The 104,255-nt window shown below is 43.3% G+C and overlaps 1 protein-coding gene across 1 annotated transcript; it reads left to right on the forward strand.

The window, feature by feature from the left end:
• Positions 1 to 18,341: 18,341 nt before the first annotated feature.
• On the forward strand, positions 18,342 to 83,005 carry TMEM59L (transmembrane protein 59 like). The gene is made up of 8 exons (XM_068233917.1): positions 18,342 to 18,636; positions 32,950 to 33,055; positions 34,173 to 34,267; positions 43,560 to 43,709; positions 45,055 to 45,163; positions 57,176 to 57,296; positions 70,964 to 71,081; positions 76,496 to 83,005. Exons 1-8 carry the CDS (start codon positions 18,475 to 18,477, stop codon positions 76,655 to 76,657), a joined length of 1,023 nt encoding a protein of 340 aa, XP_068090018.1. The 5' UTR covers positions 18,342 to 18,474; the 3' UTR covers positions 76,658 to 83,005.
• Positions 83,006 to 104,255: the final 21,250 nt, after the last annotated feature.

Below are 104,255 nucleotides of genomic sequence, written 5' to 3' on the forward strand. Positions count from 1 at the left end.
CAATACTTTTCCTTCATGTTAACATTTGAAAATAAGAAATATATAAATTCAAAAGAGAAAAATACATATATTTACTGGTATATCGATCTTTACATCAGTCTAGACTGAGGGACAAATGAGGAAGAAAAAGGGACAGTTGGGAGCTCTAAAATATAGTGCAATATAGAGCATGGTATTTTGCATGCATAACATCTGCCTCTTGGTGCCATCCAGCTGCTCATTTCACCTTCATACAAGCCTTGACAAGAAGTTTTGAATCAGGATGTTATCATTTATTGGACAATACCAATAAATGGTTTTATCCTGATTCAAAACTTCTTGCTTTTACTGATGGCTAACCCGATACAACACTCTACACAGGCCTTGAGAAACTCAATGGAAGGCTGCGGTAACTGTTTAAAATGCATGACTTAACTTTTACAAACAGGGTGGTATGGCTGGCGAATATGTACTCTTACCAACAGTGTACAGATGTAACTACTGGTATATTTTAACACTAAATTATTTGCAAAGTTTATGGTAATGGTGAAATAGAGGGAGGCAATAAAAAATAGAAAATACAGTATTACGAGTAAGTTTTATTATCCAATCATCTGGATAGGTCCAAAAGTATATTCTAGCTGCTTACTTAACCACTTGCCGACCGCGCACTCATAATGCGCGTCGGCAAAGTGGCAGCTGCAGGACCAGCGACGCAGTTCTGCGTCGCCGGCTGCAGGCTAATTAATCAGGAAGCAGCCGCTCGCGCGAGCGGCTGCTTCCTGTCAATTCACGGCGGGGGGCTCCGTGAATAGCCTGCGGGCCGCCGATCGCAGCTCGCAGGCTAAGTGTAAACACAAGCTGAAATAATCCGCTTTGTTTACATTTGTACAACGCTGCTAACAGTAGCAGCGTTGTACCAGATCAGCGATCCCCGGCCAATCAGCGGCCGGGGATCGCTGTCACATGACAGGCAGGAGCCTGTTAGAGGCTGCACAGGACAGATCCGTTCTTGTGCAGCCTCGGATCTCCGGGGAAGGGAGGGAGGAGAGGGAGGGGGGAATTTCGCCGCGGAGGGGGGCTTTGAGGTCTCCCCCCCGCAACACCCAGGCAGGCAGGAGCGATCAGACCGCCCCAGCACATCATCCCCCTAGTGGGGAAAAAAGGGGGGCGATCTGGTCGCTCTGCCTGGTGTTTCATCTGTGCTGGGGGCTGCACAGCCCACCCAGCACAGATCAGCTAAAACAGCACTGGTCCTTAAGGGGGGTAAAGGCTGGGTCATCAAGTGGTTAAAGGGAACCTAAACTGAGATGGATATGGATTTTTCCTTTTAAAATACTACCAGTTGCCGGACTCTCCTGCTGATCCTGTGTCTTTCAGCCACAGCCCCTGAACAAGCATGCAGTTGCAGATCAGGTGCTCTGACTGAAGTCAGACTGGATTAGCTGCGTGCTTGTTTCAGGTGTGTGATTCAGCCACTGCTGCAGCCAAAGAGATCAGCAGGACTGCCAGGCAACTGGTATTATTTAAAAGGAAACCTCCCTCTCAGTTTAGGTTTCCTTGAAAAAATAGGCACAATCTCATAATGCTATTCACGACAGATCAGCAGAAAGATCCATATGGATCTTCCCGATTCTGCTGGCTGAAGAGAAATTATAACTAGTGTTATCTAGTGAATAAACATCCATAAACATGGTGTAGATTTAACTTAGTGAAGCAAAATGGTTTATCGCAATGCATAAATTATCGGTGCTCTGTAGCATTGCATACGTTGTTGGTGCTCTATAAATACATGTTGTTAATAATCATAAACCATTATGAAACGATATGTATGCTATAGTATTCATGTCACCAGTTTGACAGGATTGTTAAAGATCAAAGGAAAGCCTTCAGTTGGTTATCTTTTATTTTAATCAGTGGTTGCTGTCAGCTGCTGCAGGGTTTTATTGTAAGCAGCTTGACCGGCTGTGTATGAGATAATTCAGCATGCTGAACCACAGTCAGCTTACAGCTGTATTCAGAATGTTGATATTGGGAACAGATAAAATTGCTTTAAATGTCATTCCCTATTTTCACCACTAGATGTCATGGTCTGTCCAGCAGCATTTGTATTATACAGCAGTGATATTTTTAACATACTATGGGCCTGATTCACAAAGCGGTGCTAACAGTTAGCACCCTGGTGAAAAGCCCTTTATCACGCCTAAACTCAGTTTAGGCATGATAAGTTTAGGTGTGATAAGTTTAGGTGTGATAAGTTTAGGCATGATAAGTTTAGGTGTGATAAGTTTAGGCATGATAAGTTTCAGCACCAACTGCGTTAGCACCGCAGTGCACAGCTGATCCAAAGTTTTGCGCTAGCAAAGTCTGGTGCACTTCGCATAGAGTTTATTGGCGCTGCTTTGCGTGCGGGACTTTGCACGCTATCTACACTTATCTAAACTTATCACGCCTAAACTTATCACACCTAAACTTATCACACCTAAACTTATCACGCCTAAACTGGCTTTTCACCAGCATGGTGCAATGGTTATCACGCCTAAAGTCTCTAACTGGGTTAGCACCGCTTTGTGAATCGAGCCCTATACCTGAATTGTATGAAAGAAACTTGAGTTACCACTGAATATTTCTCTATTTAAAAATATTGGGTTTGTTGAGCTTACAGATCTTTAATTTCTTTTAAACTGTATACACCGAATAGAATGATACAATTTGCTAGATTAGAACTTTTTTTGCCTGTCCGTTGCAATTCCTGAATCGCCCAGTGGGGAGAGAGAAGGGCAAGCCTACCAGAATCCCATAAGCCATAGATGCTCGTCCAGGAGCAGGTGCAGTACGGCTGCGCTTGTGCATAAAGAGCAGCGCAGTTGCGATCTGAAAGAGGCAGCGACAGTGGTCTCAAGGAGGATGAGGTAAGCAGGGCTGTGGAGTTGGAGTCTGAGTAATTTTGGGTACCTTGAGTCAGAGTTGGAGTCGGAGTCGTAATATCCCAAAAGCACAATACGTAGGCAGAAATATATATATATACACAGGATCTTCTCAAAAAATTAGGATATTGTGATAAAGTTCATTATTTTCTGTAATGTACTGATAAACATTAGACTTTCATATATTTTAGATTCATTACACACAACTGAAGTAGTTCAAGCCTTTTATTGTTTTTCTTATTGATGATTTTGGCATACAGCTCATAAAAACCCAAAATTCCTATCTCAAAAAATTAGTATATTTCATCCGACCAATAAAAGAAAAGTGTTTTTAAAACATAAAAAGTCAACCTTCAAATAATTATATTCAGTTATGCACTCAATACTCGGTCGGGAATCCTTTTGCAGAAATTACTGCTTCAATGGGGCGTGGCATGGAGGCAATCAGCCTGTGGCACTGCTCAGGAGTTATGGAGGCCCAGGATGCTTCGATAGCGGCCTTAAGCTCATCCAGAGTGTTGGGTCTTGCGTCTCTCAACTTTCTCTTCACAATATCCCACAGATTCTCTATGGGGTTCAGGTCAGGAGAGTTGGCAGGCCAATTGAGCACAGTAATACCATGGTCAGTAAACCATTTACCAGTCGTTTTGGCACTGTGAGCAGGTGCCAGGTCATGCTGAAAAATGAAATCTTCATCGCCATAAAGCTTTTCAGCAGATGGAAGCATGAAGTGCTCCAAAATCTCCTGATAGCTAGCTGCATTGACCCTGCCCTTGATAAAACACAGTGGACCAACACCAGCAGCTGACATGGCACCCCAGACCATCACTGACTGTGGGTACTGGACACTGTACTTCAGGCATTTTGGCATTTCCCTCTCCCGAGTCTTCCTCCAGACTCTGGCACCTTGATTTCCGAGTGACATGTAAAAGTTGCTTTCATCCGAAAAAAGTACTTTGGACCACTGAGCAACAGTCCAGTGCTGCTTCTCTGTAGCCCAAGTCAGGCGCTTCTGCCGCTGTTTCTGGTTCAAAAGTGGGTTTATGCTTCCATCTGCTGAAAAGCTTTATGGAGATGATTTCATTTTTCAGCACGACCTGGCACCTGCTCACAGTGCCAAAACCACTGGTAAATGGTTTACTGACCATGGTATTACTATGCGCAATTGGCCTGCCAACTCTCCTGACCTGAACCCCATAGAGAATCTGTGGGATATTGTGAAGAAAAAGTTGAGAGACGCAAGACCCAACACTCTGGATAAGCTTAAGGCCGCTATCGAAGCATACTGGGCCTCCATAACACCTGAGCAGTGCCACATGCTGATTGACTCCATGCCACGCCGCATTGAAGCAGTCATTTCTGCAAAAGGATTCCCGACCAAGTATTGAGTGCATAACTGAACATAATTATTTGAAGGTTGACTTTTTTTGTTTTAAAAACACTTTTCTCTTATTGGTCAGATGAAATATGGTAATTTTTTGAGATAGAAAATTTGGGTTTTCATGAGCTGTATGCCAAAATCATCAATAAGAAAAACAATAAAAGGCTTGAACTACTTCAGTTGTGTGTAATGAATCTAAAATATATGAAAGTCTAATGTTTATCAGTACATTACAGAAAATAATGAACTTTATCATAATATGCTAATTTTTTTAGAAGATCCTGTATATATATATATGTATATATATATATATATATATATATATATATATATATATATATATATATATATATATATATATATATTGTATTTTGTATATTATCCTGATTGTTATTCTGTGTATGACCCAGCGTGCTCTCCACTTTGATTAGTTCTCATCTTTCTGTACTACAGTCATCTGATACTCGGTATAGACCTCGGCTAGCCTAACGAGTCTCTTCCTTGTTTGTACCTCAGCCATCTGATCTTATGTGTATGATTTCAGCCTGTTAAACGACTTAGCCTCTGTCTCAGCCCATTGTACTTCAGCCATCTGACTACCAGTGTATGAACCTATCCTGTTATTTGACCTAGCTTTGCCTCAGTCCTTTTGTACCACAGATTATCTGATCTTACGTGTATGACCATAGCTGATGATCTGACGACAATTATCTTACTCGCAGTGCGATTATCCAGCGTCACACCTTCTTAGCATTTCCCATTTTAACTGTGGCTATTTTGAAGTCAATCCTGATATCATTTTCTCCCTTACTCTCCTCTGCCTGATTTTCCCACCCTTCACTATAGAAAGTGCAAGTAAGAGTAAGGAAGTGAAACAGTCGGCACTGCTGATTGCTGTATTTAATTACAAAGGGTGGTATTACATCAAAATACATGTGAAGCAAAAATTGCACATACCATGGTGGTGGAGGCTGTGAGCTGGTGGTGGGTGCTGGGCACAGATTAGCCCTACGACCGTTTCGCGCTGTGGATGCGCTTCTACGGAGGCTGTACACTGTAGGTGGGATGGCCTGATATAAATATCCTTTCGTATGGTGCTCTTCCGGAGCTGCCCCTCACACTCCCTGTAAGCCAATCTTACGCTGGAACGCATATGCGCTCCAGCCTCGGCTTAGGGAGGAAATAGCACCTGTTAGCTACGGATGCCTGAGCAAGCCACACTACATTAGGTGGCTGCCTTTGCTATTGCAATATACGGAATCCGTATTCGTGTTGGCGCCATCTTGTGGCCATTAGCTAAACTGCTGCTCACTGTGAAAAAGTAGTGAAACAGAGAAAAAAATCCATTACGAGTGATTGAAAAATTGCTATCAATTTGGTAATGAATAATTAAGAGGCAAAGATTAAAAAACAACCTATGCTTTATAAAAAAGTGTCGTAAGGTGTCATTTCAATGTGAATTTAAAATGCACATATAAAATGGGCATGTTTAGAAGGAGGGTGATAGGGAGGATTCATACTATTGATTATTTCTGGCAGGACCGATATTAATCTATATATATAAAATCGGATGTATGTGTGTGTGTGTGTGTGTATGTATGTGTGTGTGTGTATGTATGTATGTGCCGCGATCACGCGAAAACGCCTTGACCGATTTGAACGAAACTTGGTATACAGATCGTTTACTACCTGGGATGATATGTTCTGGGGGTCTCGCGGCCCCTCTGCACACGTGGGCGGAGCTACAAACAGCCAATCAGATTTCACCGATTCAAGTCAATGGAAAAAATGTAAAAGGCTGCCATTCTCACAGTAATCAAGCCAGAGTCCCCACACTTGGCACAGTTGGTCACTTGGTGACCGAGGTTACAAATCCAGGAAAAGTGGGCGGAGCATAAAACAGCCAATCAAATTTCAGCCATTCATTTTAAATAGGAAAATGTAAACTGCAGCCATTCTTAGACTGTTAATCGCAGGGTTTTCAAACTTGCCACAGTTGGTCACTGAGTGAATCCGATTAAGATTCAAGAAGATGGGTGGAGCCTAAAACAGCCAATCAAAATTCACCTATTGATTTTCAAGGGGAATATTTAAACTGCTGCCATTCTTACACTGTTAATGGCAGAGGCTTCAAACTTGCTACAGTCTGTCTTTGGGTAACTGGGGTCCAAATTCATGAAAGGGGCGGGGCCACAAACAGCCAATCAGATTTCCTTGGTGGATAAACTGCTTCCATTCACACATTTTTGATGCCAGGAACCTGAAAGCTCACAAACTTGGTCATTGAGTGACTGTGTGTCCAGGTTACAAAAAGTGGGCAGAGCCAAAACCAAATTTGATTAGGAAAATATAAACTGTAGCCATTCTTACACCGTTAATGGCAGGGTTCTCAAACTTTGCACAGTTGGTCACTGGGTGAATGAGATTAAGAATTTGGAAGGTAGGTGGAGCCTACAACAACCAATAAAAATTCACCTTTCGATTTTCAAAGGGAATATTTAAGCTGCTATCATTCTTATACTGTTAATAGCAGATGCCTCAAAACTGGTACAGTTGGTCACTGGGTAATTAGGGTTCAAAATCAGAAAGGGGGTGGAGCCATAAACAGCCAATCAGATTTGTTTATTTTTTTAAAGGGAATATACAAAGTATTGATACCAAGGACCCCAAAGCTGATAAACTTGATAGAGTGACTGTATGTCAAGGTTAGAAAAAGTGTGCGGCGCCAACAACTTAATTTTTTACATGGCAGGGTTCCCAAACTTGACACAATTGGCCACTGGGTGACTGGGATTAATATTCAGAAATGTGGGTGGAGCCTAAAAAACAGCCAATCAAAATTTACCTATTGAATTTCAAGGGGGAACATTTACATTGCTACCATTCTTAAACTGTTAATGGCAGAGGTCTAAAACCTGATACAGTCAGTTATTGGGTGGCTGGGGTCCAAATTCACTAAAGTGGGTGGAGCCACAATTTCAGCCATTCTGTTATTGGCAGGGTTCTCAAACTTGACACAGTTGGCCACTGTGTGACTGGGACTAATATTCAGGAAAGTGGGTGGAGCCTACAGCAGCCAATCAAGATTCACTTTTTGATTTTCAAGGGGAATATTTACATTGCTGCCATTCATACACTCTTAATGGCAGAGGCCTCAAATCTGGTACAGTCAGTCACTGGGAGACTGGGGTTTAAATTCTGAAAAGGGAGTGGGCCAAAAACAGCCAATCAGATTTGATTAATTACAATGGTAAAATGCAACTTATTGATGCCAAAGACCACAAAGCTCATAAACTTATTCAGTGAGTGACTGTTTGTCAAGGTTAGAAATAGTGGGCAGAGCCAAAAACAACTTTTTACATGGGAAAATATAAATTACAGCTATTCTTACACTGTTAATGGCAGGGTTCTCAAACTTGACACAGTTGGTCACTGGGGGACTAGGATTAATATACGGAAAAGTAGGTGGAGCCTACAAGAGCCAATCAAAATTCACCTATTGATTTTCAAGGGGAATATTGAAACTGCTGTCATTCTTACACTGTTAATGGCAGAGGCCTCAAACCTGCTACAGTCGGTCATCAAGTGACTGTGGTTCAAATTCACTAAAGGGGTGGAGCCACAAACATCCAATCAGATTTTCTATTGTTGGATAAACTGCTTCCATTCACACAATTTTGATGCCAGGAACCCAAAAGCTCACAAACTTGGTCATTGAGTAGTGACTGTGTGTCAAGGTTACAAAAAGTGGGTGGAGTCAAAAACAGATTTTTCTGGGAAATTGTAAACTGCAGCCCTTCTTCACTCTTAATGGCATGGTTCTCAAACTTTGCACAATTGGTTACTGGGTGACTGGGATTAATATTCATAAAAGTGGGTGGAGCCTAAAAAGCCAATCAAAATAACCTGTTGATTTTCAAGGGGAATATTAAAATTGCTGCCATTCTTGCACTGTTGTTGTTGCCTCAAACCTGGTACAATTAGTCATTGGGGTTCAAATTCAGAAAAGGGGACAGAGCCACAAACAGTTTCATTTCTTGGGAAAATACAAATTATTGATGCCAAGGACCCCAAAGCTCACAAACTTGATCATTGAGTGACTGTATGTCCAGGTTACAAAAAGTAGGCGGAGCCAAAACCAAATTTCACTGGGAAAATGTAAACTGCAGGCCTTCTTACACTGTTAATGGCAGGGTTCCCAAACTTTGCCCAGATGGTCACTGGATGACTGAGATTAATATTCAGGGAAATGGGTGGAGAGGGGGGAAAAGGAGTTAACGAAGGGGGGGGGGGAAATATGTCTAGAATAGGGACAGGTCCAGAAGGAGGGGGAGCTCAACCAGCACTCCACCTAGAACACCAAAAGATATAATAATTAAGGATCTAAAAAACATGAAAAATCCGTGTAGTCATTAAGGCCTAATGGGCCCATCGCATCAGTTCTTAAGATGAGAAGCACTTCCTCTCTTTTAAGTTTCCTCCTCTTCTCATTGGAGGGACGTGGATAATTCCTGCAAAAGTCATTACAGTAGGATCACTGTTATGAGTCTCTCTAGCATGTTTGATCAGTCTTGGTGATCCATGTCCTGATTTTATTGAGTTAAAGTGCTCTCTGAACCGTCTGTTCATTGATCTTGTGGTTTCCCCCACATAGAATCTATTGCACGGGCACCATATTGCGTACACAACATATTCCGTCTGACATGTAAAAAATGTACTCACTTTGCGGCGTATCGGTCCCTATTGGAAACTGCTTCCGACGCTTATTTGGTTACACGAAATACAGTGAACGCATTTATGGTTTCCGTGGGGTTTATATCGTTCCCGCCAGGTACTTTTAAGTGGGGTTCTAAATTCACTACCTATTGTAGACATGTATGGTGACATGAGAAAAAGAGAGAACACCAAGAGCCCAATATAGTGTAGTATGTACTGGTAAGGTATAATTGATAGAGTAATAATATTAATTTAATACTCACAAACCAGGGTTACCAAGTAGGCAACCACTGTCAAAGCAGGTGGGGAGATTGTCCTGACCCCACTCAGGATTAAAAAGTCGCTCTCTGTAGTTGAAGAAGGAAGGGTACAACCCTCCACCAAGGGTGGACTTGATGTAGATAATAGGATAACAGAGGCGCCAATAGGATAAAAAACACTAAAAGAACTTAAAAACCCATCTTGGTAATAGAGGAGGCAGTGGTGGACTCACCCCCTCCAAGCAGAACACACGACTGTGGATTTTCAGTCAAAACAATTTTATTGGATACTCCAAATAAAGTGCAAGGCATTTCACGGGATACAAACCCGCTTCATCAGGCAATAACAGATAGGAGTAAACAGCATCTGCCAGTATCATCAACACTGAGCGCCTCTGTGTTGATGTCGTGTGTTCTGCTTGGAGGGGGTGTTCTGCTTGGAGGGGGTGAGTCCACCACTGCCTCCTCTATTACCAAGATGGGTTTTTAAGTTCTTTTAGTGTTTTTTATCCTATTGGCGCCTCTGTTATCCTATTATCTATGTATGGTGACATGTATGGTATATGCATTGCCCGCCCTTGTCCCAGTGTTCAGGTACTTCCAACCAGCTCTGCAATAGAAAGTGCATTGTCTCAGCGTGAGAAATATTGGCCAATCACAGAGGAACAGAGGTGTGGGAGGGGAAAACAGGAGGGAAAGAGGCTTCAGCCAATCAGACTGCATTAGTTAAGTCTGAGGGGAAGTAGAGAAGCAAAAAAGTACAAAGCAGCATGCCCTGCAACTTCCTTTTTGTGTACCAAATTTCGTGTGTACCAAATAAGAGCCAGGTAAACTGGGAAATGATCATTTATCATTAAGAAAATTATTAGTGATTTTAACTTTTGGATTGCCTGGTTAGCATCCTTATTACTTGTTTACCAGATAAAAATAAATAATTGAACCAATCCCTGCTATCTGATACCACAGTTATGACAACTCTGGAAAATCATATCAAGGAATACTTCACCCTTAATTCCGGCTCGAATGAGATATCTGACTATACAGCCTGGGAGGCACACAAAGCAGTCCTCCGCGGGCACCTCATAGGCATTGCCTCCAGCAAGAAAAATAAACGGAAACAGGAGCAGTGCACTCTTGAGCGGACATACGCGGATGCAGTGGATCAATATAATAAAGACCCAACCATAAAGAATAAACAAATTCTTTTTAAGGCAGAAGAAGCCCTAAATCTCTTTCTCTCCAGTGCTGCTGAAAAGCAACTCAGATGGAGCAAATACAGATTCTATATCAACTGTAATAAACCCACCACCATGTTTGCCCGCAAACTGAAGCACCTAGACCCCCAATTCAAAGCTCTTAAATTGCAAACAAGAAATAACACCTTTACCCGTAATCCTTCCAAAATTACTGAACTTTTCCAGAAAGGTTTAGCAAAAGCTAATAAAATACTAATAAACAATATATTAAACTCCCTCCCGTTGCCCCCTATCACAGACGACACGCTGCAAAGATTGGACTCTTCCATCACAGCAGAAGAGGTCATACACGCTATCAAATCTCTTAAAATCAATAAGGCCCCTGGCCCAGACGGATTCTCAGCCCTATATTATAGGAAATTCAGCAACATCCTCTCACCTCCTTTAGCTAAAGCATTCAATAGTATCTTCGAGGGTAACACACCAAGAACAGAATCCTTACTGGCCGGTATAAGCATGATACCTAAACCTGGCACAGACCCAACCGTATGGTCTAATTATAGACCGATCTCTTTATTAAACGTTGACATAAAAATCTTAGCCAAAATACTGGCAACCAGATTAAACAGCGAAATTAATAGTATGGTGGGCCTGGACCAGGTCGGTTTCATGCCACGCAGGCAGGCAGGGGATAGCATCAGAAGGATCCTACACCTAATATCTTCTGCATCCAGTGGCGGTGGTGCTCCCATGATGCTGTTATCGCTGGACATTCAGAAAGCGTTCGACACGGTATCGTGGGAGTACCTGTTCACTCTTCTACAAATCTGGGGCTTTGGACCTAAATTCCTAACTTGGCTTAAAGCTCTCTATCACTCCCCTACTGCATTCGTTCAGTACAATGGGTACAGGTCCCCCAAGTTCCCTATTCAGAGAGGCACTCGCCAGGGGTTCCCCCTCTCCCCCCTAATATTTGCTCTCGCTATGGAGCCTCTGGCGATTATGGTTAATCGCCATGAGGGGGTCGGGGGGGTTTCCCTGGCCGGGCAGTCCCATAAGCTATGTCTATATGCAGACGATGTCATCCTCACTATCACAGACTCCTCCACTTCCCTTGCTAACCTAGCAGACATACTACTTGAATTTGAGGATATTTCTGGGCTAAAACTAAACAACACCAAGTCTAAAGCCCTTAATGTATCTCTTCCCACAGCTGAGGTCACAAAACTTCAAGCCTCTTATGAATTCGCCTGGGAGCCCCTGAAATTAAAGTACCTGGGTATCTACCTAACTAACTGCTATAACGATATGTTTAAAGCCAATTATCCTAAACGTTATCAAGAAATCACCCAGCTCCTGGAATGCTGGAAGCGTTACGCCATTTCCTGGATAGGGCGCATTGCAGCAATCAAAATGGTAATCCTACCAAAACTTCTTTACGCTTTCAGAGTGCTTCCTGTGCACATTCCCCCTTCTTTCCTCAAGAAGGTTCAAGCAACGATAATGTCCTTTATATGGAAGGGCCAGGGCCCCAGAATAGCTAGAACAACACTCTACAGACTGCGAGCGGATGGTGGTCTGGGAGTACCTAATATAGCTGCATATTACAAGGCAGCCCAGATATCTCAACTCACGGCATGGTTCATTGCCTCAAAACCTCCCTTATGGTGCAATATAGAGGAAGGATTGTCCCGCCCTGTTGCTCTCCGTAACCTTCTCTGGCTGGAAGGACAACAGGGAAAAAAGATAAAAGACCCAATCATCTCTCATTCTCTAAAGGTCTGGAACCAAACTAAAAAACAGGGCAACTTAGCATCAACCCATCTACCTCTTCTCTCCTTCCTGGGCCACCCTTCCTTCCCCCCAGGTCTAGACAATGGCGCAGCATTTAAGTGGTGGCAGCAAAATAATCTCACTTTAATCTATGACTTGGTCACTGATAGTTCTATTAAAACATTCGCTTCACTAAAAGAACATAGACAACTCCCTGATACTGAACACTTCAGGTACTTACAAGTTGCCCACTTCGTAAATAAGATACTTAACCACCGTAAGTCTTTGCTGACCAGAACTTACTTCGAACACGTATGCTATACAGACCCTACCTCTCCAGGCCTCATCTCGATGATATACAGAGGCATAATTTCCCCAACTCCCCTACCTAAGCCACAGTATATTTTAAAGTGGGAGCAGGAATTGTCCACTGCCATTGAGGTAGAAGACCTGAACGATATATGGAAGCTTACCCCCAGATGCTCAATTAGCGCATCTCTGGTGGAAACACAATATAAAGTGCTTCTCAGGTGGTACCTAACGCCAGAACGGTTGGCAAAATTGAAAACCGGCACCTCGGGCCTCTGCTTCAAGGGCTGCTGCCAACCAGGGACTTACCTACATATATGGTGGCAGTGCCCAAAGGTGCGCAGATTCTGGATCAGGATCTATCAGGTAATCTACACTATATTTAAAACACAAATCCCTAAATTGCCACAGATAGCTCTGCTTGGCATGAAGCCCCAAGAACTGTCCATCTCTCAATATAAGCTTCTCCAACATGTGCTCCTTGCAGCGAAGAGGGTAATAGCGCTTTCTTGGAAATCTTCCTCCCTGATCTTTGATATATTTAAATCCAATTTGAGCTCCGCTTTATGCTTCGACAGGATGAAGGCCATTTTGGATGATACCCTCCCAAAATTTGAGGCAATCTGGAAGCCTTACTTTCTCAATTACTCCCAATGGGTACCACAACATATCACTGAAGTCTAATTTAGTGTGGATCCCCAGCGTCGGGATGGTAATAATACGCCTCCACTACCGTGCCTGGTCGACGGGCTGGCTGTACCCTTACTTCTCTTCTCTCTCTTCCCTTCCTCTATCTCCCGTCCCTCTCCTCCCTTCTCCTCCTTCCCAGTACTATCTGAATCTCACTTTCTCACTCAGATCTTCCTTTCCCTTCATGAATCTCTTCTTTACTCTCTACCCCAACCTAACTTTATTTTTATTACAGGCACCTGCAGTCCTCTAGCTAACGATTCGTCACCTCTGCAGACGGATCTTTGCAAAATATGTACTTGACAATATGCTTGGACTCTGAAGGGAGCTGGTACTTGTTGCCTTACCGCTGCCAGCTTCCACTTGACTTTTATGTGTACTCTAGTCGCTACGGCGACTACTCTCATTGCCGAACTTACCTTTACCGATGTTAACCTCAGGAGATTAACTCAGTTGTATGCAATGCATCTTCAAACAAGATATATGTACGCACTCTCCATATTGTATATCTCCAGCATTTTGCTTGTCTGTTTTAACCTTTCCTTCGAAAATGTAATAAAATCGTTTGAAAGTTAAAAATAAATAATTGATTTTTTTATTTTATGCCCAACACACTTTAACCACTTCAGGACCACAGTGGTAAACCCCCCTAAAGACCAGGCACATTTTAACTAAAATGGCAACTGCAGCTTTAAGGCCAAGCTGCAGCGCCGCACAACACAGCACACGAGTGATCCCCCCTCCCTTTTCCCCCCACCAACAGAGCTCTCTGTTGGTGGGGTCTGATTACCCCCAAGTTGTTGTTTTGTTTTTTTTAATAAATATTTATCTGTGCGTTTTTTAAACAAAATATGCTTTTTTTTTGCTTTGTTATTACCCTCCCTGCATCCAGCCAATCATGCGATCGGCTGTCATAGGCTTCTGCCTATAAAAGCCAATCGCTCTATTGTCCCCCAGGGGGACAGCCGTGTCACACGGCTGTCCCCAGTACAGCGCTACTGCTGATCGCAGTGCTGTACTATGTAAATAGACGTCGATCACGCCGTCTAAGCTCGGAGATTGAAGAGGGGGCGGAGCTCCGCCCCCCAAGCAGGAGATGCGCGAGCACCCTGCAAGCAATCTCCTGCAAATCAGAGCCCCAGGACTTGACGTCAATCGGCGTTGGGTGGTCCTGGGGCTGCCGCCGCGACCACGCCCATTGGCGTTACCCGGTCGGCAAGTAGAATCAGAATCATTTTATTCAAATATAGACATACACAACTCTACAGTCAACATTAGATATACATACAGCTCAGTATTCATCTTACGAAAACACACACTACTGAAATCTACCACTCCTATGCAGGTGGTAGGGCGCTGATAGAGGGTGGTAGTATATTAAGGGAGTTCAGGAGGCTAACGGCCATCGGGAAGAACGAGTTCTTGTGTCTGGTGGTCTTGGTGGGGATGGCTCGAAGCCTCCGACCCAGTGGAAGTGGGGTGAAAAAACAGTGGCCTGGGTGAGAGAGGTCGCTTGCAATCCTCAAAGCCCTGGCTCGCAGTCTTGTGTTATACAGGTGGTCAAGTGGAGGCAGAGGTCTCTCAATCACCCTCTCCGCTGACCCAATGATCTTCTGTAATTTGTGCCTGTCGCTGGCACCCCCATACCAGACCAAGATGGCGGAGCAGAGGATCGATTCAATGGTGGCAGTGTAAAAGCATGTTAGGATCTCCTGCGCCATGCCGAACTTCCGCAGTTGGCGGAGAAAGAAGAGTCTCTGCTGGGCTTTCCGTTGGGTTGACGTGATGTTGACCCTCCGAGATCATTGGAGATAGTGGTGCCCAGCAGGCGAGCGCAGGGCACTCTGGCCACCTCGGTGCCATCGATGTAGATGGGAGGAGGGGTAGGAGCCGACTTTCTAAAGTCAATTATAAGTTCGACGGTTTTGGCCGTGTTGAGCACCAGGCTGTTCTCCTTGCACCAGTGGCATAGTCTTTCTACCTGCTGCTGGTACTCCTGGATGTTGTCCTTGGTGACAAGGCCAACAATGGTGGTGTCATCCGCAAATTTGATGACTTTGACAGAGTCTACCGTGGATCTGCAATCATTAGTGTAGAGGGAGAAGAGCAGCGGGGACAGGACGCAGCCCTCGGGTGCCCCTGTGTTGGTTATCACTTCTCGTGAGTAGATGTCCCCCAGCCTGACAACTTGGGATCTGTTAGAGAGAAAGTCAACGATCCATAGGCGTAGGGTGGGGTGGACCCCAAGTGCAGCCAGAACATTCTGGAGGGTGTGTGGGCATATGGTGTTAAATGCAGAGCTGAAGTACTCTGGCATACGCATCCTTCCTGTCCAGATGGTTGTAGATGTATTCCAGGCAGATGTTTAGAGCATCATCAGTGGACCTGTTTGCTCTGTAGGCGAACTGGAGTGGGTCTAGTAGGGGCAAGGTGGATAGCTTGAGGGTGGATAAGACCACTCTCTCTAGGGTCTTCATGATAGTAGTTAAGTGTCCCTAAATGAAAATACCTTATATACTCGCGTATAAGCCTAATTTTTCAACACAAAAAATGTGCTGAAAAGGTACCCCCTCTGCTTATATGTGAGTCAGTGGAGCAGGTTTTGTTACTGGCAGAGGAGCATAAGGATTGTGCACTAGTGATTTTTCTCTTGTCTGCTGGCTCCCTGCTGTGTCTGTACCCCCCCCCCCCCCATTCCCTGCAACATAGTATGCTGCTCAAGACTACCTGTGTCCCCTGGCTTGTGGAACGGAGCGTGCAAGCAACATGGCAGATTCTTCCTGTGTGGCAATTGCTGTGTCTCATAATTATGATGCCATCTAGTAGTGTCTTGAAACACAGCTTCATACTTGGGGCACATCTGGCTATGGGGAGATGGGATGACTTGTACTGGGGCACATCTGGCTACTGTGTAGGGGGCTATACTGGGGAGGGTGCTTATATGAGAGTCAGTCACTTTTCCCTGGTTTCTGAGGGAAAAGTGGGTACCTCGGCTTATACATGGGTCAGCTTATATGCGAGTATATATGGTACATTAACTTTTTTACTGGATTAGATGCATGCTTGTTTCAGGTGTGTGTGCAGATACTACTGCAGCCAAAGAGATAGGCAAGATGCCATCAACTGCTATAAATATGGCAGCTTCCATATCGCTCTCAGAACTGTTATGCCTGTGTTGATCTGCTGTGTGATCTCTTCCCTATCCAATCTGTGGATTGGTGATGGGGAGGAGAGTAGCTGGAATCTGGCACCTGTATTTCTGCTGAGAACAGGATATACTGTGTGAGGAGGATCTTATCTCTGCCTTTTCCTTCTTAATGCTATGGACATGCAATATTTGACATTACATCAGTGGCGTAGCTAGAGATTATGGGGCCCCATAGCAAAACTTTCATGGGGCCATACTATGTAGGCATATTTGAGCAATGCCACATGCCTCTACCCTATAGATACGAGTTAATTGTGCAATTTAAATTCTCATGTGATCTACACTGCACATAGTCCAGGGGCACTTAGACAAAATCATAGGGTAGAGCAGTGATGGCTAACCTTGGCACTCCAGCTGTGGTGGGCTACAAGTCCCATGAGGCATTGCAATACTCTGACAGCTCTAAGCATAGGTCGGGGAGGCAGAGGCATGATGGGATTTGTAGTTTTGTCACAGCTGGAGTGCCAAGGTTAGCCATCACTGGGGTAGAGGAACACAAGAAAATTAATGATGAATACATTAAGTACCACCTGGGCCCACTCTTCTCCAGGGCCCCATAGCAGCTGCTAGGGCTATTGCTACACCTTTGCATTACATCATTTCCAGAAGAGCAGGATCATCCACCAGGCAACCTAGGTAGATACTTTGGGCCCAGTGGACAGCAAGGGCCCATCTGTCTCCTTTTCTGACCTCTCTCCAATTCAGCTTAAAAGGATACCACAACTGACAAAAAGGAAGGTACGGTGGCTAGGGAAGGAAAATTAGATACTTACCGCCTCTCGTATTCCCCACCGTCAGCCGCCGGTCTTCTCCAATGGAAGCCGATGTCGGGCCACTCTCCTGACCTCTAACCCGGACATACTGCGCCGCGCATGCGCAGTATGTCCGTTCTTCACCGCTTCTGCCGGCGCATAATTTCGGCAGACGCGAGTTTACTCCCCTGGCTCCTCCTTCCGTTAAGCGCAAGATGCTATGAAGGAGGAGCCAGGGGAGTGAACTTGCTTCTGCCGAAATTATGTGCTGGCAGAAGCAGTGAATCATGCGCGGCGTAGTATGTCCGGGTTAGAGGTCAGGAGACCGGCATCTATTGGAGAAGACCGGCAGCTGATGGCGGGGAATAAGAGAGGCGGTAGGTATCTAATTTTCCTTCCCTAGCCACCGCACCTTCCTTTTTGTCAGTTGTGGAATCCTTTAAAGGGATACTTAAGCTAGGGGGAAAAAAATAGTATTACTCACCTAGGGCTTCTACCAGCCCCCCTGCAGCAGTCCCATGCCCTTGCAGTCACTCGCGGATCCTCCCGCCCCCTGCCGCCATCAAGTTTCATTTTTGGCCGAGAGCAGGGGACAGCTACAGGGGGCTGGTAGAAGCCCCAGGGGAGTAAAACTATTTTTTTCCACTGACTTAAGTGCCTCTTTAACAAAAGGACCTCAACGGAGCCCAAGATCTACTACCTTGCCTAGGGCCCCATTAATCCAACTCTGCTTTCCAGTATAAACAAGGATAGTGCAGTAGCCTTTGAATGATGGTGATGAATGCAGGTGTGCAGGGCATTTGTAGAATGACCTCAACAGCCTATTGCAGGCGTGCTGCTGTCTCCTCAGCCCAGGGAACTGGCAACAACCCATGCTGCTCTTCAGCTGTAGCTCCCATTTACAGGGCATACTTCACAGATGCTGGACCATACCTCTCCATCCAAAGACACGCTGGATAGGATAGAAAAGAACATTTGTCAGCGGAACGATTATTTTAGCCAACCTAGCTTATGAAATCATTAAGCTGTGTTCTACAAGCTGGCAAAGTAACACTATATGGTGAGAGTAAATGACAGACTAGAGACTACTATTAGCAGACCTCGCCGTCCCTCATCATCCCACATTGTACATCCCCTCCTTCTCTCTCCCAGAGTCCCTTGCACATAGCTCCTGATGACGTCACAGCAACTCTGACATTGCACGGCAGCTGCTGCTCCCCGCATCTCTCCCAGGCAGGCTGTGCACATTCTCCAGCCAGGATCCCCATAGAAAGTGCTGCAGGATGCGAGCCTCAGAACATGGCAGCTGGCTCCTCAGCCTCCTGCTGCCTCTTGTAGTCGTATCTGCAGCCAGTGCGGGGGATCCTTTTGATGCCCAGCTGGGAGACATCATCTCTTGCAGCCAGCAGTGTCAGCTTACCTTCAAACACAAAAGCTCGAATGCAGTAAGTACCTTGCGACCCGAGCTTTGTGTGTATGTGTGTGTGGGAGTCCGTCAATAACACAGTCATAAATGGGGATAGCGAGTGATGTGTGTGACACATAGCCGCGCCCATGTCATTTTCACGCATCCATGTTTAAACATCCCTGCAGTTTGCCTTACAAGATCTTCCCGACACACTCCAACATCTGCTATCTGATCGTGGCATTGCACCTTGGCATGCCATTTTACGATTATTATTAAAATGGTGGTCACTGGCATGTGACCATTTCCATCCCAATTAGCAGGTGCACGAGAATACAAGCCAGCCTGATAACAAATGTGAATGTGCTGCTTTCTGGCGTTTTCCATGTGCTGCTGGTGCTGCTGTCATACATCTGCAATAAACGAAATAAATGTCTGCTTTTGCTTGACTCTCTCATGATAACATTCTCTGGGTGGATGTGTGATTGCACATCCCTAATGTCATAGAAATCTTCCAGTAGAGGAAAACTGCTTGTATATTTCCCTGGGGCTTTTGTCGGGGAACAATATACATTTAGCAGAACAACAACAACAAGGCGTTATGCACACAGGCAAAATATACAGTATGTTGCTTTGTGATAATTCACAGAATTACAAAGCTTGTTTCTGCAAATGCAAAATTGCACAGGACATTATCATTCGTTGCAGTCTTTTACAGGGCTGTTCATGGTAATTGTTTAGCTGTACGGAATCATAAAATGAGTTGTGTATAAGTGCCTTTAAAAAAAACACAGAAATTGTGGCTTGTACTACTAAAGTGAATTCCTGGATGATATGTACTAATATAGATCGGATTAGATTAGGGCCAGGCCAAGGAAAATGTATTTATGCAGCTATTCCTGCCACAGAGATTGCTTGCTTTGGTAGTTTAGAATAGTTTGTGTGTGTTGGTCAAGGATGAACTTCATATTTGTATTCCGCCGGCGGTTTATCAGAACGTCTTAAGAAAATTACAGCTAAATCATTTTTATTTAGTTTTGATAAGATTGGGAAAAGTTATGTCTAACAGATTGTTATTGCTGTTTTAGCCCCCATTGGAAAGATTTCTTCATGCTGAGGGGACCCCAGTCAATGTAACTGAGGACATGAAATGGTGACACAAAGAGGAATTAAAGTGCGTCTTGAGGGAAAAAAAAAAAAAAAAAAGTCTCATCCCTTCCCATCATAGTGTTTGGGATTTCAAAATAAAACTTTTAATTTTACCTGGTGCTGACATGAGTCTCCATCTTACTTGCTGGGCACTGTGTCCCAGTTGCCCTACAGCAGCTTATGGGCTGGGACATGGCCCTCAAACACACTTCAGTAAAGCCTGGAATCCACTATCGGTATGTTACTAAGGGCTGGTGCACACTACAAGAGCTTTTCTAAGCGCTTTGTGATTTTAAAAGCTGTTGCTATTGTTATCCTATGAGTGTGCCCACACTGGAGCAATGTTATTTTGTAAAAATCTCCCATAGCATTGCATTAGCAAGAACTTTTAAAATTTGCCTGCACAGTACGTTCCAGACCACGTGAAGGTGATTGACAGCGGCACAGGCACAGTAGAGGACAACCTGTAGGTAGTCCTGCGCATCGCTGTGGAACGGGGGCTAGTAGAGATGCAGCGAGAGGCATAGCGACTGACGGGCTGGAGGAAGCCCCGGATAAGTAGTACTATGGGTAGCAGGAGTTGCTTGATGACTCCTTTAAAGTGGCCACTAATGATACAATTTGCTGAACAATCGATTACGAACGATTCTTCGTATGAACTATTGTAAATTATCGTTTGGGACCACAAATGGACAAAAATGTGCGAACCGAACAGATTAATGAATTTTGTTTCGATCCTATTAATCTGATCGGATTGGTTAGGAGATTTTTGTACATTAGTGGTCCCAAATGATTATTTATGATTGTACATACAAAGAATCATTCGTAATCTATAGTTCAGCAGATTGTATCATTAGTGGCCACCTTACGGCTCAGTGAAGTGTGGGGGGGGGGGGTGTCCCTAAGGCTTAGTTCACACCGTAAAATGCAATTGCTAGCTCTTAGTGGTTGCGATATTTTCAGAGTGTTTTTTGAATGAATTTTTTTTGAACATTCATTCAAGCTGCAACCAATCAAAAATGCTACATGCACCATGTTTGCTATTTTAACCAAATCGCAACACTGCTTTGGGAACACTCTCATAGGGTGACACTGCACTAGCGCTTTACAGATCTGTAAGTGCATCGCAATCACCCCCGGTGTGAACCAGGCTTTTGTTAAAGGGAGTGCTCAGTGTGGTAGAGTAGGAGAAAAAGAAATTAAAATGTAAAGTTGGCCTACATTAAATCCAACTGTGCCATTCCTTCCTAATATTCTGAGGATTCTCTACACCACAAAATCCACCCTTGATAGTCACTATATCCCCTCATGGCTGCAGCGATAATGCCACATGTAGCTTCTGGCTGAGGTCTTGCTGTCTTCTGGAAGAGGGCTTCATTGTCATCACAGTGCCCTGACTTTTCTTAAGCCTGGTACACACTTTAAATTATTATTGGCAAATCGCTGACCAATTTTTACCGCCTCCATGTAGTATGAGGGTTTACCTACTCAATCTGCTCGTTGTATTGAATATCTATTCACCCTCACCATAGCCGGGACAAGGTCCTCCAGCACCCAAGGCTGAGATACCATAATGCACCCCCTCCATCCCCTCCCCAACCATCATACACTGATTGCTATTAGACTAAGAGGTGCCACAGGGCCCCCAACACCTCCAACACCTTAATCTCTAGTTATCTGGCTTGCAGTCACTGCCATGTATCCCCTTTTCTTATTTCTCTCTGCTTTAAACACAATAGGGGAATGATAGCTGAGTGAGTTGTGCGCCCCTCCTACACTGCGCCCTGTGGCTGGAGCCTCTCTCGCCTCTGCCTGGCCCTGACCCTCGCACTACATGGAGGTGGTAAAATTGGGCAGTAATTGGCCAATCATAATTGAAGGTGTGTATCAGGATTTAGTCAGGTCTGGGTGGAAGTTAGGCTGTTATTGCCATCAAGACACCTGAAGTGAGGAGTATGGAGGCTGCCATATTGATTTCCTTTTAAACAATGCAAGTTGCCTGACTGTCCAGCTGATCCTCTGCCTCTAATACTTTTAGCCATAGACTCTGAAGAAATGTGCAGATAGGATTTTTGAAGTTTGTCTGGATTTGCTATCTGCTTGTTTTAGGTGGGTGAATCAGACATTTCTGCAGACAAACATCAGCAGGATGCAGTGGAATGGGTATTGTATAAAAGGAAATAAATGTGATAGCTTCCATATCTCTGTGTCCATATATGTTCTTTAAAGGACATACGAGGTGACAAAATATAGCAATCTTTACTTAACTGGGGCTTTTTTCCAGCCCCTAGACGTCTTCTGGGTACTTCGCCGACGCTCTGGTGCTCCCTGGTGTCCCACTGGCTGCCAGCAAGGGTTGATGATCCACTGGCAGGTCGATGCTACTGCGTGGGCATATGTGGCCACCCGCATGCAAATGCACCCACATCACGTACTGCACCTCTGCTTTTTTGAAGCCCAGGTTTGAGCAAAACTTCAAGGCTGGGTTCACACTAGGGTGTTGCATACTCTGTAAATACAAGATGGCAACAAAGGGTAAAAGACACATCCAATGAAGCATACAGTTAATGAAAAGTATGCATCTTTGCTGCACATGTTCACGTTGTCTGGTACCATACAGCATGCTTTGCATCATAGGGAAAAATTGGCAGTGCTCCTGATCAGGCCGCATCTGAAATAACTACCAACAGAGGTGTGCAGAACCCCCCAGAGGCAAATACACCCCTTTCTTTTAAAACAGATGCAAACTATGCACTAAACCCTAAACTCAGATTAAACTGAAATGCAAATTTGAAATAACAAATGAGTGCAGCTAGCCATAAGTAAACTTACATTTCTATACAGCAGGGGGAGGTGACAGCGCTTCCCAAGACAGGCTGCATCTTATTGACTTGAATTTAGGGTTTAGTGCATGTATTTGCCTCGGGGGGCTCTGCACACCTCTGTTAGTAGTCATTTCAGATGCAGCCTGATCAAGAGCGCTGCCAATTTTTCCCTGATCTCTTAAAAAAAATGTGTAAACCCTGTGGGTCAAGGAGTCTAGTATGGAACACTTGCACGCAAACTGTTTTGAAAGCGAACATCCTCCATTTTGTTACATCTGCTTTGAATACAGCTTGTGTGACCTGCCTATAATTAGGCTCTGCACATCCATGCTGCTGGGCAATCAGTTGCAGCCTGTCTTGGGAAGCGCTGCCACCTCCCCCTACTGTATAGAAATGCTTTGCCTTATGCCAGTGGATTTTATCGCGCCACTCTGCTAACATGCCAATGTGAATTTACCATTACAATAGAATAGCATTGCATTTCAGCATGAAATCTATTATTGTTATTATTGATTTATATAGAGCTAGCATCTTCCGTGGTGCTGTACAACAGCATACAGGGTATAGCAATACAAAATAAACAATACAACAGTTCATATAAGACAAGAGTGGATAACAGCTGATGCAGTGAACGCATCAACTACATATTTTTACACAGGGGAGGGAGGTAAAGGGAAGAGAGCCCTGGCCAAAAGGCCTTACTAACTAAAGGTTTAAGGGATAGGACAATAGGTAAAGGGAAGCTGTGTGTGGGGTGGTAGAAATGGTGGTCAGTGAGCAAAGTCTTAGGCCCATATGCAATTCGTTTTTTCTCCCAGATGCTATTTTTAAACGTGTAAATAAAATGCCTTTTAAACTACCAACAAGCAAGAAAATACACAAAATAGTTTTGATAGTACTCTTACCTAATTGTTGGTACTTGTTCAATTGCAGAGTGCAGGGAAGTTAATTTAATAGAAAATGAAAAATTGTCTCCTAGGAGAAAACTCAGGTGAAAAAGTGAATTGCATAAGGGCCTTAGTGTCCTAGGTAGAAGAGTATGCTTGCCTGAAGATGTGAGTTTTCAGATTGCGCCTAAAAAGAGTAAAGCTGGCCATACACTGGCCCGATTTGCCGCCGATTCAACAGCAGATTCGATCACTGGGATCGAATCTGCTGCCAATCGTTTGCGCTAAATGCACCCGCCGATCCGATTTCCTCCCGAAATCGGATCGGTCCGTCGATCGCGCCGTGCGGGTTACTTCCGTCGATCGCCCGCGGGTAGGGAGCGCCGGCCAATCCGATACAGTTATACATTACCTGACGCTGGCTCCCGGGCATCTTCTCCGCGTCTTTTCCGCATCTTCTCCGCGCGTCTCTCTTGCTTCCATCCCAGCATACATTAACTTCCTGTGTCACTCCAGTGACCAGGAAGTTCAAATAGAGGGCGCTCTATTTGAACTTCCTGGTCACGGAGTGACACAGTATACGCTGGGATGCGGTGCGGGGTGCAGCGCGGAGAAGAGGACCTGGAGCCAGCTTCAGGTAATGTATGCAGGGGGGGTGGGGGGGACAGGCGGCAGCAGCGGCTCCACAGATTGTGATCGGTTTCAGGCTGAAATCGGTTCACAATCTGTTTGCAGTAAAGGTGGCCATACGATCCCTCTCTGATCAGATCTGTCAGCTGGTCGATCTGATGGCAAATCGACCAGTGTATGGCTACCTTTAGTGTGAATGAGTGGCGGATGTGTCGAGGGAGAGTGTTCCAGAGGAGAGGAGAGGTTTGAGAGAGGTCGTGAGAAGAGGTGACCAGGGAAGAAGAAAGGAAGATATTGTTAGTAGAGCGGAGATTGCGTGTAGGATGGTATCTGGAAATAAGTTGATCTAGATAGGAAGGAGCTAGGCTAGAGTAAAGATTTTAAATTATATCCTTTGTGTAACTGGAAGCCAGTGAAGGGACTGACAGAGGGGGATTGGGCTAGAGAAGCGGGAGGAGATGTCGATGAGTCGTGCAGCAGAGTTCATGATGGACTGTAATGGGGCTAAACAGTTGGCAGGGAGGCCGCAGTGCAGAGAGTTCCAATTGTCTAGTCGTGAAATAATCAGGACATGCACGAGAAGTTTTGTAGTGTCCTGTGTGAGAAAAGTGCGGATGCGGGAGATGTTTTTTAAAGCGGAGCTGTCAGCAATGCTAGAAAAAAAAGCACACAAGTAGATAAATACTTGCTCTACTTATTATTATTATTATTATTATTATTATTTATTATTATTATTATTATTATTATTTTTGCTTTATAAAGTGCCAACATATTCCGTGGTGCTGTACAAAGTAAGAAACAAACATGGGGTACATAATAATACAGACAATGGTGTACACCAATATACAAGATACATAATTAGTGACAAAATACAAAAAATGATACAAAATATAGAATTGGTAATGACAGTGATAAAAGTAACATGATGAATAAAATGTATAATGATTTCCAAGACACAAAAGGGGGAGAGAGCCCTGCCCTTGTGAGCTTACAATCTAAAGGGAATGGGGGGGGGGGGGGAACAAGAGGAGGGGTAGTATGCAACAAATATTTAGAAGCAGTGTGTTTTAGGATACCTAGGAGGAGTGCAATTTGGTCTTATATAGTTCTGAAGTTCTGCGCCTGCGCAGTACAGCCCGGAGGACGTCCGATGACGTCAGCGCGCACAAGTGACACGCAACTTGAAGCGCAGAAGCAGCCCGACCTGGCAGCCGGCCTGGCCAGGTCGGGCTCGCCACCGGAGACCACCAAGAGCCTGCGGAGCGGCAGCGAGGGCACCTCCTGCCTGCCACGGGCTGGAGGAAGCCCCAGGTAAGTGGATTTGGATTTCTAGTTTTTACGGCTCCTGCGTGAACCTTCCCTTTAAGTGGTTAAGTGGAGATGACAAGAGGAGGATAGTTTGTCAATGTGTGGTTTGAATAAGAGACTTGAGTCCAATAATACTCCTAGGCAGCGAGCCTGGGGTACAGGTGTTATAGAAGTGCCATCAACAGAAATAGTGAAATCTATTGAAAACCAACTGAACCACAGCGTTATGCTGCTCAGTACAGTGCTATGGGCAGTCAATCTCCAATCGGTCAAAATGTTTCCATGTGGTCTGATTATCTCGACTGATTAGGTGAATAAATTATAATCGGGATTACATTTTGGGGCATGGATTTATAGTAGAATGAATCTGAACGATCGAATCTGCCAGAAAATTGACAAGTTTTTGGCTACCTTATCGCCAAGTTCACAGTGGTGTGGTGTAACGGGCAATTTGTAAAGCAGCTTACCACACCGCAATGCACTACCTATGCGACGTTCACAGTGCGGCGGGTGCATTGCAGTATAACATGTTACGGTATGGTAATGCACTGCATGCAGTTTGTTACAGCTAAACATGCGTTACCAGTAAAAGTAAAGCATACTTTTCAATGACTCTATGCTCTGCCTGCCGTCTGCACCAACATCCTGCCTGGATTTTGACTACTCTGCCTGCCTTATTTGTACAGTTTCACAGTTTAAGTTTATTCATAAATTTAATTGATTCAACAATTGTGTTAACATCATTTATTTATATGCAGAATGTCTACCAGGCTTTTATTCTGACATATTTTGTTGTTATGACTTAAGAATTGGAGGCCTAAAATTCTTGAAAAATTCTTGAAAAAAATGTACCGTTTTTAGACCCATTAAATCCAGACAGAAATGCACCGCCAGAGAGGTTAAAGTATTCCCCCTGCTTGGTCACAGATATCCAAGTTATTTGCTGCATGTGTCAGTATTCTAAAGGTACATACACACATCAGACTATAGTCTTTGGAAAAGGCAAGATCACAGACCAATCTTACCACCCTTCATGTAGTATGAGAGCCATACTCTACACAGTCTATTATATGGAGCTGCACTCCCCATCAGATAAAATCTTTGCAAGATGCTGCACACAAAGATGCCCGTACACACTCAAAAGATCATTATCTGCAAAAGATCTGTTCCTGCAAAAGATCCATTCCTGCAAAATGCATTCATAGTCTATGAGATCTGCAGATCCTCATACACACTTGGTTTAACAGACAATCATCTGCAGATCATCTGCAGTTCAGATCCACCAGGATGGATTTTCAGATCTGCAGATGATTGCCAGATATGCAGATGAAGTCTGTTAAACCAAGTGTGTATGAGGATCTGCAGATCTCATAGACTATGAATGCATTTTGCAGGAATGGATCTTTTGCAGGAACAGATCTTTTGCAGATAATGATCTTTTGAATGTGTACGGGCATCTTTGTGTGCAGCATTTTGCAAAGATTTTATCTGACGGGGAGTGCAGCTCCATAGAATAGACTGTGCAGAGTATGGCTCTCATACTACATGGAAGGGGGTAAGATTGGTCTGTGATCTTGCCTTTTCCAAAGACTTTTATCTCAAGTGTGTATGAAGCATAACTCTGGTATCTAGGATTAGGTTGGTAAGTTTATTGTTTTTCAACTATTTTGGTATGTGCCTCTTATGAAACCGTACTCTTACCAAGTGTTTCTTTTTATAGGCAAGATTATCTCCGGTGCCCTGTGACACAAAATACATTTATTTACAGTACACCCATTGCTTAGTATAAATTTCCAGGCATTCCCAATTATAATTATCTAAACTACATAATCACATTTGTTTATATAAAATGTATCATAGTAACACCACGAAGTCAAGCTCCCCCTGGACCCATCAGAAGTACTCCCTGAAGTGCATGCACCACATGAGAAGTCAGATCAGTTGTGTTGTTTGTTTTTGGGGGAAGGGGGGGGGGAGGGCGGGCTTGACAAACCAGTGCATGGGAGGTTCCATTCAGGCACTGCATAGTTTACCTCTTACGTTTCCTACTAAAATCCATTTCAGCAGCTTAAAGAGATGACGTATTTGCTTTATGTTCCAAATAAGTTGGACAGCTGGGTTAGAGTATTAACCACTTTGCATCCAGACCTTGTTTTCCCCTTCTGGACCAGACCAGTTTTGTCATTCGAGCTATGTCCCTATTTAATCAGCAATAGCTTTATCCCTACTTTACCACCAGATGCCAGTATGGATTACTAGATGTTTCCTCTAACCCCCCCATTGTATGGAGTTGTGTCCTCTCCTTTTAGGCAGCTCCCCCCCCTGATAAATGGCCCCCCTCATTAGGCAGTCCCAACTCAGACACCCCCCCCCCTCCACCACCCCCATACATTTCAGTGTTGTAAAGCTTCTGGAATAATAATCTGGAACAAGCAGAGGTGAGGGATTTTTTTTTCCAGCAGCTTTGCAATGGGGGGAGATGAATGGTCACTGCTGTTGGCTACAGTGGTAATCCTTCACCGGGGGTGGGGTGTCACTAAATGGTTAAGGGAACATGTTTTCCCTTACACCAATTAGTGTTGCAGCTAAAAGTGCCAGGGGAGTGCATAGGGGCGCGCCTGATTGTGCATGCCTGTCCCCCAAAGTAAAGTCGTGTATCTATGTCCTTGTGGCTTTGATGAAGTCACAGAGGACGTAGATATACCGTAGCAGTGGAAGAAGTGGTTAAAATAGCTCACAAGTTCCTCAACAGGCCCACTCAGCTAAAATGCCAGCAAGCATGAACAGCATTTATTACTGAGATGGCTATTGTACATGTTCTACTCTCATCTCTGTATTTGAGTTTCTATTATAAACTAATTTAAAGATTGCTGGAACTGTTTAAACTATTTGAATAATGCAAATTAACCCTTTCATATTTTTGGATAACATTTTTTTTGAAGCTTTACCTGTAGTTTCTGTTTTCTTGCATAGCAAGTGTTAAAAACTAGAGTTACCTATGCAAATGAGGTTGTCAAATGATCTATGCAAATAAGCTTGTCCAAATCCGCTCAGTTTTCTGAAGAGTGAGTATAAGGCAAAATTGTTTTTTATCTGAAGAAATTACTGCTGATAGCATTCTAGTACTGTTTATTTTGCAGCTAAATGAAACAGATTGCACATTAGAGATGGCTCGAACCTCCGATTTTCGGTTCGCGAACCTTAAACGCGAACTTCCGCAAAAGTTCGGGTTCGCGCGGACTTCGCGAACCGCAATAGACATCAATGAGGAGGCGAACTTTGAAAACTAGAAACATTTATGCTGGCCACAAAAGTGATGGAAAAGATGTTTCAAGGGGTCTAACACCTGGAGGGGGTATGGCGGAGTGGGATACACGCCAAAAGTCCCAGGGAAAAATCCGGATTTGATGCCCAGCAGCGTTTTTTAAGAGCAGAAATCACATTTTATTGCTAAATTGGAGGCCTAAAGTGCTTTAAAACATTGCATGTGTATACATCTATCAGGTAGTGTAATTAGTGTACTGCTTCACACTGACACATCAAACTCACTGTGTAACGCACTGCAAACAACAGTTTGTGTAGTGACGGCCGTGCTGGACTGGTGCGCACCATGGCGAGAGTGCAGGTGATAGCGGTTCTCAAGCCCATATGGTCGCCGGGCTGTGGTAGCTCAATGATAAAACAGTGACTGTCCAGCTGATCGAATTTGGTCTGTCCATTTATTATCTTGGGTCAGGTGTGCCCCCCCGACACACTCATATAGCCGGCGGTCATTGCTTCATTGTGTTACGCAAGCCCCTTCACTCCGGCAAGGTAGGTTGTTGTTGCAGCTGCAGCGCAGCCAGAAAAATTAGGCAGGCATGTAGACACACCAGAAAAAATTGTTATTGGCTTTGTTAGCAGCCGCTGCTAGCAGCGGCCTTAAAAATTCAGGAATCCGCCTGGAGTCCTGGACCCTGTTGGTGGTGGCGGAGAAGGCAGTTAAGCGGCCTGCAGGCAGAGATGCTGTGTTGGGACTGGGGACCGACTTAAGTCTTGGAGCAGGCAGTCACACGGCGTGCAGGCAGAGATGCTGTGTGCGGGGACTGACTTAGTCTTCGAGTGGGCAGTAGCCCTCCGGGATCCATGCCTCATTCATTTTGCTAAAGGTGAGATATTGAACACTTTTTTTAAACCCCTCCCACAAAAAAACTCTGAGGACCCTGGTCCTGGCAGTTTCCTGTCTGTGAACCTTGTTGCATTGGGGGAAATGTTTCCGACTGCCAAAAAAGCAAGCAGCAGCTACATCACCTGCCAGCAGTAAAAATGTCACCATGTGATAAATGTCAGAATGTAAATCAGGGATTTAAAAAATTGTATAATGGGCAAACACTGACTCGATCATTTATACATAATTGTAAAAATGAAGCACTTTTTTTTTTCATTACATTAATTTCGACGAGTTCCTCTTTAACCAGTGCACTATCCAGCCGCTGCGAAACCGGATTCAAATTACTGAAATGGAGGGTAGGGTTACAATATTCGAGTCCCTAATCTTCGTAAATATTCCAGGAATTAAACGGATTTGTCGTCCCATTTCTATGAATTAAGTAGTGGGTACAGTGGGCGAGCTATCTGGTAAGTCCTCGATAGTAATGTTTGCTCAGGTCATAGTTACTGGATCTACCAAGGCATATAGAGTAGTATGAAACTAACACTTTATGTAACTTCAGAAATCTTTATCTGCTGTTAATGATATGCAGGAAATGTGCAGCGGGAGAGCTTGTGTCAGTGTGCACAGACAAGCTGCAGCAGTAAGACTTTTGAGTCTGTACCTACTCTCATCTCTATCAAAGATTCTGATAAGGGCTGTACTGCCAAGTTGAAGACTGATTACATTCTACCTCCCATTATTATGCATACATATAAAGTATTCACGTGAACTCTTACATCTTACAAACATCATAGTCATCCTCAACCACTCCCACCCAGTGCTGTCAAATACTTTCTTTACATTCAGAGACAAAATGGATGAAACTTAAAAAAAACAACAACAAAAAAAACCATTTATTGATAGCCACTCTGATTTATTTTAACAAATCAAAGGTCACAGCACCTTCCTGTGACACACCAGCAGTCACTGCACCTTGCTATAACACAGTGGATCTCAATTTAGGGTCCACAGACCCCTAGGGGTACGTTGTCACCTGTCAGGGGGTCCCCCCGGGGTCGCAGACAAAATGGTGGATCTCTCCCTCAGGTCTGTAGGTGAATCTCGAAGGCAGTCTGACAGAAGGTCTATGGGAAAATGGTGGCCGAAGCCCAGCACTGGAGTCTATTTCTGTCTCCAGGGCTGGGCTCCGGCCACCATTTTCCTGTAGCCTTGCTCTTCCTGTTGGCATAGTGTGGGAGGTGTACAGCTGGAGAAACGCTTGCGCATTATGTATATTTGTATATTTTGTGGGGAAACGCTGATTATGTGTATTTTTGGAGGGGAAATGCTGCATGCCATATAGCCTCAAATATAAGTCAACCTTGTGTATAAGCTGACCCCAATAGTTGACCCCTACTCAGAAAAGTTAATGGCTGCACTTGGGGAACAGGAGGAATTAACAGCTGCACTTGGGGACCAGGAGGGGTTAATGACTGCACTGCATACAGTATTGAAGCCATTAACCCCTCCTGTCCCTTAAAGCAGAACTGTAGATATAAAATAACACATTGTTCCACTTACCTGGGGCTTCCCCAAGCCCCCAGCAGCTGTCCTGTCCTGCGCCGAGTCTCCGTTCCCCCGCCGCCGCTCGGTCCTGTACCTCGACTTGTAAGTCGAGGCCAGCGCATTCCTGCCAAGCGTATCCTTTCTTCGCGTTCCCCTCTGCAATAGCGGGGAACGCGAAGAAAGGATACGCGTGGCCAGAGCCGCGCAGTGGCGAAACCGAAAGTAGCTGGCCGCGGGAGAACGGAGGCTCGTTGAGGAGCTGCGCAGGACGGCTGCTGGGGACTTGGGGAAGCCCCAGGTAAGTGAAACAATGTGTTTATTTTATATCTACAGTTCCGCTTTAAGTGCAGCTAATAACTCTTCCAGGCCCCCAACTGCAGCGATTATTCACACCCCTTCCTGCAGACCAGTGTTTTTCCCTCTGCCACTTTCCTTGTTAATTGTTGTGGCCAGGACTTTCAAACCTGTGTTTTCTTGGAGTTTCCTTTATCAAGTGAGTGTTGCTTACCAACTGGGTATATTGCTGCAAATAGGAATGTCACTAATAGTTTACACATTACTCAGTGTGGTTAGTGTCACTAATGTATAAGTTGACCGCTATAGTTTTTATTTAGCGAGTCAGACCTACATTTCTAGACTTATAGTCAACTACCTACTGTGACAACTACTTAGCCAAACGTAGTTTGTGTGTGTCCACATATATTTTACATTTTACCATTTTCATGATAATGGTCCTTTATTAAGTAAAATAAATCTACGGTAATGACTAAATTCATTTAATAGTACATTTATTATGGTAATAGTAATAAGAATAATACATTTTAATGCTTCTTTTAAAATAGTTTTTTTCTTTCATGATAAAATAAATACAATTTTGTACATAAGGTTGCTTTCTCCTTCATAATTCATGAAATTTTATTTTTGGTACCAAAAGAAAGCATGACCTGTGCGTCAAATTTTTTTTTTTTTTTTTTAAAGATTATCTATGTTGGGTAATCTATAAGAGCAATGATCCTGTAGTAAAGAGTTTAAAGAGAACCTGTACTGAGTAAAAATATTTAAAATAAACACATGAGGTAACTTCAAATTAACATTACATAGTCACCTTGCCATCAGTTCCTCTCAGAAGCTCACCATTTTCTTCTGACAATAATCCCTTCCAGTTCTGACAACATTTTGTCAGATCTGAAATATATCAGTTGCTGTCAGTAAAATATCAGTTGCTGTCAGTTATAGCTGAGAGGAAAACTGATGTACCAGGTAATGTCCATGTTTCTCTATGGCTCAAGTGGGCGATGTTACAGTTTAACTGTGTGCTGACCAGAAAGATGTTATGGGTAATGGCCATTTTCAAAATGGAGGACGGAAAATTCCCTTGATCACAGTAAACAAACAGGACGCGGGACAGGAGAAAGACACTGAGGAGTAGACTACATGGAAGGTAAGTATGACTTGTGTATGCTTATTTTGACTTTTAATTTTCAGTTCAGGTTTTCTTTAAGGAAAGGGGATGAATTGGAAACCTGGCCATAAAATCTTGCATGGTTAATGTCATATGATGCCACCTTTCCAGCTAATTTTGTTTGGCAAATGTCTACCCTGAGCTTGTTGTACACTCTGCACATGTTCAGAAATGCCAGTACACACCACTTCAGTGAACCCTACAATCAGTTGGCATTCAACCTGCATCTGTCTCCAGTAGGCATACTGTGATTCCTATTTAAGTTATGTTTTATGTTAACTAACATTACTTTAAAAAAGTGTTGGAACAATTACGTCTAAGCAGGCTTGAAATTGAGTAATTGGAGAATTAAATGAGAAAATGAATTGCTAATGCTGCCTATGTCCTCCCACAGGATGATGTCCTTGGTGCCTGCTACAGAGGGTGCAGACTCTTCTCCATCTGTCACTTTGTGGATGTCACTGCTGATTTCAACATTACAAGAGCTGAATGCGAGTCAGGTAATTTATGAGAAGTGGAGGCATTCTGTTCTTATTTACTCACAGTCCAAAAGAGTCTAAAATGTTAGCATGTTCTGCTTTCATTTGTTTTTTCTGTATTTGTATTCTCTATGTAGTATATACTTTCTAATATAATGTCATGAATATTTATTTATTTTTAGGGAACCTGAGGCGAGAGGGGTATGGAGGCTGACATATTTATTTCTTTTTAAACAATACCAGTTGCCTATCAGTCTTGTTGATCTTTCTGGCATCGGTAGTGTCTGAATCACACACCTGAAACAGACATGTGGCAAATCCAGTCAGACTTGAGTCAGATTCCTGATCTGCATGCTGGTTCAGGATCTATGGCTAAAAGGATTAAAGACACAGGACCAGGAGGACTTGCATTGTTTAAAAGGAAATAAATGTCAGTCTTCATATTCCTCTCACCTCCGGTTTCCTGTAACTTTCAAGAGAATTCCTAGAAGATGCAGTAAACTAAAAATACACCTTTTTACAGCGTTTGTCAGTGCAGCTACAGCTCTTTTACGTACATTTACATGCATTTTCTAAAAAATACACGATTTCTCCAATTCCATCCCCTATAGTTTTAGGCTAAACAATGCTAATATAGATAAAACCCACACATTTTATTTGCTTATTTCTCCCGGCTATAACTTTTTCCTTGGGTTTGCTTGTGTGTTCTGCATAATGTGAGTTTTGGCAGAACAATTCAAATTTTGTTTGAAAACCATTCACCAATTTTTTTTTTCAGAATTGGGCACTGTATACAGGCACAACTATTGTTGCCAGCACCTATGGGAAAGCAGTAAGGACACTTCTCTAGGCAAGCATCCCTACAGCTATGCTAGGTACACACTATGAGATTTTCTGGCTGATTTACTATCAGATCGATTATTTCCAACATGACCGATCTGCTTTCCATCTATTTCCACTCACTTCAATAGGAAATGGATCGGAAAGCAGATCGGACATGTTGGAAATAATCGATCTGACGGTAAATCAGCCAGAAAATCTGTGTGTACCTAGCATTAAACAATGTGTATAGCTATTGTTCTTACCAGTCAAGGTATTTAAAACTATTGTGCAGCTGACCTGTGTGTTTCTTTTGTAGCCTGTGTTGAGGCCTATTCCCAAATGGATGAACAGTATGGTTGTACTACAGGATGCAGAAAGCAGCTTGTTGAAGCTGAAAATCAAAAGGAAAAGGTAAAGATATTTTGAGAGCCATGTACAGGCTTGATGATTTTGGCATACAGCTCATGAAAACCCAAAATTCCTATCTCAAAAAATTAGCATATTTCATCTGACCAATAAGAGAAAAGTGTTTTTAAAACAAAAAAAAGTCAATCTTCAAATAATTATGTTCAGTTATGCACTCAATACTTGGTCGGGAATCCTTTTGCAGAAATGACTGCTTCAATGCGGGGTGGCATGGAGGCAATCAGCCTGTGGCACTGCTCGGTTGTTATGGAGGCCCAGGATGCTTCGATAGCGGCCTAAAGCTCATCCAGAGTGTTGGGTCTTGCGTCTCTCAACTTTCTATTCACAATATCCAACAGATTCTCTATGGGGTTCAGGTCAGGAGAGTTGGCAGGCAAATTGAGCACAGTAATACCATGGTCAGTAAACCATTTACCAGTGGTTTTGGCACTGTGAGCAGATGCCAGGTCGTCCTGAAAAATGAAATCTTCATCTCCATAAAGCTTTTCAGCAGATGGAAGCATGAAGTGCTCCAAAATCTCCTGATAGCTAGCTGCATTGATCTGTGGGATATTGTGAAGAGAAAGTAGAGAGACACAAGACCCAACACTCTGGATGAGCTTAAGGCCGCTATAGAAGCATCCTGGGCCTCCATAACACCTGATCAGTGCCACAGGCTGATTGCCTCCATGCCACGCCGCATTGAAGCAGTCATATCTGCAAAAGGATTCCCGACCAAGTATTGAGTGCATAACTGAACATAATTATTTGAACGTTGACTTTTTTTGTTTTAAAAACACTTTTCTTTTATTGGTCGGATGAAATATGCTAATTTCTTGAGATAGGAAATTTGGGTTTTCATGAGCTGTATGCCAAAATCATCAATATTAAAACAATAAAAGGCTTGAACTACTTCAGTTGTGTGTATTTGAATCTAAAATATATGAAAGTCTGTTTATAAGTACATTACAAAAAATAATGAACTTTATCACAATATGCTAATTTTTTTTAGAAGATCCTGTACATATGAACTGAATATATGTCAGATAAGTTACAGAACATTGTACAAAGGCTTCTTGGTAGTTTGAATGTTTTTTTGGTGTTACTTTGGTTTTATTCTGTTCTATGAATTTTTCCTGAATCCTGTAGGAATCTTGGCAGCCTCAATTAATTTTGTCATGGAAAACGGTGTTGGGCAAGGAGGTCAGGAAGAATTTTTGCCAAAGCCAAAAACAATGTTGTCTGGTATTATTAAGACCAAGCGCTCCGGGGGTTATGGCATTACCACCAGCCCACATGGGAGACAAGGGTCTAAAAAAAATTGGGGGCAAGCTGGGAAAAAAGCAGGTTAGGTGCTGAAGGAAGTAGCCCAAAAGCAATTAAAATCAGACCTGTTCACCTGAAAGCAGCATCCTAAAGCTTAAAACGATGTTTGGTGCACCAAGGAAATATGAATTTACATAAGCATCATAAGTATTAAATCTGGAATTGGATCTGCCAGTATAGTTTGTGATGCAGGGTGACCGCGTACTTGCAGAAAGAGAGTTGTTTTTTGCATTTGTAATTGCAAAAATACTTAACTGTAGTTGATATAAGAGGAGCTTCCTTTTAAAGACTTCCTTTTAACAAGAGAGCTGGTACCTTTCATTCCACAACTTCAAAGGTCAAGTTCTTCCAGCTACCAACTCATAGCTTTATGCTTCTGGGTGGAGATCTCACTACATTCAGTCAAGTTCTGTTTCTATTTTTGGAATGTAGACTTTTGAGTTGTTGCAGGGAGTGCTCTCAAAGCCTTTTTTGTTGGACTCATCCCACAATAAGCTAGTCCTTGCTACCACCAGTAGCATTGTAGACGAGCTACAAAATTAGTCCCAGAATTCACAAATGCACTCCTTATCGCCTTACCTCCAGCACACTTTGTGCTCTTTTAAGGTTGGTTGCAAGGCTTGAGATTAGCAATTAGTGTCCAAAATAGGTTGTAAAATTGTATGGCTAGCCCCTAGTGCACGGGGAAGCTCGCTTGGTGCACAATATATGTAGTTCCAAGTATGCAGCTGTTCTTCCATAGAGTGCCACAATACGGCTGGGAAACTGTAAATAAGGTAAGAAAGAAGCACTCCTTGTGTTTAAAACAGATTATGTAATTACTTTTCTTGGACCATATTTGGCTGGGCGTACTCTTTTGGTGGTAAAGCCTCTTCATAGCATATAGTCCAGAACAGTTTGTAAATTGTTGTCGGCACTGCTAGTGGACAAGTGTAGGAATAGCTGTATTCCAGAGATTTATTCCATTATTAGTTAGTTGGTTCATAGGCCTCTGTCTGTGTTTGTCCAGTTAGTTCCATCAGTCTGTTATAAACAGATACACATCTTTTTCCCACTGATTATTTGCTTGTCAACATTATTCTTTCTGCTTCCTCATCCCATACTCTTAATGTTTTGTAAAAGTAAATCAATCGCAGGCCATCGTTGTGCTATATTTTCTGGTTGAGTTTGATGGACATATGTCTTGTTTTCAAACAAACTATGTATGTAACTATGTAAACATCGATTGATGTTGGAGAAAATGTGTATAGTACCTCAGCGCAAAAAAGGGTGTGGAACTTGCCCCCGGCTATGCAAGCCCACTCGAGATGTAAGCAGATGACAGTACAGTACCTTAATAGAGGTTACATCTAGTTGCCCAAATACTTGCTGTAATCTCGATCTCTATATTTCAAGTAATCCAGATATCACAGCGGTGGGGCATAAGAGCTAGCTCGCTCTACCACTTCCTGTTTCCGGTCCGTCAAGCCCTACTGCCAGTAGGGTGCGTGCTGCACTGCAATGTAGTTCTGTGCTCCAATAAAATCGCACCGAACAGCCTAAAAAAGAGATAGGCAACATATAGTGCAGAGAGTAGCGAAATGAGTGGCCACCGCTTAGGAATCACTTACTAGAAGCAGAGCTTGTTTATTGCACGTAATAAAACACGTAGACTCATCTCCCGACTTGAGTTTCAGCTGTATGCCTTTCTCAGGGGGTCTGATTGATGTTGAACAAGTCTTTTTGCACTTTAATGTGATTAAAAAAATTATCTATTTTAATCAGCACATAGCTTATTTCCAAAACTGACAGCTCAAATTGTACAACTGTCCAGAAATTCCCACATTGTTACAGGTGTAATTAGGGCAAGAAGCTTTATTACTTTCATTCAATATCTGGACTAATCCACGGAGTAGCAGAAAACTTTGACACTCTGTGTCAGTTTCTGCTACTAGTCCCATGAAATGCTTGTGTGTACATACACATGAGAACAAAGTAAGGAAACTTAAAAATGTTAGCCAATAATCAGTGCAGTATATAGAGCCAAACTGAAAACCCTAAGGCCTGGAACCCACTGAAATCAGCAAACGCAAAACGCAACCGCTAGCGTTTTGTCTGAGCGGTTTGCAAGCGGATTCATGGGCGTTTTTGGTTGTGTTTTGCAACATTGTTTTTTTTTGCCCAGCCGGTGCGTAGCGTTTTGTGTTTTGCGTTTTTATCCTCATTGGTCCTGTGAATTATTTTTCATTTTGTTAGAGTGCTGAACCGCAAAACGCTAGCAAAACCGCTCAGTTTAGGTTTTGCTGAGTGTTTCTGCTAGCGTTTCAATACTTTACATTGAAGCGCTAACGCTCCCAAAATGCTGCAGGTCCTGCGTTTGCGTTTCTGGGAAACGCAAACGCTCCTGTGGAAGTTGCCCCATCCATTAACATTAGCCCAGCGTTTTGGCAAACTGCTAGCGTATCGCAGTGCTGCCAAAACGCTGTTAAAAGCGCTCCTGTGGGTTCCAGCCCTCAGGGTTTTTTCTCAGCAAAAGTGGAAATTTTAAGAACCTGGGCCCAAATGCAATTTACTTTTTCACCTGAGTTTTCTCCTAGGAGATATTTTTTCATCGTTGAGTTAAAATAACTTCCCAGCACTTTTCAACTAAAAACGTACAGAAAAGTAGGCGAAAAAGTGCTGTCAAAATTATTTTGAGTATTTTCTTGCTTTTTGGTGGCTTAAAAGGCATTTTGACTAGTTTAAAAATATCACTTAGGAGAAAACTCGGGAGAAAAAGGGAATTGCATATAGGCCCTGGTGAGAACAGCCCTTCCACTAGTTTCTGCCCATTTTTTTCCTTACACTACCATCTGGAAAGGAAGAGAAAGTAACAAATACTTTTTAACCTATTTTGGTTCCTGGACGTAGAAACTACGTCCAGGAACCATGCGCGCTCCCGCGGCCGATCGCGCGCGTGCACGCGCGCTCCCGGCCCGCGGTTCGTTAGCCAGGCAATCAGTGAATCGGGCTATGGTGCCCGATCACTGATTGCTCTCCCCCGCTGAAAAAGCGACAGCTTCTCTCGGAAGCTATGCTTTTTCTGGCTGTCGCCTCCCCCATGCGTCACTCTAAGCGTGTGTTACGCTTAGAGTGACGTCATGTAAACAAGCTCATGGCCGCCATCTTGTGGCCAAAAAGTAAAACTACAACTAAAATAAAAAAATAAATAAAAATCAACACACATTTACATTAAAGACCTATAGTTTCCATCCCACCCTCCCAAAAATATCTACACAAAATGTTTAATATATAAAAAAAAACATGTAAATATTTACCTAAGGGTCTAAACTTTTTAAATATCAATGTAAAGATGAAATATTTCTATATTTTTTTTATTTTTAACTTGTAAATAGTGATAGATGCAAAACGGAAAAAATGCACCTTTATTTCCAAATAAAATATTGTCGCCATACATTGTGATAGGGACATAATTTTAACGGTGTAATAACCGGGACATATGGGCAAATACAAAACGTGAGTTTTAATTATGGAGGCATGTATTATTTTAAAACTATAATGGCTGAAAACTGAGAAATAATGATTTTTTCCGTTTTTTTCTTATTCTTCCTGTTAAAATGCATTTACAGTAAAGTGGCTCTTAGCAAAATTTACCCCCCAAAGAAAGCCTAATTGGTGGCGGAAAAAACAAGATATACAGGATCTTCTCAAAAAATTTGCATATTGTGCTAAAGTTCATTATGTTTTGTAATGTACTGATAAACATTAGACTTTCATATATTTTAGATTCAAATACACACAACTGAAGTAGTTCAAGCCTTTTATTGTTTTAATATTGATGATTTTGGCATACAGCTCATGAAAACCCAAAATTCCTATCTCAAAAAATTAGCATATTTCATCCAACCAATAAAAGAAAATTGTTTTTAAAACAAAAAAAGTCAACCTTCAAATAATTATGTTTAGTTATGCACTCAATACTTGGTTGGGAATCCTTTTGCAGAAATGACTGCATCAATGCAGCGGGGCATGGATGCAATCAGCCTGTGGCGCTGCTCAGGTGTTAAGGAGGCCCAAGATGCTTCCATAGCAGCCTTAAGCTCATCCAGAGTGTTGGGTCTTGCGTCTCTCAACTTTCTCTTCACAATATACCACAAATTCTCTATGGGGTTCAGGTCAGGAGAGTTGGCAGGCCAATTGAGCACAGTAATACCATGGTCAGTAAACCATTTACCAGTGGTTTTGGTACTGTGAGCAGGTGCTAGGTCGTGCTGAAAATGAAATTTTCATCTCCATAAAGCTTTTCAGCAAATGGAAGTATGAACCCACTTTTGAACCAGAAACAGCGGCAGAAGCACCTGACCTGGGCTACAGAGAAGCAGCACTGGACTGTTGCTCAGTGGTCCAAAGTACTTTTTTCGGATGAAAGCAACTTTTACATGACATTCGGAAATCAAGATGCCAGAGTCTGGAGGAAGACTGGGGAGAGGTAAATGCCAAAATGCCTTAAGGTCCAGTGTCAAGTACCCACAGTCAGTGATGGTCTGGGGTGCTATGTCAGCTGCTGGTGTTGGTGCACTGTGTTTTATCAAGGGCAGGGTCAATGAAGCTAGCTATCAGGAGATTTTGGAGCACTTCATGCTTCCATCTGCTGAAAAGCTTTATGGAGATGAAGATTTCATTTTCAGCATGACCTGGCACCTGCTCACAGTGCCCGCTATCGAAGCATCCTGGGCCTCCATAACACCTGAGCAGTGCCACAGGCTGATTGCCTCCATGCCACGCCGCATTGAAGCAGTAATTTCTGCAAAAGGATTCCCAACCAAGTATTGAGTGCATAACTGAACATAATTATTTGAAGGTTGACTTTTTTTGTTTTAAAAACACTTTTCTTTTATTGGTCAGATGACATTTTTTGAGATAGGAAATTTGGGTTTTCATGAGCTGTATGCCAAAATCATCAATATTAAAACAATAAAAGGCTTGAACTACTTCAGTTGTGTGTATTTGCATCTAATATATATGAAAGTCTAATGTTTATCAGTACATTACAGAAAAGAATGAATCACAATATGCTAATTTTTTGAGAAGATCCTGTAGATCAGTTCATTGTGATAAGTAGTGATAAAGTTATAGGCTAATCAATGGGAGGTGAACATTGCTCAAGTGAAAACGACGGAACGCGAATGGGTTAAAGTAAACTTAGACATGTAAGGAAAAAAGAGCCCCTGGGGGTTACTTGCCTTGGGAGGGGGATGCCTCTGGATTCTAACGAGGCTTCCCCTGTCCTACTGAGTATGCCTTAATTCTCAAGCTCTGTTTCTCCAGTGGAACAGTGAGGTATAAGAATACCATAATATGCTACAGAATAGTCAATGATATGAGTAAACTGCATATGTGTAGGCTTTAAAGCTATAAGCTACATTGCAGTTCCTTTGAACTGTACATCTCCATTTCTGTCCACTATTGGAACACAGAGATAAAATCTCTCTTTTTATAGCTTTCTATTGCATAAAAAAAAAGTTGAAAAAAAGAAAAGTGAAAAAAAGACTGCATGGTTTTACAACTCTTTTCCTCCTGGCCTTTTCTGATCTCTACAAATTATTTTAAAAGGTTTATTCCTTGATGCTCTTCATCCCATCTATTGTTCCAAAGCATGAAAAGATTTTTTTAACTGTTTTGAAAAAAAAATATCACACTGTAATTTCCAGAACAAATTTCTGTACTACAAAATGACCGAATTCATACAATTAAAAATGAATAACAAGCTAGCTAGACCTGTTCATTGTAGTCTTTGTTCTATTTTTCAAAAGCATTGGAAAATGTCCTCTGGCACAGGCCAACTGGGTATACAAGACTGTCCTGCATTTTCCAAACCACACTTTTCCTTACTTATATATGGAGCTTTTTATAGGCTCAGAAACAAAATACATCAAGTTGTTAAATCCAAAGGAAACCTATATTTTTCTTTTCTTTCATCACAAAACGCTTAACTATTTAAAAAAATGTTTGTAGATAAAAATAGTATGCCAAAATTTATTTGCATTGATTTTTTTTTTAAGAAAACAATTATGCAAAATGAGGCGATTTCATTAATTATAAAAAATTACTTTTTTCAGTCAGCTTTTAAAAAACTAACTAAGTGGTTTCATAAAATTGCCATTGAGCAGAAGTAATAAGGGTTGCATCATGCTCCACAATAACTGAGAAAGAACGGGAGCAGAAATCACTCAGAACTACTCATGGAAACCTACCGGGGCAAACTTTTTTGTTACATGGAGATAATATCAAATACAGTATTATGAAGCCTTAAAGTCAGTGGGAATTGTCTTAAAAAAAAAAAAAAAAAAAAAAAAAAAAAAGCCAGACACTTACCTAAGGTCCTATAGAGACTTCCCTCTCCCTCTCGGTGCCCTTGGTGCAGTGTTCACTTCCACGTTTGAATCCCCCCGCCTCGGGGGACTTTGGAAGTCGAGTCGTCCTAAAGACAGGCGGCTCCATATTGTGCGAGAGAGGACGCTCGCGCATGCGCAGTATGGAGCACGTCCGAAGCCTTCCTTCGGCGACGGAGACAGCAGTAATTGACCAAATTGGTCGAATACTGCTACAGGGGAGCCAAGCGCTAGAACAGGGACTGTCTGGGAGAGGAGAGAGAAGGCTCTATACGACCCAGAGCCTTCCCTCTCCTTAGGTAAGTGTCTGTCTTTTTTTTTTTTTTAGACACTATTTCCATTGACTTTAAATAAGGAAAGGTTTATGTTAAAGACCTAATAAATGGGCATGGCAGTTAAGAGGTGTTATATACCACATATCCAAAAGTGTGTGCAGACAAAGGCCATGTTCATATGTGCATATTGAACATTACCCTTCCAAATTATGGGCATTATTATCAAGTAGACGCTGGCCCACCCCTCCTGCAAGGATAGCCTCACCTTCTGATAAGGCGTGTTATTTGAATAGTGGTAAGGATATGCTCCCATTCAGACAAAGTAGCATTAGTGAGGTCAGGCACTGATGTTAGGCAATAAGGTTTGAAACTGGCATTTTTGTTCATACCTTAAGGTTCAGGTCTGGATTGTGTCATTTGAATTCTTGCACACCAGACTCCATAAATTATTTAATAATAGGCCTCACTTTATGGACAGGGGCATTGTCTTGCTGAAAAGAAAAAAGCCCTCCAAAAACTGTTGGCATAAAGTTGGAAGCAAAATATAGTGGAGCTTAAGCTCTATTCTAGGCACAGCTAGTGGCTGGAAAGTGTACTGGTTAAAGGCACCACTTTTGACATGGAAGACAAGGGTTCCTCAGTACCTATTTAGTAAGAAATTCTTGGGCAAGCCTTCCTAACACTGCAGGGTGGCCCCTTGAACGTGTCCTTAGTGGCTGCAGCTTTTGAGCACTTTGAGACCAACAGGAGAAAAGCGCTGTACAAATGTTAGGATTATTATTTTTATGGTTATCCTAAAACTGTATAGGAAATAGAAAGTCTTTGATATAGTGATGTCTAGTAAATGACTTTCAAAGTATAGTACCTTGTCAGGATCCCGGCCGTTGGCCACCTCTGCCTCTACAGACTCACAAATTAGGTGACGTTAGAGATCAAATTTTACAGTTCACATTATGCATACAGGCAGATGGAGATCACCTGCAATTTAGAGAATTCAAGTTTGTCTGCCAAATGGTGAAGCATGATACCTCACAAAGAATGCAATGTGTTAGTGAGTTGCCAAAAAACAATGGGCACCGCAATTAATATAGTAATCTTGGTGCCCATCGTTCGTCAAATTGTGGTGAATTGCAGTGATCTAAAAACACAATTGCAAACATGGCAGGTGAAAAAGTGCCCAAAAGATCATAAAACTCTGCAGCTGAGATGCAGTTAAAACAGCCTACCACCTAAATCCTATCTAGATTACGTCATAATATGTTCTTTTAATGTATTTAGTAGCATGTGTCTTCTTTTTTTTTTTTTTTTTCTTCACAAATGATCTAGATGGTGGATTTCCGAATTCCCTCTCCATTTTCTATGTTTGACCTGATCTCTGGATTCTGCAGTGACCTTGTAAGCTCTGCTCAGAGTTTCATCTCTTCCACATGGACCTTCTACTTGCAATCTGACGATGGAAAAGTTGTGGTTTTCCAGGTGTGACAATACTGCTATCTTAAACTGGCTTTAAGTATGTAACATTCTCTAATCGATAAATGCCCATGAAATATGCTAGCAAGAAATCATAGTATGTGATTTCTCAGGTGAGCAAATTAGAATGTAGATGTCATGCGGCAGAACACTGATTGGTAAATGGGAAGATGTGTTCCCAAAGCCAATCAAAGTGCCTGATGAATGAATGATCACTGCTTCAGTCAGCAGCAGTGATCATTCATTGAAATGTTTGTAAACATATACAAACTTTCACTTCCTGTTAAGCATTCGAACTAGACAGCATAAAGTGTGTGGGAACGTCTACTGGATTGGTGCAATATCTCCTATCCCCATAACAAGCCAATTAACTCCTTATGCTTCCTTCCACATAGTTACCACAATAAAAAAAGGGTTAACGGGTCCCTGGGGGAGTGGGGAGGTTCTGGGAGGGTATTATGTCAGTATGTCATTTTATGTGCTTTTAGGCTAATTTCACACCAGGACGTTGCGTTAGAGGGGGCGTTAAGGTCGCATAACGTCCCCCTAACTCAACGCCTGGTGGTGCTGGATCTGGACGTCAGAGTGAGCCGCGTTGTGCAGCTCACTCTGGCGTCAGTGATGCCGTGATGTGCACTCTTGTGCGCATGCGGCATCACGTGGTCCCGCCGGCCAATCGCCGCACAGAGCGGCTGCTCCAGGAAGTAAACACTGCACGTCATAACGTGCAGTGCATATTAATTAGCCATGTGCCTGGCCGCTCTCCGCTCCTCCCCAACATTACTGAGCATGTGCAAGCAGTCTAACGCGGCTCAGCCGCGTCCAAAGTACTGCATGCAGTACGTTGTCTTGTGACGCAGCGTTACAATGTAACGCAACGTCCGCACTGTGAACAGCCCCATTGATTTTTCATTACTGTGCGGTGGGCTGCGTTACAGGCTGCTCTAACGTGCGCCTGTAACGTCCCACTGTGAAACCAGCCTTAATGTTTCCAAATAGATGAGTAATAAAGTTTTTTGCATTTTTTTCATAACTAACTTTTATTTGTGCACAATCGGGTCATACTCCTCCTATTAACTGTCTCACAAATTTGTGTTAATTAAAAAAATAAATATAAATATATATACGCTAGGTCTACAAGGGCTGACCATATTTAAAAAAATATATGTGTATATTACATTTAAAGATGGGGTCCTAAAGATCTTATGGACGGGTATGCGAAAGTGTAGAAATTAACATGTAGTGGAAAAGAGTCTTTAGGGGTGGAGGTAGAGACCTTTTGGATTAGTTGTCCTGGTGGATTCTTAGAAATTAGTGAATCTTACTTGGCGTTTCTTTTTTTACATTTCAGTCTCAGCCAGAGGTGGAATACCCAGTGCTAGAAGTCCAAGCTCCAAGATCAGAGGTCACTGATAAAAATTGGTTGTCTTCTCGATTAAATACCCTAAAGCCACACACAGGTAATAGTATAAATTTACTCTTAAATAGTGTATTTTATGAGAGGAAACTATCATTCTTTTTCATCGACTCATGTTTTGTATTTGCATTACTGTCTATATCACACTATGCTGTGAAAACCACTTGACTGTTACCACAGTCCTGAAAACAACAAAATCTGATCCTAATTTACATTTACAGTATGTTTCTCATAACAAGTTAGTCAAGATGCAAATTGTTAAAAAAAATATTGGTCGCCGTAAGTTTAGGATCTCTATCAGATGTCTGAAGAATGCCTTTTTTTGGAGGACCTCTCATTAGCCTTTATTGAAAGATAGAGAGGGCCCCCCTGTTAGGCATAAGCTAGAAATGAACTGAGGTGAAAAAAAACCAAAAAACTACTTTTGCTTTTACAGAGGTAATTACCAGTCAGTTTCTAGTAATGGAAGTCTGACACATCTCTGAATGAGACACCACAAATGTCATAATAGCAAAGCAAATTTGTTATAAAATTGCCATAAATATAGACTGCTGCTGATTAAGCCCTCGTTCAGGCTTGCGTTTTTGTATGTACCGGGTGGAATGGATCGTAATTTGCAAAGCTCCTTTTGTCATTGCACATAAAGCATTTTTCTACAATTATTATTTTTATTACCTGGCTTGCTGGATCTGCAAAGCTGTATTCCTGGTCTATGATGCCGCTTGGCTGACTGTACTATAGTCTATATTCTTCTCAAGCTCCTCACCATCTCCCATCTTTACCTATGTGAGGTAGTTGGGGAAAAGGCTTGGAACAAGGGTCGGACTGGGACACTGGGGGCACACCAGAGAAATTTCAGCATGGGGCCCACACGCCACATGATTTGCCGCACACATACCCTACTCTAGTGGTCCCCATAACAGCATCACCTAGTTGCATAGTGGTCCCCCTCCCTCCCCTATACAGTCCCTTTTACTCTGTTTAGTGCTGCAGAAGATGTCAATGCTCTATAAATACATAATCTTAATATTATGTAAGGACATTAGACTATAACTGTGGTAGGATTAGATTGTGAGCTCATCTGAGGACAGTCAGAGAAATGACTATGTACTCTTTACAGTGCTGCAGAAGATGTCAGTGCTATATAAGTATATAATAATAATATGGTAGGATATTAGACTATGACTATGGTAGGATTAGATTGTAAGCTCCTCTAAGGACAGTCGGTGACATGACTATGTACTCTGTAAAGTGCTGCAGAAGGTGTCAGTGATATATAATTAGATAATAATATGGTAGGACATTAGACAGCAGTGTTCTTCCCAGGCTCTTTTAGGCGGGTGCTCCATCCGGCTAGTTTTGGTGAGCACCCGGCTGTTATCAGCTCACCTCCCCCTATGCTGTAAGCAGAGTTGCGCACAGAAGCATCGGCTCTGCATTCTCTCATCTTGCCACACCCGGCTAATTTTTTCTGCCATCCGCCTGGAAATAATTTCTGGGGAGAACACTGGACAGGCTATGGTAGGGATTAGATTGTGAGCTCCTCTGAGGACAGTCAGAGACATGACTATGTACCCTGTAAAGTGCCGCAGGAGATGTCAGTGCTATATAAATACATAATAATAATATGGTAGGACATTAGACTGACTGTGGTAGGGATTAGATTGTGAGCTCCTCTGAGGACAGTCAGTGACCTGGTTATTTACTGTGTAAAGTGCTGCAGAAGACGTCACTGTTATAGAAGTACATAATAATATTAATAATGTGGTAAGACTTTATATTATGACTATGGTACGATCAGACTGTAAGCTCCTCTGAGGACAGCCAGTGACATGATTATATACTGTGTAATGTGCTGCAGAAGATGTCAGTGCTACATAAATACATAATAATATGGTAGGACATTAGACTATTATAGTAGGATAAGAGTGTGAGCTCCTTTGAGGACAGTCAATGTACTCTGTAAAGTGTTGCAGAAGACGTTCTGTTCAGGCAAAGCCAGAGTTCACAAAGAAACATTTAAATATCTGTTAGACTCCTCACTGAGGTTAAAAGCAGCATCTGAGCAGCTAAAAAAAATGAGCTCTACTTACCCGATGCTTCCTCCAGCCCCTGGCATCCATTATGTCGCTCGCCGCAGTTCCGGTGACCTGGGATACGCTCTGTTTCAGAAGCCGACCTCGCCAGGTCGGCCTCTACTGCGCCTGCGCAGAACAATCCAGACCATGTGAGCATGACTGACAGCAGCACTCACACAGGCGTAGTAGGGGCCAATCTGGCGGAGTTTGGCATCTGAAATGGAGCGGATCCCGAGACACTGGAATTGCGGTGAAGCACACATAGGCTGTCAGGGGCTGGAGAAAGCCTGGGGTAAGTGGAGTTCTTTTTTTTTTTTTTTTAGCTGCTTGGATGTTTCCTTTAAAGAAGTCATCAGGTAAAGTAAATGACAGCCCATTTACTTACCTGGGGCTTCCTCCAGCCCCTTGCACCTGACTGTCCCACGCTGACTGCTCCATTCTCTGCCACCGGCCCGCGGGCCCCGCACAGTGCAGAGGCCAACCAAGAGGTGGTCCTTACTGCACCTGCATGAAGTGCCGCTGTCAATCAAGCCCACGTTGTCCGCTGCGGACAATGTGGGCTTGATTCACAGTGACCCTTTACACAGCTGCAGTAAGGACCACCTCGGGGTCGTCCTCTGCACTGTGCGGGGACCCCGGGCCAGTGGCAGAAAATGGAGCTGTCAGCGTGGGAAAGACAGCTGCAAGGGGCTGGAGGAAGCCCCAGGTAAGTAAATGGGCTGTCATTTACTTTGCCTTCTGACTCCTTTAAGCATACATGTAGACCAAAACAGTTCTGGCAATACATCATACAGAACTCGCCAGCCTTCTCTTGTCTGTATACAGTGGCCTAGTTGTAATGCAAACTATCTGCATAGATGATCTCTGCTCTTTTCTCTGCATTCTCTTCCTGCTTGGTCTTCTCTGCTGTCTACAAGTTCATCTTTCCTCTGTCATTCTTTTTTCTGTCCTTCTTTATCTTTCTCCTCCTGTATACATGTGTGTAATAGCTGTCCTCTCTGCAATGCTTCAGTTCTGTACACTTTTCCCTCTTCCATTGTCACTGCCCGTTCTTATCTTATCTGCCTCTGCTCTGTCAGGGATATTCCCTCCTTCTCTCCTGGCAGATCACTGTTCTCTCCCTCACGATCTCCTTCTTCACAGCCCAGCATCAGCTCCGGCCAGCCATCTCTCTCCCATCTCTTTGAAAATCCCCGCGCTGCAGTTGAGAGCCACGCATCTGTGTGCCTGTGAGTCATGTGGCTGTCACATGACTCACTGCTTCCCTGAAGCCATCCAGGGCCCGTCTACTCATATTCCTGTGCCAGCAGCATTTTTCATGATGCGACTGCTGACCAGGCGAAGTTCCTCCTTAGCCTCCACTAAGCCGCTGCTGGCTCAGACACAAGGAGTGCAGAGAGGAGAGGGGCCCACAATGTCACGTGACAGGTGACATCATAGTGTATATAAAAGGCCTACCGATCATTACATCTGCACTTCGCTGGGTCAGTACGAGCCTGCTTGGAACTGATCATTAGCCTATTTTGCCTTGTGAGCGTAGAGCTGATCCCATCCAACTCCCACTGTTCCAGAAGAGGAAACAGAGGGATAATGAGGATGGGGTAGGGTGATCTGCTGTGTGCTGGGGAAGCAACTCCCACTCTTCTGGCAGAGCCATATTCTCTGAATTGATCCTGGGTTATATGATTGACTTTTCCAAAGAAAAAAAAATCTTTTTAATAGCTTTTTCATGACTGAAAATTTTGTGCTATTCAGTGGAAACAGGGAAATAAATGTTACCCAAAGAAATCCTTGATTGTCCCGGGGGGGGAAAAATAAATAAATATATATATATATATATATATATATATATATATATATATATATATATATATATATATATATATATATATATATATATATTTTATATTTGTGTAAAATTTGCTTTGATTGCTGCTTTGCACACTTGGCATTCTCTTGATGAGCTTCAAGAGGTAGTCACCTGAAATGGTTTTCACTTCACAGGTGCGCCCTGTGAGGTTTAATAAGTGGTATTTCTTGCCTTATAAATGGGGTTGGGACCATCAGTTGCTTTGTGGAGAAGTCAGGTGGATACACAGCTGATAGATCTACTGAATAGACTGTTAGAATTTGTATTATGGCAATAAAAAAGCAGCTAAGTAAAGAAAAACGAGTGGCCATCATTACTTTAAGATATGAAGGTCAGTCAGTCCGAAAAATTGGGAAAACTTTGAAAGTGTCCCCAAGTGCAGTCTCAAAAACCATCAGACGCTACAAAGAAACTGGCTCACATGCGGACCGCCCCAGGAAAGGAAGACCAAGAGTCACCTCTGCTGCGGAGGATAAGTTCATTCAAGTGACCAGCCTCAGAAATCGCAGGTTAACGGCAGCTCAGATTAGAGACCAGGTCAATGCCACGCAGAGTTCTAGCAGCAGACACATCTCTAGAACAACTGTTAAGAGGAGACTGTGAATCAGGTATTCATGGTAGAATATCTGCTAGGAAACCACTGCTAAGGACAGGTGACAAGCAGAAGAGACTTGTTTAAGCTAAAGAACACAAGGAATACACATTAGACCAGTGGTAATCTGTGCTTTGGTCTGATGAGTCCAAATTTAAGATCTTTGGTTCCAACTACCGTGTCTTTGTGCGACGCAGAAAAGGTGAACGGATGGACTCTACATGCCTGGTTCCCACCATGAAGCATGGAGGAGAAGGTGTGATGGTGTGGGGGTGCTTTGCTGGTGACACTGTTGGGGATTTATTCAAAATTGAAGGCATACTGAACCAGCATGGCTACCACAGCATCTTGCAGCGGCATGCTATTCCATCCGGTTTGCGTTTAGTTGGACCATCATTTATTTTTCAACAGGACAAGGACCCCAAACACACCTCCAGGCTGTGTAAGGGCTATTTGACCAGGAAGAAGAGTGATGGGGGGCTGCACCAGATGACCTGCCCTCCACAGTCACCAGACCTGAACCCAATCGAGATGGTTTGGGGTGATCTGGACCGCAGAGTGAAGGCAAAAGGGCCAACAAGTGCTAAGAATCTCTGGGAACTCCTTCAAGACTGTTGGTAGACCATTTCAGGTGACTGCCTCTTGAAGCTCATCAAGAGAATGCCAAGAGTGTACAAAGCAGTAATCAAAGCAAAAGGTGGCTACCAGTGGCGTAGCTATGGAGCTGGGCCCTGATGCAAGTTTTACAATGGGGCCCCCATGCCAAGGACAACCACAGTGTCAGAGGTGCAAGAAGGGGATGGGAAGCAGTTTGTTAATGATTACCACTAATCAAAGCATCTATATAAGTGATTATTATGAGCACAGAACCAATAGAGGGCTACTTTGAAGAACCTAGAAACACACACACACACACACACACACACACACACACACACACACACACACACACACACACACACACACACACACACACACACACACACACACACACACACACACACACACACACACACACACACACTATATTTATCACTCACTAAAATGGTAAGTAATTAAAAAGGCACTGCTGTATCAAAGTTACTTCAAGGTATGTGTCTCTCACTTCCGACTAGAGTTATACCCTCAATAACCTTAGGCAGTCTAGGCCAGGAAATTTACTAGCCCTTCCCCCTGGCCATTTTAGGAGTGATGCTAGTTCGTGGGGCATCCCCCTGGTCCTACTCAAGTTCTCTCACCCTCCTTCTCTCTCTCTCCTTCCTTTCCTCTTTCTCTTTTATTTACTGCTTTTCTTCTATCTCTTCTTTTCTGGTTTACCTTGAGCTGGTTATTAGTCTATTATGGAGATCCCCCTTTTAAATGGGATAAAAGGTTATTGCTCCCCATTGTGATAGTTCTTTTTGTGCCCTGATGTATGATCCCTAACAGACTCAGGGCTTCTCCTGTCTGATATAGCTTCTCTTATGGAGCAATGCCATTATGCAAACCCTAATAACCCTTCATAGGCAAATAATATAGTCTAATTTGTCTTGTATGGTTCTCCTACCTTTTTATATGTAACCTTTGTGCTTGTGCTTTCTCTGTGATGTGGACTGTCACACTGTTTAGTCTGAACTGGTTTGCAGCCTATTAATGCATATTTTTAAGTCTGATATGAGGCTTAACGCTGTAGCTTGTGGTTACAGCTTGATGTTTTCCCCTTTCTGTATTACCTTTGTTGTAATTATTTTGTGAAAATGAAAGAATCTTTAAAAAAAAGAAGAAAATTATCTGTGCTTTGAATAGCCTCTAGTTTCAGTAACTGGAAAATCCAAAAGCATTATGGGACTTTATTCAGATTCAGTTTTAAGAATGTTTGAAACCGTAAACTCAAATTGCACTACTTTGGAACTATGGCAACTGTATTCTATTTGCAGTACAGATTGTTCATAAACTCCCAACTTGCTACATGAGTAAGTAGTTACAGAGAGTAGGAGCCAGAGTTACTAGCGTTATTGATAACAATGATTACTAGTAGAATGATAGCCGATAGAATCACAAAGTGAGGTCCCATCTCCTGTATAGAGCTTTGTTAATATGGGACCACCTTCCCAAGGGCAAGTAAGATCTCTGTAAAAGTAGGTGATGGGATCTTGGTCCACAATCCCAGTATGGTAATTAGTAATGCTATTGACAGGAATGTGGATTATGGGAAGGAATGAATAACTAGTTGAAGTGTGAGGAGCAATGGCAACAATAAAACTGAGGTCCCTACAGGAGCCAAGAATTTCCTGCGTAGCACCTATTCAGACCTTGATTGCAACTTCCTTGCTTTATGAGAGGCATAGCTACCATAAAGTGTATAGGGAAGGAGGATATTTAGCCAAGGAATGTAACAGGATGCAGACAGTGAACAAGGCGTGTAGGCAGAGATGGGCGGAGGGCTCCCCATCAGACCCCACTGGTTCCACAGCAGTCGCCCTGCTTTCTCAAGAGAGGAGGAGCGGCCACACTAGGCACTTTATACACTTTATGGGCTGCTCCCAGGGCATATTTAAGGTTTTGTTTGCACACACTGAGAAATATATGTGTACTGTTTGATAGCAGGTATGCATTGCATCATCGTCCTTCTATCACTCTGAATTTCTTCAATCCTAAACCCAGGTTTAATCACACAGGTTCATTTTGAACCTCTGATGCTGACATGCATTGTAGTTGGGCAGTATAATTATAATGTGTTACTGTGTCGTGGCAAAAAAATTATATTGTGGTTTATTATGCATTTGTAATTGCATTATACTATCATAAGGTATTATTAATATTATTGATTTATAAAGCGCCAACATATTCCGTGGCGCTGTACAAAGTAAGAAACAAACATGGGGTACATAATGCAGACAATGGTGTACACTAATATACAAGATACATAATTAGTGACAAAATACAAAAAAAGATACAGCATACAGAGTACAAAATATAGAATTGGTAATGACATTGATAAAAGTAACATGATGAATAAAATGTATAATGATTTCCAAGACACAAAAGGGGGAGAGAGCCCTGCCCTTGCAGGCTTACAATCTAAAGGGAATTGGGGGAAACAAGAGGAGGGGTAGTATACGATAAAATATATAAAGGCAGTGTGTTTTAGGATACCTAGTAGGAGTGCAATTTGGTCTTAGGACAAAGGGAAGTGGCCTAGGGTAGCGCATATGCTTGTCGGAACAAGTGAGTTTTTAGAGAGCGTTTAAAAGTAACAAAGGTTGGCGAGTGACGAATGTGTTGTGGGAGGGTATTACAGAGAAGGAGTGAAGCGCGTGCAAAATCTTGTAAGCGGGAATGTGAGGAGGTGATTCTAGAGGAGGACAACAGAAGATCGTGTGCAGATCTGAGATTGCGATTGGGTTTGTATCTCGAAATGAGTGATGATATGTACCGGGGATGAGAGATTGTGGAGAGCTTTGTAGGTTAGGGTTAGGAGTTTGAACTGGATCCTCTGGTTAATTGGCAGCCAGTGAAGAGCTTGACAGAGAGGGTCAGCTGAGGAAGATCGAGACGAAAGATGAATGAGACGAGCAGCTGAGTTCAGGACCGACTGGAGCGGGGCCAGTTTGTTAGAAGGTAGTCCACAAAGTAGTACATTGCAGTAGTCCAGACGAGAAATTATAAGAGCATGTATTAACATTTTGGTTGTGTCTTGAGTGAGAAAGGGCCGGATGCGAGATATATTTTTGAGTTGGAGATGGCAGGAGCTGGTTATGGAGTTAAGATGAGGAATAAAAGAGAGAGAAGAGTCTAATATTACCCCCAAGCACCGTGCTTTGGGAACTGAAGTGATGGGAGTGTTATTAACATTTATAGTTACTTCAGGCAGAGAGGTGGCCAGAGACGGTGGAAAAATTTAGTTCCGTTTTACTCATATTAAGTTTTAGGAAGCGAGAGGACATGAAGGAGGATATAGCAGACAAGCAGTCAGGAACACGTTTGAGGAGGGAGTTACGGTCTGGGTCCGAGAGGTACAGTTGCGTATCGTCTGCATGCAGGTGGTATTGAAAACTGAATGAGTTGATTAAGTCACCAAGACCGTGCATGTAGATGGAAAAGAGGAGGGGACCAAGGACAGAGCCTTGAGGAACCCCGACAGACAAAGCATGAGGAGAAGATATCTGATCTGAGTAGAAGACTGTGAAGGACCTTCCAGAGAGGTAGGAAGATAACCATGTGAGAGCAAGGCCCTTTATTCCTACATTTGAAAGTATTTGTAAGAGTAAGGTGTGGTCAACCATATCAAATGCTGAGGACAGGTCAAGAAGGATGAGTATGGAGAATTGACCTTTGGATTTGGCTGTAAGGAGGTCATTGGCCACTTTGGTAAGGGCCGTTTCCGTGGAGTGGTTGAAGCGAAAGCCAGACTGGAACTGATTAAGTAGGGACTTAGCTGATAAATAATGGCTTAATTCTGCATGTATGTGGCGTTCAATTAGTTTGGATGCAAATGGGAGAAGTGAGACTGGGCGGTAGTTGGCGAGTGTGGTAGGATCTAGAGAAGGTTTTTTAAGTAGTGGTGTCACAACGGCCTTTTTGAGTGGCGACGGAAAGATGCCAGTGGAGAAGGACAGGTTAAATAGTGATGTTAGTGCAGGCATGAGAGATGAGGATAGCTGCGGAATGAAATGGGAGGGAATAGGATCCAAAGAACAAGTGGTTAGATTAGCTTTGGATATTATAGAGGAGAGAGAATGTTCAGAGAGTGGAGAGAAGGCAGTTAGAGAGCAGTCAATGAGAGGTGTGGAGGTGGGATTTGAGGGTTGTGTGGAGAATTCACTTCTGATTTTGTCAATTTTATCAGTGAAGTATGTTGCAAATTCTTCAGCTGATAAGTAAGATGAAGGAGGAGGGGGATGGAGAACAGAGTTGAAGGTGCTGAACAAGCGTTTTGGATTGTGTACTTGGGTGGATATTAAGGAGGAAAAATAGGCCTGTTTTGCCACAGAGAGTGCGTTTCTGAAGTTGTTCAAGGCTATTTCATATGCGATGAAGTCCTCATTGGTGTTACTTTTCCTCCAACGCCTTTCCGCTGCTCTAGAGCATCTTTTTAACTGTTTAGTGTCTTAGGTCATCCAGGGTTGGCGACTGACACGGTGAGAGCGGACATTGACGAGGGGGGTGAAGTCATCCTTTTGTAATGGAGCTGTTGTAGTGTATAGCAGCTGAGTCTGGGTCAGTGAAGGATTGTGTGAGGAGAGGTGCCAGGGCATCAGAGACGGATTGCATGTCTAGATTGCGATAGTTTCTGCGAATATGTGAGCGTGCTTGTGCCAGAGTGGTAGGAAGAGAGGAGGAGAGAGAGAAGCTAAGTAGGTTATGGTCAGAGAGTGGTAGTGGATCATTAGTAAAGTCAGTGACAGAGCAGAGACGAGTGAATACGAGGTCAAGCGTATGGCCATTAGTGTGGGTTGAGGTAGAGGACCACTGAGACAAGCCATAGGAGGAAGTGAGTGAAAGAAGTTTTTTGGAGACAGCGTTCTTGGTGTCAATAGGAATGTTAAAATCACCCATAATGATGGTAGGGATGTCAGAGGGCAGGAACTGGAGAAGCCAGGCAGAGAAATGATCTAAGAAAACAGAAGCAGGGCCTGGAGGGCGGTAAATAACTGCAATCTGGAGGTTTGAGGGTGAGTATAGTCGGACTGCATGGACTTCAAAGGATGGCAGGGAGAGAGAAGGAATAGGAGTGAGAGGCTTGAAGGAGCATTTGTCTGAGAGAAAAATGCCCACCCCTCCACCATGTTTATTCCCACTTCTAGGAGTGTGGCTAAAGTGGAAACCTCCATAGGAGAGGGCGGCAGGTGAGACTGTGCCAGAAGGGGTCAGCCAGGTTTCAGTGATCACAAAGAATGTGAAAGCATTGGAAATGAAAACATCATGGATGAAGGGCAGTTTGTTGCAGACTGAGCGGGCATTCCAGAGGGCAGCCGAGATATGAGGGGGAGGAGTGGGATATTAATAAGGTTACAGTAAGAGGGAGGGAAATATGATTTGTTGCAAACAGTGTTATTAGCAGGGGGGAGTGGGGGTCCAGGGTTAGGTGAAATGTCCCCAGCAGCAAGGAGGAGGAGAAGGCAGACAGAGCGGAGCAGAGGTTGCAGTATATACTTATATGTAGATGTGGTGCGACACGGAAGGTGAGGCTGTAAGTATGAGAAAATTTCATGAGAGGCGAGCTGAGGAGTGGATAGGAGAGATGGTGAAATGTACAGCATATTGCTGACAGCAGGGAGATGTAGTGTGTGGAGAGATTTGAGGATGGCTGGGGAGAGCAGGCAGATAGTAAACAATAGGTTAAACATTTTTGCAACTAACCAGAGAAGCAGAGTTTTCTGTCAGTTCCTTCTGTTCCCTTCTGGTTCAATTCTGGTCTAATTTTGGTCGTTGTATTTTCTTTACACTTAGAGTTACAGATGCTCAAAACTGACCAGTGGTCAAAATTGACCTCCTATGCTAGCTATATGCAAACAGGCTGCCAGCATCTTAATTAACAGACTGAATGCAGGTGAGATGGTGAAGTGTTTGCATGGGAGTCTCAGCCTTGTAGGCTGGAATTTAAAGGAGACTCTGTATGGGGCTGGACAGAAATTTAACTCACAGATCAAACACAGCATAGAACACTGCATAAACAGCTGGCAAGGCAATAAAGTATATGTTAATTTAAAGGGAACCAGAGAGGATTCAATATACATACCTGGGGCTTCCTCCAGCCCCATACGCACGGATCGCTCCCACGCCGCCGTCCTCCGCTGCCTGGATCCGCCGCCACCGGGTCCCGTCATTGCCGCGAGTCGGCAAGTCGGCCGGCGGACGCGGCCAATTCTCCGCATTACAGGGTGCGCTCTCTCCATACAGATACGCATGTGGCTGCTTACTGCGCTGCCGCATGCGTACATGTATGGAGGGAGCCCCTGTGATGCGGACAATTGGCCGCGTCCGCCGGAAGTGACGGGCCCGGTACCGGCGGATCCAGGAAGCTGAGGACGGCGGCGTGGGAGCGATTCAGGCTTATGGAGCTGGAAGAAGCCCCAGGTATGTATAAAATCATTTTCTTTTTTCAACCCCCCGTTCCTCTCTGGTTCCCTTTAAGGCCAAGACCTAGATAAGGCCAAAAGCTGGGAACTAGTGGAATGGAACCAAAGATCAGAGGTTGACACAAATTTAAAACCAAGAATGTCCATAGTCAGATAGCAGGGCATGGTATGTTACAAACAGACATATAATAATGCAATCAGATAGAAATCGATAGATGAAGTTGGGATCGTACCATAGACAGACAGATATTGCAATCAGATAGAAATTGATAGATGAAGTTGGGATCGAACTAACATAGATCATGTAATAAAGATCTTGTACATAATTTGTTCAAACTTTAACTGAATGGTACTGTTTTTTTGGGGGCTTTTTATTCTTCTCTGGGTGTATATATGTCTAATTGTAATATTCATATTTCTTTGCTGAATAAAGAAATGTATATCTGCTCTTAAGAATTCAAAGGTACCAGAGAGAAAGCGGAGAAGACTTCAGGAAAAGAAACCAGAGTGAAACACAAGTTGCCCCACTTGGAAACACCACAATCTGAGCATGACTTCCTAGGCTGTATGTCAAAGTAAGGAGAACTCAGATTTGTTTCTTATGATGTGGCCTAATATTAGATGGCATCTTTAATCCTATTTCTTTTTGTAGAAATGTTGATAGTTTGATTGATACAATATTGAAATAAAACTGGGCAGCTTTGCATTAGGGTCCATTAAGAACACTTTAGCACTTTGTTTTAGTAGAGTAATGACTCATACACACATAGGAGTCATGTCGCCTGGTCGGACTCGCGTTCTGTTCCCTTGGGAGCAGGGCTGAGGTTGTTGTACAGACAAATTCTGTTGATAAGGAGGGGGGGAGGTTGGCTGACAGCACGGAATTGATGTCACACTGCAGACGAGTTGGTGGGGGGGAGGGGGAACAGTCACAGCCGGTGCTTGGCTGGAGCAGTCTGCCATGCTGATCACTGGCCTGGCATCAGGGACCCTTGTACATGTGCTAAATTCTTGGCAGAGGCGGTGAATATTGGCCACCTCTGCTGAACTGTATTTAGTGTGTGTACGAGGCTTACACAACACCTTCCTGTGAGCTGCCTCACACTTTTTTAAAAGTGACAAAAAGGATTGATTGAATTCTAAACTGTATGAATTAAGAAGTTAAATCCACTCTAATTTTATGTACTGCCACCTCTTTATAACAGAGGACTCAGTCCCGATTTCCAGTCCACAGTCCCTCAGATTGAAAAAAGGATTTTTTCACCACAAGTGCTTCAGCGCATATTAATTGTCCACCACCTGGGATATCAATGTGCTAAATAACACAAGTGACCTGAGCAACAAGGTCTTACAGCTAATTGGTCTTTGTACAGCTTACGCCAGGCTTCTCCACATCATCATTGTCACCTTATTCTCCAGTACAGTAGTCCCAGTATGCAAAAGGAAGAAGGCACAGACAATGTAAGCGCAGTTTCCTCAAATTTTTCTCATAAAAGTCACAAAGGGCCTTGTCCATGTGTTAAAATAAATAAGAGATGGCTCACATTGAAGGCCTGTATCACAGGAACTCTACAAGTAAACCAGTGTTGGTGGGTAGGTAGGGGTGGTGTCTCTTCCTTACCCTACCAATTTTGCATTTGCTTTGACAGGGGTGCGAGGAGGGACCCCCACCTTACTGCCTTTTGTAAGGCTTGGTGGTGTATTCTCCACAGTCAGCATGCAACGCATGAGCTGACGTGGAGGAGGTACACACACTAGCACAAGGAAACAGGCTATCCCTAGTATAGTGGAGGGGAGGACTGACTCCAATAGGAGATTGTGGCGCACAGAGCCGGTGCAGATCTGACAGCCACAAACAATGCTTTCGTTATAATGTCTCAGCGCAAAGTAGCGCTGAGCGCATAAACCAGAACTGAGGAGATCAGGACAGGTAAACAGAATGAACGCTTGCTTAACTAGCCACTACTTAGTGACAGCAAGCGTCCACAATAACACAGACTGGAATGAGGCAGCCAATGCGTTGCGGCGATGGCGTGCCTCACAAAGACAGGACAGGATAGTCAGGAAATAGCAGGATCAAGATAGATGAACGTAACACAGACAAATATACAATAAGTATGTTTTCCTAGCGTATTACAATTACAGCTATCAATGAAACTATTTGTAACGTCTGACTAACATATGTATATATCGGCAATGAACCGATATATGACATAAGCAGGAACGCTGACTAGGACTGGAGTAATACAGGGAACAGGACTCAGAAGGATTCGCTATCTCTTCGCAGAGATGAACGCAATCCACAAACGGTAACAGAACAGGATTCAGAAGGATTCGTTATCTCTTCGCAGAGATGAACGCAATCCACAAACAGTAACAGAACAGGATTCAGAAGGATTCGTTATCTCTTCGCAGAGATGAACGCAATCCACAAACGGTAACAGGACAGGATTCAGAAGGATTCGTTATCTCCTCGCAGAGATGAACGCAATCCACGAACAGGACCAGGAGCAGGATACTAGCTCAGCACGGGTGCTCACGATACGCGCAAACTACCAAAACGTGCTGGAAAGCTGACTAACTGCACACAGGATATAAACAGTTCGTGTACGTATACATCAGCGACACTGATGTATCAACGTAACACGAATACAAGGAAAATAATAAACGTGCTGGTATGCATATATATGGGCAATGAACCAATATATGATGCAAAACCAGCAAAGTATCTTTAGAACAAGAAACACGATCGGGGGCTGAAGCGACAGCAAGACAGGCTTAAACTGAAGCTATGAAAACCCGAGGAGTCCTGCAGGAAGCAGTTCTTTATACTGAGGTCATCCAATGGGAGCAGACATGCAGATTCCCACACAGGTGAATGATAATCAGTCACAAGCTGACAGCAGGGAACGGCAGACAAAGCTATGCAGCTTGCATGGAAAGAGATCAGAACTGCCTGAGCTGCAGCACTACTACTTCCAGCAACACCTGCTGCAGCAGCGATCATTACAGTACCCCCGCCCTTAAAAGCGGATTCCAGGCGCTTTTCAAAACTGAAATTCCCAACAAAACAGTCTGACTGATAATTCATGATGACCGGGACAGCCCGGCAAGACCGAATTCCAGAATCAGTCCCCACAAGACTGGACCCATCAGAACCAGAACCTACAGAACCATGCCCATCAGTACTACAAGCCCCAGTGTGACACCCATCAGAACCATGATTTCCAGAAGAAAGCCCTCCGAAACTCCCTGAGCGATACCCACCGCCTTCCAGGAACCGTTCAAAAACGCCAAAGCCTTTGCAATGCCCACCGGGACTGTCTTTACCAACACAAAACCCACTGTTGAACCAGTCCAAGGCACCAGGACAAGTTTTCTCAGAGACCTCCCAGAACACCTTGAAGCTCCAAAGAGATCCCCATAGGTCAGAACGCCCCTTAGGCTCACATGGAGAACTATCAAGAACCCCTATGGAACCTAGGGCAATTCCCGAGTCAGGGCCACAAGGACAAACATCAAGATCAGGGCTTTCAGGGACCAGAACCATCTCTGGGCATGCAGGCAGACTGGCAACATCAGAACATGTTCCCACTAAGGAAGCATCAGAGCACGCTAACACCTTAGACACACTTGGGCATTCTGGCACACAAAGAACATCTGGGCACACTGGCACAAGAGAAACCTCTGGGCATGTCAAGGAACTGTGAGCCTCAGGGTCAGCCAAGACAGGACCAAAACCAGGACTGGCCAAAAAAAAATCATCATGACTAGACTTCGCAACTACTGGACTTTTACATGAGAATGCAGGATCATACTTAGATGTCGCTGATTCCAGCAAAGTCAGTAACAAATCAGATTCAGGGGCACTAACAAGACAGGACAAATCTTCTGATGTATGCACTGAACCAGATAGGGACTCCACAACTACCTCTGGACTGGACAGAGACTCATCTAATACACTGGATTGGAGCTCATGAGGCGCTGCAGAACAAGTCAGTATTGCAGCAGCCCCCACTGGACTAGGCAAAACTGAGGAATTCCCTGGACAGGAAGGGGACTCTGGAACCTCTGCCACAGCGGCCAGAGAACCAGAATCTTTCAGGATACAGGGCTGGGTTTCAGGAACACTCATCAGACCGGACTGAAATTCTGAGATTTCTATTATTTTGACCAGAGAATCAGAATTATCCATGTTACAGGGCAAGACTTCTGAAACATTCAGAGGACAGGGCTGGAGTTCCTCGGCTGTTACAACACTGGAGAGGGACTCAACAACATTGGTTAAATCAGACTGTGTACAGGGCAAGGTATCTAACACACTTGCTGACGAGGACAATATTTCAATGGCTTCTGCTTTGCTGGGCAGAAATTCATCAAGTTTTATTAGAGCAGACTGTAATTCCAAAACAGCTGCTAGACAAGTGAATATTACTGCAACACCAACTGAGGTAAGCAGTGCCTCAGACTCCTCTGCTAGAGGGTTTGAAGTATCCAAAGTACTGGGTGAAGCATAAGACTCTGCGACCACAGCTTCACTGGACAGGATCACTGAACAGTCCATATTGCAGGGCAAAACCATGGAAGCTCCTGCTGGACAGCATAATGATTCTGTGACCTGAGCTTCATAGTAGAGATCTACTGCACAATTCATGGTACAGGGCAAATTTACTGGAACATTTTCTGAACAAGGTAATAATTCTGCGATTTCAGGTTCACATAGCAGATGCTCTGAGCTATTCACGAAACTAGAGCGAGGTGTAGAAACAGGAAGATCAAGACACAATGTTTGCGCATCTGAATCACCATTCATTTGTAAAATTGGAAAATTCAGATGCTGGGGTTCTGAGGTTTCTAGACAGGATTGCTAGGACTCGGAAACTGATGTAGTGCATCTATTGGCATCTGCTGGATCAGACAGGAGTTGAACTTTATTAACACAGGTAATTTCTGCAGAAGTGTTTGCAGAGGCAGGCAAGATTTTTCTGGTGTCTGTTTCACTGAACAAAAAGTCATGAGTACTGGCTAGGCTGGACTCGGAAGTCAGCAGGACCTCTGGATTCTCTGCTGAGAAATTTGCGCAGGGCAAGGTTAAGAATGTATCAGTGGCTTCTGTTTTACTGGTAAGTAACACTGAGTTATCCATGGTACAGGGTGGAATTGCAGGAACTTCAATTTCACACAAAAAGAGCTCCGAATCACCTGCTGAATCAGCCAAAGGTGCTGAAGCAGGCGGGTCAGAACGCCAAATTTGCGAATTCGGAGTCACATAAAAATCATCCAAAATCAGTTCCCACACATCAATCAATGGAGCCACAAAGTCATACCCACACACACCAGTTTTTATTAGGTTATAGGCAGACTTAATGCATGCATTCAATACTAATTCACTTTTTGCACTGTAAAATTGACAAAATGAACTTGAATCATTCTTCCATTCATTGACCAGAGCTTCCATCTCTCCTTTCTCAAATGGAGGATTCCAAGCATACTTAACAGGCAGATCATGGTTTGCAGATATGATTGTAGCAGGGACATATATTGGGTTAATTAGCAGGTGATTGGCAGATTCCTTATTCCTAAGAATCTCCAATACCTGTAGCAAGTGCTGAACTGTAGTGTATGCAGACTTTCCTTGCTTCACAAATAAGTTGATTTGTTCAATACTCTGTTATATCTCCTCATAATCATACTCAGATAATTCTTTTAAACAAAAATCTTTATTTTCCCTAGCCAGGGAGGAAAGTTCATTAGTAGTTTCATAAGTCCATTTAACTCCCCTGAAAGACAATTGCATTTCATTATCTGTTAATGGCAGAATCTCATTATAGGTCTCAGTCGCTAAGGATAACGACTCTGCAGATCGGACACGTTTCTTAGAACGTTTGCGTTTTGCCCTAGACCCTGCTGTTTTTGGTGATTTATTCAAGGCTGCAGGAAAATTATCAGTAACACTTTCTGCTTGCTGAACATTTTTGCAAGCAATTGAAGGAGAAGCTGATTGGCCTGCTGCCAGGAGTTCATTAAGAGGAAAAGGCAATGGATCTATGCGCAACCAGTTATGGATCACAAACGCTAGAAATTCCAGCGGTCTCTCTTTCAAATCGGAATGATTGAGAACATCAAATGCCCACTGGAATAATTCCCCTTTAAACAAAATATAACTTAGTTGGAGTGCCCAGGTTGAAACAGGAGTCGCTTGGAGATCGGGATTGGCCAGGAACCTGGCACATTCAGAGAAAAACTCATTTTCTGTTTCAGAGTTAAGTTCTTCAAATTTATTAAAGGAACAGGAACCATAATTAACAGTGTCATACTTTCTGGGAATCCCCCCCGCAATGGGGATTGGTAAGGGGGTTTTCATAATGTAAGGCTTGGTGGTGTATTCTCCACAGTCAGCATGCAACGCATGAGCTGACGTGGAGGAGGTACACACACTAGCACAAGGAAACAGGCTATCCCTAGTATAGTGGAGGGGAGGACTGACTCCAATAGGAGATTGTGGCGCACAGAGCCGGTGCAGATCTGACAGCCACAAACAATGCTTTCGTTATAACGTCTCAGCGCAAAGTAGCGCTGAGCGCATAAACCAGAACTGAGGAGATCAGGACAGGTAAACAGAATGAACGCTTGCTTAACTAGCCACTACTTAGTGACAGCAAGCGTCCACAATAACACAGACTGGAATGAGGCAGCCAATGCGTTGCAGCGATGGCGTGCCTCACAAAGACAGGACAGGATAGTCAGGAAATAGCAGGATCAAGATAGATGAACGTAGCACAGACAAATATACAATAAGTATGTTTTCCTAGCGTATTACAATCACAGCTATCAATGAAACTATTTGTAACGTCTGACTAACATATGTATATATCGGCAATGAACCGATATATGACATAAGCAGGAACGCTGACTAGGACTGGAGTAATACAGGGAACAGGACTCAGAAGGATTCGCTATCTCTTCGCAGAGATGAACGCAATCCACAAACGGTAACAGAACAGGATTCAGAAGGATTCGTTATCTCTTCGCAGAGATGAACGCAATCCACAAACGGTAACAGGACAGGATTCAGAAGGATTCGTTATCTCCTCGCAGAGATGAACGCAATCCACAAACCGTAACAGAACAGGATTCAGAAGGATTCGTTATCTCTTCGCAGAGATGAACGCAATCCACAAACGGTAACAGGACAGGATTCAGAAGGATTCGTTATCTCCTCTCAGAGATGAACGCAATCCACGATCAGGACCAGGAGCAGGATACTAGCTCAGCACGGGTGCTCACGATACCCGCAAACTACCAAAACGTGCTGGAAAGCTGACTAACTGCACACAGGATATAAACAGTTCGTGTACGTATACATCAGCGACACTGATGTATCAACGTAACACGAATACAAGGAAAATAATAAACGTGCTGGTATGCATATATATGGGCAATGAACCAATATATGATGCAAAACCAGCAAAGTATCTTTAGAACAAGAAACACGATCGGGGGCTGAAGTGACAGCAAGACAGGCTTAAACTGAAGCTATGAAAACCCGAGGAGTCCTGCAGGAAGCAGATCTTTATACTGAGGTCATCCAATGGGAGCAGACATGCAGATTCCCACACAGGTGAATGATAATCAGTCACAAGCTGACAGCAGGGAACGGCAGACAAAGCTATGCAGCTTGCATGGAAAGAGATCAGAACTGCCTGAGCTGCAGCACTACTACTTCCAGCAACACCTGCTGCAGCAGCGATCATTACACCTTTATAATCTTACCTCAATTAAGAACCCCGTGATTTATTATCTACCAAAAATACATAAGAATCCAAGTGTTCCTCCAGGCAGATCCATTGTCAGTGGGATTGGGTCTTTAAACTCTCGCCTGGGGGAATACTTGGATTCATTTTTACAACCATTGTTACAAAAGGTGCCATCATATATTAGAGACTCAGGCCATCTGATTAATATGCTAGATGAGATATGGCTAGAAGATGAAAGCTGATGTCGACATCTCATTGGTGTACACATTAATCAGACATGAGTGGAATGGAGGGGATCAAACCTTTTCTTATTTACTCATTGAAAATTAAGGAGGACATTTTATTTTTGTTGATGTGTTTTGAATTTACACCCAAACACAATTATATTTGGTTCGACCCATCACAAAGCTAGATATGTGCCTCACTTTGAGCAGCGAGGGGGGAGTCTTGCTATATGAACAACACCTTTTAGAAACTTTTGTGGGCAGCCCCTGTGTGTATCGACCAAATTTATGAGCGGTAAGCCAGTATTAACCGATTTCTCCCAATTGTCAACTTCAGATGTTGGAGCTAACCTCCTCAGAGTAATAGCTCTACAAGCCACAAATAAGGTCTGTCTGAGGAAGATACATTTACAAAATGTTGTAAATCTATTCTCTTCTATTATCCCTAAAAGACTTAGGATGGCAGTCGTGAAGTTGGCCCAAAATTTTTTGACAAAAATGTTACCGCTTGTCCCCAGAAACTAGCTACTGGAGAGCAAGTCCAAATAAGATGCCAGAAATCTGCTTCTACAGTAGAGCATTTTGGACAGGAGGTGTCAGAACTATGCCTAATCCTGGCCAAATGCTTTGAGTTAAATATGCCTGCCGAAGAATATAAAACCTGTATGGGTTTCCTCATCTTACTACTTGGAAAGATTTTATTGATGCGGTCTTCAGCATTTGGGGTGGTGAGTCATCTCTGTGGAATTGTATTACATATATTAATACTGATGAATATAGCTTGGTATTTTCTTGTACGTATGATAGGTGCAAAGTATTCTTTCTGGATTTTAACATTTACAAAAGACCAGATAGGTCAACAAGATAGGTCCTTGTTACGGAAGATTAATGACAAACCGAGGGATGAGAAAGAAGTATCATTTTTTTACAGAACTTAATTAATCATATAAAGCTGTAGAACATTTCAAAGAGAAACATTGGCGGGGTGTTAAAGCTAGGCCCAAATATCTTAAATAGGGGGAAGGCAGTTTTTAGGAGGGTGCCCAATTTAAGGGATCGGTTGACCGCTAGCTTTCAGAATGTACTTGTGAGGGAAAGGAAAACCTTGGATGATGTAAAAGGTGTGGCAAATGCTATGCTTGTGGAAATTGACCCCAAACTCTGAGGAGGCTATTTGTTTTTAAAAATAGCAGGGGGATCAGAGTTTTAATATGACATTTTATTGCTTGCGACACCATGTGGGTAGTATATTTGCTAACCTGCCCTTGTGGAGAATTATACATTGGTCGGACCAAAAGATCACTCAAGGAACATATGTACGAACACGTGCTCAATATAGAAAAGGGTTCTTCTAAGGGGCATTCTGTTCCTGCACATTGTTTAGAAGCCCACTCTAAAGATCCTAGTGGTTAAAATTCTGTGGGATTGACAAACATGGAGGACACTAGTTGTAACAAAAAATGAGAACTCTCTAAGATGGATAAAAAAAAGTTTAACCCCAGAGAGTCTAATTATAGACCTCGATTTAAACGTTTTATTGATGATTCATGAAACATTACCTGTACAATACGAATTGATGGGGGATTATTTATTATTTAATCATCGGATGCTAGTAGCTAGGAATATACAGTATAATCTATGACACACTTTAGCTTTAACGTTAATCTATTTTTTGCATTGTTAATGTTTACATTGTTACAACTATGTGTAATAGGTAAAATAGAATACAGTGGTTTGCAAAAGTATACGGCCCCCTTGAAGTTTTCTACATTTTGTCATATTACTGCCACAAACATGAATCTATTTTATTGGAATGCCATGTGAAAGACCAATACAAAGTGGTGTACACGTGAGAAGCGGAACGAAAATCATACAGGATTCCAAACATTTAAAAAAAAAAATATTACTGCAAAGTGGGGTGTGCGTAATTATTCAGCACCCTGAGTCAATATTTTGTAGAACCACCTTTTGCTGCAATTACAGCTGCCAGTCTTTTAGGGTATGTCTCTACCAGCTTTGCACATCTAGAGACTGAAATCCTTGCCCATTCTGCTTTGCAAAACAGCTCCAGCTCCGTCAGATTAGATGCACAGCGTTTGTGAACAGCAGTTTTCAGATCTTGCCACATATTCTCGATTGGATTTAGATCTGGACTTTGACTGGACCCTTCTAACACATGGATATGTTTTGTTTTAAACCATTCCATTGTTGCCCTGGCTTTATGTTTAGGGTCGTTTTCCTGCTGGAAGGTGAACCTCTGCCCTAGTCGCAAGTCTTTGCAGACTCCAAGAGGTTTTCTTCCAAGATTGCCCTGTATTTGGCTCCATCCATCTTCCCATCAACTCTGACCAGCTTCCCTGTCCCTGCTGAAGAGAAGCCCTAGATCATGATGCTGCCACCACCATTTTTGACGGTGGGGATGGTGTGCTCAGAGTGATGTGCAGTGTTAGTTTTCCGCCATACATAGTGTTTTGCATTTTGGCCAAAAAGTTCCATTTTGGTCTCATCTGACCAGAGCACCTTCTTCCACATGTTTGCTGTGTCCCCCACATGGCTTGTGGCAAACTGCAAACGAGACTTCTTATGCTTTTCTGTTAACAATGGCATTCTTCTTGACACTCTTCCATAAAGGCCAACTTTGTGCAGTGCACGACTAATAGTTGTCCTATGGATCTACCCACCTGCAGAGGACGGCTCCCAGCATCATCCAGGACGGCTCCACATGTTGGATACTAGCGTCCACAGCCATCCCCCGGCCATCGCTCATTCGACCTGAAGCCGCTGCCATGGAGACCTGGAAGCCACCGCTATGGAGACCAGGACGCAAGGAGGGAAATCTCAGCTGTTCCCCCACCGCTCACAGCCAGCAGGCGCTGCCGGAGGATCCAGATCACTGCACAGAGGTGGGTCACAGCTGGCCCTCCGCTGCTGCTCCCAGCCTCTCACTGCACGTGGGATAGGCCATGGCAGGCCTCATCCACCAAGGCCGGAGGATCCTTTTTGTCCACATGGCAGCCCTGGATCCCCATAGGCCCTGGAGAGCTCGGTTCTCTCTTCTCCAGTCCTGGCTCTGGGGGCTTCAGCTGCCAGGAGCTGCCTGCAACCACCATCCATATGGATTTTTGGCCCATTTCTCCATCGAGGGACCCTTCACTGCCGCTGCCTCGGGAGATCCCTGCACACAAATTGGACTGATTGTCGGACCCAGGGGTGTTTTTTAATCTACAGCCCCACAAGGTCCCTGCCTCTGTCTCTCTCTTCTCTTCTTGCCTCGGTTCTTCTCTTTGTCTCTCTCAGCTATCCTTCCTGCCTCTCTCTCTCTCTCTCTCCACTCCTTTCCAGGACACACTGCGGGGCATCTGGAGCTGCTGTGGAGCGAGCGAGCGCCGTCGGTAGTTGGCAGGCTGCTCCCCTCACACAGCACTCCAGTTTTCCCCACGCGTCCTTCACTACTGTATGGGCTATATGTGTATATGTTTTACTTGTACTACTGTACCTGATTGTATGTGTTGAATTGCAAGCACGTGTTGTACCATCTCCGACCCTGTAAGAGCCAAAAATAATTCCGGGTACAACCCCCGTTTTACTTGGCGAAATAAATATGATTCTGATTCTGAGATTCCCCCACCTGAGCTGTAGATCTCTGAAACTCGTCCAGGGTCACCATGGGCATCTTGACTGCATTTCTGATCAGTGCTCTCCTTGTTCGGCCTGTGAGTTTAGGTGGACGGCCTTGTCTTGGTAGGTTTACAGTTGTGCCATACTCCTTCCATTTCTGAATGATCGCTTGAACAGTGCTCCGTGGGATGTTCAAGGCTTTGTAAATCTTTTTGTAGCCTAAGCCTGCTTTAAATTTCTCAATAGCTTTTATCCCTGACCTGTCTGGTCTTCATGATGTTGTTGCTCCAATATTCTCTTAGACAACCTCTGAGGCCGTCACAGAGCAGCTGTATTTGTACTGACATTAGATTACACACAGGTGCACTCTATTTAGTAATTAGCACTCATCAGGTAATGTCTATGGGCAACTGACTGCACTCAGACCAAAGGGGGCTGAATAATTATGCACACCCCACTTTGCAGCTATTTATTTGTAAAAAATGTTTGGAATCATGTATGATTTTCGTTCCACTTCTCACGTGTACACCACTTTGTATTGGTCTTTCACGTGGAATAAAATTGATTCATGTTTGTGGCAGTAATATGGCAAAATGTGGAAAACTTCAAGGGGGCCGAATACTTTTTCAAACCACTGTATGGCCACAAGATGGCAATAGACTGAATTATATTGTATGCTGGGATAAGTTAAAGTGTAGAATTATTTGTGAAGTGTTCTTAATTTTAAAGTGGACCTTAGTCATAACACTCACCGATCATCCGGTCTGCCGCCGTGGCCAGTTTTGTTTTCGGCAACTGGCCAGTCGGCAAGCCCTGGTTGCGCACGTTCTCGATCGTGCTCCTACTATAAGTACTACGCGTACTTATGTACGTACATAGTATGCGTACAAAGCAGAACGGCCACAGGGACAGGAGCATGATTGAGGACACGCTCTGCCACGGCCACGCAGACGCACTGGCTCGGCGACTGGCCAGTCGACGAAAACTAAACTGAGCCATGGTGGGGGTCTGGATGATCCAGTTAAGGTTCCCTTTAATATGCATGGTTATATGTAAAAAAAAAAACAAAAAACACAGCTTTATGCATGGTAGGCATTGGGGTGTGGCATGTTTGTATCGGCTTGACATGTCCCAGAGCCAGGTTATGGTGTATAGGCATTGGCCAGTATATGTATTAACTACTTCTGTGATACACAGAGTTTAAGCAATTCAAAGCAGCTGGCATAATGGTTGCCAAGAGCTTAGATGAGGATTGCCAACTTTCAGAATGGCCATAAAGCTATTTCCATTTCCATCAAAAATTTGGATAATGGTGACTAGGTAATAGGCGCTGTTGATAACAAGCTTCCTTATACTAAGATTGTGGCAGGAGGACTTCCGCTTCCTGTAAATTGAGGCACAGACCAGGAAATGAGCGGGGCCAAGCACTGATCCCTGCGATCACTGTTCGGTTCGCTTCATTGAGGTAAGATAAAAAAGGCAGCAAGGTGGGGGTCCCTCCTCGCACCCCTGATAATCAAAATGCAAAACCGGTAGGGTGGTGCCACCACTGCCTACCATGCTCTTAATGCTGATTCACTTGTAGGTCCCTGTAATACGGGCCCTCAATGTGAGTTATCTTTCATTTATATTACTACTTGCACAAGGCACTTTGTGACTATTATAAGAAAAATTAAAAAACGAGACAACATAGATTGTGTGTACTTTCGTCCTTATGCATATCGGGACTACCGTATTCGAGGATAAGGTAACAGTGATTATGTGGAGAAGCCTGGTGTAAGCTGTGAGCCCCTGTGGAAAAACCCATACGCTATCAGACCGTGCCTCGCTAAACAGATGGTTTGGTGCAAAGCATTGAGCACCAAAAACTAGTCGCCACCGTATCTATACTGCGTGGCGCGTATAATAGTAATTTGTCAGACCCTGAATTACAGGCGGAATATTATTTTACTCTGCCGGAGATTTGAACAGCAGCAGGGTGAGCCTGTGGCCAGCTCACCGGAGGCATACATATACGTATGCTTGCCTCAGGTCACTTGTGTTGTGATAAGCGCATTGATATCTCAGGTTGTGGGCACTTAATATGTGCTGAAGCACTAGTGGTGAAAACATCCTTTATTCAATCTGTGTGCTGAGAATTGGAGCAGAGTTATTATTTTTTTGTTGGGGAGCAATCACTCTCGCTACACTTTCTTTGAGAATACACTGATTGCCCAGACCTTTGAACTGTTTATTGAATTAATTTTTAACAGGAGTCAGGTTGAAAACAACCTGAGCTTTTTAATGCTTCTTTCCAGTGCTAAGTTTTTTTATATTTGCAGGATGGGGGATTCCTTGTCTGTCATTAGAGGATAGCCAATCAGCACATCACATGGTAGCATGAGCCAACACCAGCCGTCTTGTAGTAAAGTGGCCACACAATGGTTAATATTTCCTGCAGGATAAATTAACAAGAATCTGCTAGCGATGTATCCCAACTTATCTCATCAATAGACTTTTACTAATTTTTGACAGCTTATTAATTCAAGGCTTGATCAGGTGGCACAGTACATTTTCCTAAAGTCACTTTTTATCACATGCATACTTTTTTATTATTATTTTGCCTTTCTTCTTCTACACTATAATCCAAACGTATCCTTGCAGACGTTCTGGATTGCCACGGTGGATTCTGGCCGCTTGCCTATTCCTGTCTATTATGGTGATGCTATGGCTAAGCTGTGCTAGTTTGGTGACTGCACCCGATCAGCATGTCAAAGCTCAGGTATTGAATTCATTTATATATTTTTTGTGTGTGCTTGATAATTCAAATAATTAATATGTGGGTTTCACTTTGGAATAAATAAGGGTACGTTTGAAACATGACTTTGTTTTTATCTTCATTACAAGGATACAGTATTCATAAACTGGAACATCTTCCATAAATGTGGGTACAATGATATCTGCAGTTATCCATAGCACCCCTTTTCCAAGTGCAAACTAACCAATGGCCTTGTGTTTAAGGCTCAGTCCACACGATGATGTATTTGTCCCTGTGATCATCCACAAGACGAACACCTCTTCAGTGTGTCATGGATGCGTTCATTGTATCATGCCAGTGTTCACAAAGTGTGTACCTGCACGATTTTTACGTTCTGTCACTGCACTGGACAGAAGACAGAACAGACCTGTCTAACGGTCATGTCTAAACGAACCCTTTGTTTACCATTGGATTTGCTGACATGTCCAATAGTCCACTACAGTCCATTTCATGAATCGGGTCATTTTAGGCTCTAGTGTAAACCAAGCCTAACTCACAGCTATGGCTTGTCTTTTTATGCTGTTTAAAAAACAAAACTACAAGACTACATTAGTTGTAGTCTCTTTAGTTAGTAGACAGTTTGAAGAGACAGGGCGGACAAATTCACAAGAAAGACAAGCAAACAGAATGAGACAATTCAGTGTATACGAACAACCATTAACTATACCATGATATACCTGGTATCAAAGAGTTCCCTCAAAATGGGATTTAACAGAGAACATAAAAATCAAAAACCATTATTTAAATGTAGTATGCTTTTTTGCCTTAGGTAGGTATGCACTGCATGCGTTCATTAGAAGGTCAAGAAGTAAAACGTAATTGTACATTCCACTCACACTAAGGTAGATGTAACCTTGTTCTGATGTGGTTTGCGGCTCATAGGGCTGCTTCATCAAAATATAATATAGAAAACCTTATGCTGTGATAATAGATATTGTAATCATATAAACAGTGCCAAAAGGGACCATAATTAATTTAAGGGTCCCTAAACCTACACTAAATCTGTATAACTACACACACCAGTGTGTAAAGTATGTGGTCATTATACTTACCTGTCCTCTGGGTTTGGATGGGGCTGCCCTGCCCTGACCTTCATCTGTGGCTTTGACTCAACCACAAGTAGCACTTCTCAATTACACATGCCCAGAATCCGGTACAGGGAGCCCAGAGTGGACAGAGCTTGTGCTGCTCCTTCGCCCAACAGGGGCAGAGCAACACCATACAAGGGGCTCCAACCAAACCAGAGGACAGGTAAGTATAAGGATCCTATACTGAACATGATGGCGTGTGTGGGTTTAGAGTCAGTTCAGGTGCACTTTAGCGGGACAGCTAAATAGGAAAATAGGTTTACAGCCCTTAAGAAAATATTCTTGTGTGATCCAGGGATACTTAGTGCTAGAGTGATACCAGGTCATCAACCATATGCTGCTAGGTTTATTGTGGTCATTTTTATACTACGTAAAAAATAAGAACGGTACTTACCAATATGTATTGCTAGATCACACATAGGAATTGTTTGTTTATGTCTACCAATCTGCTTTCAAATTTTGCTTCAATGTGAATAAATTCTGGGTACTTTTACTTTTGGTATAATTTACTGTATTTTTTGGACTATAAGACTCACTTTTTCTCACCCAAAAGTGGGGGGGAAAGTCACTGGCCCATATGCAATTAACTTTTTCTCCTGAGTTTTCTCCTAGGTTATATTTTTAAACTTGTCAATAAAATGCCTTTTAAGCTACCAGAAACCAAGAAAATACTCAAAATAATTTTGGTAGTAGTTTTCACCTACTTTTTGATACTTTTGTTAGTTGAAAAGTGATGGAAAGTTATTTTAAATTGAAAATGAAACATTATCTCCTAGGAGAAAACTCAGGTGAAAAAGTTAATTGCATATGGCCCATTTCGTCTTATAGTCCAAATGCAGGGAGATCCTGACTTGTGAACGACTGCCAATCAGAACCTCCAATCCGCCTCAATGTCTGGCACTCCCTGTACAGTGCTCATGCAGAGGAGGACATGGGGACACAAAGGGGCTTAGAGGAGGACACAAGGGGACACAAAGGAGCATAGAGGAAGACACGAGGACAGAGGTGGACATATGGGAACACAAGGGGCACAGAGGAGGGCATGGGGAGACACAAGAGGTACTCAGTCATTTTCTACATCCATAGTTCTCTCTAGTCAATTATTGCCCTACCTGTCTCTACTCCCCCACCTTGTCGATTTTCCTAACATTTCCCTTAACGTATACTTAACAGTATTACTAAAGTTTGTCCTTTCAGACTAAAGCTGGCCATACACTGGCCCGATTTGCCGCCATTCGACAGCAGATTCGATCACTGGGATCGAATCTGCTGCCAATCGTTCGCGCTAAACACACCCGTCGATCTGATTTCCTCCCTAAATCGGATCGGTCCGTCGATCGCGCCGTGCGGGAAATTACCACTGATTGCCCGCGAGTAGGGAGCGCGTCGCTAGCGGCGACCGATCCGATACAGGTATACATTACCTGACGCTGGTTACCGGGCATTTTCTCCGCACTGCACCGCTCTGTTCCTGCTCCATCCCAGCGTACCTTAACTTCCTGTGTCACTCCAGTGACCAGGAAGTTCAAATAGAGGGCGCTCTATTTGAACTTCCTGGTCACGGTGTGACACAGTGTACGCTAGAATGCGGTGCGGGATGCTGTGCAGCGCGGAGAAGAGGACCCGGAGCCAGCTTCCGGTAATGTATACGGGGGGGGGGGGGGACACGACAGGCGGCAGGAGCAGCTCAACAGATTGTGATCGGTTTCAGGTTGAAATCGATTCACAATCTGTTTGCAGGAAGGCAGCCATACGATCCCTCTCTGATCAGATAGGGATCTGTCAGTTGGTCGATCTAATGGCAAATCGACCAGTGTATGGCTACCTTTAAGATTCTATTCTTTGTAGGACTATTAAGTAATTGCAGTAGCTTCTCAAACAGCTCCCTATAGACTTGTGGAGTTGAGCAGCGTGTGTGATCTCCTGGATTTTTAGGGTTGTGCTCGTGAGCAGGTACACTACATCAAGATGGGTTCATGTTTCATCTATTTTTTTGGCAAGATTAGAGCAAGGTGACACTGCAGCAAAAGATGCATTACCCCATCAACCTGGCACATGCGTAGTATATATTTGTCACTGTGCAGTTGTCCTGCTGCCCTGGTGTTCGCATATGCATATTCAGCCACATGTCCCCATGTTTTTTTTTTCAGTGAGTAACGGTGGGGGCATTGGATTATTAACTCATGGGGCAACCAACAGCAAATATTAAGATGTATATTGGGCCACAAATGGCAATATTATTTGTACTGGACATTACCTGCCTACTTAGTATGTTCCATAATCCGTCATTTGTCCATTGTACTAACATTACTGATTAAAAAATCTTAATAGTAATTTAAAGTGTCAGCAACTAACATTTGTGATAAGTCTTGAGGCTTCACACTGCAGATTGGTTGCACCACACAGCCAAAACAGGCCTTCAGGATTACCGCGTTAGTACGCGGTAATCCCTGTCTGGCAGCCGACCAAGCAGGAAGTGACTATCACTTCCTGTGGCCGATGCGATCACATGCATGAATGCGTATTGCAAAAAATATGTTTGGCCGCATGCGCGACATGTAGAACCTTCGGCGGGTTTTCACACTGACTCGTCGCCATAGACTTGCATGACTTCTGGTCCACCGCAAGTCAACGCAGAACCGCACGGTAACGTAGATCTGTCCAAGTGTTGCGGATGCAGCAAAAACGTTACTTCCGGAATCGCGCCATACCACGTCAGTATGTAAGTCTCCATAGACTTTCATTCCGATGCGGAGTATAGACTTTCATTACCCTGCGGTAATTACCGAACCACACCTGTGTAAAAGGGTCCCAAAGTTTCCACTTTTTTTACGCAACTGATGTTTTTTTACAAATTCTTATGTCTGGTTGTCATGTTGATCCTCCTGGCTTCAATGATTTTGAAGTCACACAAGCAGCAACAAAACATTTACCCAGTAGAGGTAGAGCACATGAATTGTATAATCATTGGTGGTTAGGGCTGGTGCACACCGAGCGGCTTTTTCAGCGTTTCTGCAGCCGCTTGCGGCTGCGGATACGCTTGGTCAATGTATCTCAATGGGGTGGTTCACACCAGAGCGGGAGGCGTTTTGCAGAAACGTATACTCCCGGGGTGAGGCATTTTTTGGCTTGCGGATGCGTTTCTGCCTCAATGTTAAGTATAGGAAAAACGCAAACCGCTCTGAAACACGCCTGTTCAGAGCGGTTTTGCCGGCGTTTTTGTTACAGAAGCTGTTCAGTAACAGCTTTACTGTAACAATATATGAAATCTACTACACCAAAACTGCTACACAAAACCGCAAAACGCTAGCTGAAACGCTACAGAAAAATAAGAAAAAGCGTTTCAAAATCTGCTAGCATTTTGCAGATCTGCTAGCGGGTTTTGGTGTGCACCAGGCCTTAGAGGACATTGGATTGAACACAAAAAGTAGAGGCAAAAAATGAATAATATATTAACCTCCCTGGTGGCATGATAATTTCCAGATTTTAGGGTCTAAAAGCTGTACAGTTTTTTTGCACGCTTTTAGACCTTAAAACCGCTAATCATGCCACCAGAAAGACTGCAGCACTTACCTCCTTGGCATCCAGCGCTGCAGTTCTCTTTCCGTACTCCAGGTGGCACTGTAATCCTATAGCGAGATCACCGGCTGTCGTCATGACACGTGGCGATCTCACAATAGGGATGCAGAGCCTCGGAGGACAGGAAGAAGAATGACACTAAAAGACACATTAAAGACACATAAAATCTCCCCTAGGCACAAATTTAGTGAATACTGACTTACTAACCCCCATATTCACAAATTGACATAATCAGCAATCCTTAATTATCAATAATGCAAAATTAAATAATTCATACAATTACTACAAACCCTTCACTATGCAAAAAATGTATATACCATTGGATTATTAATTAAGTGCTAGAATATAAGAATACATCTCTGTACATAAAAATGTCAATCTATAGGAGACCTGCTAACAGTACTGTAAAAATAATGATGGCAGTATCCGCTAATTAATGTACAATACAGAAGGTATTGGAGGCAACAGATTAGCACAGCAATCAGGCATGTAGCATTATCAATACTGAGTCAGCAGCATTTCCTGCTATTATGCCTCTAATCCCTTCAGGCTGCTTCGTCATAGTGTTTGTTGCATCACAGATGAGGTACATGGATCTGAGATTTAACATGTAATGTTACATTGTAGATATCATATAAGCATGTTTGTATCTACCAAAGTATTATATTTAGAAATTGTAATCTGTTTTACGTCTTTCTATGTCTTGAACAGCCCCTGAGTATAAATGGTGACAAAGAATACTTAGAGCACATGGAAAAGCCAGACCATTTCAATCTGTCCCCCGTGGTTGCAGTTACTGTCTGTCCTACAGAAGAGAGTGAGGAAGCTGGCCCACTACCAGTGAAAGTTGACCTAGACAAAACTATCATCTAAAATCTTCTTTCAAAAAACAAAACAAAACACTTTTACTGCTAGAGGGGATGATTTGCTTTACATTGCATGATTGCCTCCTGCAGCATTAAAGGTGATAATTGTCTCGTCCTGCTGGTGTAATAAACAGTGCTCCTTTGTCCTTTCTTTGCAAAGCAATTGAAATGGTTAATCCAGAGCTCCAGTTTTGTGGTGAATGAGAGGAGAAAAAAATTTCCTTCATAGGTTCAGAAAGATTTTCATGGATGTAATTTCTCACAATACAATAACTGTCTTCTTTGTATCTTGTAATTATATGGGACAAAGCGGAAACACATTTATTTGTGCTAAGACATATGTATAAGCTTTTTGAATGACATAATCCAATACCAACATCACATGAATAAAGCAATTAGGATGTCAATTACATTCATGAGACATGTTCAGGCTGGTCAGCTACTACTAAAGGCCATACAACTACTGAGCAAGCTCTAGTCTTTGGTTTAGTCGTTGATAACAGTAGTGCTTAAGTAAGCCAGCTTCCATATCAGTACAGCCATGTTACAATAAAAGCTTTGTGTGAAAAATTCAATGCAGCTCTAACAAAAGAACATTGTTTTAAACGGGTCATTTGGGTGTGCGCTAATTAGGAAAATGTAAATATATAAATATGTATATATTTTTCTTTATTTTTAAGACTGGCTGCATGTTTTTTGTGATTTGAATATCATACAGAGATGTGTGTTAAAGGTATGATGTAGCCCAGAACCACTCACCTTTTTTAAGGCGGTCTTCTGTTATGCCATTGTCTTTAGATAAGCTTTTTGAGACCATATAGTGGTGTTTTGGCAATCTAGGAAACCCAAAGACAGATTCTGAGAGTCTGGATTAGCTTAACCTTTTCGGGACCACGTGCATTAGATTCTACGCCGCACTTGTGGCTGTTCTAGCCTGATGCGGCGTAGAATCTACGCCGGTCCGCAATTTCCGCTCCCGACGCGAACGTGCGCACCCGGAGGGGGAGATTAAGCTGTCATATGACAGCCGACATCTCCCCCGAGTGATCAGCAGCCATCGCGTATGGCTGCTGATCACGTGATCACTACGATCGCCGTCGGATCGTAGTGATCAGTTTGACAGCTGCGGCGGCAGGGGGGGAAAAGAAGAGGATCCACTTACCTCCCTGCCGTTCTCGCGACGATCGGCACGCCCCTCCGCTCTGGCCGGCATCTCCGTTTCGTCTGACGTCAGCGTCGGGTCCTGGCTTGATGGCGTCATCAAGCCGTGACCCGGAACTGATCGTCAGACAGAACGGAGATGCCGGCCGGAGAAGAGGGTCCCGTGCGGCTCATCGCTGGAGCCTGGAAGGTAAGTGAAGGCTGCTGGCAGAAGGGGGGGCCCAGGCCACCATGGGGGGGACACAAATCCAGGCAGCCACAGACGGGTTCCGGCCGCCTGACCCCCCCCCCCAAACGCGCGCACCCCCTTCCCGCGCAAAATGCCTGGTCCTTAAGGGGGGTGGGGCGGGTAGGTGGCTGGTCCCGAAAAGGTTAAAGTAACATTTGGTACTGTTAATCTAGGCCATCAGTATCATGAAGTTCAACATGTATGGTTCTGATAGGTACTTATCGATAGTTTTGGTCGCCAAGGAGGTTATGTGACAGGGTTTTGGTCAGGTTAAGGTTAGGTCAAACTATTAGTTTAGGGTGAACAGCTCATGAAATGGGTTAGTGTTATGTACCCTTCACCCTGACATTTGTCACTCATATAAATGGGTACTCAGGTCATCAGTGCCAAACACAGACATATGCCTTCAAGCAACTCGCATTGCTTTTTTTTTTTTTTTTTTTTTCCGGTTAGAATTGAGTTCATTTGTTACATTTATTGATATAGTTTTCCATAGGAAGAAATGTTTGTTGCATTTCAATATATGTTTCAGAGCGTTACTACAAATTTGTAATCTCTACACGTGGAAACTGCATTAATATAAAGACTCTTTGTTTACATTTTTGAAACTCTACGCAGATTGTATGTGCATCAAAAGTATTTTTAAGACTGTAACTTGTAAAACAAGCATTTCATAAATGGCAAATGGTAAACAAATGAGTGTATTTCTAATGTGTGCTTTACTCAGCTACAACCTCACCTTAGTTTTGCAGTTGTTCTATTTCCCCTATTCTTCAGCTAGAAAGTGTTTGGGGTTGTTTGTGGAAACATGAGCTAGCATGGGATATTAACAGTAAGGATTCAAATGAAAAAAGCAAAGCCCAAAAGGAAGACCATATTCTGTGGTGTATTATTAAATCTGGGAACAGATGATTCTTCAACTTTTTGGTGATAAAGATCACCACTGTTGTTCATCATATTTATGAACGTGCTGAAAAACTGTAAACATTACATTTTTATTTTTCATGCGTTGTACACTAATTGAAGAATATCAAAATAATATAATAAAAATAAACAAAAAAGGACACATACCTGTTCACACAAGTTTTGATAATGGAAAACTCAGCTGTTCTGTACCTACTAATAAATTAACAGTCCACTATCACTAGTTCTTTTGGCCTAGAATTCCTGCACAAGATCATTGCCTTCTATGCTACAAATTCTAAAACTCAGTAGCAGAAGTCTCTCTTTTTTTTTTTCTTCCCTTGGTCTACTCTCTCTGTCTCCATGCATTTTATTTTTTTTTTTGTGAGTTCAAAGGCATGGATTTCAAATTATGGCAGAATTATATGGTCTACAATGAATGGACCTCTAATGCTAGCAAACCATTACATAAATGCACCATTATATAAATGTACAATTTATTAACCTTTATTTTATATGCACTATGTCTCTTTTTTCCATGCCAAATTATTTTTGGTTATGTCTCTTATACAAGATTGAGAACAGCACTAATGAGTACCTGTGAGTGCAAGAAAATCGCCACTATGCTGACAGCATTGCATAAAAAGGACTACAGTCTATGAAGTTGTGTTTTGTATGCTCACACGTTCCTAGTGTTTGAGTTACAAACAGAGGTCTTTCTGTACAGATTATTGTGACAAAGTAATATCATTAATGCAAATAAACCAATTTTTATATACAAACTTGTTTCTGGAATCGGTATTTAAAATGATCAATTCCCTAGACCTTTTAATGTATTTGTAATGCTGGAGAAAAACTTTGACAGGCTAGTCAAGTTTACTATTTAATGTTAAGATAGTATATAGCCCAAGATTTTATAATATATTCAGCATTAAAACATTGTATGCTGTATAGAGAGCAAGTATCTGTCTGTCTGTTTTTGTGAAATCTGGGCTAGTAAGCGCACTGATTCCTGTCATGTAACTGTAACCACTAATTACACTTGTTGCAGGACCTTTAAAAAGACACAAGAAATAAAATGCCATTCGCTTCCTTCCCTTCAAGCCCCTCCTTCCTTCCTTCCCTTCAAGCCCCTCCTTCCTTCCTTCCCGATTGCTCATCCATAGATCACAGAAAGTGGAATGTGGCTTATTCTACACCATTTTTTTCCAACCTTTTTTTTCGTCAACACAACAAAAATAATTTTTAAACTGTAAGGGCTTGTGTCCATTTGCAAATGGGAGCCAATGCGACTACGCATCACTTCCGCTCCCATTCGTGTCGGGAGATGCAGAAGTGTATTTTTAGGAGACGATGGGCGGATGCTCCGCAGAACTAGCACGCAATGGAAACCGTACCATTGCCGTGCATAAAGTATAAATGGTGACAAAGCATACTTAGAACACATGGAAAAGCCAGACCATTTCAATCTGTCCCCCGTATATTTTATTGAGGTCAAATGAGAATGCAACCATCCAACAATTCCAAATACCCGCTTAAAACTGAGTGCACGAAAAACAATTAAATATTCCCGGCAAGTGCCTGAAAATGTTTCTTGACCAGCACTGAGACAAGGGAAGGGAATCTTATTTTTGAGCAGATGTTAAATTGTACCAGTGCACCTACCTTGATTTATTTTGATGCTTATAAAATATGTTTGATAATAAAAAAGAAAATGCATTTTTCAATAACTATTGGTCCATGTTAATATGGGTGCAGAAGTTTACTTTGTAAAAGTAAACAATTTGGCTGGGTGGTAATTTGCAAAGTGTTGTATTTGATATTCTTTTCAATTTTTATTTTTTCGTTATATTTATGAAAGCAAATCTCTTTATAACCTATTGATATATTTTTGTCTGCAGATTAAAATCTTTCATTGTTGCCTCTTTGAAACCAGATAGTTCTCATGAAGAATACATAAATTTAAACCATAATGAACACACTAGAATAAGAGAAGGGTATAAGATAGAGCTAAAATGTGGTATGAGGCACAGAAAGGTGTGATGTAATAGGTATGAGGTGTAGAGAGGTCTGTAATGTAATACGATATGATGTAGACAGAGGACTGAATAACAGTAATGTAGGATGTTCAGAAGGGACTGGTAATTGTAGAGGCATAGGGGATAGCACTTCGGTCTTGGATAAATGGGTCCCCAGGTAAAATCTGGATCAGGCCACGATCTGCAGGAGTTTGTATGTGCTTCCTGTGTTTGCGTGGTTGTCCTTCAGGTACTCTGTTGGCCTTAGACTAGGACAGACATAAAGTATAACAATGATAGGGTTCAGATGGTTAACCCCTCTAAACACTGCAGGAAGATTCAGTGCTATACAGTAAAACTAAATATAACAATACTAATAATTAAAAAGCAGCAGTAGAAATGGTTGACGTATAAAAGTGCATTGGGTATTATGATGAACAATGGTTTCAGAGAGCCAATACTGTACAGTGAGGTACAGAGAGGACTGATTAATTGCCAGAGATGAGGCACTGTGTCTGTCAGAAACTATGGTTCTTTTACTAAACAAAAAATACAGTGAACACAAGTAATTTGTCTGCTCACTTCAAACATTTAGGTGCAAAGAGAATTCTGTGGTTTTACATTTTTGTGCACCTGGCAGGATATTTTAAGTGAACAGTTTCTAGATAACTGGATATTTAAGGAAGTCTTAAGTCAATGGATCTTTCCAACAGGACATAGTTTTTAACTCCAAAGACCCCATCCCACATTTTTTTCATACCTAACCTGTATGACAAGGAATCAGAAATGCATTTATTCCTCAATATGACAACAATAGGTTTTCATCCCACATTCACCTTAAAGGGGAACTGAAGAGAGAGGTATATGGAGGCTGTCATCTTTATTTCCTTTTAGACAATACCAGTTGCCTGGCAGCCCTGCTGATCCTCTGCCTCTAATACTATTAGCCATAGCCCCTGAACAAGCATGCAGCAGATCAGGTGTTTCAGTGGTTCAGACTTATAAGTCTGATCTGACAAGACTAGCTGCATGCTTGTTTCTGGTTTTAATCAGATACTACTGCAGAGAAATAGATCAGAAGGGCTGCCAGGCAACTGGTATTGATTAAAAGGAAATAAACATGACAGCCTCCATATACCTCTCTCTTCAGTTCCCCTTTAAGTACAAAGGCAGATCCATAGATTATTAATACATAAGAACGTGTGTAAAAGATCGTATTTATCTCTTGGTGTTTACAGTAAAATTGCAGTGCTATCTAGTGTGCATTGACTGCACTGAAAACCACAAGTAAAGTGTATGTATTTTAGCTACATTATTAAATATTCATTCCCTGGCAATGCATTACATTTTGCAAAGAAAATGTAATGTACACTAAGCTTGTGGTCATGGTTCCAAGTGATCAGATGATGTGCACTGTTTAGTCAATATGTGTAGCCATTGCAATAGCACTGCCACATGAATGCGCACATTCTGTAGGATATTGCTTTAATTAGATCATCCAATGACCGGGGCTGTCATGCAACATTTTTGCTTGTGCTTTTCCACACTAGTAGTAATATATATATTTTTATAACCACAGTTGTTCTCCTGCTGAAAATTTTTGGCTTTTTCTGTATTGCTATAAATACCTCCTAATGTCCAGTAGTTACTGTTAATATTCCTTACTTTAATTCTTAATACATATTTATAAAGGATCTAAGGGCATCTATTTACTGTATGTCTGTACCATAGTTTATTTTATGATTCTTGCTGTTTAAAACAGTAGATACTCATGCTTAGGTGATGTCAGTCTGTGGTATAAATAATAAATGCATACTCTGTAGAACTGCTTAATGCTAGTTAATATATTTGCTTTCTTGCAAAACTTATAGTTACTTTTTGTGTTGTTAAAGTGCAAGGAGCTTCTTTAATACTTGGGCAAAGGCAAAGCATTGGGTAGCCACAATCTTGTATAATTTAAAATGGCGTGTCAACAATGCACTGCTGTTTTTTTATGTGAATACATATTGCAAAAACTGTCAATAAAATAAACATTTATAAACAATGTAACAGTTTAATTTGTGCTTATTGAGTGTACAGTATTACTAAAGTGTTCTTTGCATTTTTTTGTGTCCATTTATTATTGTTTCTTTAGAAACAACATGCATATTCTATTTATCTATATTCTTCGCCAGCATGTCTAAAAAGTACATTATCTGAACACAGATTTTTTTTTTCTGGGTTGATTTTTGCAGTCTAATGCTGAATACACACGGTTCGTTCCCGCATCGAACGCGCCGCTCGATTCCCGACGAATCGATTATTCCCGAACATTTTCGAGCGCATTTCGATGATTTTTAGGTCGATTGCCATGTAAAGTATGGCAAATCGACCTAACGATCCATCGAACTGCGAATCGGACATGTCGGAAATAAACGAATCGACGGGAATAGAGCGGCGCATCGACGGGAATCGAGCGCGGGAACGGACCGTGTGTATCCAGCATTATAAATTGATGATTTACATTTGAGAGTGCTGTCTGCTTTATTTAAGACACCTATAGGTGGATTTTATTATGCTGTATGAAGAGTCTCCTGAGGGATCAATATATAGAAATGTACTTCTTCAAAAAAAGTTTTTTTTAAGGAATTATTGGCCAATGTGACACATTTGGGTAATGAGGTACTCATATCCTAGTGAAGAATAGATTACTAGGCACAGTACCTTAGGAAGTGGGCCAGACCCATGAAATGTGTATCAATAAATAAACTCCTATATCCCCTAGTCCCCCACCTACCACAACCTGCAATCGGCAAGTGTAAATCAGGGCTGTCGGCTCTGTCTGAAGTGTGCCGTTCTGGGCTAATATGTAAACACTGGAGGTTAACTCTTTTTGTTCTCCCAGGATACAAGGCAGTAAACACTGCATGGGTTTTAATAAAAGTTGTAACAAAAATGTTTTTTTAAAAGGTTATTATGCTATTTCTTATATTTTAGCGCAGAGAGGAAGTTCCAAGTTTAATTCTGCTTTAAACCTATTTGCAATTGAGAAACCACCAAAATGTGTGTATTCCAATTATAGAGACTTTGTCACATAAACACTAACTACTGCATTTAAAAGGCTCCTGCTTCCTCTGTTTGTCCCCTTCCTGAGGTTCTTCTGATTGCACACTACTAGTCTTTTGAGGTTTTTAATGAGATTGGGATTCCAATGCCTTATTGACTTTTGTAAAGGAGGGGAGGGCTGGTTGGAAGTGGCTGGTTGGGCTCATCTAGGTCCTGAATGTAACATCTATGCAGGTGTCTGCAGTGGTTGCTACATGATCTGGATAATGAAGAAACAATCGGCCTTCAAGTCCAGTGTTCTCTTCCTTGCCTTCCTTGCTGTAAGCTAGTCTGTCATGCGCCACAAGTCATCCCTCCTCCCCACAGCAAAAGATGCTATAGCAGAGCGAGGCATTTTTACAGCATTCAACTCCTGAACTGTCACTGAAGGAATTAAGTCCTGATTCTTTTGGGTAACTAGCATTGTGTGTGTTTATGCACTAAATGCACTAAAGTAAACCTGAGATGGGTGGGGACCTAAAGGATACCCGAAGTGACATGTGACATGATGAGATATACATGTGTATGTACAGTACCTAGCACACAGATAACTGTTGTGTTCCTTTTTTTTTCTTTCTCTGCCTAAAAGAGGTAAATATCAGGCATGTAAGTGGCTGACTCAGACAGGAAGTGACTACAGTGTGACCCTCACTGATAAGAAATTCCCCTTTTTATCTCTTTCTTGCTCTCAGAAGCCATTTTCTGCTAGGAAAGTGTTTTATAGTTGTAATTTCTTATCCATGAGGGTCACACTGTACTCACTTCCTGTCTGAGTTAGGACTGAGTCAGCCACTTACATACCTGATATTTAACTCTTTCAGACAAAGAAAAAAAGGAACACAGCATGGTTATTTGTGTGCTAGGCACTGTACATGCACATGTCTCTCATCATGTCACGTGTCACTATTGCAGCATAGAGGGCACTATTGTGGCCGGGAACGCGAAGAATCACTCACGTTCCCAGCCTGTCGGCTCCTTTCGCTGAGTGGCTGCCGGAGGGGCGAGGAGCATCTGATGGAGTCTACGTGGGCACCGGACAACTGCAGGGGGCTGCTGGAAGCCCAAGGTGAGTAAAACATTTATTTTACATAGACTTAAGTGTCCCTTTAAGGGCATGATTCATTCACATCAGTCACTAGCATGAAGGCTAGCAATTGTCCATTTGCTCAAGCTATTGGGCAAAAATTACTTCATTAAGTTCTATGCAATCAAGCTTACTTGTGTTTGTTTTTATTCTTACTTTTCTTCTGATCTTATTATTGAAATCAGATGTGGCGTTATTGTTGGAAAACAAAGACATCTACCCAAGGTGACAAGACATCACTCTGCTTGGAAGTGTTTTTTCACATTTTGTATATGAATTATTTATTATATTTAAACATTTTTATTACGGTTTTCTTTTTGAAAATTCAGTGAAGTTTCACTTTTCTAAGTCTCTCTCAACCCCTTGTCCTCCACGAATGTTTCTATTGCTGCATGGGGCTTAGCAGCCAGAACAATACCAGCCCACACATTTAATGGTATGGGGAGCATAAATATTTTTCCCATCTCTTGAAAAGTTCCCTTGTCCATATCAAGGACAATGGTCTCATCCCCACACATCTGTCCCCATACCCGTGGTCATCGATTTGAGGGGAATGACTTAAGGTGGAATCTCCTCCCAAATTGGAACACCAGTGAAGTCATTGAGAAAACTGGAGCCCTTATTCAATTCAATTTCAAATACACATTTTCTCCTACGTTTTCTACTAGGTGATCATTTTTAATCTTCTGTTTAACTACTTTCACCTGTTGGACGTTGCTATTACATCCAAGAGGCTGCTGCTGCTCTGTTGCTCCCGCATGCGATCGTGCGCTCCCGTGCCGCCGCTCGTTATCCTGGAGATCAATGAATGGGAACATAGTTTCCATCCATTGATCTAAGTCCCTGTTAGAAAGACCAACGATCTGTCTAAAGAAAAAAGTTTCCCATCCTCCCTCCACTTCCTGTAAGCGAGAGAGCTCGCTTACAGGGCTAAAAACATTTTTTTTACTGTGGCCATCTTGTGGCCAAATAGTAAAACTACATCTACATACTTTTTTCTTTTTAAATCAATACAATGTATTACAGTTAAAAGTAACTGTTTAACCCCACACTCCAAAAAATACCAAAATAATTTTTTTAATAAGGAGAAAAAAATTACAATAAAAAAAATTAGGGTCTGAACTTTTTTAATATGCATGTGAAGAGGGAATATTACTATTATTTTTTTAAATTATAAGCTTGTAAATATTGATGGATGCAAAACTGTAAAAATGCACCTTTATTTACAAATAAAAATATTGGCGCCATACATTGTGATAGGGACATACATTGGTTTGCAAAAGTATTTGGCCCCCTTGAAGTTTTCCACATTTTGTCACATTACCGCCACAAACATGCATCAATTTTATTGGAATTCCACATGAAACACCAATACAAAGTAGTGTACATGTGAGAAGTGGAACGAAAATTATACACGAGTCCAAACATTTTTTTACAAATAAATACTTGCAAAGTGGGGTGTGCGGACTTATTCAGCGTCCTAAATCTATACTTTGCTGCAATTACAGCTGCCAGTCTTTTAGTGTATGTCTTTCTACCAGCTTTGCACATCTAGAGATTGAAATCCTTGCCCATTCTTCTTTGCAAAACAGCTCCAGCTCAGGCAGATTAGATGGACAGCGTTTAACAGCAGTTTTCAGATCTTGCCACAGATTCTCAATTGGATTTAGAACTGGACTTTGATTGGGCCATTCTAACACATGGATATGTTTTGTTTTAACCACTTAAGGACCAAGGGATTTTGCAATGATTGGTGCTGCGTGGGCTCTGCAGCCCGCAGCACCGATCAGGATTGTGTCATGGCGATCAGACTTCACCTCCCCCCTTTTTTCCCCACTAGGGGGATGTCCTGCTGGGGGGGGTCTTATCGCCGCCAGCCATTACTGATTGGCGGGGGGGGGGGGGGCTCCTCAAAGCCCCCCTCCGCAGCGAATTTCCTCCCTCCCTCCAATTCCCTCCCTCTACCGATGAGTGGTGCAGGACGGACATCCGTCCTGCGCCTGATAGGATAGGCTTCAGCCTATCAAATGACGGCTATCCCTGGCCAATCAGAGGCCGGGATCGCCGATCTGCCTTATCTCTGCGAAGCAGCGCCGTATCATGTAAACAGCGAGAATTTCTTCCCCGCGTGTTTACATTACGTGTGCGAGCCGCGATCGGTGGCTCGCACACTGTTCACGGAGACACCCTCCGTGAACTGGCATGGAAAGGCCGCTCGATCGAGCGGCCGTTTCCATGCTATACCACTAACGACCCGCCGACGCCTATCGGCGTTAGGCGGCCGTTAAGTGGTTGAACCATTCCATTGTTACCCTGGCTTTATGTTTAGGGTTGTTGTCCTTCTGGAAGGTGAACCTCTGCCCCAGTCTCGAGTCTTTTGCAGACTCCAAGAGGTTTTCTTCCAAGATTGCCCTGTATTTAGCTCCATCCATCTTCCCATCAACTCTGACCAGATTCCCTGTCCCTGCTGAAGAGAAGCACCCCCAGAGCATGAAGCTGCCACCACCAGATTTGACAGTGGGGATGCTGTGTTCAGAATGATGTGCAGTATTAGTTTTCCGCCACACCTAGTGGTTTGCATTTTTGCCAAAAAGTTCCATTTTGGTCTCATCTGACCAGAGTACCTTCTTCCACATGTTTGCTGTGTCCCCCACATGGCTTGTGGCAAACGGGACTTCTTATGCTTTTCTGTTAACAATGGCTTTCTTCTTGTCACTCTTCCATAAAGGCCAACTTTGTGCAGTTCACGACTAATAGTAGTCCTATAAACAGATTCCCCTACCTGAGCTGTAGATCTCTGCAGCTCGTCCAGAGTCACCATGGGTCTATTGACTGCATTTATGATCAGCACTCTGCTTGTTCGGCCTGTGAGTTTAGGTGGATGGCCTTGTCTTAGTAGGTTTACAGTTGTGCCATACTCCTTCCATTTCTGAATGATCGCTTGAACAGTGCTCCGTCTGATGTTGTTCTGATCTGTCTGGTGTGTTCTTTGGACTTCATGGTGTTGTTGCTCCCAATATTCTCTTAGACAACCTCTGAGGCTGTCGCAGAGCAGCTGTATTTGTACTGACATTAGATTACACACAGGTGCATTCTATTTAGTCATTAGCACTGATCAGGCAATGTCTATAGGCAACTGACTGCATTCAGACCAAAGGGGGCTGAATAATTACGCACACCCAACTTTGCAGTTATTTATTTGTAAAAAATGTTTGGAATCATGTTTGATTTTCATTCCACTTCCCACATGTACACCACTTTGTATTGGTCTTTCATGTGGAATTCAAATAAAATTGATTCAATTATGGTAGCATGTATTATTTTAAAGCTATAATGACGGAAAACTGAGAAATATTTTTTTTTCTTAATATTCCCATTAAAATGCATTTAGAAATAAATAATTCTTAGCAAGATGTACTACCCAATGAAAGCATAATTAGTGGCAGAAAAACAAAATATTGATCAATTCATTGTGATAAGTAGTGAGAAAGTTATTGAGTAATTAATAGGAGGTGAAAATTGCTCGAATGCATAAGGTGAAATGACACTGAAGGCTGAAGTGGTTAAAATAACTTTTCAGCACTCTACAATTGAAAAAGTATCAAAATGCAGGTAAAAAGCATTGTCAAAATTATAATTGTATTTTCTTGCTTGTTGTTGGCTTAAAAGACATTTTATGGATATAGTGTGAAAATCTCGCCTAGCAGAAAACATAGGAGAAAAGGTGAATTGAAGAGGTGCCTGGATGTCTTGCGTTCTGGAGAGCCATTACAGCAGCCATATGCAGCTAAATGGCATGTAAAGCCCAACACACACCTGAAGAACCTTGTGCTACATAAAAATGTTAGAGAACCCAAGGTGAGTTTGTGAAATCATATTAGGACACAGCTGCACATTCTGTATACAATCACCTGCCTCTGTATCCTTTCAGTGTGCCTCTAGTTCCCCCCCCCCCCCCCTGCTGTCCCCCATTATAAAAAGCAGCAGGCTACTGACACGCAGATTGCCGCTAGCCTGTCATTTACCTCAGGCTGCCACTCACCGCTGCTCCCCGCCTCCTGTATAGCACTGCTCCCTGCCTGTGTCCCTTCACTCCCTGCCTCTGTAAGCATCCTCCAATCAGCTTACGGAGGCAGGGAGGGAAGGGACACAGGTGGGGAGCCATGCTATACAGGAGGCGGGTGAGTGGCAGCCTGAGGTAAATAACAGGCTAGCAACAATCTGCATGTCGCTAGTCTGGCCCTTTTTATAATGGGAGTCAGCAGAGCCCGGGGGGGGGGTGAAGGCACACTGAAAGGACACAAAGGCAGGTGATTGTATATAGAACATGCCTCTGTGTCCTAATATGATTTCACAAACCCACTGTGTGTTTTCCTTAATGCTGGGGATACACGGTACGTTTCTGTACCATGTATCGACCAGCTGATCCGACCAGCTCAGAATATTCAGCTGGCCCGATCAAGCCGCTCGACCCACGCTCGCTTGATTCCCGCCGGCGGACAATGGCAGGGAATCGAGCGGCTGATAAGGACAGCCGGCGGGGGGCGATCCGGCAGCTAATCGACCGCCGGATCGATCCATGTATGCCCAGCATAAAGAGAAACTCCGACCAGTAATTGAACTTTATCCCACTCAATAGCTGATACCCCCTTTTACATGAAAAATCTATTCCTTTTCACAAACAGACCATCAGGTGGCGCTGTATGGCTGATATTGTGGTGAAACCCCTCCCACAAGAAACTCTGAGTACGTACTCTTGGCAGTTTCCTGTCTGGGAACCCTGTTGCATTGTGGGAAATAGCTGTTTACAGCTGTTTCCAACTGCCAAAACAGCAAGCAGCAGCTACATCACCTGCCCACAGTAAAAATGTCACCATGTAATAAATGTCAGAATGTAAATCAGGGATTTTAAAGATTTTACAATGGGCAAACACTGACTAAATCATTATTCCTAAGAGAGAGGAGAGAAGTACTGGATCGGCACTAAATGCTGAGCTGGCAGACCTGATGGGGGTTGGACGGATTCCTGCTGTGCCTCCAGACCAGAGTCAATTTGTATGCAGCGAAGAGAGAAAATATCCGGGCACCAACAGTTGCGTAGCAATCCACCACTTTTATTTCATCCCCATCACCAACAGATACATGACGAATAACAATGGCCTAACAGCCGTTTCGCAACACAAGTTGCTTCCTCACTGACTAAATCATGCATACATAATTATTGCAAAAATGAAGCACTTTTTTTTATTACATTATTTTCACTAGCGTTCCTCTTTAAAGAGAACCTGAACTGAAAATAAAAAGTCAAAATAACCATACACAGGTCATATTTACCTCCTGTGTAGTCTACTCCTCAATCACTTTCTCCTCTCCTGCATCTCATTTGTCCACTGGGATCAATGGATTTCTCCGTCCTCCATTTTAAAAATGGCCATTACCCCATAACAGCTTCCTGGTCAGCCTACTGTTAAACTGTAATATCACGTGCTTGAGCTATAGGGGAACCTGGACATTACCTTGCACATTCAGTTGTAACTGACAGCTGCTGATATATAACTGACAGCAACTAGTATATTTCAGTTCTGACAAAATATTGTCAGAATTGGAAGGGATCACTGTAAAGCTGGCCACTAACGGTCCAATTTCTAGCGAAAAATCGTTAGAGCGATCAGAAATTCTGATCGGATTGGTTGTAAATAATCTCAGTTGATGGGCACAATCGATAATGAACGATTATAAAAAAATCGTCTGATTGAATTTTTGTCGAACCAAAATTTGGATTTTCTTCTTGGTCGTGATAGATAGGAAGCAATGATTGGTTAGTTGATGGTGTAGTGAACGATTTTTCGTCCGATTAGAATTTCTGATAACTCTAACGATTTTTCGCTAGAAATTGGACCGTTAGTGGCCACCTTAAAGAGAACCCGAGGTGGGATTTAATTATATTAGTGGGGCACAGAGGCTGGTTGTGCACACTATCACCAGCCTCTGTTGCCCTATGGTGTGCCCCCAGGACCCCCCTGCGATCTGCTGCCCCCTCCGCAGCGTGTCGCCAGCACAATGTTTACCTATGCGTGACTGTCAGCGCCGCTCCCCTGCCTCCTCTGTATCGGCGCTACCCGCCCGCGTCCCTTCCCTCCAATCAGCGGAAGGGAAGGGACGCGGGCGGGCAGCACCGATACAGAGGAGGCGAGGGAGCGGAGCTTCTTCTTTAAGAAGAACATGGTGAGCTTCTGAGAGGAACTGACGGTGAGGGAAGTATGTAATATTAATTTGCAGCTACGTCATGTGTTTATTTTAAATAATTTTCCTTGCTTTAGGTTCCCTTTAAGGTTGCAAACTCTTCAGTTTTCAGGTTTGCAAATTTTTTTTGTTTTTTTTTTATCTTGACACTGTTTTGGAATTACTAAAGACTACCAACACGGGCACTATGTTGGTAGAGCATACCTTGCTCTGTATGTTAACATTTTTAAATACTTTGGTTTGTACACAACATCAGCAACCCACAATCATTTTAGCAGATGTCAGTCAAATTAAAAAGCCTTTCGCTTGTCAATTCAGGAAACGTATTAGCTGTACATTAATGTAGTTCTCAAAACCCCGCCGTCTATTAACACTGAACAGCGCTGCGATCTAACACCGCGGTCCTCAAGAGGTTAAATCAGCATGGTGGCATAGTGGTTAGGGCCCTTGCCTTTCAGCGCTGGGTGGCCAGTTCCAATCCCAGCCAGGTCAACATCTGCAAGGAGTTTGTATGTTCTCCCCTGTGGGTTTTCTCTGGGCACCCTGGTTTCTCCCACATCCCCAAAACATGCAGATAAGTTAAATGGCTTCCCCCTAAATTGGCCCTAGATTACTATACATAAAATACATGATACACACATAGACATAAGACTATGGCAGGGATTCGATTGTGTCCCTCAGGACTCTGAGGGACAGTTAAGTGACAAATATATACTCTGTACAGTGCTGCGTAAGATGTTCGGCATATCTCCTGCTTTCTTTCAGCTGCTATGCTCCAATCTGCCACTACCTTCTTCACCTTATGTGGCGCATCCCCGCTAGAAAGGGAGGTGAGGAAATAACACCTGCCCGACTTCGGTTACACCCAGGCATTGGAGGTGCAAGGTATAGCAGCTGAGGCCGAGAAAGCCATAGTACCACCAGAACAAAGAAGACTATGTAGCTGGGTGATGGAAGAGGCTACACAGATCACCACAGGAGTTATGGACAAGGGAGCAAGATTGCCCAGAGCAACCGCAGCTCTGGGCTTCCGATAACCGCCAAATAAAAAAGACACAATGGTTGCTTAGGACGACCACCGCCCTGAGCCTCTGACTAACAAGACAGACATTAGACAGACAGACAGATTGGTTGTTAACGAACGAGAAACACTGGTTGCTCAGGACGACCGCAGTCCTGAGCTTCTGACTGAGTAAAGAACAGACAGATGGAAGGTTTGTTTGCCTAGCAATAGCAAACATCCACACTGATACAGACAAGACAAACAGGAGCGTAACTAATAGCAACAGCTGCTACAGTCACATCCACAGGATCAGAGCTAGCAGGATAACCACCAGTCACCAACGTGGTGAAGGAAGTCTCCCACTAGCAGGATCGTAAGACTTCACTGACCCCCACGGGTGCAGTGAATGTCCAGGCAGGCAAGGTAATGCAAAGCAAAGCAATATAACTATCACAGCATGGACCCAGCAACAACTCATGTAAGCTGTACAATATGTCGGGCGAGGTCTGGAATGAGAGACAGGCTTTTATATGGACATAAGCCTATGGGAACAGACATGCAAATTCCCACACAGCTGAATGGTAATCATTCAATCCTTTGCTACACGGATTAAAGAGACACTGAAGCGAAAAAAAAATGATGGTATTATGATTTGTATGTGTAGCACAGCTAAGAAATAAAACATTAAGATGAGATACATCAGTGTAATTGTTTCCAGTACAGGAAGAGTTGAGAAACTCCAGTTGTTATCTCTATGCAAACAAGCCATTAAGCTCTCCGACTAAGTTAGTCGTGGAGAGGGCTGTTATCTGACTTTTATTATCTCAACTGTAAGTGAACTGTTTACTTTTTCTCTGCTAGAGGAGAGGTCATTACTTCACAGACTGCTCTGAAAGAATCATTTTGAATGCTGAGTGTTGTGTAATCTGCACATATTAGAGAATGATGCAATGTTAGAAAAAACACTATATACCTGAAAATAAAAGTATGAGAATATTTTCTTTGCTGCTAATCTTCTAGTAATGATTCATAGTACACAACCAATTCACTATATCATATTTTTTTTTTCGCTTCAGTGTCTCTTTAAAGGCTGTAAGATGTGTGTGAATGAAAGGAATTTTCATTACAAATCCATGCCAGATTATGCAACCACATGCATGTAAGAAATCCATAGCTGTCTGACTGCAGTTCAACTGCCGTAAGCCATAGGTGGATTCATTACAACATCCTGGGCTACTCTGAACTGCAGTATGATTGCAAATACCAAAGACTCTCATGGCAATTGCAAAGAACACCAAGCAACCAAATGCAGGTAGAGAAATCAAAACTGCTCGGCTGCAGCTCCGTTGCAACCCGGCAGGAGGGATCCTTACTTAAACCTAGTGCATCCATGTTCCAGGAGCATCTTGTATATCTTCTTCCTTGATTATTTTGTCCCTCATATGCAGGGACGGATCTAGACCAAATTGCGCCTGGGGCAAGGTCAGGTTTTGGCGCCTAAACTGCCATTCCCCATCCAGTTTTGGTGCCTAACAGTCAGGTTTTGGCGCCTAAACTGTCATTCCTCATCCAGTTTTGGCGCCTAAAGGTCAGGTTTTGGTGCCTAAACTGCCATTCCCCATCCAGTTTTGGCGCCTAAAGGTCAGGTTTTGGTGCCTAAAGGTCAGGTTTTGGCGCCTAAACTGCCTTTCCCTATCCAGTTTTGGCGCCTTTTTAAGAATTCAACAAACTGCGCCTGGGGCAAGAGACCCGCTCGCCCCCCCCCTAGATCCGTCCCTGCTCATATGTCCCCTTCTGTCCATGTCTCCTCGTCTCCCTTCATGTTCTCCTTTGAATCCCCTGAATAAAGGAAAGCAGCGGCAGCACGGCTCACCTAATCCATCGGAGCCCCGCTCTGTCTCCATCCCACGCTTCTCTGCTCTGCCTCTTCTCTGTGTAGAGTTAGAGCAGAGCTACAAGAAAATGGCCACCGATGTCCACAAATGTGGACACCATCTGCCATTTTCTTCTAGGCCTGCTCAAACTATACAGTAAACACGGAGCGGAGGCAGAGCAAAGAAGCATAGAAGGAGACAGAGAGCGGGCGCTGAAGAGAGACGTCAGAGCTGGAACCCACCCAGCTGGCGAGTTATCCCCGGCCGCCTGCACATTCTACTGGGTGCACCTACACCTGACTTCCGATGCCGAGGACTTCTTATGCTGGAAGCACCTATATGTGGCTACCTATACTGAGGGCACGTTTACCTGACTACCTATACTTGGGCCACCTACACCTGGCTACCTATACTGTGGGCAACTATGCTTGGCTACCTATACTGAGAGCATCTATGCCCTGGGCACTTACACCTGGCTACCTATACTGAGGGTACCAACACCTGGCTACCTATACCGAGGGCACCTACACCCGACTTCCTCTAGGCCTCTTTTCTACGGGCATTTGGACTGTGTGCTCAGCAAGCAGTTACCAGGCAGCAGAAAGCAGTTGTGAGAGTTTGAAAGGCATTTCACTGCCTATCAACTGTTAACGGAAAAGAGGCCTTACTGGGGGCACCTGTACCTGACTAACTAACTACCTACACTGATTCTGAGGGCATTCTTTTTTTTGGGGGGGTGGGGGGTGTCACATTATTAGCATTTTTCTATGATACATATTTGATGTGTCATGAAGATCTGAGCGTTTGGCGTGATGTGTCACCACTTTAAACAGGTTGGGAACCACTGGTGTATGCTAAGTTAGCTCGAAATATCATTAAGTCTAGTAAGTCTAGCTGGGATTTTCTCTCATCATTCTCCAGGATGGCTGTAGTTGAGAGACAAGTCAAAAGAAAATAATTGTACCTTTGGGAAGGATAACTACAAAAAGGAATAGGTCTTGAGGCATCGAATGAACTTATTTATTAAATAAAAGATATGGAGGTTGCCATATTTATTTCCTTTTATACAATACCTGTTGCCTGGCATCTTTTTTTTTTTTTTTAATTTTGGTTGAACTATATGGAAGGATGCCGTTTTTTAAACCATACTAACTACGCAACGTGAATTCAGGTATGCCTTACGCAATGTGAAGTTCTTGGTCAGAGAAAATTTTACATTTGAGCATTTGCCTTTCAGGAGTTATGCTGTTAGATAGGATTGACTAAGTTTAGGATTAAATAATATGCCTTGCTTTAAAATATCGCCAGGGGAGTTTTTATGCATAGGCATTACAAGCCATTGCCTGGAGTGCCATTGGTCCTGGAGGCGCCATCCCCTGGATTAAGCCCCACCCCTGGACTAAGCCCCATCCCCACAGGTGTTTTATCAACTGCTTCTGCTGCATCTGGATAGCATAAGTTGCAGGCAGTGGCCATTGTGTCCCTCTGACCCACCCCTCCCCCCCCCCTTGTGCATCCCTCTGTCCCCTTCTGCATTCTTCTTTCCCCCTTTGTGCCTCCTTCAGTCACCTGTGCCACCTCTGCCCCCCTGTTTGTCCTTCTGTCCCCCTGTGCCTACTTCTGTCCACCTTTGTGCCTCCTTTTGTCTCCATGTGCCTGCTTCAGACCCCTGTTCCTCCTTCTGTGCCTCTTTGTGTCTCCTTCTGTCCCCCGTGCCTCTTTCTTTTCCCTTTTAAACAATACCAGTTGCCTGGCAGCACTGCTGATCTATTTGACTGCAGTAGTGTCAGAATAACACAAAAAACAAGCATACAGCTAATCTTGTCAGATCTGACAATAACGTCAGAAACACCTGATCTGCTGCATGTTTGTTCAGGGTCTATAACTAAAAGTATTAGAGGCAGAGGATCAGTAGGACTGCCGGGCAACTGGTATTGCCTAAAACCTAGGTTCTCAACGTGTGGTACACGTACCCCAGGGGGTACTTCCGATGGTTCCAGGGGGTACTCGGGCTTGATATACTTAACCAAGAACAATAAATTTCGAATTTTACAAATGATACATTTTATTTAAACACCACCAAATTAGTGTTTTAGCTAATTAAAATGCTTAGGAATGGTTTAGAACCAATTATCATGTACTAGGATTAAAAATATATTTGTCAAGGGGTACTTGTGATAAGTTTTACTATGCTAGGGGGTACTTGGTGAGTACAGGGTATTAAAAGGGGTACATACCAATAAAATGTTGAGAAACACTGGCCTAAAAGGAAATAAATATGGCAGCCTCCATATCCCTCTCATTACAGATGTCCTTTAAAGAGACTCTGAAGCGAGAATAAATCTCGCTTCAGAGCTTATATATACCAGGGGCATGTGTGCCCCTGCTAAAATGCCGCTATCCCGCGGCTGAACGGGGGTCCCTTACCCCCCAAATCCCCCCTTGCAAAATCTACGACCAACTTGGTCATAGACTTTGCTGCTGCTGGAGGCAGGGCTAACGGCTGCTGCCCTGCCTCCCAGCGCGTCTATCAGCGGCGCATCGCCGCCTCTCCCCCGCCCCTCTCAGTGAAGGATGACTGAGAGGGGCGGGGGAGAGGCGGAGATACACGCTGACAGACGCGTGTGAGGGCAGGGCTGCGGCCATTAGCCCTGCCTCATCAGGAAGAGATCCCCGGGCACCACGGAGGGGACTTGGGGGATAAGGGACCCCGTTCAGCCACGGGATAGCGGCGTTTTAGCGGGGCACACATACCCCTGCGGAATATAAGAGCTGAAGCGAGTTTTATTCTCGCTTCAGACTCTCTTTAAGTAGGATGCAGTTAAGTTATAGCTGGGTCAAAATATCTAACATGGAGTAGGTTAGAGAAAATTAGAACTTGAAAAATGTAGGGTTAGGATAGGGATTTGGATTTTGGGAATAGGGATAAACTTAAGTGAAAGTATTAAGGTGGCTATACACGCATAGATTTTTGCCACATGTGGCAAACAGATCAATCCCTCTCTGATCTTAACCACTTCATAAGCACAGTTTTTTCCTCTTAAAAACCAGAGCAATTTTCATATTACACTCCTTCCATTAATTCGCTAATAACATTATCGTTATTAATCACATAGAAATGATCTATATATTGTTTTTTTTCGCCACCAATAAGGCTTTCTTTGAGTGGTACTCCTTGCTAAGAATTATTTTATGTTACATACATTTTAAAGGGAATAATAAGAAAAAAATGAAAAAAATTAATTATTTCTCAGTTTTCAAGCCATTATAGTTTTAAAATGAAACATGCTGCCGTAATTAAAACCCACACATTTTATTTGCCCATTTGTTCCGGTTATTGCAACATTGTCTTTGTAATTTTTTTTATAAGTGTTTTATTTGGGTAACTACAGGATAGGAATGTAATGAGTTAAAATGTAATAAAATGTATGTATACATTATATATATATGTATACATTATATATATATATATATATATATATATATATATATATAATGTATTATATATATAAATATATATGTGTATGTGTGTGTTTGTTTGAGTGCATTTTACTTTTTGGCCACAAGATGGCCCGGCACTTAACTTCAGATTATGGTAAACAGTACTCGGAAGCAGGGATGCTGAAATCCGATCTGAGAGACATCCGGATAGCTGCTATCCGCATATCTCCCAGTAAAGCTGTGCGGGAGGGGGGGGGGGTCAATCTTACAGAATGACGTCTTCTCCTGTCCATACGCGTCGCCTCCCACGATGCGCTCCAAGCGCCTGTCACGTGACTACAAACACTTCCTCCTTCGGGGTTGAAGGAGGAAGTGTTTGTTGACCGGCGCATGCGGCATGCGCATTTTGGTAAGATTGACACCCCCCCCCCGCACAGCTTTACTGGGAGATATCCGGATAGCAACTATCCGGATGTCTCCCAGATCGGATAGTTAGTGTATTTCAGTCATCGTGGGGACAGCGATCGGGACTGGAACAAGCGGTTACCAGTCCCTGATCAACTTAGCTGCGCAACTGCGGCGGAAATGAGCGGCGGCAGTGCAGCGATTGTGAGTGGCGAGGTAAACAACGCGGGTGCGTGTATTTATGCCCCTGGTTGTGAAGCAGTGTGCAGGGGGGGGGGGGGTGCATAAATACACGATGCGGTGGTGGTGTAGGGGTTAATCTGATAAGAGAGAGATCAAATCACTCCATACACTGCACACAGATTTTTAACAGATTTCACCATGAAATCTATTAACCTCTTGAGGACCGCAGTGTTAAACCCCCCTAAAGACCAGGGCAATTTTCTCAAATTGGGCCACTGCAGCTTTAAGGCTGGCTGCAGGGCCGCACAGCTCAGCACACAAGTAATTCCCCCCCCCCCCTTTTCTCCCCACCAACAGAGCTCTCTTTGTGGGGTCTGATCGCTCCCCCAATGTTTATTTTTTTGCGTAAATATTTGATTATTTTATTAATATATTTTCTTACTATTTTCCCCAGCCCTCCTTCCCTCCCCCCGCCAGCCAATCAGTGTGATCGGCCGATCACTTCCCTGCGAGCGCCGCTGGCAGACAGAAGGCGGAGCAGAGCTCTGCCATCCAAGCAGGGATGCGCGCATAACAGCACGTGCGATCTCCTGCAAACCACGCCCCAAGGACCATACGCTGATTAGCATTAGGCGCCCATCGGCGTGACGCAGTAGGCAAGTGGTTAAACTGCATCTGTTCGATATCTGGGCAATGCTACGGGCCATCAAGCTACCTCCTATACCTACTATACTGATGTGTCCAATGGAAAAGTTTACTGTTTGATAGTAGTTGTGATACATTTTTTCCACGGTTAGATCGAAATTACAAACAATTTGGCTGGGTGATAATTAGCAGATCTGATTATACTGAAAAGATCTGTCGGCAAAAATTATGCATGTATGGTATGGTTAGGGTTACTAATAAGATTGAGGTGATTTAATTATGAGGGTAAGATGTGGCCGGGGGGGCAAAGTAGAGAGTGACAGAGTAGAGAAAAGTGAAAAGACAGTGAAGAGACAAGACAAATAACATTTATATTGCGCTTTTCTCCTGGCGGACTCAAAGCGCCAGAGCTGCAGCTACTAGGATGCGCTCTATAGGCAATAGCAGTGTTAGGGAGTCTAGACCAAAGACTCCTTACTGAATAGGTGCTGGCTTACTAAACAGGAAGAGCCAAGATTTGAACCCAGGTCTCTTGTATCTGAGGCAAAGCCCATAAAGAGACTGTAACTAAAAAAGTTCCCCTGGGGGGTACTTGCCTCGGTAGGGGAAAGCCTCTGGATCCTATCGAGGCTTCCCCCACCCGAGGTGAGTACCCCACCGGAGAACTTTTAGTTACAGATTTTCCTTAACCTCCCTGGCGGTAAGCCCGAGCTGAGGTCGGGCTATGCCGCCGGGAGGCACCGCTCAGGCCCCGCTGGGCCGATTTGCATAATTTTTTTTTGTTACACGCAGCTAGCACTTTGCTGCGTGTAACTTCCGATCACCGCCGCTACCCGCCGATCCGCCGCTATCCATCGCGCCGCAGCCGCCCCCCCCAGACAACGTGCGCTGCCTGGCCAATCAGTGCCAGGTACGCTGTGGGGTGGATCGGATTCCCCTTTGACGTCACGACGTCGATGACGTTGGTGACCTCATCCCGCCCCGTCGCCATGGCGACGGGGGAAGCCCTCCAAGAGATCCCGTTCTTTTTTTTAAACGTATTTGCTGCCCCCTGGCCAGAGCCGGGACAAGGTCCTTCAGCACCCAAGGCTGAGACACCAAAGTGCGCCTCTCCATCCCTCCACCCCATCCGTCACACACTGATTGCTCTTAGACTAAGAGGCACCCCAGGGCCCCCAACACCTTAATCTCTAGTTATCTGGCTTGTAGTCACTTCCATGTATCTCCTTTTCTTATTTCTTTCTGCTTCAAACACAATTAGGAATGACAGCTGAATGAATTGTGCGCCCCCTCCTACACTGCGCCCTGAGGCTGGAGCCTCCCCAGCCTATGCCTCGGCCCGGCCCTGCCCCTGGCGGATTTTAACAACCGCCAGGGAGGTTAAAGCAGATCCGTGATCAGTTTAAAAAAAAGTTTCATTTACCTGGGGCTTCTGCGAGCCCCCTGCAGCCACCATGTGCCTCCTCCGGTCTCCCGCTACGGCTCACTTTCTCTTTCGCCAACGTGCAATTCGCTGTCCACTGTGCCTGTCTGGCCCTGGCCACGTGTGTCCTCGTTCACGCAGGGGACTGGCTGATCGTTCCAGGACGTCGTGGGCACAGGGCAGCTGCAGGGGGCTCGCAGAAACCAAAGGTAAGTGAAATTATTTTTTTTAACTTATTTTTAACTTATCACAGACCTGCTTTACACCAGGGTGACGTGACATGATGCAATTGTTTATCTTATCAGTTTAATTTCGACTGGGGTGTCCTTTAAGCATTACACTATCCAGAGAATGGGGAGAGAAGCTGGAAGAAAGGGAAGAAGATATTTGCCTCAACAGGATTGCACTTTGAGGCCTGGTGCACACCAAAACCCATTAGCAGATCCGCAAAATGCTAGATTTAGAAACGCTTTTTCTTATTTTTCTGTAGCGTTTCAGCTAGCATTTTGCGGTTTTGTGAAGCGTTTTTGGTGTAGTAGATTTTATATATTGTTACAGTAACAAAAACGCCTGCAAAACCGCTCTGAACTGCCGTTTTTCAGAGCGGTTTGCGTTTTTCCTATACTTTACATTGGAGGCAGAAACGCCTCCGCAATCCAAAAAATGCCTCACCCCGGGAGTATGCGTTTCTGCAAAACGCCTCCCGCTCTGGTGTGCACCACCCCATTGAGATACATTGACCAAGCGTATCAAAAACGCTGAAAAACCCGCTCGGTGTGCACCAGCCCTCATTTAGCTTTTCTCTATGACAAGAAGACACAGACACCCAGCACTAGGGGAAAGGGGGAAACAAAGGTAAATGAGAGAGAGGAGGAGTGGAGAAAGACTGAGAATAGCTTGAGATGTAGCAGAGAGTTTATCTGTATTGCAGTCCCACATCACACAGGGGCGACTTGCTTGTAATACGACTCCTGTCCTTGCTAGTCTCTCTTTCCCCTCCTGGAGTCTAGAGACTGTAGTAGAGTGACCAGACGTCCCGGATTGCCCGGGACACGTCCCGGATTCGGGGTCCGCTGTCCCAGGCTTAATGAGGTCCCGGGAAACGTCCCACTTTCAGCAGCGGGACGTCCCGGCCTCGGGACTCTGGCCACTCTCTCCTCAATGAACTGGCAGCGGCGTCTATAGACGCCGTGCCAGTTCATTGCCTGCAGCCCCGCTCCAGCCTCCTCTTCCGGTGTCTGTTTCCGACACCGGCAGGCGAGCAGGGCTACGGCAAGATGGCTGCCGAAGCCCTGTACTGGAGACCTATTTGTGTCTCCAATACAGGGCTTCGGGCGCCATCTTGCCGTAGCCCTGTCAGCGCGGGAGAGAAGAGCAGGAGGAACAAGACGGTCCCGGGACGGAGCAGCGCGCCAGAGGCCGGACACTTCTGCCGGGTGAGTAAATCATTGCTTTCTTTTCCAGGTGAAATGTTTGCCCGCATTAGGTTTCTTTTCCAGGTGAAATGTTTGCCCGTATTGTTTCTTTTCTAGCGAAATGTTTGCCCGCATTGCGTTTCTTTTCTAGCGAAATGTTTGCCCGCCATGTTTCTTTTCTAGCGAAATGTTTGCCCGCCATGTTTCTTTTCTAGCGAAATGTTTGCCCGCATTGTTTCTTTTCTGGTGAAATGTTTGCCCGCATTGTTTCTTTTCTAGCGAAATGTTTGCCCGCATTGCGTTTCTTTTCTAGCGAAATGTTTGCCCGCATTGTTTCTTTTCTAGCGAAATGTTTGCCCGCATTGTGTTTCTTTTCTAGCGAAATGTTTGCCCGCATTGTTTCTTTTCTAGCGAAATGTTTGCCCGCATTGTTTCTTTTCTGGTGAAATGTTTGCCCGCATTGCGTTTCTTTTCTGGGGAAATGTTTGCCTGCATTGTTTCTTTTGTAGCGAAATGTTTGCCCGCATTGCGTTTCTTTTCTGGTGAAATGTTTGCCCGCATTGTTTCTTTTCTAGCGAAATGTTTGCCCGCATTGCGTTTCTTTTCTGGTGAAATGTTTGCCCGCATTGTTTCTTTTCTAGCGAAATGTTTGCCCGCAGTGCGTTTCTTTTCTAGCGAAATGTTTGCCCGCATTGCGTTTCTTTTCTAGCGAAATGTTTGCCCGCATTGTTTCTTTTCTAGCGAAATGTTTGCCCGCATTGTTTCTTTTCTAGCGAAATGTTTGCCCGCATTGTTTCTTTTCTAGCGAAATGTTTGCCCGCATTGCGTTTCTTTTCTGGTGAAATGTTTGCCCGCATTGTTTCTTTTCTAGCGAAATGTTTGCCCGCATTGTTTCTTTTCTGGTGAAATGTTTGCCAGCATTACGTTTCTTTTCTGGGGAAATGTTTGCCTGCATTGTTTCTTTTCTAGCGAAATGTTTGCCCGCATTGTTTCTTTTCTAGCGAAATGTTTGCCCGCATTGCGTTTTCTTTTCTGGTGAAATGTTTGCCCGCATTGTTTCTTTTCTAGCGAAATGTTTGCCCGCAGTGCGTTTCTTTTCTAGCGAAATGTTTGCCCGCATTGCGTTTCTTTTCTGGTGAAATGTTTGCCCGCATTGTTTCTTTTCTAGCGAAATGTTTGCCCGCAGTGCGTTTCTTTTCTAGCGAAATGTTTGCCCGCATTGCGTTTCTTTTCTAGCGAAATGTTTGCCCGCATTGTTTCTTTTCTAGCGAAATGTTTGCCCGCATTGTTTCTTTTCTAGCGAAATGTTTGCCCGCATTGTTTCTTTTCTAGCGAAATGTTTGCCCGCATTGCGTTTCTTTTCTGGTGAAATGTTTGCCCGCATTGTTTCTTTTCTAGCGAAATGTTTGCCCGCATTGTTTCTTTTCTGGTGAAATGTTTGCCAGCATTACGTTTCTTTTCTGGGGAAATGTTTGCCTGCATTGTTTCTTTTCTAGCGAAATGTTTGCCCGCATTGTTTCTTTTCTAGCGAAATGTTTGCCCGCAGTGCGTTTCTTTTCTAGCGAAATGTTTGCCCGCATTGCGTTTCTTTTCTGGTGAAATGTTTGCCCGCATTGTTTCTTTTCTAGCGAAATGTTTGCCCGCAGTGCGTTTCTTTTCTAGCGAAATGTTTGCCCGCATTGCGTTTCTTTTCTAGCGAAATGTTTGCCCGCATTGTTTCTTTTCTAGCGAAATGTTTGCCCGCATTGTTTCTTTTCTAGCGAAATGTTTGCCCGCATTGTTTCTTTTCTAGCGAAATGTTTGCCCGCATTGCGTTTCTTTTCTGGTGAAATGTTTGCCCGCATTGTTTCTTTTCTAGCGAAATGTTTGCCCGCATTGTTTCTTTTCTGGTGAAATGTTTGCCAGCATTACGTTTCTTTTCTGGGGAAATGTTTGCCTGCATTGTTTCTTTTCTAGCGAAATGTTTGCCCGCATTGTTTCTTTTCTAGCGAAATGTTTGCCCGCATTGCGTTTTCTTTTCTGGTGAAATGTTTGCCCGCATTGTTTCTTTTCTAGCGAAATGTTTGCCCGCAGTGCGTTTCTTTTCTAGCGAAATGTTTGCCCGCATTGCGTTTCTTTTCTGGTGAAATGTTTGCCCGCATTGTTTCTTTTCTAGCGAAATGTTTGCCCGCAGTGCATTTCTTTTCTGGTGAAATGTTTGCCCGCATTGTTTCTTTTCTAGCGAAATGTTTGCCCGCAGTGCGTTTCTTTTCTAGCGAAATGTTTGCCCGCATTGTTTCTTTTCTAGCGAAATGTTTGCCCGCAGTGCGTTTCTTTTCTGGTGAAATGTTTGTCCGCATTGCGTTTATTTTGTACCGACATGTTGCCCGCATTGCGTTTATTTTGTACTGACATGTTGCCCGCATTGCGGTTATTTTGTGCTGACATGTTGCCTATTGCGTTTATTTTCTGGTGTCCGGGGTAACTGTTACTACATTTATTATTTAATGGTCAT

Source organism: Hyperolius riggenbachi, chromosome 1 (genome assembly GCF_040937935.1).
Source record: "Hyperolius riggenbachi isolate aHypRig1 chromosome 1, aHypRig1.pri, whole genome shotgun sequence".
Taxonomy (NCBI): domain Eukaryota; kingdom Metazoa; phylum Chordata; class Amphibia; order Anura; family Hyperoliidae; genus Hyperolius; species Hyperolius riggenbachi.

Coding starts and splice junctions, on each gene's coding strand:
- TMEM59L (XM_068233917.1), top strand. CDS start 18,475: ATGCGAGCCTCAGAACATGGCAGCTGGCTCCTCAGCCTCCTGCTGCCT. Junction 34,268..43,559: donor CTGAAAATCAAAAGGAAAAG/GTAAAGATATTT, acceptor CAAATGATCTAG/ATGGTGGATTTCCGAATTCC. Junction 45,164..57,175: donor TACCCTAAAGCCACACACAG/GTAATAGTATAA, acceptor TCTGCTCTTAAG/AATTCAAAGGTACCAGAGAG.